Source organism: Tenrec ecaudatus, chromosome 2 (genome assembly GCF_050624435.1).
Source record: "Tenrec ecaudatus isolate mTenEca1 chromosome 2, mTenEca1.hap1, whole genome shotgun sequence".
Lineage (NCBI taxonomy): Eukaryota > Metazoa > Chordata > Mammalia > Afrosoricida > Tenrecidae > Tenrec > Tenrec ecaudatus.
In genome coordinates, this window is record NC_134531.1 from 159,963,628 (window position 1) to 160,065,863 (window position 102,236).

The following is a 102,236-nucleotide window of genomic DNA, read 5'->3' on the forward strand; positions in this document are numbered from 1 at the left end:
CCCCGTCCACAAATTCTGGGGGATTCTTCAAAGGGGAGGAGGAGCTCACTTCCTCCCTCTGCACCTGGTCTCACTTGGAGGTGGACGGACGCCTTGGCAACCAGTGGACCTGGAGCAGGTCCAGCTATGTGCTTGACAGCTGGTGACCCTGAGTGACTGCCTCTCCCATCCTGAGCCTCCAAGATCCCTGCTATAAAACAAGGACAGAGTCTGTCCTGGCCTGATTCCTGCCATGGCAATTAATGGATGGGCTTCCGATGACCTTGGCAAACCACAGGCTACAAACATGCGTAAGAGCGGGCTTTGAAGAGTTCTCGGGAAAATGAAACGGAAAGATCGTGGGACATCTCGGAAAGTATCTCTCAGAGCCTCAGTCGTAGGCCTTTAAGATGCCTGGGAAGGGGTTGGCATGGGCTGTGGGGAGGAGCTGGCTTCTCTTTAGCATCCTGGGTTTCCAGAGATCCTGCCTTCTTTTTCCCAGTCAGAATGATTCATTTCTGGTCTTCCAGACATGAGACAAATGTTATGCCAACCAGGTTCTGCTGCCCTTGGGGTTAAAGAGGTTTTTATTGTGCATTAGGAGGGCGTTCCTTCATTCTTGTGGTTGCTATGTGCCATTGGGTCAGTTCCAACCCAGAGTGACCCTGGAAGGAAGCAGGGTCGTGTGCTGGGCCATCCTCACAAGCCTTCTGACGTTTGAGTCTGTCGTTGCAGGCGCACTGTCAACCCATCTTGGCGGGGAGGGGGGGCTTCCACTTGTTCGCTGCACCTCTGCATCACCACGCATGCTGTCCTCCATTCTTCCAGCAGAGGTGGCAGACCATTGAGGGGACACAGGAGTCCCTCAGTGAGGCACTCACCTTCTAGCCCAAAGGTTGTCGGTTCAAACCCACCAGGGGCTCCTCCTCATGGACGCCCCACGGCTCTAGTCTGCAGACGTGGGATCGCCATGACTCAGGAAGGACTCAACAGCAGCCAGCAACAAGGAGGCTCCAGGAATGGACGAGTCAGCCGCCTGCCTGCTGGCCTTCCTCTCAGAGCTCCCACGCTGCCGGGCTGTCTTCGGGGAGTAGCCCGTCGGCACCGTGGGGCTCTGTAAATGTGAACCAGCTAACATGGGATCCGTGAATAACTCCATTCCTCCGCCACGCTTGTCTTACTTGAAGGGCTCAGGAGGTCTGTGCGACTGCCACCTTGGACGAAACAGATAGAGCACTTTCTCAGCCCCACAGGAAGTTCTGTGGGGCAGCACTGCTTGGGGAGCTGTGGCCAAAGGGATATAGATCATCACCACCAAGGGTGGCAGGGATGTGCCTTGATGGGAGCATCCCAGGGGATGATGGGGATTCTGGACAAGGGTATCTGGGGATGCCCGAAGTCTTCCTGGAGGAAGCAGCCACTCAGCTGAGACCCCAGAGTGGCCTGAAAGCCTACAAAGAGAGGTTTTTCCCAGCAAAGGGAAGAGAACCTTCGGAAGAGAGAGTCCATTCCGAGATTGAAAATGCTCACTCTGGGGGAACATGGTACTGGAAAGCGCCTGGGGTCAACCATAGAGGGGGGATTGGAAAGAGAATCAGGGCCAGGTCCCCAGGGGCCACCTTCAGCCCTGCGAAGGGGAGGGCATGCCCAGAGACTGTCACCTCCCTCAGGCACTTGTGTGCTCTTGGATTGGGATGACCTGGGAATGCTTGAGAGATCACCCGGCCCCCTGGCCTCACTTCACCACAGCCAAGGCCCAGGGACTTCTGACTGAGCGCTGACCCTCAGTCACAATGGCCACTGTCCAAGCGCTCTGGAGCCACAGGCAGCGTTTGACCTGTCAGGCTGCAGGGATATGTCCATCATCGCCAGAAGTCCTGCTGGGTGAATGGAGCACACCCTGAGCTAGACGCGGAGCACAGCACAACCCACTTCTCTCCACACAGCGAGTCAAAGCAGTCCTTCCCATGGCTGCACGCAGGCACTCTCTCCTCTCCCCTCTGCTTCCAAGACCCAGAGCCACCATCTGCTCCTTTCTCCTCCCCAACAGCTTGGAAATGAGCCTTTGGAAAGGGGATGGTGGCTCTGGTCAAGGAGAGAGACCTGGTCCCTGGCTCCCTTCAGGAAGCCTCCTTAGTGGTCTGGGGCCGTACCCTCAGTCTGCCAGTCTGCCATGAGGCATAGGGCTCTTCCTTCCTTGGGGAAGTACAGCTTCAAAGGCTTCATAAGCCTACTGGAAACTTCAGCTGCGATGTTCCAGGATGACATTGGTCTTTCTGAGTGTGGCGTTTTCTCTTAACTCAGAGGTCATGTGCATCACGGACCTACTGTGAGTTCAGGGTGCCTGGCTTGGACTGGCTCCCTTCCAAACTCTAAACCTCCACCATGGAGCCAGTTCCTGTTCACAAATAGTGAGGGACCTGGAAGGGTTAAGGAGGTTTAAGAAGTTGGACCAACCAGGTCTGGGATCTCCAGTCCAGAGCACTTGGTTTGCGTATCCTGGAAGATTCGCTCTGGGCTTTGGCTTTCCCTAGTGAAGATGTTAAGAGCAATCAATGAGCGGCATCCACTTTGTTTTCTCCTCTCCCTCGTCCAGCTATGGGTCCTCTGAAATGGCCTTCCTGTCCAGGCCAGCTGAAAGACACTGCGCCGCTCCTCACAGGAGTTTAGGATGCCTGACTTCGATTTATAGATTGGCAAAAAATATCCGTATACTATGGGCTGCCAGCAGACAAAGAAATCTGTGTTGGGACAAATACAACCAGGATGTTCCTTAGAAGTGAGGCTAGTGAGACTTTGTCTCACTGTGTTAGTCTGGGTAGACTAGAGAACCAAATAGAGAACTTGGTATGAAGGAGGAATTGTATATTAAGAAAATATCCCAGCCCAGTCCAGATCAAATCCCTTAGTCCGATATTAGCTCATCTATCCGATACCAATCTATAAATTCCTCTTCAGACCAACACAAAACATGCAATGACGCCAAATGCAGGAAGATCACAGGCCAGTGGGTGCAAAGTCTAGTGGATCCAGTAGCGATGGAAGCATCTCAGCGCTAGCGTGGGCCTCCACGTGGATCTTCCAGCTCCAGGGATCTGGCTCCATCAGTGTAGCTCCATGTGGCTTGTCCATAGGAATGTGTAGCAGAGAGAGTAGGACTGGCTTCCAGTGAGCCATTTATCTCCTTTTACGCCTCCAAATGAGGTCATCAAGCTGTGACCTGATTGACAAGCTAGACTCCACCCCTTCTTTGCAAGTTGACAAGAGTTTATGTAAGGGCCACACTCACATACTTTGGACCTGTTATCAGTAAGGACCAGTCCCTGGGGAAAGACATCCTGCTTAGTAAAGTAGAGCGTGAGACAAAAAGAGAACACCCTTCCCCCAATGAGAAGGACTGGCACAGTGGATGCAACAGTGAACTCAAGCATAACAAGGAGTGCAAGGCTGGTGTAGCGTGGCCGTGTTCCAGTGTTGTACAGCAGGGGGTATGAGGCACACAGATGCTGTGGCACCCAGTAACAACCGCCACCGCCTCTGTGTGGCCCTAGACAAGTGCCTTCCCCTCTCGGATCCACAGCTTCTCTTTCTGTCATCAGAAGAGAACAGAATTGATGATCAGTACCGTGTTCTGGTACTGTAAGGAAGTCTGAAAGTTCACAGGAAGAAGACATCAAGGTGTCAGGAAATAACAAAATTGTTAATTTGTAAAGCTTATTATGTGTGGGCACCGTGCTAAGTGGTCTTTCAGAGTCCTCATAAGAACTCTACACGATTGACATTGCCATTTAACAGATGAGGAAACCGAGGGTCAGAGTGGTTTAAACCCACGGCTTAAAAAGTGGGTCAGCTTGTGTTCAAATTCAGGCGATGCCTATGGTGCTCACCTGGATGAGATCAAACCCACGTTGGACGTCCAAAAAAGGAATGAAAATTGGATATGCCCAGGAAACTCTCAAAGGACCACTTCTTCGATGTTCAATTATCCCCTCTCCCCTGCACGCGACTCTTGTATCCCAGTACTTCTGGATGGCTGTTGTTGCAGGATGGGCATTAGCCACTCATGGTTTATTTAGTGAATGAATGAATTGAACTCTGTGGCTTTCTTGAATCACTAATTCTACTGACAGTTTGTCAATACTGTGGTTTCTCTTCAGATTGTATAAATAAATCTTTTGCCTTGTAATAAGATTTCTTCTTTTGAAGAGGGATATCAATAATGTTGAATGACACAAAGAGTATAATCAATAGCACTGAATTATATGTGTAGAAGTTGCTGAATTGGAGGATGTTTTGTTGCGTATATTTTTGCCAAAGTTGTTTAATTACATGAATAGAAATGAACACAAGGAAGAAGAAAATGTGCTAAGATGGACAGTGAGGAAGGTTGTACAGCTTATCTTGATATCACTGAACTATTGGATTGTGTGCTATGTGGATGACGTGCCAATAAAACTGTTAAGAAAAAGAAAAGCAACAGTAGTACACACACACACACACACACACACACACACACACACACAGCTTCTCAAGGGCAAAAACGCTTCACACCGGTAGGACCACCCTCTAGGAAACTGCAGGGCTTCACTGGAGATCTAAGAAATTCGACTCTCTGGTGGGTCTTTTTAAACAGATTCTCTGAATGATCCTGGTGCAGAGTTTGGACAACTCCAGCTCTCCGGGTTGGATCCTCTACCAGCAAATAGAGAATTGCCTGCTTATATTTAGGAAACCAAAGAGAACTCGCTGCAATGACTCAGCGGGAGGTACCGAGTGTGCTTGTACTTTCCAGGGCACTGAGACGTCAGGTTCGTGACTTGTGCAAAGCCCCGTTCAATCTAGTAACCTTTTTATCTCACCATTGAGGCTGGCAGCTAGAAGAGGTCACAGAAACACGAATTTCCCATGTTCATTGGTTCAACAGCCCACCCAGGGGCAAGTGTATCCGGCCTATTGGCTGGTGGTCACCTACTTGGGATGATGGGGATCTTCCTGCCACACTGTGGGTTCCATTGTATTGTCAGTCAGCTCTCACATAAAGCTGACTTGCCTCTTTGATGGCTGCCTTTCGTTCCTAAGACAAGCTCTTATGAGGCCCTGTGCTGTCTGGCACCTACTCATGACTCCTCCCCAACTCCACTCCAACCACACTGCCAGCTTTCTGTTCCCGGCTCTTTTCTGCCACAGGGCCCTTACACATGCCTTGGTCTTTGGCTGTAACTTTCTCCCTTCTTCAGCATTTCACTTAGTCAATGGCTACTCAGCTCTCCTGTCTCAACTGAAATGTACCTTCTTGGGAAACCTTTTCTGACCCCTTCCACCCTGATACTTACATAAGTTCATGTCAAATTGAAGATGTATAAAAGCGTAGGAGTGGGGGGAACCAAGTGCAAAGATCTACATATAACCTCCTCCGTGGGGGATGGACAACAGAAAAGTGGGTGAAGGGAGACATCGGACAGTGTAAGATATGACAAAACAAAAATAATTGATAAATTATCAAGGGTTCATGAGGGAGGGGAAACGGGGAGGGAGGGAGAAAATGAGAGCTGATATCAAGGGCTCAAGTAGAAAGCAAATGTTTTGAGAATGATGATGGCAACAAATGTACAAATGTGCTTGACACAGTGGATGGATGTATGGATTGTGATAAGAGTTGTATGAGCCCCCAATAAAATGATTAAATAAAAAAGAGGCAGGGGTGGTATCCAACCTGTCAATCAGGTCACATTCTGAAGGTGCCTCTTTGTGGGTGTGGCCTTCTCATAAGGAGGACCCTGGGCACCTCCCTCGCTCTCTGCCTTCACCTAGCTGACCCTGGTTGCAGAGCCCTGGAGATGCCACCATTGCCATTGGATCCACAGGACTTTGTAGCTACCTGCCTGTGATCTCCCTGCATTCTGCATCGTTGCTGGTGGCTGCGTGAGTCTCAAGAGGGTCTATGGACTTGAGTTGGACTGGGCTGGGACGTTTTCTTGATATATAATTACTTCTTGATATAAAGCTCTCTCTTATACATATATGAGGACCACTGGATTTGTTTCTCTGGTCAACCAGGCCTAACACACACACACACACACACACACACACACACACACACAGCCGCCAGCCACTTCTGTGGGAGAAAGACGAGGCGCTCTGCTCCCGTGAAGATATATAGCATTGGAAGCCCTATAGAGGATCAATTGAGTCAGAATGGACTCAGCAACAGGGATTTGGTGTGGATTTTGGGTGTCTTCCCAATGCTTGTCATACTGTAGACACTTGGCAAGTGCTTAGGAAGGAAATTAGGGAGGAACAGAGGCCCCCAATGGGTTCTTGGAGGTTGTATTAGAACCACATCAAGTGTGGCTGAAGTCTCGAATCCCTGAGGTTGTGGGGAGTAGAGGACCGAGGAGACACACAGCAGAGATGGTGCTGGGAAGATTAGAGTCAGAGTCGGAGGGGCCTGCAGTACTGGGCTGACTTTGGCCTTCGTTCTGTAATAGGGAAGCCAGGAAGGCTGTAGTTCCACCAATGAGATTTTTGCGGCTGAAAACTCTGCCAAGCTGGTGTCCGCCTAAGAACTGTAGGGATGGTGAGAAGGATGTGCAGGGAAAGGCGACAGAGTCAGCCCTCGGTTCCCCCAACCGTCCTTCTTGCTGCATTGACCCACGTTGGGCAGCCCTTCGGCCCATGGTCTGCAGAGCTGGGAACCACATTTTGCAGACTCTGAATAAATGGATAGGTGTTTTCAAAGCAGCATGTCTACAAGCTTCTTTTGGGTGTCGGGCCCACTGCTGTTTCTAACCCAGTGAGGTCTTGGTCCCTCATTTTCCACAGGCGTCATCACTGTCCATCTCTCAATACTGGGAATAGTTGTTGTGGCAATCATTTTTTTTAGAAGAATTAATACAAGACCAGAGCCAAGAAGTTGGAGATTCAAGATGTCCAACTCTTCCAAGATGCTATTAAACTCCATTCCACCTGGGCTCCCCCTCCTCCCTGGAGCATATTCCCTCACATGCTTGATTGTGGGATTTGCTGCTATGCCATCCCGCACTCATGAGAAACTCATGAAACTTTGAGGAAACGTCCCCCGTGGTGGTGGGTGCCGTTCGACCCAAATCCAAAGGTCAGACAGAGGCGAGCCAAATGCAGGATTCAGAGCCAGAAGCAAAAAAAGGTCTCAAAAAGTCACAGGAGGTCTTCTTGCTGCTACCAAAGCTCAGTCAGGACATAGAGGGTTAGGTTTTCCAGGGGATGATGCGTAGACATTGTACAGTGGTACCAGCATATGCACCCCAGCCAAGGAGCATGAAGTCACATCCTGTAGTAAAGTCATCTTCAAGACCACCCCCCCGCCAACCCAAAGAAACAGAATATGATGTGGTTCACATCCTTTATTAGGGGAGGTCTAAAGATGCCCCCAAGGAAAGGATTTGGTTCATGCCCACTACTAAAGTAATGTCTTAATCCCACTCTAATCCTGCCCACTAGAATAGTAGCGAATACCCTCCAAGTTGGGAGTATAGTCACAGATTCCCGATTTAGATATCTATCTATATTTTTCATAGATTCCAGAATTACAATACATCACATGAGGAATTAGGGCTAGAAGGGCCATAGTGATTGACTACAGTTCAGCTGTGTGTATAAGAAAGGGTGCCATTAGGACCATTTCATCAATAGGAGTTCACCATGCTGCCCAGTGGAATCATCTGATCCATTTGGTCTTGGATGGGGCCGTACTTCGATCAGTGCTTGTACATTAGGATCCTCTGGGACACCGTTTGCTACTATAGAGGTGCAGGCCCTGCCCCGGCCCTATTAAATGATGAGACCCTCTTGGGGTGTGGCCCAGGCCCGGGTGAGTCTATGGGGCAAAGGGGTGAGCACCGCAGGAGCTGCCTCCCTCGAGCAGATGATCCTGATGCAGGCACTTCCAGGACCTCTGTGCTCATGGGTTGCTGTGGTCCCTCATCTCAGTCTTCTTCTGGGTCCAGGGAAAGTGTTTTCTCAGCTCCAGAGGCAGAGACTGTGAGGATGACAGATCTTAGAGTCTTTGGAAAAGAGACTTCTATGGACTTCTTGTGGGTCCCAGAACCTTGACTGGGAGATGTGAAAGGAAAACTGAAAATAAGCGGCCATGAGGTGAGGTACATACAATCATACCTCTCTCCCCAACCCCGCTGCCGTCAGGGCGATTCTGACTCATAGTGACTCTGAGTGAGGTTCCGGGACTGCAGAGCTGCCGTGGCGGAGCAGGCAGCCCCATCTTTCTCCCCCAGAGCGGCTGGGTCTGGACTGCCTGCCTTCCAGCTCCAGCAGGCCCATGTGGAACCCACAGTGCCACCAGGCCTCCTCAGCAGCATCTGAAAAGTGGAATTCAAGGAGGCATGTTGCAATATTGTGCTTTCCAAGGAAACAGACACGGGCCGCGTGTTGCAAGACCCTTGTGAAAGGAAATGGCTCCAAGAACAAATGTTGCAAGGCTGTGCGATCCCAAGAAGTGAGCCCTGTCCTTAGCACACCGAGCTGGAACAACGCTTAACGATGATCTTGACTGAGCCCTCCCGGAACAGAGGCCCAGGGCGGGAGTGGGGTGGTGGGGGTGGAGGGGGGGGCACTTCGGTTGGGCAGCGTCGAGTTGGTCATTGTCCTAGCACTAGACTTCCAGCTTCCTGACCACCTTCTGGTTGGTCCTCTCTTCCCTTCCTCAGTCTAGGCCCCAGCCCCAGGCCCAGCCCACCCTCCGACAGCACCCAAACTCACAGGAGAGAGAGAAATCTGCGCCTGCGCAAGGGGAGGGGTGGAGCCCGGCCGGTGGCTGGCCTGTGCTTCAGGGGAAGAGCAGGGTCTGTTGACGCGGCCTGACCTCAAAAAGGAAGCGTGTGCACCAGGGGGAAATTCCCCAGCTGAGGGCTCATGTTTATGCAAATATTGTACTCCCAGTCACCTGGACCCCCGACATGGGAGAAGGGTGAGGGAAACAGGGAAAGGGTGGGGTGGGGTGTGTGCCAGGGACTGAGCATCCTCCAGAGATGCTTAATCTCATTCTGTCACTACAACAGCCTCCACGGGAGGTGATGGGAGCCTGCGGCCCAGTGAGGAGAGCTAAGAGCGAGCAGTGCATTCCAACCCCCTGGAAGCCAGCCTGGGCCACCGGTGATGGGGGCTGATTTGATGGGGCTGCTGCTGCAGCTGCAGCCGGGAAGTCTGGCACAGTTTCATTTCGGGTTTCCATCTCACTCAGGGGGGCAGCCAAAAGGCAGCAGGGAGGTAGTGGCCCTGACTCACCTTGGGCAAATCCCACCAACCTGGTTTCCTAGGACCCAACGGGAAAGGACATGGCAGCCGGTATGGTTAACCCCTTCACTGCTAGCAGCTAGACAAAGCAATAGGACCAGGTTGGTGGCTTTGGAAAGGGATCTGCTCTCGCTCTCCCACTCTCACTTCTTTAACTGTCCCTTAACCTTGAGCCTCACCACCAGGAAGCTGCTTTTGGAGGTGTGACCTCACTGTGTCTGGTTTCCTGGGGAGCTGGACTTGTCCCCTAGAGCTCCAGCAGTGAAGCCCTGAGTCGGCACTCTCCATAGGGCCCACGTGTCTCCTGCTGAAAGACATGTCCGGTGGGTGCCCAGAGCTAGTCTGGGCACTCGTGTGAGATATTTTCTGCATGGCCACTGGTGTGTCTATGGACACCAGTGTCTTTGTGGGTCTAATGGCTTTATTTTTCTCCATGTGGCTAACCGTGTGCGTTTCTCTGTGTGTTACTGTGGTGTGTGTGTGAGTCTGCACCTGCGTGCCGTGCGCTACCGTGAGTGTAACGGGCAGCGGTTTGAAGTTGGGGTGTGTGTCACAAGCAGTGTTTATGGACTCTGCGTGGGTGCTGGGTGTGTGGGGAATGGGATTGGAAACTGCCAGCCTAGCACAGGCTGAGGGTCTCCGTGTTACTCCCAACTCCCCTGGCCTTCCCACCTGTCCATTGCGGTATTCAGCTTTGGCACATGACTGCCCTGATGGGGTCGCTGGAGGTGTGGGGTGAGTGGAGGGGGCATGCTAACTGCAACTGGCAGCAGAGTAGGCAGCGGGAGGTATCCGGTGGTGATGGTTAGGGAGATAAGGAGGGACCATCCCGAAGAAGAAAATGCATATTCTGGAAACTTCTAGAACTGCTAAAACTCACGCCCATATGGCTCTGGCTTAAGACTTCATCGCTCCTTACCTAGCTGAGATGAAGCCCTGCCCTGGAGCCTTGGCCTCGTGTCCTGCCTGGAAAAGCACTTTCTCCATTTTAGTGCCCAGGTGAGGCTGCCTCCTCCTTCTAGACACCTGCCTTCACATGCACCTCCACCATTCTGAGCCAGTCCGGGGCCCTTTCCTTGGCTGCTTGCTCATCAAGATCTCCCCTTTCCTCTCCCTCTGCTTCCTTTGCCCTGGCTCACGCCTCACGCCCTCACCCCTCCGCACCTTGAGAGTAGCTGCACGTCTCCGCCCCTTTGGTCCTCACAGTCATCTTCCTATAGGATAGGATCCCTCTAGTCATGCTGCTGCCCACCCCCCAACACACTCAGGAGCTCAGCAGTGCTTGGAGCATGGGGACAACACACTAGCCTGGGCTCCGGGCTCTACGTGACTACCCACTGGGCCTTCTTTCTCCCTGCTGGGATGCTCAAGGGCCTGGGACTGCACCCATGGCCTCAGCTTTCCCACCTCTGAGCCTTGGCTCACCCAAGCTGCTCCCTTGCCTGGAGAGCACCCCTTCCTTCAATAGTGCAGAGCTCAGGACGCACCGCGGAGGGGGTTAAAGTGCTCCGCTGCTCGGTAGTTTGAACCCACCAGCCCTTCTTTGAGAAAAAGACGCGAGGGCAGTCTGTTGGGGCAAGGATTTATCACCGTGGGGCAGCTGCTACTCTGCTCTTACAGGGGTGCAATCTTTGAATTGCAATGAACTCAGTGGGTTTGGGGGTTGGGTTTTCGATAGGTTTTACTTTTGAAAGTCTTTCTATCCCTCTTTTGAGGTGCCTCTCAAACGTCCTCTTCCTTGTCTTCTTCAAGATGGTTAGCCCCAAGTCTCCGCTCTTCCTCACCCCTTGCTGCTGGGTGCCGGGTTGTTGATGTTGTTGCATGACCCTCTCCCCATACTTCGCTTTCTGTGACTCAGTAGCTATCAAAGGCTATGGGAAGAGAGCCCCCTCTCAGGCTCCGTTTTCCCCTCCACAAAGTGAAAGGCGAGTCCGTTTTGAATAACGAAGAGTTGATTCGTGTTGGGCCCTCACGGTGTTCTGCACAGTCTCTGATTTAATCTCCTCCACACCCCCGTGAGAGAACCCACTTCCATGTCCCCCTCACAGTAGGACACTGAGGCAGAGAGAAGTCAAGGGACTTCTAAGGAGGGGCGGGAGGGGACTGGGATTAGGATCCAGATCTGTCTGACTCCATAGGTCTCATCACTGCAAAGAAGGCTGGGTTATGTAACCAGAATTTCCCACCTGCCCAACTATGACCATCGAGTGGGGGAGTCTCCCAGGAAACCTCAGGCGTGTGGGCATAGACAGGCAAGTCCCAGGGCCAACTTACCGTTAATAGATTCCGAAAGTCTGACATTTGGGTTGGGCAAGTTGACACTCTACTCCTCCCTTCCATTCTTACCTCAGCCTGGCTTCCGCCATGAAGAGCTAGAGGAGGAAGTGTCAGTAGACACGACGGGCCTGGCTGGAATCAATCAGAGGACCCACGTTCTGCCCCCAGATCCAGCACTTGCTAATACATGGGTCCTAATCCGACTCTCTGGTGGTAGGGAAAGAGCTCTATGGATCCCGGAGAGATGAATGTGGGGAGGCTTCCTGAGGCCCAGGAAGACCCACAGCGCAGGCCTAGACACCAGCAAAGGGGTTGGTTTGGCTAATCTCTAGGACCACCTGCTGCTCTGTTCATCTACCATCTGTTGACTCTATCTTCCAGCCTACAGCCCCTTTCCACCATCCCTACACAATTTCAAAGCAAGGTCCCCTTCGGGTGGGCTTACTCACTGCCCTCACAGTTGGACACACAATGCTGGCCAGGGCCTTTTTGAAAGCCCCAAGCTCCTGCACGGCCCTCCACCTCGTTTCCCGATTACCTGCTTTCTGCGTCAAAGGGCAATCCCTTTTCCACGCAGCCACTCCCTTTGGGTATTTCTTGTGGTTCATGGCAGTCCCGGACCTGCCTGCAGGGGAAATGTGTGGCTTGCTTCAGGAGGGGAAGCAGTGAGGAGCTAGAGACTGACTCTGGGGTCAACGTCTGGCCTCAAGGGAGAGGGAACTGCAGGCCGACATGGGAGACAGCACAGGGTGCTTACCAGAGCCCGGGCTCCCGCTCATCTCTGCCACTCACTGTACCCCGTGCTTCCTGTGTAGAAGTGCCAGTCGTCTGGTCTGGTCTGTAATCAAGGGAGGGAGGGAGGGAGGGGGAGAGCATCTGAGGGCCCCTCCCAGACTCAGGTCACAGCGTCTCCTTTTCTCCCAGTTTGAGCTGGAGCTCGTTTGGGTGTCTGCTTTCTCTTTCCTTTTAGCTTTAATCGCGCTCCTGTCACTTCTCCCTGTCAAACTCGGGCCACAGAAGTCACCTCTGTTGTGAGGTGCCAGGGAGAACCCCCCCTCCCCCAGCTCCTAGAAAATGTATGCACAAAGGGTAACACACCACCGGGCCTGCGCCATCTTCACAACCCCAGTCCCCGGTCGCAGCCACGAGGTCACTCCATCTGGCTGAGGGTCTTCTCTCCCTCGTACCATTTCACAAGGTCTTTAAGAGAGAGCTGGGCAAGAGGGGCACTCATGTGGGTGATCCTTAAACAACTGGGCCCAGCAAGCCTGCCTTGTCATTTTGTAAAACATGTGTAGGAATGTGTCCTCTGGACTGGTCCATGGTTTTGGCAATGGGCCGGCAGCCTGGGCGCAGGCGGCATCAGTATCGATAAGCTGCACGTGGGAACGAGGGCATGCGGTGCCTGGATGCAGAGTGCTGCCCACTTCTCCCTCCACCACACGTCTGAGAACGTATGGTTGGTTCCTCAGGCTGCACCTCAGATGGGGGCGAAGGTTCCCACTCGCCTCCACGCTTTGCCGGAATGCATCACTAGGTGCATGCCTCTCTTCCTCTAGAACCTCCAAAGGGTTGCCCCTGGGTTGAAGAGAAAATCCTGACATTCAGTGTCTTCAGTAATCCAATGCCAACTCTACCATCTTGAGATTTCACCCAGCTCCATGGAGTTTTGGCTTATAGCCACCCCTATAGGACAGACTAGAACTGCCCTGAGGCGGTCTATCTTTATGGGAGTAGAAAGCTTCATCTGTCTCCAGAGGAGCAGCTGGCGGGTTTGAACTGCTGAACTTGTGGGCTAGCAACTCAACCTGTAACCCACGAGGACACCAAGCTCATGATCTTACCTCACTCTAACGCTTTAGGAGCTTCCTCTTAATAGCCTATCCCGGAAAAACGAAGCGGAATATGCGCTGGACAGTACCCAGGCAGCATCTTGTGCTTTGTAACCACTCAGCTTTAGCTTCCATCATTTATGAGTGTGTCTGTGTGTCTCCCTTCACCCCAACAAGCCCCGCCCAACCCCACACTTTCGCCCCGGCTAGAGATGCACGAGCTGCTTTCTTGACTCGGTTTCCGTAAGCACCTTCATGACTAGATACCCACAGGCACCTGCATTTTTGGCAGCCAACTGGCTCCTTGCAGAGAACCTTGAGAAATCATGTTGGGAAGCACCTCCTGGGCCTCGGTCAGGCAGCGTGTTGAGCGCGTTCCCACAGCCTCTCGCTCTTACAAAGCCTGCTCTCCGGAAAAGAAACGGAGCCTTTGAAAGGTTAGCATGGTTGTGGCCCAGCAATCAGTGGCGAGAGTCAGGTCTCCAGCCCTTTCTCGTTTTAACTTATCTCCTAGTTAGGGGTTCAATTAAATTGGACAAGTTTCCAAAAGAACTCTCAGCTGACCCTCACAGGGCCTGGGCTCTGGGTCACAGTCTGGGGGAGAGAAGGAAGTGGGAAAGACATAACAGGGCCCATTTCCTAGTTTCAGACTTGTTCTATCAGAGATTAAGAGAGGGCTTTTCACAATCGTTGGGTGCAACCCTCAATGCACAAATAGGGAAACGTAGGTCCACCAGGAGCCCTGGTGGCATACTGGTTAATCACTGGGTCACAAACTGCAAGGTCAGCAGTTCCAAACCACCAACTGCTCCTCGTGAGAAAGACGAGGCTTTCTGCTCCCAGAAAGTTACAGTCCCGGAAACACACAGGGAGTGCTTCCCTGTCCTACACAGTCCCTGCGAGCCGGGCTTGACTTGATGACAGTGAGGAGACCCATCAAGGGCAAGGGGTTTCCCAGATCATGGTGAGGTGGGGACAAGATCAGACTAACAATCTCTCAACAGCCAGGGCTGTGTTCTCTGCCCGGCTAGCTGTATTCGTTTAGATTCTGAGCACACGGTTTGTAGAAAGCTAGTTAGCAGTGGGAACCCCAAATCCCTTGTGAGTCTCCACATAATGTCAACCCCCCTTGGAGTTCTGACCCGTGGCAGACAATGGAACAAGCACTGTCCTGAGACGGTGTTTCAAAGTGGATCCGACCACTCCTTTAGCCAGCCCCCAGAGCAATAGTGTTGCCCGCAGGGATTTACCTGAGGGTGCTCCTGGTGGAAACTGAGGCTGCAACACTCAGGAGTCCAAGCCAGACTGCGTTGGTTGGAGGGAGCTGAACCAATCTTGTCAACTTCTCTAGTCTACAGTGGTGTACCTGCCCCATCATTGTTCCTTCACTGCTTGTGTAGTCCCACCTAAGGAGCCTTACAACCCAGGTGGATTACACCTTGCACGGCTAACCTCACGGTTCGTAAGTTCAAACCCATCAGCCACATCTCCGGAGAAAACTGAGGCTTTCTGCTACAGGGAAGATGCACAGCCTTGGAAACTCACGGGGGGCAGTTGTACTCCGTTCCGCAGTCAGGAGGCAGGAGTGACTTGATGAGCGTGGGGTTTTTGTGTGAGGGCCCCCACCCCCGCTACCACCACTGGGATGAATGAGTCTGCAGCCATGAGTGGGTTTGTGCCGTGGCGAATCTGCTTTGTAGTTCAGCGTAGGAGCGCGGCTGTGAATCCTGGGACACCTTTCGGGCCTCATGGGATGATTCCGTTTCATCCTGGCCTTTCCTATGACTTCATAAACGGTCTCTATACAAGACATTTGGATACGGAAGTCTCTTTTCCCCCTCAAAGCAACAAACTTGCACTCAGCAGACACACACTGGCCTGCTCGGCCCAGAGGGAAGCCGTGCCTGCAGCCAGCAGGTGCCTGCTTTCTCATGGTCACTGGACAATATTGGGCTAACGTCACCGGCCAGAAGCAGTCGTGGGAAGGGAAGACAGAGAAACTACAGTTAAGCCACTTGCTTATCAGCGACCTTCATGACAGGGAACCTTGACAGGGAACCTTGCCAGGGACCTCCCCAGAAGGAGATTGTATCTGGTGCCCTTGAAGAGTTGGAAAGAGGAAGTTTGGGCTTGGTTGTAATGGGTAAAAGGCACATAGAAATGTCCAGGCAGCTGATGGGGAGGTGGTGGGGGGGGGCGTGGGGTTCTTGTAGGGCTCCTTGTAAGCTCAGCCAGTGCTCAGCCTTCCCAGGAAACACGTGGGAGGAGCTTGAAATTACAGCTCACTCCTGGGCAGATGTGACCACCTCAAACTGTCATGGGGGAAACCAAGCTGCAGGGTGCGGATACGCGCCAGGACCCCGTTGGAAGTGTGCTTTCGTCCGCCTGCCTCCTTTGTTCGAGAGGAGGTGTACAGGAAGCATCTCCTAGGATGCCAATGCCAGAAGGCCGGGAAAGTCAAGCGCTTTCCCTCCGCCCTCTCATTGTACAGGCAAGAAATAAAGAAAACAGGGAGGGCGGGGCACTCCCCAAGGGTGGGAAACTGAGGACCTGGAAGGGAGTGTAAGCAGCCCAACCTCTATGCGCTCTCTAACCGCAGGGTGTGGAAGACCAGCCCTGGTGAAAGAAGCCTTCCCCAGTTGAGAACAGCATCCCCACCACAGCCCTCCATAAAACGCCAATATGAAGAAGTCTCTGGCAGGCAAGGCAGGCCTAGCTTTAAGAGCAATCACATTCTTTTGTCCTTCCCAAGATGCTCTCTGATACTGAGAGGGTGCTGCCCTAGAAAGGTCAGGCCGTCCAAGGTTAAGATACTAGCTGTCCTATTACAAATGGGTCTGCTGGAGGCCTGCAAGCCTCGTGACTATTTAAAGCCAGGTGGAAATACATTGGTATTTTGTCCCAGGCTTGGGAAGAGCCCCTGGTCTGCCTCGAGGTCGGCCTCCAAGTCTGGGCAATTAGACACAGCTGCTCCTAAGGACTCCTAGACTGTGGGGCTGGATCCCACACCCCAGGGTGAGGAGGGAGCAGCAGATGCAAGAGAGCCCTGGGTGTTCTTGTTTGGCCCCCCTTTACCCCCCCACCCAATCGGGCTGAGTGCGGACAGTGAGATGGGCGTGGGGGGGGGTCCCTTTGTCCAGAGGCCTTTATCCTGCCACGCCCGACTGGTACCCAGCTCCACTGGCCCGGTCCACCCTGGAAGGCACAGGCATCACTCGTTTTACACAGAAAGGCTCAGTACTGTTTTGGGACTTGACAGAACCAGGGCAGAGGTGTGGCAAGGGGTGGGATCTAGGGAAAGGGCCAGGGGGCAGACAGGGCGCAGAGGTGGACGGCATCAGGGCCACAGCTCGCTGGCCGCCCAGTCACAACACCCAGTAGAAGTGACCAACTGCGATGGGCCTCTGAGGCCCCGGGGGATGGGGGGGGGATGGGGGGAGCCTTTCTGAAGTCCCAGTTGAAGAGAACAAAGCCCACCTCTCCCCCCTCCCCTAACCCCGCCCCTTCCGGAGCTTGAGCAATCAGGCTTGGTCACGGGGCAGGAGTTGCTGAGCAGAGGAGCCACCCAAGTGGAGGTCTTAGTCTTCACCGCCACAGAGAGCTAGTAAGGCCTTCATGAAGTCTCCGGAGGTGTCACCCTGGCAGGGGCAGAGGGAGGGAGAACACAGTGAGTGGGAGCAGAGGCAGTGCCCTGGCCCTGGCACCCACTCCCCAACTGCCAGTCAGCCAGGACACCCCTCGCCTCCTCCAGTCACCGGAGAAAGGCCATGCGGGTCTTTCTCACACTGAGACGCAGCCCTGTCTCTTCCGTGGCACTCTGGTGCCTCAGGAAAATGCCTCCACTCTCAGCCTGGCATCCAAGGCCTTCTGCAACCAACCCCCCCCACCCCTACCTTCTGACATCTGGCTTTCCCAAGACACCTGCATGTCCCCACCCCCACCTCCCGCCTTTACGCCCCGCAGGCCCTCCCTGGATGGATCCCACCTGCTCGGTGCAGCATCCTTGCCTCGGGTGGAGTGAATCCCCACCTCCCTTAGTTCCCCTCCTAATTTGCCAAAACAGCACCTAAATGCTTCCACCATACTGCCTTATAGGACTCCGATCCGAGCACACACTAGCTGGGAGCCTGAGCTGGGTATCAGGCCCTTGCCGAGGCTGTGTGGCACTCATGGTGTTGTTGGCAAAGTGCATGTAGGGCTGGACAGGCCAGACAGACTCCCTAATAGGATGGGCCTACCCTTTGGAAGGACTTCTATTATTTACATATATGTTGTTGTTTTTAATAATAAATGTTCATTGTAAAGAATTCAAACTAAAGGGAATATTATGCTATACTATACTATGTACCATAGTATCTTCCCTTTAGCTTGAATTGTTTACAATGAACATTTATTATACTATACTTTTCTTGTTCCTGTTTCTGGTTCCTAGTTCCCCAAATCAAGAGTTGGTCATGGTGACTAGCTTCTTACGTGGTTTGCTGGCGATATTCTGTGCAGACGTGTGTGTGTGTTTGTGTGTGTGTGTGTGTGTGTGTGTGTGAGATGTTCCTTTTCTACATAAGTGGAAACATTCTGCTCATACTGTCCTTGTTAGGTGCCATCGAGTTGGATCTGGCTCACAGCTACCTTATGTGCAGCAGATTGAAGCTCTGTCCGAAATACTGTTCTTGGACCATACTTTCGGGACTCAGATTATAAGGATTTACATATAACCCCCTTCCTTGGGAATTGACAGCAGAAAAGTGGGTGAAGGGAGACGTCGGGCAGTTTACAACATGACAAAATAATAATAATTTATAAATTATCAAGGGTTGAGGGGGTGCAGGAAGGGAGGGGGGAAGTGAGGAGCTGATACCAAGGGCTCAAGTAGAAAGCAAATGTTTTGAGAATGATGTACGATGTGCTTGACACAATGGATGGATGCATTATAATAAGAGCTGTACAAGCCCCCAATAAAATGATTTTAAAAAATCAGCACTCAGACATACTCACTGTCCCTGCCCACCATGAATGCCTAATATGCTATCATTCCGCTAAGCCGCAGTACACTTCGGTGGTTCTGTCTGAAGGGTGTCCAATCTTTTACTTTGACAAACAAATGCCATCGTGTATTTGGAAATGTGGCTGGCTTTGCTAAGTCTATTAGGCTAATACCTACAAGAAAAATGTTGAAGGAAAACAGATGAACACTGTTTTTCAAACTGGCAAATCACCCTGGACAGGGGTGTTAGCAATAGACATCCCACCACACCTGTGTGAGAGGGCCTGTTTCTCCCCAGTCAAGCTGAGGGAGGGAGGAAGGGACGGGGGAATCGAGTGGAAGAAACTAGGCTCATGGACCACGCATTGCATGGTTCCATTTCTATGAAGCTCACAGACGAAGTAGTGGTGGCCAGCAGAGGGCATGGCAGCAGGCACACCTGTGAGCCACCTCTGGGGACGAGGAGCATGTTCTGAGACACGGGTTGGAAATATGGTGATGGTTGTACCACGTCATTAACTGACCAAACAGGGTCACAGGCCACATACAAATTTTAGGGTAGGGGAATGTAATTTTCTGGTTAACAGGCAAATTTTCTGGAATGTAAATTATACCTTCCCCAAAAAAGTGCAGGAAGAAAAGGGGGCATGGCTATCTCCATCTTTCATTATCTCCAGGACTGAATCATGTCTCGCGCTCACAAAGAACACCCTTGTGTTGCCTCCTCTCTCTCTGCATGTGTGGGAGGGTTCTCTCTGTGCCCTTCCATTTGGGATCGCTGTGGGTTCTGGCATCTGGGGGTCATGCGTGGGGCATGTCACCAGCTGGAGTGGATAGCAGCCAGCACCGCCACCGTAGAGCAAGCACACCCGCCCTTGGCATGTTTTTCTGGAATGTCTCTTTTGACTCAGTTTATAGTACTGCCTTGTGGAAGATTTTAATGGTAGTCAATCTTCTCTTCCTAGGATTTTGGTATCTTGAGAAGAAAGGTCTGCCACCTTCCAAGATGATGATTAAAAATTCCTGTTGTGGGCGCAGTTTGGGCCTACATCTTTGATCCAAATTTCCTTTGAGAAACCTGGTGATGAGGCAGGTCTCCTGTCACCTGGCAATATCCTGGCTATTCTTAGAGGCGATGCCCATTGAGAAAAGGAACCTGGGCTTGCCGGAGGGTTTATAATCCCGTGTCAGGGGCCCGAGATTCAGCCATCCAGCTCCACCGGGCCCGGCACTCCTTACCTCAATGGCTTGGTGCAGAGACTTGTCATATTTCTCAATGAACTCCCGCCGGATGTTAAGCAGGTCAACCTCACTCCGGGAGACCATGATCCTGGTGAGGGTCTTCTCATCTGTGCCAGCACCCTGGTGGAGCGGGAGGAGAGTGAGAGGGGCAGAGAGACAGAGTCCAGGCAGGCCCTACACAGTGGTGTCCCTCTCCCTGTGTTCTTCCAAAACCAGGGTGAGACATTCAACCTTCCACGGTCCTGACCAAAATGGATTAAACAAACCACAATAGGATTAAACTAACAACAGCAAAGACAGCAATAGCCACCTCACGGCCATCGAGTCGGTCCTGGCTCAGTGATCCCTTAGGACAGGGTAGAACTGCCCCTGTGGGTTTTCGAGACGGTAATATTTAGGGGAGTGGGGATTGGCCGGGTGGACAGGCAGGAAGAGCCCATCTCTGCCCCCTGGGGGGAGTTAAACTCACTTCCCATGAAGTGTGGAGTGAGAGCCGGGTCCCAGCCCCGGGTCTGCCCCGTAGAAATCATTAACAGCCTGGGCAAGTGCTTACTGTACCTGGTCCCAGTCTGCTCCTGTGAAATGAGGGCACTACAATCACCTCAAAGGATCGCCAGGTGGGTTAGCTGTGCTCAAAGGGCCAAAGCACTTGGCACTGGTTTAGCACACGGTGGTCATGGTGGGGTCCAGGGCTTAGTCCTACCGATAGCCTGTCCGGGTGCTGCCGGCAGCTGAAGCTCCAGCGGCTGGTCTGACGGTGGCCAGTGCGGCCCCAGCTTTCGGGAAGAGCAGGGCTAGTCTCAGAGCTATGCGCCTGCTACCTTTGACATTCGTTGTCAAGGGAGACACTGTGTCTCTGCCAGAAAGGGAGTCCGGAGAGGGCAGGGACTGTCCTGTCTACCTAGCCCTACATCCCTGAGCAGGGTTTCTGGGCCCTAGAACCTTGGGCCTGCTAATGCTTTGAGGTAGGGCCCGGTCTGTGGCTTGGAGGGGGTTTAGCAGTACCCAGGCCTCACCCTAGATGCGGGTAGCACCCTCAGTGTGATAACAAGCAAGCATGTCTCAAAGTCCTCAAATGTCCCCTCGAGGCGGGATCGTCTCTGTCAGGGTTGGGGAGTTTAATCTTCAGTTTAATATCATAAAACTAAAACCCCAAACCCTGGGCAAAGGCTTAATGTCCCTGGACCCGTCTCTTCCTCTATAAAATAGGTCTCCCCTGGAGGCAGACAGAGGATTGAGGCCAGAGCCGACCTAGGGGAGGGAAGCAACTGTGTGCCAGGAGGTGGGTACAAAGAGAGGAGACGCTGGTGGTGGTGGTGGAGGTGGGGGTAGTGGTCCCTTACCTTCATGGATTTGTAGAGTTTGTCAGCAAAGAAGAGAGGCTTGTTCTTGACACTTTGAACTGGAGGGGAGAGGAGACAGGTGGAGAAGCATGGTCAGTGGCTGAGCAGCTGAGTCGAAGCCCCCTACCCTGTCTTCTCTCCTCCAACTGGGGCCCACAGAATATCACCAAGCCCAGGGTCACCCAGGTCAATGGCTGCACCCCTCTGCTCTGCCAACCCCCATTCTCATGAGGTGGCTCCCCCAAATCAGAAGAGGATCAAAGGAACCCCAATTCAATGGGCACCAGACAGATCCTGGAAGCTGCTTTCAGCTTTGGCTCTAAGCCTCCATCGTAGTGCCTCAGGGTGTGTCGTCCCTGAGCCAGCAGCAGGAGCATCACCTGAGCACTGGGTGGAAATGCCCCATCTCCCGCCCTACCCCAGGTGGGCCACCACCTTATTCTCACTTGCCCTCCAGGGACGCGGGTGCTGGGTGACCAACCAGCTCCTCTGAGTTTGCCAGGGGCTTTCCTGATCTTAGAGCTAAAAGTCCCAGCGCGGCTGAGGCGGGGTTGGACTCCAGTGACTGCTGCAGAACCCAAATCCCAGGGGTGGGGTGGGGTGGGGATGGTGTGTTTGTGTGTGTGTGTAAAGCAGTAGAGCCAAACACCCAAACACCGAACCCGCTACCTTCAAGTCACCAACTCGCAGCCACCCTCTAGGACCGGGAACTGTCCTAAGAGGGGGTGGGGGGGATGTGTCCTACATGCCTGTAACCTTAGCAGTGCCAGCCCCGCACCTCCACCACCACCTCACCCCCCACCCGCCTTGCTCAAGACCTGGGATTCTCTAGCCCCTCAGGTCCTTTGACTTTAGGACTCCATAGTCCAGGCAGGATCCCCTTGAGTCAGAACTGCCTGGAGGGCAGCGAGTATGGTTGGGGATTTGAAATCCCCTGGGGGATCTCAGGCAGCTCAGGGAGGGGCAGCCAGGCCCCGTACACCAAAGCCAGAAGGGCTGAGTACAGAGTATGTCTGCAGTGGGGTGTGGGTGAGGGCTGAGAAGGCTCTGGTCAGGCCACTCACCCTGCAGACTTTGGGCGGGGAGGGGGCGTGCAGGGAGGCCTCATGATGGGTGGTCAGCGGCAGACTCAGGGCACTGCAGGAGACCGCAGCATGCCAAACACACCCCGCTTACTCAGCCTGAAAGCCAAGGCTCCTGTTGCCTCTGCCCCTCCTCTCCCTTGCTCCCCATCCCCCCAACATACACCCTTCTAGCATGGATGGGTGTCCTAGACTGCCCCCTGCCACTTGACCGACAAATCCCATCCCACACTGAGGCTGGGCTTCCTCTTCATGACGCCAGCCAGGAAGCCTCCCCTGACTTGAGATGGGGCCTGACGGGACGATGACCAAGCAGACAGACCAGAGATGTCCCATCTCTGCAACTAGCCCTCGCCTGAAACAGGAGGCCCCCCCCCCACCTCCCGAGGTCTGGGTGCCCGCCACGGCGGGGGTGGTGAGGGGCTATGTGTGCACACACACATCCATTTGGGGGAAAAGGGGGAGACATAGAGTGGACACACCAAGTGTCTTTAAAGACCAGTGGCCCCAGTGAGGAAAACCCTGAGTCCTGGGCGCCCAGCCTCTGGTTAGAGTCCTAGCTCCATCACTGCGAGTTTCTTCCTGAGCCTGGGCTGCTCCAACGCTGTGTGTAAAATCAACCCACTTCCACCTTCCCAGGCCCACCCTGTGGCGTGGCTGTGAACACTAGCTCCGCTTTCTAGGGGACTACAAGGGACAGAGCTGCCATCTCACTCCCAGTACCCACAGCCAGTCAGCAGCAGAACAGGGAGAGATTCTGAGCCTGTTTGTACTTCTAAACCCATGCACGTTGTCTCCGAGATCTTGCTCCTGGCTGGGGACGGTGCTGTTACACGGGGGTTTCAGAAACTTGGTGGGGAATTTCCATGATTTTTTAATTCCATCTTCCCACAAACTTTTCCAAGCCTCTCCTCCCTTTCATCTGATATAGGACACCTATTCCCACATTTTAACGTCTTTGAAGTTGGGGTACATCTTATATGTAATGGCAATTATGGGAAAACCTTCCATTTTCCATTGTCAGCCTCGGTAAGACTTAAAAAAAAGGAAGGGGGGTGGGAAGGGCCCTGCATCAATACAAGGCATTTAACGGTAAATAAGATATGAATGATAATACACATAAAAGCAGGAAGTTCAACCATGTATAGAACCCTAGTGGGGAAGGAGAGATCCAACAGGGAAAGCCTTTTTAGATCCAAGAACTGAAATCATGTGAGAAAGAACAACAGAACCCTGGGCGAAGGGAGACCGTGATCAGTGTAAGATATGGAAATAATAATAATCAGTTATCATTTATCAAGGGGAAAAACGAAGAGCTGACACCAGGGAAAGAAAAAAAAAGAGAGATAGAGTAACCAAGAGACTCCGGTTCTGGGAGGCGAGATTGTGTGTTCATGGTACATGTGTGTGCGTATGTATGTGTATCTGTTTACATGCACACACACACACACACACACACACAGAGCGCACACCCTCTCTTGCTGGCTGCATATCTGTGTGACACTGCTCTCTCTACCCTGACCCAGGAGAGCCGTAGTCTGGTTGGGTTCTGGAACCTGGAGGAAGTCTCGTGGCTCTCCCGGACACTCACTTCTCTGGCAGAGCCCTGGAGGGAAATCAGTGGCTGCAGCCTTCCCTCAGTCCTACTGACTGCCCTTGGAAGCTGCTGTGCTTCGCTGGTCCACGGCCCAGCCAAATCCCCAGCGCTCAGCCCTTCTCCATGACCCCTTGGTTCTACCGCGTACCAATGGCCACGAAGGCGTCCCGCACGTCCCCAGACATCTCCTTCTTGATGGTGTGCTCCACGTCGTAGTTGGTCTTCTTGATGAACTCCTGGAAGACTGGCCCGGAGAAGCCCAGATTTGGGGAGTGAGTTCCAGCTCACGGGGAGGAGAAAGAGCGCTCCCCCCATACCCTACCTAGCCCCAACCTTTGGGCAAGGCCTAAATGCAGTGAGCGGGACCACCGTGAGAGGGAAGTTCTGACTTCTATGCTGCTCCAGGCTCAGGGCCCAATCTGACGCCCCCCCACCCACCTGCCCGCACCCAGCCTGGCCAATGGCCTCTGAGCATGGACAAGCTATAGGAAGCCCAGCTGGTGTGGAAGGAGCACGGGTTCTAGTCATGGCTCTGCCTCTGGCTTGCTGGTTGAAGCCCTACCCCTACCTAAGCCTCCTCCTCCTCCTCTTCCTCACGCTCTGTAGACTACCATTGCTGGCAGACAGACCACAGCCTTCTCCTTCCACTCCAGCTGGGCCTCCTCGGGCCCATGCCATCACGGCAGGCCACCACATTCAGCACACCCGCATTGGCTGTTAAGGTGAAGATGGCTGGCAAAGGCCGTATGATGAGGGAGAAGCAGAGCCAGGACTCCAACCTGGGGCCCCTGGACCTCCATGGCTGGCTAAGGAGTGGGTGGACGGACACCTGGCTCTCGTCCACCTGGGAGCTCTTTCTAGTGAGCTGGGCGAGTGAAAGGGACCGGCCTCACCTCTCCGCAGGTGCGGGTAGCTGCGGGTGCACAAGATGGTCATGAAACGCGTCTCTAAGGAAGTTTTGTCCCCACTGGACGTGTCTGCGATTTCCTGAAGGTCCGGGGGGGAAGGGGAGATGAGGATGTTTGCAGGAAGACACAGAGAGTCAGAGTCCTCACCAATACTTTTGCCTGGGCTAATATCGGCCCCTTCTCCGCCTCCCCCTTTCCTGTCTGTCTCCGCTCCCAGGGCCCTGTGGAGTGACAGTCGAGCTGGGCACCAGGCACTTCCACCCTGACCTCAGGCCCCACAGGCACTGGGCGTGAGCCTCACAGTGCTCCCCCCACCTCAACTCGCTGAAGGCCCCCGGGCGTGTGGGTGTGGGTGCGCGTGCACGCTCACACGTAGAAGGAAAGAGGCTCATCGGATGCCTCCCCATGGGTGGCAGAGGCAGACACACTTCCCTTCACACCCACAGAGACAAGGGCTCTTCAGGAAGTCCCGGGGAAGAGGCTATTGCTTTAAGATCCCCATTTTCCCATGAACCTTTTCCCAGTCCCACGTCCATGCCACCACTGCCCTCCAACCAGCGGTGACCCCTTATGTACACGGCTGTTACATTTCCCCTAAGGAGCCCTGGTGGCGTCGTGGTTAGGGGTGGGGCTGCTAACTGCAAGGTCAACAGTTTGAAACCAGCAGCCTCTCCTGGGGAGAAAGGCTTGTTACTTGCGTAAAGAGTTATAGTCAGGGCAGTTCCACCCTGTCCTGGGGGTCACAATGAGTGGGGTGGCAGCGTGTCAACTTTCCCTTTAAAACACACTCTTTTTAATCTAAATAAGAAGGGGCGTCCTTTTAAAGGGAAATATGAAGTAGCTGGTCGTCTGTGTGGGATTCACGGAGAGGTGGGCAGTGTATGCTTCCAAAACACCGGCCTGGCCCAAGTCTTACCCAGCAGGTGTTTACGGGGCCTGGAGTGGGGCAAGAGAGCTCACGGAGCAAGCCCATCACTGCCTGACTCCGGCCCTCACCCAGAGGCCCCGCTACAATCCACAGAAGACACGGACACTCACCAAGATCTCAGCAGCCACCTGAGAGCAGGGCGGAGAGGGGAGGAAAGAGAGGGGGGAAAGGCAAGAGTCAGAGGAGCCTGACCAAAGGGGCTGTTGGGGTCCAGGGTGCAGGGCCTGGGGTGCCTAACTGAGAGTCCCTGAGAAAACTTGAGGCCCCAATGGGGGAGGGCAGGAAAGTGGGGACACGCCATCCCTGATATTTGCGACCAGAGGTATTTGGATCCTTGGAGAGCGTTCACTGGAGGAGAGGATCGAGGGGCAGCGGCAGGAGATAGGCTCTCCACCCCTCACTCCAGGTGGCCTCGGTCAGGCTCTGGACCTGTCAGCTGGGAGAGTCCACCCGCCTCCTCCCCTCCCCACGGGGCTACTAGGACAAGTTCAAGGCGTCCAGGGTCCTCACAGACTGCTGTCTGACCCTGTGCCAGAGAGGCGCGCTGAGGCCGGGGGGAGTGGCCCTCACACAGCCACGCCAGGTGGTCTCTAAGGGCCCAGGATGGCCCGAGAGGTGAGCAGCTGTGGCTGGGGATCAAATGCAGTCAGCCCTCAGGTCCCCCAGGCCCAGTGTGGGCATTGTCGTTTTCCCCCCGAATCTTCCTCTGCGGACTACTCTTTTCCCCGACAGACCAACACCATCCCTTTGCCCCTAACTGGAAGACCTTCTGCGTGGGAACCCTTCTGGGCCTCATGGCCTTTGGCAATGTCGATCAAAAGTGCCCGTGCCCCATCCTGTCACACGGAGCCAGCAATTCAACTGCCAAGAACATGCCCTGGAGATACCCTGGCAAACATGTTTCCTACTGCGGCCTTGCGTGACACAGCAAAACTTGGGAAACCACGGCTGGTCCATAGGTGGTAAACAAGTCGCCTCCCAGTCCACGGGGAACCACGCCACTGTCGACAACACCTGAGCCTGGTCTACAAGCGGAGGCGATTTCTGTTCAATGACGGGAAGCAGAATATCTTGCACGGAGTCAAGCCAGCCCATGGCCTTTGGGTCGATGTGACTCACGCTGCGCCCGCGTTTCTGCGTAGAGCTTGGGCCGCAGGCTTCTCGCGTGCAGGAGGGCCCCTGCGGCCTGGACACAAACACGGAGGAGCAGACTCGCTCCTCCGCGCTTCCCAGGAGTGTGTGTGAGGAACGGCTCGGGAGGGTAGTCAAGAAGCTATGGACTGTCGTACAAACAGGTCTGCATTTTATTGTGTTCCTAAAATTTTGTTTCTATTTCCTCAACGTGCAAATGGACCATTTTAGTTTTGCTCTTGAGTGCTGCTGTCACATACGCGCTTTCAGGGCTACTAGAATGGAGGTGGTTTGGGGCTTTTATTTACTCTCCCTATGTTAATAGCAACCTAATGTTACTTTTAAAACTAGGAGGAGAATGCCTTAAGGCAACGTAAGACCGACACGGTGCTGTGCGGGGAGGGATGGGCAGACACTGGGCTTCTGTCAAAGAGAAGCTCAGAAGCGGCCCGTGGTGACGGCTGAATGACCCAATGAACACATTAGCTGAACTGTACCCAGGCTCAGTGTTGAAATGGCAAATGTTTCGTTACCAACATATGTAGTACCCACCCCACCGCTGGCATTTAAACAGCGGTGGCAGAGCATCAAGGCAACTTGCACGCCAGAGCAGTGTGACACACTGACAGACCAGCACACTCCAAAACCAACTCACTGTCGCCCAGTCGCTTTCCATTCACAGTGACCCCACAGGACAGGGCAGAACTGCCCCGGTGGGTCTCTGAGACTGTCATTCTCTGCAGGAGAAGACAGCCTCCTCAGTTTCTTGAAGAGAAGCTGGTGGTTTCAAACTGCTGACCTTGCAGTTAGCTACCTACCGCTTAACCCACTATGCTGTGAGGACTCTTGATAGATGCGTAGAGGATCTATACCTCGTCGGAGGTCCCTATGATTTATGTCTCAACCTGGACCAGTCAAAGTGAAGAGAGAAGCTACTGACAATTGCCCTACGGCACTGAGTGAAAGCCCGGTCAACGAGGTGCCAGCTGGGCAGAGCGTAGTAATAGCTCCGGGCCCCCAGGACCTCGAGAGAATCCTAGATGCTCAGGGCGAGGCTCTGTGTGCAAGAAGATGCAAGCGTGACCAAGCACAGCTTCGTACTGCTTTTCTAAGGGGGCAACTCGACTCTGCCTATCAGGCACACTCGATTTCTGTATACCCTTCACCCGGCGTTCACTCTCTTTCTACCTTTAGAAGTCCAGTCTGAGGAAATAGAGTTGGCTGTGCAGCAGGGGGCTGGCTAAATAAACTACAGGGAGTTCATAGAGAGACTAGTACACAGTCATTAAATGGTGTTCATTTAAAAAACAATACGCAAGATTCACAGATTAATCTAAAAATATTTTCATTCAGGAGTCCACTTTTATATGGACAAAAAAAATAGAAGGGTTGGCACTAAAATATTAACCACAGTGTCTACTAGAAGGTTATGAATTTGAGGGGGCTGGGGGTTGTCTCAATTTTCTTAAGTTTTTGTATCAGAATGTTATTACATGTATGATTAACTATTCTGAGAATAAAATTTCTGGAAATGTGGGAAAAAAAGAAAAAATATGAAGTAATACCTGACCCAAAAAAACCCCAATAAAACTGCTATTTGGGAGATTGAAAAAAAAAATGTTATTACCTGTGAAACATACTTTTAGTCTTAAGAGGATGAAATCATACCAAGATCCACTCACCTCACACTTATAGAGGCAGGGAAGCATCTGAGCTGGGCAGGGCTCTGAGTTATGAGACTCCTGATATTTCTACCCCGGTGGTTCTTGTTTTCTTTCTCTCTTTCTCTCTCTCTCTCTCTCTCTCTCACTCTCTCTCTCTCCCCTCACCCCCCCCCCCCCCCGCCCTTGCCAAGCTGCTGTCTTGTGACTTGCCGCTGCCCCCTCTAGCAGAAACTGGAAGCACAGACCAATCACCCAGCTGAAGCAGTGCCCGATAAACTGCATTTGGGAGTGGAAGGCACGTTTGGATGAGATTTAAGGAGGAATCCTGACCCTCAATAGCATGAAAGAGTGGTGCCCCCTGGTGGTGGGACACCAGGCTAGCCCACAGAGCAGGTAAAATGCCATCCACCTGAATGGAAGGACGCCTGCAGCTTCTGATCACCTAGCCCAAAGCACCACAACCACGGCCTTTGGAAGCGCAGGAGGAATTAATCCACTCAATCAATTAAAGGCACTCCAGAGGCGTTGAGTCACATCACTCACTGCCACTATCAAACGGTTTCTAACCTCCGGTAGGTTATGAATTTTGTTTGGCTCTAGTTTAAAAACAACAAGGGGTGGTGGTGGCGTGGAGGGGAGCCCAGTAAGAATAAAATGGCCTCGGCACAACACTCAGCTCATCGTCCATATCCTGATCACTTCATGACTACCAGGCTGCCGCGACGGTTCCATCTCAGATGCTGTCCCAGTGTACACCGGTGTTGGTAGAGTTGGGGACAGAAGCTAGTGCCTGGCTCCAAACCACAGATGCAACCTTGAACCCACCATCTGTCAGACCTGGATTTGTCGTCCAATCGGCCGCCCTTGGACGCACAGCTTTGGTGGGTGGGGACGGACAGGTAGAGGAAGTGGGGTTTTGGGGAGCAGGTGTGGGTCAGTGCAGATGCTCTCAGGAGGGACCGCCAGGGAAAGGGGACTGGGGCGGTCCCGTCTCCATGAGCAACCATCCGGAGACAGTGAGACCCGAGGGGCAGGGCCACAGCACATTTGCCAGAAGACCTGGGGGCAGGGTTCTCCGTTGTCATTCAACCACAAATATTTTCGGAGTACCAGTTACCTGACACCTGGACACATTGGCGTGCACAATCAAGATCCCTGCCTGCTAGGAACCCAGACACCTTCCAGGCCACTCACTTCACTGTGGCCCCATTTGAGAGAGAATACAACCAAGACCATAAGCACCGAGGCTCTGCTCCCAGGAGGTGCCCAGCCCAGACTCCTCTGTCAATGTCACCTGGGCCGCTCATTAGCTGTGTGGGTTTTCCAGAAGTCATCTACCCTCTCTGGGCCTCAGTTTCCCCAGTGAAATAGGAGGGGCTTGAAGAGGAAACCCCCCACAGGGGCAGTTCTAGGCTTTCCTTTGGGGTCGCTATGAGTCAGAATCGACTCGATGGCAGTGGCTTTGTTCACTCTGCTTTTGTTTTTGACTTAGTATGTGCAGGCCTTTCCAGCTCTGATGGACTAGGCCTACTCTTTGCATAGGACATGTCTGTGAGACCAGCTTAAATACTCCCAAGTCTCCTTCTGAAAGCCTTTAAAGTCATATGGGGAAGGGGAGAGGAGCCTGTGGGGGGGGGGGCGCAGAACCACAGGCTCTCTGTGTCCGCTGGAGGCCTGTCCACTCCTGGCCAGCCAGGGTCTGGCACAGACAAACGCCCACTTGTTCTTGGGGAAACCCAGTGGAAGTCACCTGGATGGGGGTCTCACCTGGGCATCTTCCTGGGCCTGGTCCCGGTCTTCTCCCCCTTCCTCACGGTTCCCCTGCAACAAGACCCCAGAGGAGGGTCAGGGTCCAAACATGCACCTTCTCTGCTGCAGCGCCTTGCCCAGTCACTGCATCTCTGAACCCCTTTCCTTGCCTATAACTCAGGACACTAAACTCACTCCCACCCTCCTAGAGAGACCCCCCCACCCCAGTGAGAGTTAAGAGAGGAAGTCGGCCGCAGGGCACTCGGCTCAGTGCCTGACACGCAGTGACTCCCAACACTGAGTGAGAGCTCAGTGTCTGGGCGTGGGGAATTCAAGAGACAGCAAAGGAAGCTCCCAGGGACAACGTGGCCTTGTGCAGTGAGCTAGAGGCCCCAGTACCACCCAGGTGAGGGCTGCCAGGGAGGGCGGCCGGGTGAAGGGGGCACCAATGCCACTTCTGAAAATGGAACAGGGGGAGGGCACTGCGTGGGCAGTGACAGCCTGTACCGTGGGGTTGCACACAAGCACACCCTCTCTGCCCCAGGAGAGGGCCCCTTACCACCCTGCTGCTCCCTCTCGGCAATCCCTCGGGGCTCTGGAGGCGTGAGCACAACTCACACTCACCGTGGCCAGAGAAATGAGGATCCTCTTGAAGTGGCCGGATGTGTCTGAGCTCAGAGCATCTTCCAGGGACTTGTGATAGTCTGAGACAGAGAGAGAGGGAGTGTGGGGGCAGCTGCTGGGTTGGGGGTGGGGGGCATTGAAGACGTGTAATTGGTTCTTGAAGGTGTCTAGTCATCCTCCTGCTGACTCTGTGAGAACACTGACACCCCCACCAATCCATCGCCTCTGCTACCCCCTCTCCTACTACCCCCTATGGGGTCTATCCCCACTTGGCCTCCAAAGTCGCCTCCCTCTGTCCATGTCTCCTCCTGCACGGCAAAAGTTGGGCCCTACGGCATGGCTCTGACCGGGTCCCCCCTGTTCAGAAAGTCCTCGGGCAAGAAACAGAGAGTAAGCACGTGGGCCCCTTGTTCGAATACTGTCAACCAGTTTCACGAGGCAGCTAGCAGAGTATAAAGCAAACCTGGGCTGAGTCTGGGGGCTCTGGAGCAGCCCCGCACTCTGCAGCCTGCTGGAATGCTCTCTTCCCACACCGGCAAAACTCTCCACCTTCAGGCCCACGTGCCACCGTGACCCTCCTCTGCCTGGAGCAGCTGTTCCCCAGACAGAGTGGGTACACCAGGTGCTTAGCAAAGCCCTGTGGATGTGGGCCTGCGGCTGGAACTGTACACTGAGGTCGGCACCTCCTCTCCTGCCCACCTCCCTCACTCACCCTCCTTATAGGCTTCATTGATGGCCCGGATCTCCTCATTGGTCCGAGTGGCCAGGATTTCGATGAGAGCCTTTTCATCGGTGCCGGCACCCTGGAATGACAGGCAAAGAGGACCTCAGCCCAGTCCGGACCCCGAGCCAAGGGCCAGGGGGCCCGGCAAGGAGTCGCCTCTCCCCGGAGCCACTCAGGAGGCTGAAGTGCCTGATCTCCCCAAGCATTCTGCTCATCCGCACACACAGCCCCCAGACCAGCTATGTTGGCACAGCTCAATTTCCAGAATGTTCCATGAGTGTTGCCTTGAGTCCTTGTGGGCAATGGAGGCATGTGCCTATGCAAAGTAATATGCGCCATGCGAGAGACAGAAATGAACTTGTGGTCTTTGCCTTTGTTTCCCGGGAGATAACATGAAAGACACGTTGGAACGTTAAGGGTCTTCCAAAACGACCCGTCGGGGAGCGGAGGGCGGGGTGGTGGTGGGGGTGGAGGGGTGGGGTGGGGGATGGTGGCAGAAGACCGTCAGGGGGGCAGCTGATGCCAGCGCTGACTGCGAAGTTAATGTGAGGACGCTCCTTGGTGTTCGTCATTGCGCTTGTGCACACACCCATCCGAGTACAGCTGTCTGTCGTTGTTGTTGTCAGGTGCACAGCAACCCTGTGCACTCGGAACCCAACAGCGCCTGGGCCTACGCCGTCCTCACTGTCATTCAAACAGCGCCCATCATGGCAGCCACGGTCGGTCCATCTCATAGAGAATCCTCCTTCTCTTCACTGGCCTCCTGCTTTGCCCAACGGGATGTCCTTCTCCAGGGGTGGGTCTCTCCCGGGAACATGTCCAATATGTGCCTCATACTCCTGGTCTCCAAGGAGCACGCTGCCTGCCATTCTCCCCAGACAGGCCGGTTTGTTCTTTTGGCAGCCCATGGTGGTGCCGTTGGCGTTCTCTGCCAGCACCTTCATGAGGGTGTGCACGGTGACGACAGCTTCCAGGCGGGGACAGGCCACAGATGACTTTGATGTTCTGCCCCCGTAGGGACTTCCAGCCTTGGAAACCCTACACAGAGCCTCTGGGAGCTGGATGGAGCCGGTCATTGATAGACATCATGAGTGTGGGCTGTGTTTTCCCCAGTGCCCACAGTTCCCATAAGTTACTATTAACGGGTTCTGTGACTTCAGGGGAAACAGGCTAGAGCGTTGATGAGATGTGTTGCTATTTGGAGGTGATGAATGATACACGGAATGATAAGGGGCACCAGTGGGCAATGATTAAATGATTGGCTGTAAAAAGGAGACACCCATACATCGCCTTTGAACAAAACTTCCTGATTAAAGGAGGCAGTTTCGGGTCTCTTTCCTGATGTGCCTGCCTGGGAATCCTGTTTATGCTGCCTTCTCCAGTGACATTAGGGTATGCAGAAAATATAGTCTTAGGAATCTTGACAGGCAGGGCTGTCTTGCTATGAAGTGGGCCAGATGGCTAACTCCCCATGCCATTGATGCAGGAAGAGACTTGACAGGATCTTGAAGCTAGCCTTACCTGACCTTTCCCAGAGTGCTTAGACAGTTTTGATATACAAGCTGTTTTAGGAAAATGAGCCCCTTGGCACCAAGCTGAATCTGCACACACCCCTAAAACAGCTAGCTAAAGCGAATAGTTGGCGTAAACTTCCATCAGGGATGGCTTATGGTCCCCCTGAAAGCAATGACACTAAGGTGAAGAGCCCATCACGCAGTCTTGAATCCATGACTAACTCTGCATAGCCAGCCGACTAATACCAGCCCTGTCCCTAGCCCTTGTGACCTCAGCCCTAACGGACGGACAACTCTGTCTGTTTCCTGAACTCTGTCCATCCGTGTGAGCCGCTGAGACCATGGACTGAGTTGCTACAACGCACACCAGTTTCAGGTTAGCTGTGCGTTTAATCGGGAGTAGCAGGCACCTCCATTGCAAGTGGTGCCTCACGGAGCTCTCGCCACAGCCTGCCCGGGGCTGGAGGCTCGTCCTCCGCCTCGCGGGAATCAAGTCATTAGAACTGACGTGCAGCTTTGTATTCGTGACCCTATTCAGCCTGTCCTTGTCTGAAGGGCAGGGCCGTGGTGCCCATTTCAGAGAAGACACAGAGGCTTAGAAAGCCTATGTAACCGGCCCAATGGTACACCATGAGTAAGTGACAGGGACGGAACACAATGCACACTGACCGCCTTGCTCTCCCTCCATCCACGGCCATCCAGCTTCCTCCAATGGCTTTGCAGCACTGGGGCACGGGGCCCAGGTTAAATCAACTGGGAAGACTCTGAGGTTTGCTGGCAGCCCAGGAAAGAAGGAACTCTTTTTGCTGGAGCTGCAGGTGTGGTGGTGGTGAGTCTGCACCAACTCACGGCGACACCATGCACAAAAGAAAGGAGCGCGGCTGGTCCCGTCCCTCCCGCAGCATTGCTTGTTTGAGCCATAGTTGTAGCCACTGTGTCATCTCACTGGGGGTCTACTTTTTTTTAAAGTTGACCCTCTATTTTACCAGGAGCCCAGGCAGCAAAGTGAGTTATACATTGGGCTGGTAACTGCAAGGTCAGCAGTTCAAAACCGCTGGCCACTCTGAGGGCAAAAGATGAGGCTTTCTACAAGGAGCTGATATTAAGGGCTCAAGTAGAGAGAACATGCCTTGAAAATGATGATGGCAACAAATGTACAAATGTGCTTGACACAATGCATGGATGGATTGTGACAAGAGCCGTAAGATGGAAATGTTTTGAAATGGTTGTAGCAACATTTGCACCTGTCCCCCTTGATATAATGGATGTATGGATTGTTATAATTTATTTAAGAGCCCCCAAGAAAACAATTTGTTTATTTAAAAAAGAGAAGAAAAAGAGTGACACTCGTGGAAGCCCACAGGGGCATTCTCCCATGCTCCAGCGTCGCTGAGTTGGCATCAACTCGATGGCGCTGCGTTACTGAGAGTCTGTACTCTGTCCCTTGGGAGCTAGCTTGTCACACTGGGGTGGAGTGCATGTAGCTGTGTCTCTGGGACCTCGAATACCAGTAGCGACCTGGGCTGGCAGGGTTCGGTGGAGTTTCTAGACTAAGACAGACAGGAAGAAGGGCCTGCCCATGGACTTCTCTAAAAACCCTGACTGGGGCAAGCCTTCTGAAGAGCAGCCGCAGAGTGAGTGTGAGCTGGAAGAACTCACAGAAGCATTCTGTGAGGCTCAGGGGACTCGCTACCCCAGGAGTGTGGCCAGCTGGGCCGGAGCAGGGCCGGCCCCGCCCACCACTGCACGCGTCACCGGATGGATTGACAGTGACCCTCACTTGGGTTTCCCGAGTGTGAATCAGCTGGGCAAGGGGCTCTACCTGATTAGCACCCCCCTCACGGCCCTTCCTCCCCCACCTCACAGAGACCGGACCCTCCCCATTGGCCATACCTCCATGGCCTTCTTCAGCTGCTTGGCATCGTAGTGGGCGGGTGTCATCATGAGCCCCAGAATCAGCCTCGCCAGGTCTCCAGAGATCTCAGACTTCAGGTCAGCCATTAGGTCCTGCGAAGGGCGGAGCCTAGGTAAGGGCAACGCCCTCCCATGACCACGCCCCACCCCCCCAGCAGAAGGCATCCGGAGGCAGCAAACTGGTTCCCAAACAGGGTAGCAGACACTCGGAAGTGGTGCCTGCCCTGCTGCCAGTCAGCTTCTTATTGTGATGAAGCCATGGGGGGCGGTGGGGAGCCAACCAGGAGGGAGACCCTCTCTCTTAGAGCCCAGAGGCAGGGCAGAGCAGAGGTGGCACCGAGAGACCGTCCCCATCCCTGGGAAGGCTCACTAGTTGAGCGCAGATGCCTGCCACCAGGGCACAGGGTCACCCACACTCGGCCAGGAGCCTCAAGCTCAGCCAGCTATCTGCAGGGGGAACGGTGAGAAGCCAATCTTGTGCCTCCATCCATGGGCGCCTTGGCTCAGTGGCATGAAAACAACCCTGATTCCTGACCGTGGGCCCAAGCCAAGCCTCCCACTCAGCCCAGCCCCCCACACGGGGCTGCTGAACCACAACCTAATGCTGGACACCCTCCAAGGTGACCTCCTGGGGCCCCCCGCCAAGAAGACCCCGGTGGCCAGCAGGCAGAGCTGGCTGTGGCTGGGCAGCCTCCATCAGGGGAGGAACCCGGCAGAGGCTCTTACCCGGCCAAAGTGAGACTTGAAGACCTGCCGGATCTGCTGCCGCTGGGCGTTGCTGCGGTGCGTGACAATGTCGATGATGGTGCCCTCGTCCGTCCCTGAATGGACAGAGCCACACAGCTCAGACACCAGCCTGCTCCAGTGCCCCAAGCGCCCCCACCAGCCTCCCATCGGCCCTGGTGAGGGTAGAAGCCTGGCTGAAGACCAGGCACGCCCAGGCCCCTCAGGAGCCCACTTCCAGCTCACTGATGGACCCTGGAGTCCCCCTGCCCGTCTTGGACAGGTGCTGGTTGAGAAAGGGGCCTCCGGGGAATACACAGCACTGAGAGGAGCCAGTGCTCCGGAGTTCTGCCCTCAGACAACAGCTGCTGCCCCTGATGAGTCCCTTCCCCCCGAAGGGCTGGGTCTCCACATCTGCACCGGAAGAGGCTGGACCTGGAGCAGGTGCGCAAAGGTCCTGCCCACCCTGAAGATCTAAGTCCTGTTAGAGACCCTACACCCTGAAAACTGACCACAAGTCCCTCTGTCTACACAGGTACACTCTTGGAAGTGCTAGGGCGTCCCGTCCTGCCTCTTGGGTAGCCCATCTGCCTCACACCCAGTACAGGGTCCATCTTCCAAAGCAGCTTTATGTCCTATGTGGGTTCCGTAGGTGCCATTCCTCCCTTGGAGAGCATGAGGCCTGGGAGGGGAAGGGATGAACCTGGGGCCTGAGAACTATGGTGGGACAAACAGGGGAGAAAAGGCAGTGGAGCCCACACTGGGAGTCCTGTCCTCAGCTGGCCTTATCGAGTTGGGTAGAGCCCACCCCTCTGCCCCCACCAGGAGCCTTCCCCCATTGAGGGGTGCTCCCCCTGGTGACAGAGGGAGGTCTGCGAGGGCTGAGGAGTGCGCCCCACACCCAGAGTGGGGCTTTGAGATCCCAGAGTCCCCAGCCTCATTTTATGCCTAGGGAAGCCCAGACCAGGAAGGACTGAAGGACATGCCCATGGTCACACGGTGAGTCCATGGAACAAACAAACAAAACCACGAAGCTCACTGCCCTCGAGCCAAAGCCGACTCATAATAGCTGGCAGGGTGAAAGCCCAGGCTTTCAATCAGCGTCTTCTTCGGCAACACCTGGATGCTGTTGCCGGGTGGGGGCCTGTGGTTTCTGGAAGTGGCTTGGTTTAAGTTCTTATCGCCTCTCCCCCTCTCTGCCCTCCCTACACTGGGGGTGTTGGAAAGTTCTTACAGAGGCTGCAGACGCAGCGTACTCCTGCAGACCCAAGTCTGAGCTTCCCCCGCTGCCAGCCTGCTGCCCGCGTGCCGCCCTGTGCCCCTTTAACATGCTCACCAATCCCCTTCATGGCCTTCCGAAGGGCTTTGGCATCCTCATCAGGGTTGAAAGCAACAGCCGGGCGCACAGTTCCCTTCAGCTGCGAGAAAGCAAGAAGAGACTCAGCAGGTGTCTGGGCCCCCCCGGGGGCCAGGCCAGGAGAGGTGCATGCAAGTGGGGGCCTTGCCCAGCGAGTCCCAGTCCAAGCAGCTTTGAGGAAGAGGTGGGGGTGAAGGCACAGCAGAAAGAAAGACCCCTACACCAGAGCTGAGAAGAAGACACACGCACACCCGGGATTGGGAGCAAGGCAGGCAAGAGGCCCGGGAAAGGTGGTCCAGCTCCCGCCCCAGGAGTCAGGCGGCTGGGTCCTCACCTGCCCCCAGTCGCCCCAGCCTCTTAAAGAGCCACTGCCCTGAAAAGGCACTAGGGATGCTCTGAAACACCAGGGCAGAGTTTCCCAAATTTAGACGCTCCTGAATGACATTAGCAATGAACTCCATAGTTATGTAAGGCCCATGATGTTGCTTTATGTTTCTGTTCAACTCAATAGCTTTTCTCTTTGACTTAAGTGTCCTCATTCTCAAATGCATTTAAATAAGCCCAGAAAATTGTTTTTTCCCCGTTTTATCCATTAAAACATCCCAAGAACTCATAACAGTGCCTGACACAGAAAGTGCTCAAAAAATATTTGTTAAGGGATCTGATGGCTGACAATTTCCGTACCACTATCATGACTCGAAAGGATCCCCAAGGGTGCTGTGGATATAAGCACTGGGCCGCTAATGGGAAGGTCGACAGTTCAAATCCCACAGCCACTCCTTGGAAGAGCGCTAAGGCTGTATGCACCCACACAGATTGCAGTCTCAGAAACCTTAGAGATCTGGCCTGCACAGCTCTATGGGGTTGGTAGGAGTTAAAGTTGAGTTTCGGTTTTTCAGTTATCATGATTAGGAAAATCTGTATCATATGCCATGTGCAGATTGTAGCTCATGAACAGAAACGTGATACACACAGAACCTGGTTGCCCGGGCTCACGGACTTCAGCACGATGACGTCACTGCTGACGCTGACCTTGAAGTGAGCGTGCCTTTTGTGAAAAAACAGCAGGTGTGACAGAGCCCATGATCCTCCGGAAGGCTGCGGCCTTCATTTCTTATGCAATCTGAGATCACTTGCACGGCAGTTCCTGCCATGTAATTGGGGAAACACTGTCCTGGAGCACTGGGGCTCGGGAACCCTTGGAGGTTCCATGTGACACCCCCACGGTACAGAGGAGGCGCAGAGGCCCGGAGAGGGGGGTGGTTGGCAAAGGTTGCACTAGTTAGTATCAGAGAACCCGAGGACCCAGGCCTTTACCAGGACCCAGTGCTACCAGCCCACGGCGTGGTTTGCCCCAAGCGCCTCTGCGACACCGTTCAATCCTGCCCTTTTGGACCCGGGGTCCCCTGAGGCTCAGGAGGGGGCCCCCAAACCCTTGAGGGCACCTGCTGCTTGAGCTCTCATGCCTCTCCCAACTTCAGACCCAGGATGGGACAGGGCCTCCTGGGAACCAGGCACATGCCCACTCAGCAAACTGGGTTAGTGGACAAGAGGCCAGAGCGCCGCCCAGCATGTTAGAAGTTAATGCAGGATTCAGGTGCCCCCCACGAGCTTCCGCCCCCGCCCCCCCCCCATTCAACAATCACTCGGGAGAAAAGGAAGCTTCAGACGTGAGTCAATGTCTCCGCTTGGCCACCAGGGGGCAGCTGGAGGCCAACCGGAGCAGCAGCAAGGTGAGGGCAGCAAAGTGGAAGCTCTTTGGTCAGAAGGTGAAGCAGGAGGTGGGGAGGGTCTGACCTCTACTCGGGCCACTGCACTAAGCTCCCACATCTGATAGGCCACCTGCGCTGCCTCCGGGAAGAACTGGCCAGCAGCACTGGAATGGAGGGGTTGGGGAGAGGATAGGAGGGAATGTCATGGTGGCCAACACTCCCAGGTAGCAGGTCCCCAACACACACACACACACACACACACCCTCCCAGGTAGCAGGTCCCCAACACACACACACACACACCCTCCCAGGTAGCAGGTCCCCAACACACACACATACACACACACACACACTCCTAGGTAGCAGGTCTTCAACACACACACACACACACACACACACACTCCCAGATAGCAGGTCCCCAACACACACACACACACACACACACACCACACACACACACACCCCACACACACACTCCCAGGTAGCAGGTCCCCAACACACACACACACACACACACACACACACACACACACACACACACACCCGCCCCTGAGTCCATTGCAATGCACAGACGACAGAGCAGAAATGCTCCAGAGAGTTTCCCAGTCTGTAAAGCATTCTGAGGGTGCCCTGGTTGGGTAGTGATTATGCACAGGGCTCTGGTCCACAAGTGTGGCAGTTCAAAGCCATCCAGCTCTCTCTGCAGGAGCAAGATGGGGCTTTCTACTCCCATACACAGTCACAGAATGCTTCCCAACACACAAAGAAACTCAAAACTAACCACTACTGTGTGGATTCCGACTGCAGGGTCCTAGTGGGCTTTCCATACTGCAACTCCAGTGGGTAGACAGCATGTGGACATGCCTACACACACACACACACACACACACACACACACACACACGACCCTTGGCCATTCCGAGGGCCTCCTAAGTAACTCTGGATTTGCTCTCCCTCCAGTCAGCCTCCTCTGGAGCCCCCAGGAGACCCTTCTCTCCTCCAGGCATACTTCTTGCAACAGACCAGGGCTTCTCCAATCCTTTAGCCTGCCCTCACCCCCCTTCTTCCTTTAGTGCTGAGTCACTTCTGCCTCTTTCCGGCAGACATGGGGCGAGAGTCCGCATCCCCTCCTCCAGAGAGATGGCTGATTGCACAAGCTGCTCAGCCTGAGCCGGTATTTCTGTACTGGGGCCCTCATGCCCCGGAGAAGGGATCCGGAGCACCACAGCTCCTTCCTAAGCACCGGGCACCAGAGTGATCTCTTCCACAGCTCTGGCTGCCCAGGCCCTCCCGGGGCATCTCTCTGCTCAGCACTCTGTACCAGTGTGACCTCATCGCACCAACAAGGCTGGTCCTCTTCCTCCCACAGGCCCTGGCTGTCATCCAGACCTCTCGTCCCCAGGTCCCCCTTCCTCCTGGGAACCTCCATATCATTTTCCCCCAGAGAACCTCCCCCCACCCCCCAGCCTGGGTGAGGGGCACACATGCGCCTTCATCAGCAGGATTCCTTTCTGCTGCCATGGGTCTCCCACAGAGCATCCTCCTCACGGGTCCCAGGTCTGCAGGCAGGAGGGAGGCATCGCACACAGATGTGTGGCACAGAGGAGCAGGCACTGCGGGGACTCTCGTCTTTCCCTCATCAGGAAGAAACCGAGAGACAGCCATGAAGCAGACGCTCTGCACATATATATATAAAGTAAGGAACATCTTATACTTTAAATATGGTAAGAACCAATCCCAAATAGGTCCCATATTCACCCTCTCTCAGCCCTCCTCCAGTGTAGATCCCACAAGCTCCAAATGGAGCTCTGGCTCTCAGCCCTCCCCGGCTAGATTCATGTTGATGGCGACCCACTGACCCTCCTATTCTGACTCCTGGGCCCTGACTGCCGGCAGACTCCCCAGATGCACACGAGCAGACATCTCCACGCACGAGACCCCACACTCCCATGTGGACACAGCCATCCAGCATCCGGACACACAGACCCACCACAACCATCCACACAGGGCTCTGGAGGGGTAAGCCGGCTCCCAGGCTTAACCGATCCATTCGCTGGGATGAGGCTGGGGGAGTCCATGCCATCCTGCCCCAGCCCCCTTCCCGGCCCCGGGGCTGGTCAGCTACTTACTCATCGTCTCCCCCACACAGCTTCAGCAGAGCCTTCTTGTAGTCCCCTGAGGTGTCGTTCTGGGGAGAATAAGCGGGGAAGGGTTACCTTTCCCGGAGCTTGGGGCTCTGCTCACGCACAGAGAAAAGTCCTACAGAGCCCAGAGCAGGGCCCCACTGAGCGCCCCTCCTCAGGCCAGCAGCGGGGTGCGTGCCGGCCAACATCGAACAACCATGTGGGTGGGGGTGGGCGTGTGGGGGAACCTAGCATTGGCCACTTTCTGTGGTGGAAATACTTGCATCCAGGCATGGGACGTGGTGGTAGAAAGGGAAGAAAGGCCATCCCCCAGGCAGAGGGGCTGGCCCAGAGCACCACGCCAACCAGACCCAGGGAAATATTTGAAGGCGATTCTCAATCTGGGGTTCGAAGACCCTTTCACAGGGGTTGCCCAATTCATAACAGTAGCAAAATGACAGTGATGAAGTAGCGATGAAAATAATTTCATGGTTGGGGGTGGGGGGGTCACCAACACATGAGGAACTGTATTAAAGGCCCATGTGAACTACACGAGGAAGGTTGAGACTACTGTTCTAGGCAAACAGGGGCCCACAGCAAAGGCATGGGAAGAGCCATAATCCAACAAATGGGCAGCTAGCAGAGGTCCTGTATTCTAAACCTTACTGAAGCTCCCCAGGGCCTTTCAGGACCAATGTAACTTTATTCAGAGTCAATATCTCTTTTCCCTCCAAAGTTCTTCCACACCTGTTCTAGACGCATTCATTGCTACAAGGAGTAGCTTTTAAATCCCCCTAATTGGAAACACTTCGGGGGAGCACCTTTGCTATCTGCCTCACGAAGCTTCACCAGAAGGGAAGGGTAGCGCTACCTACACCTGTGGATTGGCAAAGAAGCCCCCCCAGGCTAGAGGCCCCAGCGCGTTGTCAGCAGCAGCAGTTGAGTCAAGGTGGGGGATTCTCAAATGTTCTCTCCATAGAGTTCGCCGGGGGAGGCCCGCATCCCTAGTTCAGCTGGGGTCCCCCTGCCCACTCAGCCCCAGCCTTCCTCCCGGCCTCACCACACCACTCACAAGCACCCAGAGCTCACATCTCTGCCAGGTCTTCTGGAATTGCCGGGATGGGCCGAAAAGCAGGGGTTCCTGGGATTTCTAAGGAGCCTTGGCTTTGGAGGGCCAAAGGGCTTTTCTGCCAGGAGTGAGACTCAAGCCTGTGTTTCAGGAGAACGCTCCCTGTCCCTCCACTCACCTTGATCATGCTGTACAGGGACTTCTCATACTTGGTCCGGAAGATCTCCCGGATGTCCAGCATGTCCAGCTCACTCCGGGAGACCATGATGCGGATCAGGGTGTTGTCCCGGGTCCCCAGGCCCTGGAAGAGAGGTGGGTTTGAGGGGAAAGTGGGAATGCGAGAGCCGGCTCGTGTGCACACCGCCCCAACCTTAGTGAGAAACACGCCGTGTTTAGTAACAAGCTGTCCCCCTGAGCAGAAGAAGATGGCAGTGAGAGAATTTGGAAATGGACAACGGTGGTGGCGGCACACGACGACACAGGTAACCGGTGTCTGAAACGTCCACGTCCGAGCCGCACAGGGGTTCCCACAGGGGCTGCAGCAATGGGCTCAAATGTAAGAACACCCGTGAGGATGGTGGGGGACCGGGCAGCATTCCACTCTGCTAAATGCAGAGTGCGTACAAGTGGGCAGCGACCCAACAGCCCCTAACACCACCACCGACATCTGTCTATCGATCATCTATCTACCTGCCTACCTACCTCCCTGCGCATAGAGGAGATCACGAGAAGCCGTCGAAAGAAGGAAAAAGGAGTAGAACATCGTCATTCCCTCGGACGCCCCCTGCTTGTCCTTTATCCCCTTCTTCCCATCATGCCTCACTCCTCTCCTGGACTTCTTCATAGCCTCATTGGTCAGATTGACCTGTGGCTTAGGTTAGCACCACCGGGACACCTGTCAACATGCCACTCGTCTCTCTTTCTTTCGGGCCACTTCTGGCAGATGTGGGCTTGTCTCCAGGTTTGCCTGGCAGACACCACCCTCCAGGAGCGGTCCTGTAAGCAAGTGCACATGAACTCACAGCTCCAGCACTAAGCAGCTGAGCGTCACCACAGCCACGGCGTGCTGGTAAACCCCGCCCGGGCCACAGTCCCCTTCACCCCACCTGGGGCCCAGCAAGACCGATGAGGGCTGAGTCCCTGGGCTCCAGCTCAAAGGATGACATTCGATTTCCCAGCCTTGGTGTGTGTCGCACGTGAGTGATAGGGACAGCCCGTTGTGGTGCATAGTGCGTACGGAGGGGACTAGCAGTCCCCGACACGAGCGGTCCGTCTTAGCCCAGATCATACCAACGTGCTTTCCACAGCGCTCAGACCCACCTAGCTGCACTTAAGACGTGGTGTAGACCTGATTGGCTGGATGGAGCAGACACAGGCTGTTGGCTCACCCTCTGACCTATCTGTCATCGGCCTGGGGCAGGCAGGTGAGTGGGAGGCCACGTGACTAGGCAGCACCCCAGGCTCTGCGGCTCATGTGGGCCACACTGCTGCCATAGGAGTCAGTCCTGCCCCAACCGCTGAAGGACTCTATCGGCCAGTGGACCCCACGCTTGTCAAAGAACCCCACTAGTCCTGCGGCAGTGGACAGAGACCTTCGTCTGCAGCATGGTCACACCAACCTGCCACTCACCTTCATGGCCTTGAAGAGTCTTTCGGCAAAATACTCCGGGGTGCTCCGGACACATTTCACTGAAAACCGGGAGGGGGCGGTAGAGTTATTCCAGCTGCCTCAGAAGCGGGGTGGGCTAACCTCGCTGTAGCTTCTATTCCTTGGGGACCACCCCATTCTAACACAGGAAGAACCCCAGCTCTTTGTAGCCGCCAGCCCTGGAGCACTCTAGAACCACACCTCCTCCACTGCCAGCCCTGGTGACAGAGAACCCAGAAAATGGACCTGCCAGGATCCAGGCTGTGCATCCCAAAGGCTCACTTCATCCTCCCAGTACCTTTTGGGTTTTACAGGGAAGTGAGCCCAATCGGGGGTGGGTGGAGGGTCCAACTCAAAAGCTAAGACTCACTGCCCTCCTCAAGTTCAGACAACTTCGACTCATAGCGACCCTATAGGACAGGATAGCCCCTGTGGGTTTCCAAGACTAACTCTTTTGGGAGTAGAAAGCCTTATCTGTTCCCCTGTGGAGAGGCTGGTGGTTTCAAACCACTGACTTTGAGGTGAGGGGCGCCACATGTAACCACTATGCCACCAGGGCTCCAGTGGGTGGAGGTGGGAAAAGTGATTGAGATTCCACTACCCCAGAAAGTTACCCCTGTAACTGAGCCACTTTGCAAGCTACTGACAGAGTGGGCCAAGCCCGGCTAAGAATAATAGAGCTGGTGGGGGGGGGGGGTGTGTGGTATGTGTATGAGCACGTGTACAGCTCAGGGCATGAAGGTGAGGTCTGGGCTTAGCTCTGTCCTGCCAGTAACTGGTCTGCAACACTCCCTAAGACATCCAGCCAGCCTCCTGGGGTGTCAGGCTTATAAGGGCCTCTGGGTCAGGGAGCCCCTTCTTCACCTGAGCACCCCATTTAAGAGACGAGGAAACCAAGGACCCTGGAGGATAAGTCAGTGGCAGGACTGGGAGAGGCACTCCTGGGTGTGGGGATGTGTGGAGGTGGGGTGGGGGGTGGGGGGCTATCAAGGCACTAGGCTGACTGTGGAGTCTGACAGGCCTGGGCTGGAATCTCTGGTTCCACCATTGATTGGCTGGCTCCCGGCACCCCTCCCACCCAGAGAACCTCCAACTCATTACCAAACCACCTTTGCAGCAAGGGGCTCTGGGAATTCCATGGAGAAATGGAGAAAGCAGAGCCCCTCCTGCCGTTTTAAAAGCCCGCACTATTTGCGGAGAGACTTGGCTGGCGCAGGGCCTGGTGCTCTGCCTGGTACAATTGCTGTAGCCATGACCAGCCCCCACACGGGCAGCGCTCTTCCCTCCGTCCCCTACCACACTGAGGAAAAGAGCTGGGGGCTTCTGGACTTGCTCCCTAGCCTCAGCCATCCTGCCCGGGTGCCACCCGAGAATTCACTGTTCTCCCCGTCTCCATACCACACGACTCCCCCTTGCGTTCTCAGCCCCCAGCAGCCCCAGGGCCCCTTGGGGTGATGTGCTAGAACATACCCACAGCCAGCATTAGCTTCTCAAAGTCCCCAGACAGCTCTCCTCGGATGCTGGCTTCGATGGGCTTCCCGGTGGTCTTCAGATACTCGTCAAACACTGAGGTGGGCAGACAGGGTGTTAGGAAGCCCCCCACAGTGAGCAGAAACAGGGCTTGCTAAAGGGGAGGGGGCAGTGGCCTGAACCATTTAGCTGAGGCTGGTTCCTACAGCAGTATCACGAGCCCCCCTGTAGCATCCTGAGGGGGCTGGTGGGGGAGGGGGCACCCCGTTCTCTGACACAAAGACAGGGCTGGTACTTGAGTGTCCTGTTCACACATGCAATGGGGACTTGGGAGGGACCATAGAACCTACTGCCTAATGACATCAGACCTAGACCGAATGGTTCCAGCTCTGATACCTTAAAAAGTCATCCAACTACAGAGACCATGAAAAGAACAATGGTTGTAAGGGATTCACAAGGAGGAAAACTCACAGCCGTAGAGTTGATTCTGACTCCTTAGTGACCGTCTAGGAGAGGGTAGAACTGCCCCTGTGAGTTTCCCTGACTGTAACTCTTCCTGGGAGCAGAAAGCCCTGCCTTTCGCCCCGGTGGTTTGGGTTAGCAGCCCGACCTATACCCACTCCACTACCTACACTGGGAGGAGGAAGTGGTCAACAAGCAAAGCACAAGAAGGCGACACCATTCTGCAGGACACTGCAGCGGGAGCCACGTGCCACGACCCACTTGTCAAATCCCCCGAGCACTTCGGTGAATACAGTGTATTGAGATTGGTTTGTCCATTGTAACAAAGGTGAAATTGACTCATAGCAACCTTGTTTCTGAGGCTGTAAATCATGAGGGGAGCAGACAGCCTCATCTTTCTCCTGTGGAACAGTTGGTGGGTTTGAACCTGTGTTTAGCACCTTAGCTTCCTAACTCAAAGCATGTTATTAATAGAAGAAATTATTTTTTAGATAAACATTTCAATGGTTTATGAGTAAAGGTGTCCACACCTTACTGATCAGAGCCTGAAGTGTAAAAACGTCTTAATCATTCTGGTGTAATTTGAATTCTAAGCTTTTAAAACAAACTGAAAAAAAAATATCACACATGCAAAAGCCAGAAGAAATAGTAAGGGGGAAGGGCATATGGTTCCACACTGTTTCCCATTCAGTTTTTCTATAACCTGACTGCTCGACACCACCCATACAGTCCACTTGAGCCAAGGGAAGCAAGACAACGCCCAAGGCTGGCATTTGGGTCGAGGGTGAAGTAGCGCTCGCGTCCCTTAGTGGAAAAGGAAAGTCCAAAGACAAAGAGAGAGGGATTCTGGGTGCTGCCCCCTTGGGCGTGGGTCTTCTGTGGAGTTTGCTTACCCAACCGAAGATGCTGTTTGCTGCGGTTTCCCAAGATGTAAATGAACTGGGCCTCGTCTGTTCCCCATTTCAGTTCCCCTGCCTGGTACAGATCCTACAGAGAAAGAGACATGCCTTCGCTGAAAGAGGACATGTCCGCAGGGGCAGGACATCCTGGCCCAGCCAATAAGAACTGATGTGGGCCCCTGAGCAGACCAGCAGCTGCCAGCCTTAGGATCTGTGCAGGTACCAGTGGCACTTCTCCCTTTCTGGGGAAACTCCTAGTCAGCCTTCGAGACCCAGATTCCATGTTTCCCTTTACTTGCAGCTCTTCCAGAGTGCTCCCCTCCCTCCCCCTGCCCCCCTGTAGCATGAACTCTGATTTCTGCTTTCTTTAGAGCACTGACCCCACTCTCGGGAGGCCGGGAGGTACTGAGCGGTCATCACTGTGTGAAATGCACAGTGACAGCTTCTCTATACATCTGCGCCCACGACCTGTGAGCACTCTTACTATCTGCCCAAGCACCTGGGCTGACTTCTCAGCAGAGTAGATGCTTGTGTGGCTAAGCGAAGCCTGGCTCTCCCAGGGTGGTCTAATTTGGTTCCCTGGGGGTTCCTCCCTGCTTAGCACTGTGCCTGGCCTATGATGACCAACCAAATGGACACACGAGCAAATGAGAGCTCCGGAATACACAATGCATGCCCTGCACACGCGTGCCACACCTCTGAAAGACACCGTAAATCCTCTCTCATACAGGACACAGGTCACCCCCCCCCCCCCCTCAGGGCTACGAGATGCTGGCTCACCTGGACATCCTGCTGTACCAAGTCCTCGCTCACGACGTCGTCATCCTCCCTGGTACCCTGGGTGGGGGGACATGGGACACATCATGTTTCAAGTCCCGGAGCCAGGAGCAAGGTCTAGATGCCGGTGGTGGTGACAGGAAGGGCTGGGGAAGCCCTGGTGGCATAGACGTATCTCCCTTGCCCTTGGAGCCGGGATCTAACAGCCCTGAGCGTCACCTCAGTGCCTCATCCCACAGGAAGCCGGAGCCTTGTAGGAGGACAGCTCTGACCACAGGTCTCTGTGCCCTGAACAGCCCCTGCCGTGGGTCCTGGGACTGACTGCCCACAACACTCCCCCACAGTAACATCACAGGGGCCGAGGGTCTGCATGTTTGTGTTCTCTAAGGGACCCTGACACCCTAACTCAAAGAATTCACCCAGGAGGAGTTGAGTCTTGGGGCCTGGGAGCTGAGCTCAAAATCTGCGAGGACACCCAGTCTTCCTCCTGATGCTTCTCTTGCTCCACCCACCCCTATGCCCCACTGAGACAGGAGGCTTAAGAAGACAAGACATGACAAGGGAATGGGGCCCCTGCTTGGCCTGGCCAGCCCACGGCTGCTACTCCGCTTTCCCCTGGACTGTGTGCTACGATGGATGTTCGACGTCTGAGCTCTGGTCTGTGCCATGTAACTGCTCACTTGGCCTTAGCTGCTGAGGGGGCCACAGGCAGACTCCACTTGCTAAGAGGGCTTCAGGGTTCACGGGCAGCTGCAAGGAGCCAAGAGCCCAGGAGACTGTGTAAGGATGGAACCCCCCTATCCAGAGCAAACAGCTGTGACGATGGGGACAGAGTTCACACGCTCCCACTCCTGAAGTCTCTCCTGGTCTCGCCCCAGCTGCTTCATATGGGATGGAGGGTGTGATGGCGAGGAGGGAGTGTTGAGAGGCCTGGTGTAGTAAAATGTGGGGTGTGGGGGAGAGAAGCAGTGGGCTACTCTCTTTATAAAAGCCTGACAAACGCCTCGCTCTTGAGGCTGGGCTTGAGACATCAGTACTAGATCCCAAAATGTCTGTGGTGAGATTCCCACAAGGCCAGGTGGGATGGGGACATGCTCCCTGCCCCACACCAAACCCACTGCCAAGAAGCTGATGCTGACTTACAGCTACCCTCCACATGCTGCCACTAGAGGTGACGCATTGAGCAGCTCACCTCAAGGCCATCGGTTTGAACCTACCAGCCGCTCTGAGGGGCAAAGGGGAGACCCTACTCCTGTAAAGATCGATGGTCTCATAGGGGCTAGAGAGGGACTGATCTGTCTGTCCTGTAGGGTCACTGCGAGTTAGAAGGGATGACAGTTGAGTTTGAGGTTCTGGCAAATCTTCACCGAAGCAAATGGTCTCGTCTTTCTCCTGAAGCGTGGCTGGTGGCTTGGAACCACTGACCTTGCAGCAACAGCCCAATGCTGACCCCGCAGCGCCCACGGCAGTCCCGCAGAAAGGTGGGCTTGCTATTGCCAGAACCTTCCATTCCTTGAAAGCATCCAGAACTGTGGATTGTTGGTACAAGAGCACCATTTCTAAATGCTAGCAGGTAATGGTGGGGTTTTGCTCGCAAACAGTGTGCGGGAAAACGAAACCAAAGAAAACAAAATCCGAGGTGGCAGGTTGGACGCAGCCCTGGACTCCGGGGGGCAACCGCTTTGGGGTGTCCTTTGATATTGTGGGGAGGGCTGGGAGGAGGCAGTGGGGCTTGAACAGGAATGCAGGGTATACAGCCCCAGAATCACCGGGTCCTGCTGGTCTCCTCAGAGCGGGGCATGATGAGAGAAGACAAGAAAAGCCCAAACAGGAGGGTACGTGTTGAGAGAGGAGGGAGAAGGTCACCTAGATGCCCCAACCTGTACAAATGGACCCTGGCCCTCCGGCTCCCCAGACACCCAGGGGAGCCACAGAGAAACACACCCAGGCCCAGAGGGTGAAATGGAAGTGGAGGAGGAACTGCAGCGGAACAGGACTTTAGAACCAAGACAGGACTGTCTCTGGGCATGGGCAGTGGGAAGGGGCCCCAGGCCTGGGGCTTGGGTCCTAGTGGCAGGCTCCAGGGAAGGACTCATTGCGCCCAGGTGAACCGACCTGCAGCAGGACCACGAGCATCTTCTGGAAGTGGCCTGAGGTGTCACCAAGGATGTCGGCTTCCAGGTCCCGCTCATAGGCTGTGGAGAAGAAACCCAGAGCTGTGGCCTCTCCCCGAGAGGCTCAGCAACCCAGGTCATAGGTCTGCTGTGCCCCCAAAGGATGAGGTGCACATTATGAACCCCAAGAACCCGTTTCTGCCACCGTCATGCCAGGATGTTTTCAGTTTTCTGAACTGCCCAATGACACGAAGACACACCACAGCTCTATTTCTCTCTTGCTATCTGTCCCACTCTCATCTGAGTACCAGCGGCGCTCACCAGACAGTGGCTACAGTCTCTGCCTCGTCTCTGTCTGCCCGCACTGCCTCTCCGAGCCACAGCGATAGGATAGCCACCTGAAAGCCCACGTCTGGCTATGATACACCCGTTTCCCATGGACGAATGAAAACACCGCCTCTTCACTTGGCCTACAAAGTCCCACATCATCCTCTACCTCTCTAGGCTCAGACCGGGAGCCAGGCTTATGCCCGCCTCTGGGCTCTGGACCTGCTGCTCCCTCTGCCTGGAAGGATCTCCTCTCCACTCTTCTTCCTCTCTTCTCTCCGGACAGGCTTTCCCTGGTCACCTGTCTGCAGTAGGTCCTCTCCTGTTCAAGTCTCTCTCTTTCATTGCCTTGTTTGCCTGTTTCATATTTACCACAACATATTTACCACACCTAGTTCAACTGTTTATTCTAGAAGCTCTAGAAGGCAGGGACACCACTGGTTTTACCCTCCATCACAGCTCTAGCACCTCCCACAGTGCCCAGCACAGAGCAGATGCTTATTAGATGGATGGATGTAGATGGATGGATGGGTGAATAGATGGGTAGATGGATGGATAGATAGAAGGATGAGTGAAGGGAGGGATGTGTGGAAGAATGGATGGAGAGCAGAAGGATGGGTGGATTGAAGAATGGACAGAGAGATCCATAGAAAGATGGGTGGAGGGTGAATACATGGGAGGCAAGGAGAGGAAAAGAGATGGGGAGTCTTAAAGCTCTTCTGCCCATGTAACTCTGCAACTCCCACCAACTGACTGGCTGCGACTGTGATGCAGGGCATGAGTAACACTCTCAGAGGGGACTGGTCAGTTTTCATTACCAGTCCCCTGGCCATGAGGATGAGCCAACTTTGAAGCAGAAGCAGAGAGAGGAAGCGTCGGACCATTGGAAAAGCACATTCCAGATCTCTGTCTGTAGTGGTGGAGGCCGAGACCAGAGGCACCAGAGACTGTGGGATGGAGACTGTGGGTACCTTCTCCTCATCTGACCCAAGACTATGGGGTTGTGAGACAGAGCGACAGGTGGGCTTCCTGATCTGTGGAGGCAGAGGTCAAGAGACCCCGTGGCCAAGAGGCTGAGGACCAGAGAGAGACTTCGCCACTGGCTGAGGAAAAGCAATGTTGTGGATCAAGGGTCTGTGACCAAATCTTTACCATCTACCGATCCTTGTTGTGACCTGGTAACTTTCCCAATACACTCCACCATTGCAAGTGCTGTCTGGGAGTTCTGGGTGGCCACGGTCACGAGAGACTGCACCCAGCAGAGAAGTCAGACGGTGAGAGTCAGAGCAGGTGAGGAAGGCCGAGCAGGGAAGCAATGCCTGACCCCTGTCTTGTGGCAATGGGGCAGCCAGAGGAGGTCAGTGACGGCCCCAAGACGTGGCTGTTTACTGCAATCACGCTCACTTTCCCCCTGCAGCGCCCCACTGGCCCCATGCCCATCTCACCTTCTTTGTATGCTTCCACCAGCTGGTGAATCTGCTCGTTGGTGCGGGAGGCCAGGATCTCAATGAGGCACTTCTCATCAGTACCAACGCCCTGGGGGAAGAGAGGGTACCCGGGGAGTCAGAGCAGCCCTGACATCAAAGACGCAGAACAAACAATCATATCGACGTGAATGAGGGGGAGGGTGGAGTGGAGACCCTAAGCCCATCTGTAGACAATTGGACATCCTTTTACAGAAGGGTCACAAGGAAGAGACGGGCCAGGCAGGGTATGGTATAGCACTGATGAAACATACAATTTTCCTCTAGTTCTTTAATGCTTCCTCTGTCCCCCACCCCCACTGCCAAGACCCCAATTCTACTTTACAATTCTGGCTAGACCAGAGCATGTACACTGCTATAGATAAGAGCTGGAAACACAGGGAATCCAGGACAGCTAGCCCCCTCAGGACCAATAATGAGAGTAGCCATACCAGGAGGGTAAGGGGAAGGTGGTGTGGAAAGGGAGAACTGATCACAATGATCTACATATAACCCCCTCCCAGGGGGATGGACAACAGAAAAGTGGGTGAAGGGAGACATTGGTCAGTGTGAGACATGAAAAGTAATAATAATTTATAATTTATCAAGGGTTCATGATGGTGGGAGGGGCAAAGAGGGAGGGGGGAAAATGAGGAGCTAACACCAAGGGTTCAAGTAGAAAGAAAATGTTTTGCGAATGATGATGGCAACAAATGTACAAATGTGCTTGACACAATGGGTGTATGTATGGATTGTGATAAGAGCTGTATGAGCCCCCAATAAAATGATTTTTTAAAAAAAGCGCAACCCTAAGAATAAGAGCTGACTTTCTGAGGCGGCAGTGCCAACTGCTGCCTTCCTGGGCTTGTTTCCTGGCCCGGAACACGGGGCTGCGACCAGCTCTTCTGCCACACTCCCAAGACTCCTGGGGGCACAATCATCACTGCCACCGCCACGCCCACCCGGCAGGACACCAGTCCTGTGTGCAGTAGCACTTTGGAAACCACTCAGTTCATTCAAGGGCTTAAAAAACGTATCCATAACAGATGATACACTTCTGTACTTCCCAGGGGGCTGCCCTTTACTTTAGCCGACTGACTCCTGAACACACCTCCTGGACACAACCTCTCCTGCTAGCTTCTCCCTTCTAGGTGTGTGGGTCCCCACCCCCCTTCTTCTAAGAGGTCCTCTCAAGCCCCCAGGGCTTGTTCCTCCCCACATCCCTACATCCTGCTTCCTGGGAACTGTCAGCTCTTGATGCAGGGATGCGGACCACGGAGACCCTTGCATGGGCTCGGCCTCACCCCAGCACTTGGCCCCATCTGTCTGCCTGGAGGAGGCTGTGGTGCCCCTCCGGGATGTGGTTTCGACACGCTGTCTCCTGGGGTGGGGCCCACCAACTGGGTGGGTGCAGGGCTCAAATGTTCCTGTCAACCACTGGCCTCAGAACGCACATGCTCACACACGCACACACATGAGCAGGCACTGTCGCTTCTTACCGAGACGGCGTCTTTAATTTCTTTGGCGTCGCAGTAGGCGAGTGGTCTCATCAGGCCCACAATGAGTCGTTCGAACTTCCCGGTCAGCTCGTACTTCAGGGCGGCAATGAGGTCCTGGAGTGAGGGGCGGGGATGGAAAGGGGTGAGCGACGCTTATACGCGCGCTGACTCTGCACGAGCACTGGGTCGGGCCATCTCTGACGTGTGTCCTACCATCAACGCTAAGACAGAGACATCAAGAAACCGTGCCTGAAGTCTCACAGGGACAAATGTCTGTGTGGGCTCACTGTGCCTCACCCACCACTGTCCGGTGGCTGACCTGCTCTCCATCTGCCTTCCTCCCTCCCCTTCTGTGGACACACCCACGCCGCCCGGCAGAATGAGGGTGGGCAGAGAGCAGGGTGAGGTTCAGAGGGAGGCTGTGTCCACACACGCAGAGCACCGGAGCCACGTGCTAAGAAAAAGACCGGAATGAGCCCATCTCCCCGAGCCCCCACTTCCTGCAGCGTGCTACCTTGCCGTAGAGGGACTTGTAGCTCTGGGAGATCTCCTGCCTCTGCCGGTTGCTCCTGGATGTGATCAGCTCCAGGATGGCGTCCTTGTCACTGCCTGGAAGTTGGAGGACAACTATCATCCCACTCAGCCTGCCTCCAGGAAGCCCACCTGGGCTGTCCCTGCCCTGTCTACAGCTCTCTGCAGTCCTGGCACGAGCCGCTTGCTGGTGAGGTCATGGTGTGGGAGAGGAGGCCTATGGACATGTTATCAGGCCCCCACTGAAAGGAGCCAAGGGACACAGATTCTCTGAGTGCAGATTCTCTGACTGCCAGGGAGTGTGAGACCCAGCATGGCAAGGGCTGGCCAAGGTCGTACGATGAGCGGCTTAGAGAACACAGCAGCGGTTCTAACTCCCAGGCCAGGGCTCTTTCAACCCGGGAAGACAGATGAGAATGGTGAGCACTGATTCCAGGCCTTGGGCACCATCTGGTGTGCACAGGGCCACTGGGCAGGTAGTAACGCCAGGATGGGGAGCTGCCAGAGAGGCTTCCACTGCATGGACAAAGCTCCACCTCTGTAGCTGGGTCTATGGTCTATCCTTCCAGGATTCTGTGCACTTTTTTATTGTCTGGAATAGTTTTAAGAAAATTGCTTCCTGGCCTTTGGGCTAAGATCGACTGTAAAATTAATGAAAACAATAAAAAGAGGACCCAGAAGAATGAGTGAGTACATCTCATGCCTCTACCACCACCCAAGTGTTCTGGGTGATACCCACCTTTGGGGAACACCCCCCGCCCCCGAGCCGTCTTTGCACCCACCGAAGCCCTTCATGGCAGTGTACAGAGCCTCAGCATCCTGGTTGGGGTCGAAGTCTGGGAAGTCACGGATGGAGCCCCGGTACCTGGCACCCTGTGGAGAGTAGAGCAGAGGCTGAGCACTCGATACCACCCAGGTTCTGTCCCTGCCCCTGCCCTGACTGAGCCCCTGTCCCTGGCCGGGCCACTGCCCTGACTGAGCCCGTGCCATGACTGAGCCCCTGCCCCTGGCCGGGCCACTGCCCTGACTGAGCCCGTGCCCTGTCTGAGCCCCTTCCCTGGCCAAGACCCTGCCCCTGGCCGTGCCACACCCTGACTGAGCGCGTGCCATGACTGAGCCCCTGCCCTGGCCGAGCCCCTTCCCTGGTCGTGCCACTGCCCTGGCTGAGCCCCTGCCCTGGCTGAGCCCCTGCCCTGACTGAGCCCCTGCCCTGGCCGTGCCACTGCCCTGGCTGAGCCTCTGCCCTGGCTGAGCCCCTGCCCTGGCCGTGCCACTGCCCTGACTGAGCCCCTGCCCTGGCTGAGGCCCTGCCCTGGCTGAGGCCCTGCCCTGACTGAGCCCCTGCCCTGACTGAGCCCCTGTCCAGAAGACTTTAGACCTGGGTCACAAGCTGAGTCCACACTGAGCTCCCACTCTTGAAAAGTCATGCAGTGGACTCCACAAATCCTGAGTAAAGGCGTGGACACATTCCCTACTACCTGTTACAACCTCCCCCAGGGACGGTGGTACAGCAAGGTCCGCCGCCCGCACCACTTTCCAGGGGGCCCAGAGGGGTGCAGTCAGTCCCACAGGAGTAAGAAGAGCCTCTCACGTTTCTTGTACAAGGAGCCCCGGGCAGGGCAAAGGGCTGGCACGTGCGGCCGCTGGTTGAAAAGCTGGCAGGTGGAGGTGCGAGTCCTGCGTGGGCGAGCCCAGCAGAAGGCTCTTGTTCCTCCCACTAAGAGCCCCTGGGAGCGCTGACACCCAGGGCTCAGCGTCCCCTGACCCCGCTGGTGTCTTACGGGCGTAGGGTTCACAAGGCCTTCCCATCTCACCCAGGGTGCTGCTTCAACACGGGAAAGCATGGAAGGCAGTCTCCATCGCAGGGACCAAGAGACTCAGACCAGAGAGGGGAGGCCACTCTCTCCGGCTGTCACATAGAGCCCAGGTCCCCACTCTCCAGCTCCAGGGACCCAGCAGATGCCAGCTGGGGAAAGGGGGTCCTCAGCCTGGTGGGGCTCTGGGCCACCTCAGAGTCAGCCCAGAGACAAACTGCTGCCTTGTGGGCTTGTGGGGGGAGTGGAGGAGACCAGAGACCTTGACCAGATGCACAAGGGCTGGGTCTCACAGAAGTCAGACGTGGGTTAGCTCGACAGCACCGGTGAGTGTGGGCTGCAGGCCCACTGGTCCCGGGCACACGGCTGAGGACTCCTGATCAATAGGGACTGAGTCATAGCCCTCTGAGTGCTGGCCCGGAGCCAGCATCTGTATGACCACAAGTTGTAATAAATACCAAAACGTGAAAACAGCGGGCCGATTCCAGCTGAGGAAGGGCCGCAGAGCGCCTCACAGAAGAGGGTGGTGTTCCCCCTGGGCCTGCAGCCCCGGCCAGCACCGCTCTGCCCGAGGCAACGGAGCGAGGCAGGCAATGCGGGCGCTCTGAGTGGGCAGTGCTGGCCCCTCGGAGGTACGTGGGCGTAGGCGCTGGCTTGCTATTTTAAGTTCTGACCGCTCGGGTGACCAGAAAGGGACACAGCCCTCCACGCTGTCACCTGTGAATCCCTGCAACCTGACCCTTCCCCTGGGCGGAGAAAACAAGAGTCACAGGGGCTGGCTGCCGCAGCCAAGGCTCCCTGTCTTCCCAGAACTCCCTTCTCCCAGCCCACTTCGGACTTCGTGGGTGTGCCTGGGAGATCCCCGCTGACCGCAGCACTCCAGCCCTCGGAGGGCAGGTTCTACGTCTTCCTGCAATATCCCCGGCCCCTTGCAGAGTGGCCGGAGGAGGCACGGACGAATGAGGAAGGAGAGAGGACCGGTGCCCTGCCCCGGCTCCCTGGGCCCAGCACCATCAGACATGCAGAACAGACAGCAGGAGCGTCGAGGGCAGGATGGGGGGAAGGATGGGGTCTTGCTAGAACAACAAGAGTTCCTGCTTCAGCCAGGCTTCTCCTGAGACCGATGTTTGCTCGGTACTTTCTACTGGCGCAGGCCCGCGAGTCTTGGCTGTGGGGAGGAGTGGGGGGAGGGGGCTGTAGGCACGGCACTTAAGTACACATGCTGGAGGCCATGGCTTCCCAGGGAGAAGCAGGGCTCCAGCACCCCAACATTAGTTTTCTTATCTCTGAAACAGAGCTGCTCCGCTCATGACCTCACCCCTAGGGTACCAGCTTGCCTTTACATGTAGCCCAAAGACAGCCGAATATCAACAAGCCCATAAAATGCTGTTTGTGGGCTGAGAGGAGGTTTGATTCTGTCTGCGGGGACAGCTGTGTTGGTGGTGACAAGTCTCCCAGCTCTTCAGTGGAAACGGGCTGGTGCCCAAGGCCTCTAGGACCACGAGGCTCTAAGCTGCCATGGGGGACAGGACAGGATAGCACTGTGTTCCCCAAGGTGAGGACACAGGTTTCAGCAGCAAACTGGCTCTTTCTTGTCCCTGCTGCTCCCCCATCATTTGGGGCAGGTGGACAGTGTTTGGGGGAAGGGACCACGAGGGGGAAAGGAAGTTTAATGGCCCATATGGATCAAAGCATTCTCTTAGAGGCAAGCTTAGTGAGCAACAATATTCTTCTCCTTCATACTTCTTTATGGACAATGAATTAAAACCAAACCAAACTCCCTGCCAGTGAGTCCATCCCAACTCACAGGAGCCCACAGGACAGGGCAGACTTGCCCCTGTGGGCTTCTGAGACTGGAACTCTTTTGGGGAGTAGAAAGCACAGCTTTCTCTTGTGGAGAGGCTGGTGGTTTTGAACTGCCGACCTTGCCGTTAGCAGCCCAACGCATGACCACTACGCCACCAGGGCTCCTCTATGTATGATGGCGCGAATGGGAAAGAGAAGGAAATCCTCTAGCTGCCAGGAGGCCACACAGAACTGCAGTGACTAGAAGGGGTGGGGTGAGGTGGGATCTCAGCACTGGTCCTGTTTTAGACAGAGGGACCCTCCTCATCCAGTGCAGGATCCCCTCTGCCCCCACCAACCCCTCTCCTATAAGCCACCTCCAAGAGCCACCTGTGTAGCTTCCCCTCCCAGGCCTGGCCATATAGCAAGCAGGGCCTGGCCTCAGGCACCCAGAAGCCAGGGCCGGGACACAGGGGGCGGGGAACAGAGGAGAGAAGACACTTTCCACCCTGAAATATTCAGCAAGTTCTGATGCCAGCTGGTGAGCAGCCCGGGGCCCGAGGCTTGGAAGGGTTTGGGCCCCACCTGGCTGAAGGTGGATGCTGCAGCCACCCAGAAAGAGGGCTGCAGGGTCAGGATGTCCCCTCCCACCCCTACCCCACCCCCAGGACTGCGGCAGGCCCCTTCTACACAGCTCCCAGGAGTCCAGGCACAGGATATCTGCCTCTGACACTGTCCGCAAAGAATTTTCATACCTGGGCTGGTGCCACCGGGTGAATGCTTGGTTTCTAACTGAAAGTGATGGGCTGAAGATGCTCAAACGTGCATGTAATGAAGGGCTGGCAGCCTGCTTCCTAAAAAGCCGGTCACTAGAAACCGTGTGGACCCCAGCTCTATTCTATGAGCCCAAGTCAACTGGTGATGGTGCACAGACCCCAGGCATCCCTGGGGACCAGACCACGGGACCTTCTCTGTGACCCCCACATGGACTCTGCATTTCTTTCAGCTTCGAGTCCCCAGTCTCGGGAGGGAACCAGCTGTCCAATCACCGCAGGAGGGACGGGGACGGCAAGCCTCAAGCCACCCAGAGCAGAGACAAGAATGACTGGCTGGTGCGGGGCGAGTGCGTTACGGGCTGGAACCAAAAGCAGAGCTGGGGGTGCTAATCATTGGAAACAGCTTCAGCTCACTGGAAGACCTTTCTGCACATTTATTTCTCTTCAACGTTCCTCCCCATTCCCAAACTCCAGCACTCCGCGCGTGCCAAAGTACTTCGACAAGCCTGAACATCCTCCGGCCTTGCTTCGGCTGTCCAGCCCCCCCACGCCCCCTCTACCCATCAGTCTCCACCCACTAGCCTCTGTCTAGGAAATTTCCCGGCCCTCCCTGCAGGCCGCACTATCCAGGCAGGTTCTCTCAGGCTCTGTGGCAGGCTTGCAGCTCCTTCCCCCATCGGGCACACACCATGACACTGAAATTTGAGGGGCAGAAAGCCCCCGGGTTCTCACATCCTGGGACCAGGACTTGCTGGGGTTCTACCAGCTCCCCGCTCAAATCAAGGAACCTCAGGGCAGCTGGCATGGCCAGAGAGCACAGAGCCAGGAGTCCTAAGCTCTATCTGTGCCCTAAGTCATGGTCACTTGGTTCTCCTAGACTCCTTCCATTTGGGTTATCTCACTCACTGCCACCGAGGTGAACTGCACCTGTGGGTTTCTGAGGCTGTCAAGCTTCCTGGGAGCAGGAAGCCCCATCTTTCCCCTGAGGCAGGCTTTGACCTGCACCCTTTGGTGAGCCTGTCAGTGCGTACCCCCCAGGCCTCCTCTTGGGTCATGTAGGATTCTCAAGCGGATGGTCTCTCAGGAAGTAGCCAGGAGAGGACAACTGGAAGGAATTGGGGTGCAGCAAGAGTCTTCCCTGGATGGTCGCCCATAGCCCCCCAAGTCTCTCTTCCTGGACAGAGAGGCCACTGCTGCAGGTTCGCTCTTCAGCGGATGGAAAAGACCTGGGTGGGGGTGGGCTGGCGGTGGGGGAGCTGGCTAGGACTTTCCTGAGGATATGGATCCTACATCATATAACCCCATGCTAGTAAAAAGCTGAAAATAAACATCCTACACACCTAGGTGTGTGTTATACGGAAAGACTTCTCCCAAGTTGTTTCCCCCAAATACATGCCAAACCTAGCTGCTTGTTACACATGGCAAAAGACTATACACTTAGGAGGTCAATGAAAGGAGGTCAGAGGTTATGCTCCCTAAGGGTTATCAGCCATCTAGACCAGGGGTGTCAAACTCAATTAAAATGCAGGCCATTTGGTGCAACAGGCAAGACTGATGAGGGCCACGTCACATTTACAAATTTTGTTAAATTTCTATTTTGAAGTAAGGATTCAGGAATATGGATAGGATAATTAAAACACTATATAATTGCTTTTATTTAAACATTTATTTAATGTATTTATCAAACTAAAATCATCCTTTTGTACCTGAAACTTGCCAGCGCTTTATTCCTACTAGTTTTCACTTAACTCTTATGTTGTGACCGGAAAATATAACAAAGTAACCACTAAAAAACACAACATGTCGGACAGCTGACAAATGTGACATAATCGTAATGGCTTCCCTCTACCACGTCAATTAGCACTGCCGCTAGGTAGGATTCCTAACAGCACAGGCCAGAGCGCTCTTCTAAACCTTTTCTCCGTTGGGATCTGTTTGCATGACGTGACACTGAGAGTGGCAGACATTGCTCCCAAATGTCGCAGGAACTGGGTCAGCGTGTTTATCCACGTCCACAGGCCCCCAGGAAAGGCACTGGGCCACGTGTGTACTCGTCTTCAGTAGTTAAAGGGTTAACGAGGGAATTATGTGTCCAGTATTGCCTCGATCTCCCCAAGCGCTATTTTCTTCATAACATTTTTTTCTATTTTCATTTTATTTCAGAGCATCTTGGGCCACAAAAAATTACCTCGGGGGGGTGGGGGGGTGGGGTGGGGGTGGGCGTCATGCAGCCTGCGGGCCACCAGTTTGACACCCCTGGTCTAGAGTAATCAGACTGTATCTGTCCCACCCTAAGTAGAGCCCACTCCCTTCTGATAAAGTTAGTAGATTGTTCCCCTGAAGGGGAGCCCAGGGAGGTCAAATTCATTCAAGGATGACCAAGGTTAGGGTTCCACATTGAACCTGGGGCCCGCCCATCTTGTGACCAGCCCTGGAGTCCCGGAGGTGAGCATGTTACCATGAAATCCGTCTGACTTCTTTATTTCACCCTCTCTTCTATCTCTCTTATTCTCTATGACTTTACCATAATCTTTATATATATATTAACCATACAACTGAGCTTATCAGAACCAGGATTAGTTGTTGGGGGGCTGGCTTCCCCTTCAGATACACTGGGTGGCAATTCTCGAGGCCCGGAGAGAAGTTGAATGATCCCTGCGCTCAGTCACCTAGTCTGGGAAACACGGGCCCAGAGAGGGCAGAGGGCTCCTGCGACGTCATACAGCTTCGTGTTGGTGTCCCAAGGCCAGCGTCCCCGTGGTTGCAATGAGAGACAGAAGGGGCTGAGCTGGCACCCCTCGGCTTACTCCTGATCTCCCCGTCCTACCGTCCAGCCACCCCCCTGGCCTCGTCTCTCTCTCCCTCTCTCTTTGTCCGGGGCTGCTGGAACAGAAATACCACAAGCGGGGGCTTTCACAAACAGACTGATTTTCTCACAGGGGGCTGGAAGCTCAACCTCACAGTGCCCCCTGCAATGGGAAGCTTTCTTTCTCTGGAGCTAAAACCGGGTCTCTTGTGAGCTTCTGCTTCAGGTGGTGTGCAATCTTTCTCCCCAACCCTCTGCATGCGTCTCGCTGCTTAACCTGCTCCTTCGCGGGTCTCAAAAGAAATGGGCTCAAGACAGAGCCCTACACAAATCCTTTCTCAGCAACCTAACAAAGAACCTTCTCTCCCAAGGAGGGTGACCGTAACCACAAGTATGGGGATGGGGAGAGGAGCCCTGGCGGAGTGGTGGTCACAGGGCGCGCAGTCAGCAGATGGAAATTCCAGCTGCTCCGAGCGTGAAGGATAGGCTTTCCACTCCTGTCCAGAGTGACCGTCACAAAATCCACGGGGCTTCTGTCCCTGTGCTGTGCTGTCACTGAGAGTGGGAATGGGCTCGGTGGCAGTGAGGTTGTTTACGCTCCGTTCCCCAGAGGAAGGAAGCAGGGACCATCACAGCGGGGAAGGCCGGGCCGAAGAGACCGGGCACAGCCTGCAGGCCCCTTACCTGTGCTGGTTTGGCCATGTTCTCAGGTTCTGCAGCAGGAAGTTCTGTGGAGAAGAAAGAGATATGAGATTCCCCTATACTTGGCTCCCCTTCGCTCTCTCCAACCCCCCTCCACCCGCTCCCCGACCAAGCAAGTGTGTCCCTCCTGGGGTTCTCCAGCTGCCCCCAGCCCTCTAGGTTACCCAAAGGCCTGGCTCGGGGCCAGGTGCATTTTTCAGAGACCAGGCAGTGTCCACACAGTAGCCACTGGGCTGGCAAAGGGACTCAGCACCAAGAGGGGGCCAGGCCACGGCCACTGGTCACACACACAGACTGCGCACACGCGTTCCAGGCCCTGGTCCCACGGACCCTCACAGCTGTCCTTCTAGGCACCAGACTCCCCTTTTTCACAGACTGAAGGGCCCCGGCTGCTTCCAGCCCGCCAGCATGTTCGGTTAGGCATCTCTGCAGGCTGGACACCTGATGCATGCTCACTTAGCGTTAATACAACTATTTCCAGTGTCCTTACTGTTTGTCGCAGGCACGGCCTCTCTCTGGGTCACTCAGAACCCAGGGCTTAATGGTCTGCACATGTGAAGAGGCCAGGAGGTCCCAATCACAGGCTGCAAAGAGCTGACAGCAAGATAAACATTTATCTCTTCCCCCTTCTATGTGAGTCACCCGCTAGGCACTAAAGATGGGGCAATAAATCCAAGATAAAGTCCTGCTTTGCTGGAGTTTCTCTTACACACACACACACACACACACACACACACACACACACACACACACACCATCCAGCTGTGAGAAGAACAAGAGAGATAAGATAAAGTCTGGGGGGGTGGCTAGTGCTGGTGCTGGTAGGCTGTGGGGAGGGACAACACTAGCCAGTGCCTGAAGGTGACAGGTGATGGAACAGGGGCATGATCACCTCAATCTCTCTCCAAAGGAGGGCAGCAGGGTTCAAAGGGATTGTCATTATGGACACCAGAGGTAGAGACAAAGGACCACGGCTGTCCATTTGTAGCTGACGTCTACAATTCTAAAACCACATCTATTACTTTTAAAACATAAAAGAAAAAAATGTAAATACAACTCCATGGAACGTGTTCAGTGAGGTCCCCAAGGGGCAGAGCCAGAAGAGCGCTGGGTGCAGCAGGGAGCCACGGAGCCTGGGGTTGGCATCAGAGCGGAAAGGCTATGGCACTTGGGCTGTGGTTTTCAGTGGTGCCTCACTCCATTTTGAGTCAAGTTCTGCCTCCTGTTGAATTCTTCACACCCAGTAACCAGCAGAGGAGCAAGTCTGCCCTTAGGGAGTTAGAGAGTAGTTTACAACTTCCCTGGCCAGCCCAGGTTGGTGTTGGGCTGCTAACCAGTGGATCGGTGGTTCAAACCCACCAGCCACTCCATAAGAAAAAGTTGGGGCTAACTGCTCCCCTAAAGAATGACAGCCTTGGAAAGCTTATTTAGCGTGGCCAGGAGCCAGAATGCACTTGCTGGTAGTCAGTTTAGTTTGGCCAGCCCAGGGAGGGGCAGCCTTGCCACCAAGGAATTTGCCTGGGGTCCCCTCAATGGCAGACAGATGTAGGGCAGAAATGGCCCAGGGTCACATGCCTGGTGGTGTCAAGAGTGACACCACCCCTGTCCCAGGTCGGCAGGTGACTGAAGGACTCTGGACCAGTCCTATAAGCCTATTTAATCTGCAGTGGTGTATGCATCGAGTACTGGTGGAACAGTGTTGGGCTGCTAACCTCAAGGTCAGTGGTTTGTGGTTCAAAGCCACGGCCACTCCAAGGGAGAAAGCTGAGGCTGCTCCCGTGCGGGTTTGCAGCCTTGGAAAAACTAAGGGGCAGTTTGTTCCACTCTGTCCTACAGGGGCACAATGAGTCAGAATGCTTCGGACGGCGATAGTTCGGTTTTAGTGTGAGCACGCTCCCACTCCCACCCCTTAGTTGTGCCTGTCACAGGAATTCATAAGCCACCAGTCATGACTGTAGAAGTTTCCATTGTTTCCTTTTGTCTATTATGTCGCATGGTCCAGAGTCTCTGAAGACCACTATAGCCTCATGCTGATGGTTTCTCTTAACTGGATGATGTCTTTGTCCTGTTGTGTAGGCTTAATAAAGGCATCACCATACAATGTTTCAATTGAGAGTTTCTTTTCTCTAGAATGGCTTTACGGGGCAGGGGAGAACTTCCCCTGTGGGTTTATGAGACTAACTCAGGCGTCCTCAAACAATGACAACCCGTGGGCCACACGCGGCCCGCAGAGGTCATTGATCCGGCCCATTGGGTGTTTTTGCCCCGTTTGGTTTTTTACTTCAAAATAAGATATGTGCAGTGTGCATAGGAATTTGTTCATAGTTTTTTTTAGAACTATAGTCCGGCTCTCCAATGGGTCTGAGGGACAGTGAACTGGCCCCCTGTTTAAAGAGTTTGAGGACCCCTGCTCTAACTCTTTATGGGACTAGACAGTCTCATCTTTCTCCCGAGGAGCAGCTGCCGATTTTCAATGGCTGACCTTGCAGTCTGCAGCTGTCCACCACCAGGGCTTCTTACAGGGCAGTTCTACTCTGTTGTAAAAGATCACTCTGCACTTATTCAATGTATCGGGCTGACATATGTGGTTATAATCCCACTTGGCAATGGGTTTTCTTTGTTATGCTCATGAATCGTGTTAGTGCAAGGTCACCGTGAGCTGAACTCCGGTCACATCAGAGGGGGTGGGTGAGTCCTGGGAACACACGTGGATTTGCTACAGCACTTCCATGTGGCATCTGTCATGGGAGCACTCGACAATCAAGGCCAAGGTCACTGGTGAGGGGGTCACATGTAGGTTTGGAAGTCAAGGCAGTCAGAAGTGGAATCAAGTCCCTGGTTTGCAGTTGACGGAACTGTTATGACCTTGGTCAGATGAAGGCTATCTCAAACACAAAAGCAGGGAGTGGTCTCTCTTGCCCACTCTGCTGGGCAATTGAAGGTCAGGACATGATTGATGACAAAGGCAGAACCCACAAGGCCAGGCATGAAATCGGTCAGTGAGCTCCAACTCCAGCAGAGCCCTCGCTTCTGACAGAAGAACTGTGCTCCAGATGGCTTTCAATGGCTGGTCTTTTTGCAGGGGAGGGGGGGGGGTCGCCAGGCCTGTCTTCTGAGGCGCCTCTGGGCAGACTCAAGTCTCCAACCTTTCAGATACCAGCTGAGTGTGGTAATCTTTTTTGTGTTCCAGGCAGGGGCCTTTAGGCATGAATTATGGTCCCAATCAGTGGTCATGCTCACTGTCTTGGTGGGATGTTCTCAGGAAGGGGCTTTGTTGTGTTTGCCCGCTGTGTCTCCGCAGACAGAGACAAGAGTGCACAGCGGGCCAGGCAGAGGGGCGGAGGACAGAGAGCAGCTTGTAACCTCAGCTCATCAGCTCCTGGAAACCCTGCTGTTTGCCTGACAACCAGGGGCCTCTTGGTAACAAAACTGCAGCTCTTACAGGAAGGGGAAACACCCCTCCCTCCTGTCCCCTGCCATCTGGGCCTCCCGGTTAGCACTGCAACCCAGGGGCTGGCCAAGAGCCCACTCTGGGTTTCCCCAGGGCTGGAGAGCAATGGAGGCAGAGGCTACGGGCACCCCAGAGCTGGCAGAGAAGCACGGGCTGAATGAGTTGCAGGACGTCAGCTGACACCAGGAGGGCGGGCTGGGGCCCCTCACCTTCTTCTACAGCCTCGAAGCATTTTCCTTGGGCCTTGTTGCTGGAAACTCTGGCTGCTGGCTGCAGCCCAAGTCCACCCAGACGGGCCCCTTTCCAAGGAGACGGCCCAGTGCAGGGGCCTCCAGCTTTCTTTGGGGGAAATACTCTCTACTCTGAGAGCCTGGTATACGTCCTCATGAGGGCATGTGTGTGTGGAGAGCTTTGTAATGTCTTCCAGGACTAGATGCTCAGAGCCTTTGATGGCACCCAGAGCGGCCCAGAGGACGCCTTTCCAATAAGCTGAATTCGTGTTTCCTACGCAGTTCCAGAGGGCATGAAGAGCCCCAACAGCCCACTGCTCCACACACCCTACATTTCCAGATTGGGAAAAAGACAGACTGAGAGGAAAACCACTTGCCAGCGTCAGCCAGCCGCCAACATCTCTGCATCCCGGCCGCAGTGTATTCCACGTGTCCCAGCCTCCGGCCCTGGGAACACCAGGACATTAGGAAGAGGTCAGAGGGAATGATCCAGGCCCTCGCTGGAAATGTGCTCCCGTGAAACCTCAGACAAGCCAGGCTCCCTCTCCAGACCTCATTTGTTCCTGAGTAAAGTGGGAATGCTGCCACTCCCTCTTTGGGAAAAGCCAGCGAGTGGATGGGACAGGAGGAAGCTCTCAGAGAGTTCAAGGATTTGCACAGCAAAATCTCCAAAGGGCAGGCCCAGGAGGGTGGCCTTAAAGCTCTGAACTGCGTTATCCTCACCCCTTCCCATCTTCCCCAGATAGGCGTTGGAATCCCAGCCCCATCTACCTGTAGATATCAAGAGCACTGTGGTGTCGTGGTTATGTAGTGGGCTGCGAAATGCAACATCAGCAGTTCAAAACCACCAGTCTCCCCACAGGAGGCAGATGGCGCTTTCCACTGCTGTGAAGCCCAGGGGAGGTCCTACTCTGTCCAACAGGGTTCTTGTGAATCAGGATGGGCTTGGTGGCAGTGAGTTTGATGTTTTAACTCCTTCCAGGAACAGATCATCAGTTTGGGTTTTTTTTTCCTCCTCCCTAGGAGGGGCTAGTGGGTTAGAACCTCCGACCACCCGCGGAGGGCTTAACCATTGTGCTAGCAAGTCTCCTTTAAGCTAAAGAAAGGCTCAAAGGCTCAGGTTTCTTTTTGTATTTGCAATCCCTAGCAGAATGCTGGTGATAGGTCACATTCTGAGAAAAAAACTCTGAAAAGTTCCCTCCCACGCGGTCTGCTTTTTAATTGAATTCTCTGGGGCCCAGATTTCTGGGGTGTGTAGAGGTTGGGGCGACCCACCCAGATCATTGCTTAAGATCTTTTAAGCCTTGAAGGAGCTGGTTTCCGAAGGCCACGTGCACGTGAAACACTAGCCTAAATGAATCAGTGAAGACTGTTGGCCTAGACATTGGGCTCTTTTGAAGAAATTTTTATGTGCAGTCAGTTTCAAGAAAGCAGACACTTCCAAATCAGACTAAATGCTCAAAGTCAAAAACGCACTGCCAGTGAACGAGTCCTGACGCGCAGTGACCCTCTGAGGACAGGGTAGCTCTGCCCCTGCGGGTTTCTGAGACTGGCAACTCTTTACGGGAGGAGAAGTCCTCGTCTTTTTTCCAGGGTGGTTTCAAACTGCTAACGTCTCCATGGGCAGCCCAACCTATAACCCACTGAGCCAGCAGGGCTCCGACTAAACACGACACCCTGTGGTTTGCGGGTAAATCCTTATCATACAAACACCATTTCCAAGACAGCATTGACCTTGAAAGTTCTTCTCTTTCGTGAACAATTTGGCTCCTTAGTCGCATGCTACCCTGATTCGCAACTCACCTGTGAAACCAATTTCAGCCCACTGGTATTAACTGTTATTATTGGCTGAATATGACTTGCATTTTCACAGTTGTCGATTAAGTAAGAAAATGTTTCTTCTCTTTTTGTGGCCAGGTTTTCCGGGTTGGTAACGGATTTTGAATTTCATTTCCCCCACATTATAGACACGGAAAATCAAAGCTGTGTCCTGTTGGTGCTGTCAGGTAGGCATTGGCCAACTAACTGCAAGTTCGTCGGTTCAAACCCACCAGCTGCTTTTAGGATTAAATGTGGGACTCTCCTCTACCTCTGTAAAGGTTTACAAAGCCCACGGAAGCTCTGCGTCAGGTAACTAGGAGTCGGAATGTCTGGTTGAAGGTGAGTTTGGTTGGGTTTGGATTAAGGGTCAAACTGATAAAACATGCACAAAGTTTAGAGTCAATGGTGTATGAAAAACTAAATTCTGAGCACTAGACTTGCAGAAGGCAACAGTTTATTGGGGGGGGAGGGCTCAGTCCATTTTGAGACTCCAATGAGGCATTTCAGGCCATTAATTCACTCAAAAAAATTTCACCGCCATTGAGTCCATTCTGCCTCATAGCAACCAGAGAGGTCGGAACAGAACTGCCCCTGTGTGTGTCTAGATTGTGACTCTTAGGGAGCAGAAAGCCCCATCTTTTATCCCAGGAGCAGTGGTGGGTTCTACAAGCAACGGGAGAAACCTTGCCCCCAGGTGGTTTGTTTGTAGGAACTCCCCTAGTAACCTGGGGGATGGGGGTGGAGGACAGCGGTTAGGCCCTCAGGTGCAGGTACTTCCTTGCCTGGTCAAACCTTTGATGGAAATAGATGTATTAGATTTACAAGGACCACTGGTGGTATGGTGCATTGGGCTACTAACCACAAGGTCAGCAGTTCGAAACCACCAGTCCCTCTGAGAGAGGACCAAAAGAGGCTCTCCATTCCACTCCAGTAAAGAGTTCCGCGGTGAAAGCCCCGAGGGACGTTCTCCCCTGCCCTATGGGGTCATTACGAGTCTGAGTCAACGTGTTGGCAGTGAGCTTGGAGTTTTGGGGGGAGCTGCAAATCCCGAGCCACATCCCGATGGAGGATACAGAAGCAGCCTGTCAATGTTTGTGATCTGCAGTGGTGTTCGGGTCCCAGTTAGGGTCCCTTCCCATTCCCGTAGCCCCACCTGCAACTGTGAGTAGCTCATCGGTTTCCACTCAGGGTTTTGTGCCAACTTCCCTGTTTTCACACCTTGTAGCTTTGCTGTGTGGCTGCGGAAACTCCCAGCACCCTCATGCCCTCGGGCAGAGGGCAGTTTCCCTTTGTCCTGTTTAAGCAAAGGGGTCTCCGTAAGGCATATTTGAATTCAGGGCCCTTCTTTCTCTTAAAACAACAAGGGGAAGCCCAAGCAGGAGGAGAGAGGAAGAAAAAAAAAGTGTGTGTGTGTGTGTGTGTGTATACATATCCCTATAATGCCTGAATTTTTTATTTCAGGAAAAATTTTTTGTTGTTTAATTCTTTACTTTCATAGTTATCAATATATATAACAACCAAAAAATATTTTAAAAATATAAAATCTGCGATGTTTTTAAAATGTAACCAAATTGTCATATTCGTTCATGGAGTTATAATAAATGTTATAATCCAATGTTACGAAAATGTTGCACTCGGCATTACAGGGATATATGCTTTTCTGTCCTCAGATGGTGGCCGAGAGCTTGGGAGGCTAGAGGGCAGCCCTGGGGAAGAGAGAAGCTGCTGGGTGTTGAGGGGAATCAAGAAACCACGCGGAGGATCATGCAAAAACACCCTCCGCCAGCCGTGACAACCTGGGCCTGTCACAACGTGGCACTGTGGCTCACGGGTCTCACACGGCTGCCTTCAAGGACAGCACTTAAACCCAAGATTATCCCTCCTGGTTCACCTGCCCTCACCTGGCTCCTTACCTGGACCAGAACGTCTATCCCTTTGACCAGCATTTTCTTTCCAACCTTCTAGAACCTAGGCCCGGGCCCTTCAATTCTGGTCTCATTCAAGTCACGGGGAAGTTTGTGAAATGTGACAGAGAGGGGTGAAAGCGTGAGCTCACTGTTAACCAACTCACCAGAAGGATAACACGATTCAAGATGCCATTGTTGAAAACCCCAAATGACAACAGTCCACTCCCTTGCAGTAAAAATCCCTTTAAGCTTAGTCAGTGGGGATGTTCTAACTCAGGAAAGAGGCACGAGGGTCATTTAGATAAAAAATGGAGTATGAGCCCTCAGGGGAAGGTGGTCTGAGAAGGTGGATGATACCCCCTGGAGAAATGTAGATATCCAATGCTTCCTGTCCTGTCAGCATTGGGATACCTGCTAGTTACTTCCTGGGATCATAGTGCAACCTGTTTGTTGCTGGGTTTTGTTGCGGGTTATAGTTCCAGGTACGCAACTTGCTGGGTTTTCACAGATTGTTTTGAAGCCGTTGGGAGGGAGCCAAGCCCGCTGCTCCCTTCTGTTTGAGCTTGCAGAAACAGAGTGTCGAATCAACCCCGTCTGTCTCTGTCTTTGGGTGAAAGAGTGACAAGGCAGTCCAGGACCCTTGTCCCCAGCACCACAGTCACTAATGCACCAGGGCCAAGGCCCAGAGATTGACACCACCATTTGAGAGGTGTGTTAGCCAGGGCTGTTTTTCACAGGACTCGAAGGCCATCTCTTCCAGGAAGCTAGGGGTGAGTTCTCCTTCCTTAAGACTCTCGCAGGGCTCTGAACCCACCTTCGCAAGCTTGGCAAGCGCGAGGGTTGCGCTGGCAACAAGGGATGACAGAGAATACATCTGAGTTTCTAAAGAAAACAGCAGTGTGCAGAGGCGGCTCCCCCACATGATCTGACTGTTGTCTTTCGGCACCTTTTACAGCATGACAAGCGACAGGTCCCCATTTTGATTTGACTCTGATTCACAAAGATGCTACCATGGGTTTCTGAGGTTGTGAATCTTCCTGGGAGTGAAGGTCTCATCTTTTCTCCCTTTGGAGCACCTCGGTGGGGGTGGGCTTGAACTGCTGACCTTGTGGTCCGCAGCCCATCTCATACCCCACTATGCCACCAGGGCTCCTTTGGGGTCCTGATAGTTAAGCAAAGCAGCCCCTAAGGAACATTCTGGCCTATCTGGTAGCATTCCGATGGACTTCTCTGGTGGAAAAACCAGTTTGGCTGCATTTGTAGATTCCTTTCACTCTAAAAATGTTGCATCTCGATTTGTTTTTGAGTGGCTATACCATCTGCCAGATTTGGTCACTGACTAACAGGTAGAATAAAACCTTTATTCATGCATTCATTTTACGCCTGTCGGGATTTTACCCGTTCTTGCACATGATCTTTTAAGTAGCTTGTGTACCTGTCTTTGTTGCACCAGCTCGCCAGGACTGCGGGGGGGTGGGGGGAGAGGGAAGGGGGTAGATGCACAAGTTACTCAAGGGTTTCCTGCCGTGACCACCTTGAAAACCCGTGGAACCGCCCAGCTGTGTGGCTTTCACACTGTGCTGCTGGGAGGAACCCAGGGTTCCCAACATCACCCCCCACCCCCACACACACCCCGGCCATCTGCTTTTCTTTTCGTACCCAGATTTCTTAAGAATCCCTCTGAGCAATGATTTCTGTGGTGGAGTAATTTTTCAAGGGTACAAACCTTCACTCTATGACCAGGAGTGGCAATAATTGGAGCACTTAGGCAAAAATCTGTGGTTAAGCAAGGGGCTCACTTCTGAAAAAAACATTAATTGAACACCTGCTACAAACCAGGTCCCATGACAAGTTAGAAGCAGAAGAAAAACCAACCCAGAAAAGGCTCTTGCGTGGCTATTAGGCACATTGCTGACTCACAGCGACACGACCTTGTAGGACAGAGCAGAACTGCCCCTTTGGGTCTCAAAAAAAAATTTCACTGACATTGAGTAGATGCCAACTTGTAGTGACCTGCCCCTTTGGGTCTTGGACCCTGGGGTGGGCTGACGGGTCTGAACAACCGACCTTGTGGTTAGCAGCTCAATTTGTAGCCTGCTGTGCCACCCGGGATCTGTCCCAGTTAGTGCAGTAGAGTCTGCAGTGTTTCTTTTTTTCTATCCTGTAGAGAAACAAAATGGAGTTCTCAGCAGTTTTGAGCCCAGTAGCCAATCTGCACCTGGTGGTTTCCCATCGGCAGAGTCACAGTCTCGGAAACCCACAGGGGCAGTTCCGCCCGGTCCTATCACAGGGTCCCCCTGAGTCAGAGGGCCTCGGTGGCAGTGCGTTGTGAGTGAGCCACTGTGCAAAGGAAAAGAAGCGCGGTCTGCTTCCATCCGGGGACAGCCTGGAAAACCGCACAGCAGTGCTGCTCGGGGGCTGGGAGTCGGAATCACGCAGCAACATGCAGCAATGAGAGGGAATGAAGCATTCACGATCATAAACAGAAAGCCTTTATAAGCATGATATTGAAACTGCACATCACCCAGGGGCAACAGTTTCTTCCTGTACCGCAGAAGATACTGGTTAGCATCCCATGGGTGTGCGCGTCACTTTGGGGGGTTCCAGCCTGCAATGTCCCTCTTTCTGCTTCTCCGGTGCCTTGTCCCCCAGACCACAGGAAGACACCCAGAGCTTCCCCATCACTACCCAGGAGCCTGCCTTTGGTGAAGGCAGGGTAAATACCATCCCTGGCCCCGCGCCCGGGCACACCCCCGGCTCCGCTCTCAGCACTCAGGTTTCTTAGAGAGCAGTAGCTCTCCCTCTCTTGACCCAGAACCATTGATCCTAAGGCGGCCCCAGGCCCCCAGGAGATCAGCTGGCGGCCCCAGGCTTGGAATGAACTGGCCTGCTTTTGCCTCCCAGCTCAGAGCACTTTTGTGCAAGGCAGCAACATCTATTACGGCACAGACTATGGAGCCAGGTGGTATAGTGTGTGGCCTTAGGCACATTCTTAACCTCTCTGGGTCTGTGTCATATGTAAAATGGGGTGGGGTGGGGGAATAGTATCTCACAGTAATGGTGAGAATCCAATTAATTAAGAAATGTCTAATTCAGAGCCCCCAATAAACCCAAATTCACTGCCCCTGAGTCAATTCTGACTCACAGTAGCTCTGTAGAACAGGGTAGAACTGCCCCTCTGGGAGTTTCTAGGCTGTAATTCTTTGCAGGAGTAGAAAGGCTTTCTCTTAAGGAGCACCTGGTGGCTTTGAACTGCTGACCTTGCAGTTAATAGCCCAGTTACCCACTCTGCCCCCAGAGGCCCTAGCCACAGCTGACTAATGAACCTACCCATAGGGAATAAGAGATATTGCCACAGGATGTTGAAACAAATACCCCATACACAGCCTATAATTAACCCGCTCGCTCCCTCCTGACAATCTGTTTCTGTGGAGTCTCTCCTCTGGGGAGAGGATACCATCACAGTGAGTGTCGGTTATAACCAGATAAGCCTCACTGAACACGCAAAGAAAAAACAGTCCCAACCTATCGTGAACCCTGGAGCAAAGGGACTTTGGTTGAAGAAGAAAACCACGGGAACAACCTCACCAGACCAACAGAAAGATGTCACTAGACCAACATGGACAACATTTGGAAGCCAGAGGTAGTAGAAGTCAATTCTGGCCAAAAATTGTACCCCAGTTGACCATTCCTCACAAATCTGTCACACAGTCTTAATCCCCTCAATTCACGGATAAACCCACAAATCCCCCTTTTCTCAGGGGGTTTGCCTTTGGTGACTCCAGTTCCAGTTTGCTCCCCGCTTTAATCAACCAAAGTAAAACTCCTCCTTCCCCCTCCGCAACCTCTGTACTCTTTCTCAGCAGAACCGAGGGAGAGGAGAGCCGGACTGGTAACAAAGTCGACCCAGAAGCATGTCAGAAATAAAGTCTGAGATTGACTTCCACAAAATCAGCCCCAGCAAACTGTATGGACCACAGTTCTCCCCTGACACAGACTGGGTGAATGGACTTGGCTGCCATGGGGCCCAGCACATAGTAAGCACCAGGTAAGTATGTGCTATTATTGCTTGCCTCCAACCTTGACCACCTCACTAACCTTGGTTGATTCCAACCTCTGCACAATGGGCCTAACAGTGAGCAACACGTCAGAGGGCCGCCAGGGCCTGCCTGGCCCGTGGTGAGGGCTGAAAAACAGTAGTGGTGGGGCCCCAGAACCCCTATCTTACAGACAAAAACCCTGCCTTCTAAAGCATTTCCAAGATGGTCCTGTAGCACTCTTGATAGATGGGGCTCAGAGGTTCAAAGGTCCCACAACCAGCATTCCTCTAGAGGTGGTCTCTGTGGAGGCTTCTCAACAACAGGAGGAAACCGAAGCAGAGTAAGACTGGATTGGTACCTAGATCTGTAAGTTTGCCCTCCTGCCTGCTCCCCCCTCCCCTCCCTCACACACACCCTTCCTTGCCTCTGCTGACAAAGGGGAGGGAGGGCATAGTCAGAAATCAGGGTAGAGACCACATCCTGAACTTTATCCCCACCCAGGAGGTACCTCAAAGAGGCTGGGAGTGGTGAGGCTGGTGGCCCAAGGGATCTCCCCAGAAATTCTAGAATGGTAGGGAAAGAAGAGTCATCCAGATCCAACTCATGTCAGCAGCTGGGCGCACAGCTCCTACTGCTTGGGCCTAGCGGGGCAGGAGGTGTGGCAGGTACCCAGCTGGCTAGCATGGCGCAGGGCAGAGGCTGCGCCTGGGCTGGGGTGCTGCAGTGTAGATGTTCCAGACACTGGCAGCTGCCCAGGACTGCAGAGCCAGCCGCCTCCACCCCTACCAAGAAGCAGCCCCAAGAGACTAGGCCCAGGCCTGGCCCACAGCACCCCGTGCCTTGCACCCTCCTGTCCACATCAAGCCCCACCGACAGCTGCTGCTGCCCTTCCTCAGAAACCGCAAACATTTCCTGTCTCCCAGCAGTCAGGCAGTGCCCGGGAACAAAGCACAGGCTGCAAAGAAGATGGTGAGTGACTGTCACAGCTGCAGAGGGGACCAGATGCCTTTGCCTCTCTCCCAGCCCCACCCAACTCCCAGAATCCTCACTCCTAGAAAAGCTGGGTGCTGGAAGGCCAGCAGTGGTGGAGGCAGCCAGCTCTGCAGACTGTGCTACAGAGGGCTGACAAAGGCAGACAGGGAAGGGGCGTGTCCAAGGGCACCCCTGGCCCAGATCTCGGTTCTCCTGAGCCCCAAGTCAGCACCCTCTCTAAGGCTCAGGTTCTACCAGGCTGAAGGGCAGGGTCCACTGGGGGCAGTCACTCACCTGGCAGGGCTAAGTAGGCCCAGATGTCCTGTCTGGGTCAGCGGCCTAGCTGGTTACGGTGTGCGGGTTGGGGGAGGGGGTGTAGTGGACGGAAAGAGCTAACTCCTAGGGGAAACCCCTTCCTCCACATATCCTGGAAGTCAAATGTCCAAATTTGGAATTGTCAGGGAAGCCCCATGAGGGTTTAGGGAAAAGGAGGGGGTGAAGGGGGCAGGGCACAGCAGCCAGTTGCAGTTCTCCCAAAGGCCCCTGCTCCTTGTCCCTGCAGGGTCTACAAGGGCTGGGCCAGGCTCCCCAAATGTGTCACTGATCCTCCCCAAGTTTGTCATGTTTCCTCTCAGCTGCCAGATAAATCCATCCTCCCTGCCACTGTGTCCACTGAGAGGCTGGGTTTGCCAGGTTGGGACTTGAGGAGGAAGCAGGAGTTCAGAAATGGAAAGTGACCAGCTGTAGGTCCCGCTGAGGAGCCCGGGTGTCATGGTTACAAGCTGGGTTTAGCTGCAAGGTCGGCAGTTCAAAACCACCAGCCACTCGACAGGAAAATGACGAGGCTTTCTCCTCCCGCAGAGTTACAACCTGTGAAACCCACAGGGGCAGTTCTACCGGGTCCTATCAGGTGGCTGTGAATCTGCATCCAAACTTACTGCGGATATGGCGGTAAGTTTGGTCTTGGGTAATTCACACTGCAAGTTGTTTGGGGAGGCGCAGATTCCTAGTCAGGGGATTTCACACCCTTGTGTTAGTCCTTTGGGAGTCATCTGAAGCCCCCACTCTTTGGGGGGGGCGCTAAGGTGGTGCTGTGGGGTGGGCTTTGGATTGTTGACAGCAATGTCGGTGGTTCAAAGCCCCCAGCCACTCTGAGGAAGCAAGAGGAGGCAGTCGGCTCCTATAAAGATTTACAATCTCAGAAACTTCCAGGAATCAGGATGGACCCCATGGTAGGGTTTTGGTTTTTAGTAAGCTGTGTGAGGGGGAGCGGCATCAGGGCGGGGCCCCTGCCTCAAGACAGGGCCCCTAGGAGATGGCTGGGAGGGTCCTTCCAGGGTGGGCAGTAGTCCCAGGGGGAGGAGGGGTTTCGAGAGGCCCTTCCTCAGTCTGCACCTGAGACCCTCCTCCAGCCCCCCACCCCGACCACACCCTTCTCCCCTGCACCCCGTCCTCTCTCCATTCCCCTCCCCCAGCCTCCCGCCTCGGGCCCACCGTACTCCCCAGCTACACCCAGCCTGCGACCCCCTCGGGACACCTCGTCCCCCGTGCCTCTCCGGAGCCGCCGGCCCCCCCAGCCCCCGCTGTCCCGTCTGCGCGGGGTTCCACCCCGGGTCCCAGCAGAAGGTATGCATCAGCCCACGATCGACCATTTACAACTCGGCCCCGCGTCCATGCAGCCCCTGAGATGGGATTCCCCGCGAGCTACGTCGCTCCCGGGCCTCAATCCACTCACCGCGCCCCGGAGGCCTCTAGTCGCAGAAAGACAGTCCGACTCCGAGGAGCTCAGCTCGCTGGGTCGCAGCCCGTTAGAGTCCAGCAGTCGCAGCGCGGGGGCGGGCTGGGGTGCCGGGGACACGTGGCGCGCAGAGACCAATCGGGCCAGCGCCGCCTCCTCCCTCGCCCTCCCTCTCCAAGTCCTTTGCGCTCTCGGAGCCCTAGAGCGTCACCGGCCGAGGATCCCCGCCGGGAGACCCTCATTCAGGGCCCAGACCAGGACCGGAAACCCAGAGAGGGTAGGGGGGCGCGGACAAGGTCACGCGGTCATTCAGTGTTAGACACCTGAACTGACTCCCTGCTCAGAGCACTTTCCCCCAAATTCCTGCAACTCTTCCAAAGCGTTCTTGGGAAATAGAATTGAGACTTGCGCGGGGGTGGGGTGGGGGATAAGCGCAGTGTGGGCCTAATCAGACCCCCTTTAAGGGCCTTTTCAGGTCGGCCGCAGTAGTATGTACTTGTCCTCTCTGTGGGAGGAGAGCTCAGAGATGTCCAGTTTCTTGACCAAGGTCACAGGCTGCGTGTGAGCTGGATTTGGACCTGGACCAGGTGTCTTCTGGGGGTGGGGGTGGGGAGGCAGACAAGAAGCCTACACATTGTCCTTAAATCACACACATTCTGTAGGAATCTGGAGCAAACTGAGAACCACTGGGCCGAAAGGATTTGTAATGACTTCTTGGAGAAGGTGACCTCCCATCTGCCCCCACCCAACTCAGAAATCCTGCTTTCGTATGAGCCCCTAATAAAATGTAAAAAAAAGAAAACGATTAGGGCAAAGAATGTACAGATGTGCTTTATACAATTAATGTATGTATATGTATGGATTGTGATAAGAGTTGTATGAGCCCCTAATAAAATGTTTTTTAAAAAAGAAAGAAAGCTGGCTCAGCATTGGTGGTGAAGTGAATTGCAGGTTGGTCTGCTAACCACAAGGTCAGCAGTCGGTGACCACCAGCCACTTTTCAGAAGAAAGATGAGTCTTTCTACTCCTGTCGAAAGACGGGGCTTTCTACTACCGTAGAGAGTTACAGTCTCAAAACCCCACAGGGTGTAAGGCAGAGAGAAGTGACTCAATTGAGGTGGGCTACAGACAGCCAAGTTTATTTCTCACCTGGGTGCCGATGGGCATCAGTGCCCTTATATACCGTACAGAAACAAGGAGCTTAGCCCCTCTGGGGTGGGAAATACAGGCTGAGGCCTTTTTGGTCGATTGACATCATGAGAGTTCAGGTAGTCATTTTCCGTCACCATCATTCGGGGTTTGCTGATTTCTTCGTGGATGCCACTGTCCTTGGATCGCTGGTTTCTGATCAAGGCCCATTCTTTCCCATGTATGCAGAACTTTCGACAGCATCAGCCTTGGGGTAGGACTGTGTAGGGTGGCCTGGGGGGACAGGCAAGGAGGAGTTTGGTTGCAGACTCTTAGGGGAAGTTCTGGTCTGCCTAGAGGGTCGCTGTGAGTTGGAACCAACTGATGGCAGTGCGTTTACTTTGGGGGTTTTGGCCACTCAGTGGCCAACTCTTGATGGGCGAGACAATTAACTAATGTCCAGCTTTCTCATCTGGACAGCAGAGATCAGCAAAGCTGCTTTAAAGAGCTGCCCTTGCGATCTCTCAGAGTCTTCTCAACCTTCACCAAGAAGATTTGCTTGGAAAGCATACCCGTCTACCCATCCATCCCCTTCAATGAACATTTACTGGACACCTAAGTGACAAGCTGGGAGACCAAAGGAGCAAATGGGGTCCTTCCAGCCTTCCCAGACAATCCAGTTTCTCAGGAAAGACCGTAATTCCAATCAAGACCGGTGTTGTGATATGTAAATGACACACCTGTCTGTTTGTGTGTTCCTATGATGTTGAACAGGTTTGCGCAGAGCTTCCAGGCTAAGATAGACTAGGAAGAAAGGTCTGGCAATCAACTTTGGAAAAGCAACTAATGAAGATCCTATGGTTCATAATGGTCTTATCCCATTGTGCCTGAGGTCACCGTGAGTCAGGGCTAACAATGGCAGTTAACAGCAGCAACAGGGAGAGCCCTCAGAGCCCCTGAGCTGTGCGATTGGTCAACGGCAGTGACCTTGGCTGTTAACCAGAAGTTTGTAGTTTGAGTCATCCAGAATCACTTGGGGAGAGAGGCCTGGTGAAAGAGCCACCTCTCATTCTGAAAGAGCCAGTGATGGAGCACAGTGCTACTCTGATAAGCCTGCCACTACCACGAGTGGGCGGCTACGCGATGACCACTCGTCTGCTGGTTTATGAGGGCCCTGAGCAGACGGATGCAGCTGAAACCAGGGCCCCTGGTGAGTGTGATACTAAGCTGTGACCAGAGGGAGGAGTGGGACCTAGCCAGAGCCTAATAAGAAATAAACGATCCCCATAAAATGAGATCTGCTGTCGATGAAGCAGATGGGCTGGTCCCAGCGAGGACGTAGGTGAGGCCGTGGCCAGCACCCTGATGGTAGATGCTAGGGGCTGTCCTGGTGCTTCTGACTCATAGTGACTCTGTGCACAATAAAACACAACACTGCCACCTTAGCCGCTGCTGTGTTCGAGCCCATTGTAGCCGCTGTAGTATCAATCCATCCCAGTTAGAGTCCCCTTTTTGCCTGACCCTCTATTTTACCTCGCATGTTGTCTTCTCTCTAGGGACTGGTCCTTCCCGATGCTGTCTGCAAAGTGCATGACACCACGTCTTGCCACCTTTATTCTAAGGCACTCTATTCCGGTTGCCCTTCTTCCAGACAGATTTATTCATTCTTCTGACCGTCCACAGTATATTCGCTGTTTTCTATCAATACTACAATTCAAAAGCATCAATTCTTCCCCAGATCTTGTGTGTGTATGAGGCAAGGACGTGGGTCAGGTGCCTCTTAGATCTCAAGGTGCAAATCGGTTAGAGCTCCACGTCGACCCTTTGAAGAGATATTTTGCCGTGTACTTCTCCAGTGCAATGAATACATCGTCATTAGCCGATTTCTGGATTGTCGCTTCCATGGGCATTGATTGTGAGTCAAGTAAAATTAAATCTTGAGTAACTTCCATCTTTTCTCCATCTGGAGCCATGATGGGCTTAATGGGTTACACATGGGGCTGCTAAGCACAAGGTCAGCGATTCAAACCCATCAGCTGCTCCAAGGAAGACATGTAAACATGTCCAGCCTCAGCAACCCATAGGAGCAGCTCTGGAGGGTCCTCTGAGTCAGAATAGAGTTGATGGCAGTGAGGCTTCTCCGGGTGGGGGGCGGTGGGGAGTTGGGGGAAGGGGGGGTGGGGGAGGGGTGCCAATGGTTAACAAAAGGATCCCTGGTGCTGTAGTCGGTGCCTTGGGCTGTGATCAGCAAGGTCTCCCTTAGAAGCCATCAGCCAATCCAAAGGAGGAAAATGGGTTTTCTACTCCCCTGAAGGATTGCAGTCTCAGAACCTCAGCGCTGTGCTGGAGGGTCACTATGAGTTGGCCTCGGCTCCATGGCAGGGAGAGATTGGTTGACGGGTTAACACGCTGGGCTGCTAACCTCAGCTGCAAGAGGAGCGTTTCTGGGGTTGAGCGTGGTTAGGGTACAGGGTTTGACCCACTGATTTAAGGTTTCTATGCTACACCCCAATAGAAATGTCAAATAGGCAGTTGGATAGAGAAGATGGGGATGGGGATGGGGATTCTGGGTGATTGCCTGGCGTATTAAGACTGTTTAAGTACGGATTGTGATAAGAGTGGTACTAGCCCCCAGTAAAATGACTTTAAAAAATAAAAAATAAAAGCCTGGGCTAGCATTAAAGATCTCTCTCTCTCTCCTTCCACGTGGACCATCGAGTGGGGCTGAGGTGAGCATGCTACCAAAAAAAAAGGAAGACTGTTTAAGGCTGAAGAAAAGATGAGCTCCCCAAGGGAGAAGGGAGCTGAGGTCGTAGGCTGGGACATGTCAACAGTGAGAACCGGGGGGAAGAGTGGTGAGCTGGTGAGTCCATTGTGTGTGTCAGGGTGGGTCTGTGCTGGTTCCTCAGAGCTTGGTTGCCAGGCTTTGCTTCTGAGGTGCCTCTGGGTGGACTCAAACCACTAACCTTTGTGTCAATGGCCAAGTGTGAAACTGTCTGCACCACCCAGGGTCTCCAAGGACCAGGGCCAGGGAGTATTGAGGAGTTTGCAGTGAGGTGAGAGGAAACCCAAGATGGGGCTGTGCGCTGCAAGCTGAGTCAAGAAGCCTCCTTCGGGGGGGGGGGGGGGGGTTAGTGGTGAGCTGTGTCAATTAGGACAAAGCCCAGGAATCCACCCCTGGATCTAACCATAGGAAGGTCATTGTTTTCTGGCCACGATGGGCAGATTTGGTGGAGGAGTTGGGTAAAGCCCTGATAGGAATCGACATACAAGACAGCAGGTGTAAATGACTTATTCAGGGAGTTTAGCGGCAAAGAAGTGCAGCAGGGTCTGGGAGAGAAATTGGGCTGAAGAGAGATTTTTTGCTTGTTTTCTTTAGGCTGGAAGTGTAACAGGGATGTCCAGAGAGTGGAAAATTGATGATGGAGAAGAGAATTCTGCAGCAATGTATGGAGAGGGAATGGGATTGAGTGTAAAAGGATCACTGTTGGTTGCTGCCAAGTCTCTACTAGCTCATGGCAACCTCACAGCAGAACGAAACATTGCCCCGTCCTCTGCCATCTGCACAATTGTCGGTATGCCAAGTCCGTCACTGGTTCAAAACCACCAGTCACTCCTCAAGAGAAAGAGGAGGCTTTCAACTCCCATAAAGATTTAGTCTCAGAAACCCGCAGGAGCAGTTCTATGCTGTCCTGTAGGGTCGCTATGGTTAGGAATCAACTCAATGGTAGTGAGTTTGGCTTTTTTTGGTTTGGTTTGGTTTGAGTTTATGAGCTTTTCTTCCAACCCAAGGAATCCATACAAATAATATTCTGTTGGGACCCGTTGGGTTTTACTGGCTAGTTAACTTCCTAGTCTGTCTTGGAGGTTCTCCACCTTCCTCATGCCGTGACCCGTTAATACAGTTCTTCATGTTGTGGTGACCCCCCTATTATAAAATTATTTTCGTTGCTACTTCATAACCATCATTTTGCTACTGTTATGAATCAGGCGACGCCTGTGAAAGGGTTGTTCGACCCCCAAAGGGGTCGCGACCCCCAGGTCGAGAACCACAACTGGTCAAGAAGCCCCATGAAAGCCTGCCCACCATGGGTGATTGTACTTGTGTTTGAGATACTGATGGCCTAGCTCCCAGCAAGCATTACAGGAACGTTCAAGCTACTGCCTGGCACACTACATGATGTCCTTGTCCAGGGTCTGGTCTCTCCAGATAACATGCTCAAAGCACACTGCATGAGACAGTCTCCCCATCCTCGCTTCTCAGAGCATCCTGGTTATGCGTCATGTAAGACAGATGTACCTGTTCTTTTTGTTATGATTACTTGGTAAAATTGTAGTGTTCAAAATGTACAGCTGATTGGACCTCCTCGTGCATCTTCACCGGGAGCAGGTCAATTCTTCTTTGGTCTTCCTTATTCATTGTCCAATTTTCTTTTTTTTAAAAATCATTTTATTGGGGGCTCATACAATTCTTATCACAATCCATCCATCCATCCATCCATCCATCCATCCATCCATTGTGTCAAGCACATTTGTTGCCATCATCATTCTCAAAACATTTCTTTCTACTTGAGCCCTTGGTATCAGCTCCTCATTTTTCCCCTCCCTCTGTGACCCCCTCCCTCATGAACCCTTGATAATGTATAAATTATTATTATTTTGTCATGTCTTATACCGACCGATGTCTCCCTTCACCCACTTTTCTGTTGTCTGTCCCCCTGGGAGGGGGTTATATGTAGATCATTGTGATCGGTTCCCCCTTTCTCCGCCCACCTTCCCCATACCCTCCTGGTGTGGCTACCCTCATAATTGGCCCTGAGGGGCTTATCTGTCCTGGATTCCCTGTGTTTCCAGCTCTTATCTGTACCTGTGTACATGCTGTGGTCTAGCCAAATTTGTAAGGTAGAATTGGGGTCATGGTAGTGGATGATAATGAGGAAGCATTAAAGAACTAGAGGAAAGTTGTATGTTTTATCTGTACTATACTGCACCCTGACTGACTTGTCTCTTCCCTGTGACCCTTCTATAAGAGGACGTCCAATTGCCTATAGATGGGCTTTGGGTCCCAACTCTGCACTCCCCCTCATTCACTCATTTCCACCTTTGACAAGCATGTGAGGCAAGTGAAAATGCCATGGCTCGAGCCAGGCACACCTTAGTCCTCAAAATGACATATTTTCAACAGTTCAAAGAGGTCTTGTGCAGCAGACGTGCCTAATGGGCTACGCCATTTGATTCCTGACTGCTGCTCCCATGAGTATGGGTGGCAAGATGAAACCTCCGACAACGTCAATCTTTTCTCCACGGATCGTGATCATTGTCCGCTGGTCCAGTTGTGAGGATTTTTGTTTTCTTTACATTGGGTTGCAACCCATCCTGCAGTCTTGGATTTTCAGCAGGGCTTCAAGTCCTCTTGGTTTTCAGCAAGCAAGGCTGGGCCCTTTGCTCAGGGCAGGTTTTCAACAAGCTGTCCTCCTGTCTTGGTGCCACATTCAGATTCAGACACTCCGGTTTCTAGGATTACTTGCTCAGCATAGAGATTGAATAAGGGGCTCAATTCATAGAAAAGGAAACAATCTGAGAGATTGTGGGCATTGCCCGATGCTAGGGATAAAACTCAAACGCATTCCCACGCACTTGATTCCGACTCCGTGGCCCTGTGTAGGGTTTCTGAGTCTGTGAACCTTGACTGGAGCAGACAGCCTCCACTTTTCCCTGAGGAGCAGTCCAAGGCTCATTCTCCTTGAGAATTCCTCGCTATTAGCAATCAGTCCTAGGAAAACAATTTGCAATGCAGAGGCAGCTTCGTTCCAACAAGTTTTAAAATCATTTTATTAGGGGCTCATACAACTCTTATCCCAATCCATCATGCATCAGTTGTGTAAAGCACATTTGTACATTCGTTGCCCTCATCATTCTCAAAACATTTGCTCTCCACTTAAGCCCCTGGCCAGAGGATGAGCCATACTAAAATGACCTCATCCCTTTGGAATGAATAGGGCCCCTTCCTTCATGGGCGGATCAACCAGAAGTTTAGGTAAAGCAGCCAGCCTAATGGAAGCCAAACAATGAATGGTCTCAGCTGCCTCCCCAGGGCTGCAGAGAAAGTTCAAGGGAGGGGGGGGGGCGGGGGGGGGGGGAAAACAACCCCCTGGACCTGACCTGGTCAGATACTGCCACCTGCTGGCAGATTGCGCAATGCCGTGCCCTCCCTTTCCAGAGATGCGTCTCTTCACTCCCAAGTAGTGAGGGACACACGGGTTATTATTCAAAAACTGCTAGGAATACTCTTTTCTTTCACAGAAATTCCCTTAACTCCCATCACAGAGCCTAACATTCCCCCCTAAAAGTTGAAACTTGCTCACATTTAGACAGTAATATCCATAATATCCACGGGAAAGAAACCCGAGTTGCCTTGGTGGTGTGTTAGGCTGTGGGTTGTGCTACACAAGGTCAGAAGTTTGAAACCACCAGCAGCTCTGCAGGATAAAGTTGAGGCTTTTTATTACCGTAAATAGTCAGTCTTGGAAACTCACAGCGACAGTTCTATCCTGTCCTATAGGGTCCGTAGGCGTCAGGATTTACTCGATGGCAATGAACTCCTTGACAGGAAGCAGCATGTTTTCTGCTATTGTGTCTCAAAGGAGCCCTGGTGGTACTGTGGCTAAAGAGCTCAGCTGCTAACTGGAAGGCCAGCAGTTCAAACCCAGCAGCTTCTCCAGAGGAGAACGATGTGGCAGCCAGCTTTTACAAAAATGACAGCTTCAGGGGCCCTGTGGGGCAGTTCTCTATGCTGTAGGGAGTTCGGCTCTGCCGTGAGTTGGCATGGACTCCTTCCGCAGTCAGGGGCGCAGGGTCTCCCAAAGCGGGAACCCTTGATGGCCACTGTGAAGGTAGAGAGATTGAGGAGCAGCACACAAGCAAGCTTGCTGTCATAGAGGTGCCTTTCTTATGTTTTTATTGTCAAATTAAAAGGCATTTATTTTAAAAAAGGCATTTATTATAGGTAATCAAAATTTTAAAATATGAAAATTATAATCCTACCAACCAGGGGTAGCCTGGTTATCCTGTGAACACACCATTGTCTTATAGAAGGTCATAATAAACCATGGCTCAGCCGTAAGGACGGTTGCGACGAGCTCGCAGGACTAGGCAGTGTTCATATCCGCAGCTCCATGGCACCCACCCACAGCAAGAGTCAACCATGACGGCGGCCCGAAGTAGCATTTACTTAGCACTTGTGTGCCACGGGCTTATCTTTGTCTTTGAGTAAAGAAAGGTTGTTATAAATGATATTTTATCTTTCAAAACACTTACTATGGTGTGAACATCTGTGTATGTCATTGGATATTCTTTTTTTCAATGTATGGAAGGACTGACCTTACATACTCGCCTCCAATCCCATTAGGTGGTAATAACAGAAACCAAATCCAGTCCACTGCCACTGAGTTGATCCCTCCTTGTGGAGATCTAATCCTGGGTAAAGTAGGATGGCCCCGTGGGGGTTTTGAAATTGTAATCTTGACAGAAGCAAGCTGCCCCTTTTTCCTTCCCCAGGGTGACTGATGGATTCAAACCACTTATCTTGCTTAGCAGCTAAGTGCTTTACCCACTGTGCCACCAGGCTCCTTATATGGTAGTGATGTAATGTATTGATCTATGTATTGGTGGTCATTTTGATTGTTTCTAATTTGGAGATTCTTGGCTTTGGAGTTGTTTTCTAAAACTTGAATTCCAGATTAAAAAGTAATGCATATTTCCAAGACCTGATAACTATCACCAAATTGCCTTCCATTCAGAGGAAATCAATATGCATTCTCTTTTGCAAGACTGGAGGGAAATCGTTGAATCTTAAAATCATCTAGACCCCATAACTCATGAAACACCTGTGCACCCATTCTCACTTCACAATCGAGGTGGACAGGGCAGGCACAATCATTCCATCGGTAAGATGAGGGATCCAAGCAGGCTCAGAGCTGGTTCTGGAAACCATGGCACTTGAGTACTTGGCCTCAAGATGGCACTCAGTGTTTCCGACTCCTGTCCCCAGGTTGTCTCCTTGACCCCACATCCTGTCTCGGATCTCATAAACAAACCCACACAACAAAGAAGGACACCTTGGATCCGCACTTGGGAGGAAGAACCCGCTGGACGCCTCGTGCAGTGGTTTGAAGCATTTTCAAGTGCTGAAAGCCTGCGCAAAGGTCGGTGCCAGCACTGGGGCAAGCAACACAGTGTTGCTATTTGGCTTCTAGTTCAAACATGCAACACGCGTGTTCCAAACTCTGGTGGTTACATAATCTACTGTCAATTTGAGACTTAGGAGTAAAGGGGTGGAATTTAGCCTGTCAATCAGGTCGCAGCTTGATGACCTCATTTGGAGGTGCAATGGAGATCAGTAGCTCACTGGAGGCGGGACACAGACACTCCCTGCAAGGCATTGCTCTTGACAAGCCACGTGGAGAGAAGCTGATGGAGCCAGAGCCCTGGAGCTGAGGAGTCAGTGGAGACCCAGACCAGCACTGAGATGCTTCCACCACCACTGAATCCACAAGACTTTCCACCCGCTGGCCTGCATTCAGCGTCATTGCATGTGTTGCCCGAGTCTCCAGAGGAATTCATGGGTGAATATTGGATTTATGGGCTAATATTGAACTCATGGACTTGATATGGACTGGGCTGGGGTGTTTATCGATGCATAATTGCGTCTTGATATAAAGCTCTCCCTTATACACATATGAATGTCTCTGGATTTGTTTCTGTAGTCAACCCAGACTAACACACAAAGAAAACATGTGTACACATTCTCTGTGCTCAGTAGACGACTGCAGACAAGTTCTCTCAGCAATGCACTTGTCTTAGTCTGTGGGGGACCAGCCTCCACAACCGAATGGGTCCTAGGGTTGGAGTTGGGTGGGTCAGCTGTATAATTGAAAGGTAAATTAAGGAGACATCAGACAAGGCATATAAGGATTCAACCAGAACCAGAAAGAGTGTAATGTATTCCCTTAACAGGCTTATATAATCTTGGACTAACTAGCCAGTCACACACACATGTAACAGGAAGGGGTTTTATTAGCATATGTGTAATGGATGGGACGATCTAGGCGTATACATGCAATAGGAAAGGGAGGTACTAGGGGCACACACGTGACAGGAAGGCACAAATGTGACAAGGTGAGCAGGTTCCAGAGTTGACATGGCAGCCTGACCTTGGCCGTCTCTGAGCTAGCTTGGTATTAAGTGTCCCTGAGCTCTTCTCCAGGGCACAAGCTATGATCCTTATCAGAGGGGAGTGGGCCTTACTGAGGGTGGGACAGGGAACAGGGTCTGATTGCTCTGATTGCAGACAGCCTTCAGGCAGATAAACTTCAAGCCCTAATACTAGCAACCATGTGCTTGCAAGCAAGATCTTAAAATTATCATTATTACAGGGCCATCATGGGGAATAACTTCTTAGGAGAATGTGACTGGGATTCATCTCCAACCCGCAAGCGGGAAGGCCTCCCTCCACCAGAGTCTCGGCCTCCCAGACGCCTTAAAATATGTGCGGAGAGCATTTGTCCACACACATCCAACTCTTCCAGTTGGTTCTCACGTTTCCCACATCAGTCTCCTTAGGAAGCTTCAGAGGAAAGACCCAGACAAACAGTGACTTCTGAGGGAGGGGTCAATTCAGGTTATGGCAACTGTTGGGCTCCCCCGTTCCTCCTTGGGAGTTGGGGGGGGGGGCTCCAAAAGAATCTGCTCTGCTACTTTTCTCAAAAGCACAGCACAACCATGAGGACTTTATTGGGGAGAAGTTTGGAGAAGCTGAGAAATGCATTAGTGAGAGAGAGTTGCAAGCTGCAAATTTCAACAAGGAATTATTCCCATCACGTGTTAGGGAGCTAAGAGGCAGGGACGGGGGTGGGGGGAGTTTCCTTCCCATTCCTGCACAGACCCCTACAGGAAGGAAATCAGGTGACCACTAGACATCTGAGAACACCTTAACTAGGCATGCTCCAATTCAGCCTCCCCAACCCCCACCCCACCCCCAGCCAGGTGGGTGTTACACCTGGGCGGCCCAAACTAGGCCCAGGTGGGCTTAATTCAGCTAATGGGGTCAACCAGTACCTTCAACCATGCCCCCTCAGCCAGAGGTTTGAAATACCCTGGCAGCAGGAGGGAGGGCCAGTCTCTTTTTTGAGCCCCGCTCCCGCTCCCGGTCAGTGGCAGGTCGGAGAGGATCCTCTTCTTTCCCTTTACCCTGCTTGAGCCCCTGCCACGCTCTCGCTGGCCTCAGGTCACCACGTGTGGGTGCGTGTCTGGTGAGGTGAGGTTGCCCATGTTCAGTTGTGGGCTCCATCCACTTTGACACGCTTCCCTGAAATATAGTGAACTCTTTTGAGACTAAAACCCGGAACTTCTCCCAACCGTCATAAAAACTCACTTCGATCACAAACCAGGCTTTGGCCTGGTGAATTCTTTGCCCTGCGAAGCCAAGAACCGAGGTGTGACCCACCAGAGAAACCTCACAAATGCACTTGCTCCTGCTTAGCGTGTAGCAAGGCTGCCCTCAGAATGGGAAAACTTACTCCAGCCACCCCACAGCCTTGGCTGGTCGTGTCCCTCCGGGCTTCTTTTTGTGGACTAGATTGAAAGCACGCTTACTTAAAAAGGATCATGATTTGAGTCCCCCGTGGATGCTGGAACTGCTATTTATATCTGAGACTACAGAATTTTCCGTGGGGGGTGGACAGTTTCAGAAACAATAGCTCCACCTGTTGATATTTTGTTTAACAAAGGCTTCTATGACTGTCTAGCAATGCTTTTGGCCTCCTTTACCATGAACTGCACAGTGAAGAGCAACATGAACCCAGTTCCCACTTGGAAGTGAACCTAGACTTCCCCATCCTGCACCTCTGTTCCTCCTTGCCAGCCACAGCGAGGCAGGCCACTTCCTTGCTCGCTGTAACCACCCGGAGTTCAGTCCAAGCATCTCTGGCCACCTGCAGCCAGGGAGTCTGCTCAACTGCCCGGGCTTCAGACCAGCTAGTCAGGCTCTGCTCCACCCACGGGGGGCCAGCTCACAGCTCGGAGACCTCTGTCCTTTTCACCAACTGCCCAGACAGTGGCTTTCCTCTGACCACTCAGCTGGCTCCTGAGGAGGACTCTGCCCTCTGACTCTTGGAACAGCCCTCCTCTGAATGAGCCACTGCAGCTAGTCAGAGTCCCACTGGCCCTTGTGAATTCATTCATTCCCCGTAAAGGTTCTAAGTTGATGGTGTCCACTACCTATATGTAGGAGCCACTTGTATGCCCATCACAAGGTGGGGTGTCTGAACCCCTTAGCTGCTCTCTGGGAGGAAAGGCCTGGCGAGGTGTTTCTATAAAGATGACAGTGGCCTTGGGAACCCTACGTGGCCCTTGTACTCTGTCCTAAGGGCCACACCAACAGCAGCGGGTGGAGGTGTATACATGTATTTACAACGACCCAGCTGTTCTAACGGGAAAAGACCTGGCCAGGCAGTGCCACTCAGTGGCACCGAGCAACCACAAGAAGGATTAGAAGCAAAGAGAGTCCCAGCACCAGCCTCGCTCTCCCATTCATGGTGTTTCTGATTTGCACATCTTTTAACCTGAATGGCCTCCTCTTGAATTTGGCACAAATTCTGTTTAGTGTTTTTTTTTTTTAAAAAACAACAACAATAATTAGGAATTGAGAAATAGAAGCATTGCTATTATTATTTTTCACATGGACCGAGTTCTGGTCTATTAAAAGGGCAGGTGAGTTTGTTCTGCTCCAGTGCATCCTGGCCTTTTCTCTGTTCCATAGGCGAGTCTTGGGGGAGAGAGAAAACTTTCTACTCTCGCAGAGTTAGGGTCTCAGAAACCGCAGCGGCAGTTCCAGCTGGTCCTCCTCTGGGTCGCTAGGAGCCAGCATAGAAGTGAGGTATCTAGTTTTGGTAGGAGAGAGAAGACGGCCTGGGACAAGCATTTAGTTTTTCATGGGTGAAGACTAAGATTTCATTCACTCAGGGAAGAGTCTATGAGTGCTTCCAGGTCTGTAAATTCAAGACTCCATAACTCTGAAATCTTCTTCCTGGGACCCCCAAGTCCCAGGGCTCCCTCAAAGCCCTTTTAGGAGAGTCCATGTGCACAAAGTACTCCGTGTGGAGGGAAGCTCTTCTCTGGGGCTTTCCCTGATTAGCGCCTCCTATTTCTGTAAGGAGGTTTCTCCTGAAATGGCACTTCCCCAGAGGCTCCTCCCTAAGCCCTCCCCCAAAGTACTTCTGCACGCCTCCCGCCTCCGCCTCCCCGTGGCAGCCAGCGCCTCTTTGGAGCCCATTCCTTTCAGGGATACAGAAACTCCCATTGTGTGCATTTGGTTAGTCATCTTCATTTCTCTTGTGCTTGGCATGGGTCTGGTACAGTAGATATTCCAGAAATATGTGTCAAAAGCGTGATGCAAGAGTGAGTAAGGGCTACAATTTAAAGATTCTATGATAGTTTATTCCAATGCCTGTGGGATTCTAAAGAGACTTTTCCCCAGCTTTGTCTCCCCCAAAGACATGCCAAACATTAGGGGCTTTTTGCTAGCATATGGGGGGTGGTCAGATGTTTAGAGACATCCTCCCTGGAGCCAGTCAGTTGCCAGACTACAGGTAGATCCCGCTCCCTGCTGTTAAGGACAATGGACTACTTCTCCCTAAAAGCTTGCGACCTTTAGTCTGGTTCCTGTAGGTAGGGTTGACTCCCTACTAATAATGGTGTTTATGGAGGTCCAGAGAACAGGTCAAACCTGCTCAGTGACATCTAAAGTTAGGCTGCCATCCTGAATCTACAATCCGCCCATCTTGTCACATGTGTACCCCCAATCCCTCCTCTTCCTACTGTGTGTATATCCCTAGATTGTCTCCCTCTCATTGCTCTATAACCTATAGTGCAACCCCTTCCTGTGACGTATGTCTTTGCCTGTAATTTGGGGGCTTGCACGTCCCCAAAGGTATATAGGCGTGGGTTAGCAATAAGGAGCTCTCTCTCTCTAGGGCTCCCCTCTTGGCCTCTCTTTGGCTCCCTGTCCTCTCCTGTCCTTGCTCCCCTGTTCCCTTTCCCCTTGTCCTCCTTCCTCTCCCTCTCTCTCCACGTGGACCACCAAGCGGGGCTGAGGTGAGCATGCTACTATGAAATGTGTCTGACTCCATTTATTTCATTCTCTCTTCTATCTCTCATGCTCTCTATGACTTTACTATAATCTTTACTTAATATCGCTGTACAATTGCACCTACTGGACCCGTAATGATGTGTTAGGGGCTGGATTCCCCTGACAAACACCCACTACCCCTGTCCCGCCCACCCCAGGGCTTGACATCTGGGAAGGGTCTCTGTTTGTGCCCTGCTGCTCTAGTCCCACCTCCCTGCTTGCCTCTTGGGGAGCCTTTGGATTTGGAGGGAGGCTGGGCTGTTGTTAGCTGACTTCTAATTGGGTGTTTGAGTTTCTCTGTTGTGTTAACCGGCATCTGGAAGGTCTCCCCTAGGTTTCACTGGCCTCGACTTTAGAAACGTGTTGGTCTCTTCTGGCTGCAGGCTTTCCTGATGCTGTGTTCAAAGTCCGCGTCCTTGCACCTAAGGTGCACGCTGGTAGTCCTTTTTTTTTCCTTTTCCCAAAACAGGTTTGTTTGTTTGTTTGTTCTGTCTTCTGGCAGTCGATGATATAGTAAATATTCTAGCGCAACACAATTCAAATATATCAGGTCTTCTATCTCCTTTCTCACTGACCAGCTTTCCCATGCACGTGAGGTTTTTGAAACAAAATCCTATTGTGGTAGCTGCCTAATCTGTGGTCAGTTTGAGAGTATGAAGAGTGGCGGGTGGAGGTTAGTTTGTCAAACAGGCTGCAGCTGGATGGCCTCCTTTGGAGGGCTAAGGACATGAAACAGCTCGCTGGAGGTGGGGCACATTCTCACTCCCTCTAAGACATTCCTGACAAGGAGCCTTATGGAGGGAGCATCACTGATGCTGCCAGAGCCTGGAGCTGGAGGAGTCACGCCAGCACTAAGGAGCATCCACTGCCACTGGATCTGAAAGACTTTCCATCACCCACTGGCCTGTGATCGTCCTGCATTCGGCATCATTACATGTGTTTCATGAGTCTGAAGAGTAATTTATAGGTTGGTATCAGATATATGGGCTAATATCAGACTTAAGGACTTGATCTGGACTGGGCTATGGTGTCTTCTCAATTGCTCTTGTATATAAAGTTCAGTCTTCCGCACACGAGTGTCTCTGGATTTGTTTCTCTCGTCCACCCAGACTAACACAGACATTCTCCAGGGTTTCAAGCCCGTTCCAAATACCATGATCTGGGACACACGTGTACTCTGCCTGTGAGATCACTCCACTGGGGAAACATCAGTTAGGACTTGAGTTGAAAGTGGCGGCCTACCAAGCTCCCAATACCCTCCCTTGGGAGTCTTGAGCCTGTGCTGCTGGAAGGCCAATTGTCCCCGCTCCAGGTCTTCCCCTCTTTGTGGGACCTAGTCACTGAGAAGAGAATGTGACTGCCCTGAATGGCAAGAGCCCTAGGTGGCCAACGCTTCCCTTCCTTTAAACAGGCAGGACACTGGAGTCCGGAGAAGAAACTCCTCAAGGCAACGAGCAAATGGCAAAGCCGGAACTGGACCTGAGTCCTCCAAGATCTCAATCCGCTGCTGCTGTCAGCCTCACCAGAGGACCTCGCGCATTCCAGGAATGTCATTGATTTTATGGAGAGGGAATCCTGCCTCATCCTGAGTCCAGGGGCGTTTCTGCTGGCTTCAAACAATAGTTCAGACAGAGCTCCGTGTGAGGAAGCAAGACGTCTATGCTGACATTCGGAGGGACTTGCATTGAGGTGTCTATTAGGCAGGCCACGAACAAACATGAGTGGAAATATAGCCATTACAAGTGTGTGCTGAATACCCGTCTTTCATTCAAGTAACTTTCAAGGGACATGTCATGATTATGGAAGACGGGTGGGCGGTGGGGGGACCAGTAACAGGCATCTGGTGCTGTAAACCAGGGGACTGAATGAGAATGTAACACAGCTAGATCATCCATGCTCATAATTACAGGTCTGGACAGCTGACTCTGGTGGGGGAAGGCCCTCATATTTATGATATATACATAAATCTTAATACACATTCTCATGAGTGAACACAGTTCCTCTAATACCACCCCTCCCCCCGACCCATAAAGGAACTGTCATGAAGGAGCTACCAGATACGATGGATTCCTGTGTCTGTCTATTCCCAGTGCCTGGAGGTTATCTGTTGGTAAAGAGCAATCCGGTTCTATGACCAACACATCTTAAAATGTAGAGAACCCTCTTCTCGCCATCTCCTGATGATACTGGTCAGTCACAGATTGCTCCCCTGGGGAGGGCTCAGGGATGTGCAAGGTGAACTAGCTAGCACTAGGTAAAGATGATGACTCACCTCATTTCTGGTTTGATATGCTACCCGCTTATGATATTGACTATGTAATATGTTGGGGGCATGATGTGTGTGCCTTTAGAACACTGTATTATATCTATCCACTGGAAAATACACTCACTCTTGGTCCTGACATGGGGACCAGGAACCCCTGTACCCTTCTGTCTGCCTGTCTTTAATATTTTCCATATTACAAAGCCACTTCTGAGGACCCGTTCCACTGTGAAGGGCCCTGTACCCCAACAATCTTGCTTTGATTTTAAGGAATTTTTTAAAAAGTTTTAAAATCTAAATCAATCTTTAATATGTGACACATATGCCATTTTTATTTATTTTGCTTATTTATTTTTAATCATTTTATTGGGGGCTCGTACAACTCTGATCACAATCCATACATACAAATGTGTCAAGCACATTTGTACATTTGCTGCCATCATCATTCTCAAAACATTTGCTTTCTACTTGAGCCCTTGGTATCAACTCCTCATTTTTCCCCTCCCTCCCTGTTCCCCTCCTTCATGAATCCTTGATAATTTATAAATTATTATTATTTTGTTATGTCTTATGTTGTCTGACATCTCCTTTCACCCACTTTTCTGTTGTCTGTCCCCCAGGGAGAGGGTTATATGTAGATCCTTCTGATTGGTTCCCCCTTTCTACCCCACCTTCCCTTTACTCTTCAGGAGTTACTTTTTAATGTCGACTTAGTGATCATGAAGGACTTAGTTTGTATTGAAATTTGTATCACTGTTATAGTTACATAATTGTGGGAAACAGGAAGATTTCTCCCAAGTTGTCTCCCCCAAATATACGCCAAACTTAGCTGCTTGTTACATGTGGCAAATGACTATACACTTGGAGGTGAACAAAAGTAGGTCAGGGGTTATTCTCCCTACCGGTTATCCAGAGCAAGCAGACACCACTGTTTATCCCACAATAAGTAGGGCCCACTCCCTTCTGATAAGGAGAGTAGTAGATTGTTTCCCTGAAGGCGAGCCCAGGGAGGTCAAGCCCACTCAAGGGTGACCCAGGTTAGGCCACCATCATGAATCTAGGGTCCACCCTTCTTGTCACATGTATACCCATAACCCCTCCCCTTCCTATCATGTGTACACCCTAGCTCATCCCCTTCCTGTTACGCCTATGCCCATTGTATTTCCCACTCCTATTGCTTGTATTGCCTATTGTGCAGCCCTGTGATGTGCGTGGTTACCTGTAATCACATCCCCTAAGTAGATCTAAGCCTTAGTTAGCAATAAAGCTCTCCCTTGCCCTCTTGACCTGTGCTGTGAGCGGGTCTGGCTGTTGAGATAATGGCCATCCAGCAGGTGAGCCGGCTCCTATGAAATGTGTCTGACTCCTTTATTTTACTTTCTCCTATCTCTCTCATTCTCTATGACTTTATTATAATCTTTATATATATCTTAACCATACCATTGCGCTTACTGAACCTGTGATCAGTTGATGGGGGGTGGGTGGGTGTGTGGGGCTGGCCTTTCCCCCACACATAATTTCATGTCCACTTGAAGATATATAAAAGTGGAGGGGTGGTGTTCAACTTGTTGATCAGGTCACGGTGGGATGGTGCCTCCTTGTGGGCGTGGCCTTCTCAGAAGGGGCCCTGGGGACCTCCCGGTCTCTCTGCCTTTCCCTCCCTGCTGGCTGACCCTGGTTGCTGCAAGGACCCTGGGACGCTACAACTACCATTGGATCCACACAACTCCACACCCCCCACCTGTGGTATTTTGCATGCTGCACCATTACGTGTGACTGCGAGGGTGTGGAGAGGGTCTTATGGACTAGTGTCAACTTAGGGACGTCAGTTGGACTGGGTTGAGATGTTTTCTCGATATATAGTTCCTTCTTGATATAAAGCTCTTGCTTAAACATGTATGTGTGTCACTGGATTTGTTTCTCTAGGAGACCTGGCCTAAAACCTTCATTAAGAAAAAAATATTTAAACTCCTGTGAAAACTTCAATCCTGGGAACATTTTCTTTTCTTTTTAATTTCCCATCATTTAGGAAGACTCAAGTTCTTTTAAAATGCGAATTGTTTATGATGTCATGAAATAGTCAAATATTTTATTGTTTTAGTTAATTCCCAGATTTATTATTATTTTTTAATTTAATTTTTTTTTCATGCCGTAGAATTTTATTTGAAGTTCTGGGGGAAGAGACGGGGTTCAGGAAGCCCAGGACTCAGAGGGTCCTGGTGGTGGGCAGGTCGTTGTAGTGAGCATCCTGGCCCTCGAGCAGGCTGTGATAGGTGGCGATCTCCTGCTCCAGCCGCGACTTGATGCCCAAGAGCAGCTGGTACTCCTGGTTCTGCCACTCCATGTGGGAGCACACCCCGCTCAGCTGGGCCTCCATGCTGCTGATCATCACCTGGATCTGCGCCAGATGGGCTCCAAAGCGCGCCTCCGTCTCTGCCAGGGTGCCTTCCAGGGCGGCTTTCATGCTCCGCTGTGACTGCAGCCTATTCTCCAGCCTGTGGAGCGACCGCTGCAGGTCAGTTACCTCTGTCTTGCTGACCTGGAGCTTCTCTGTGTGGCCATCATCCTCCAGTTTCAGCTCCTCAGTCCGCCTGATGAACCATGCTTTGGCATCCTTCTGGTTCTTCTCAGCCACGATCTCGTACTGGCTCCTCATGTCATTCAGGATCTTGGGCAGGTCGATGCCTGGTGTAGAATCCACCTCCACACTGACTTGGCCCCGCACCTGGGCCTTCAGGACACTGATTTCCTCCTCGTGGTTCTTCTTTGGGAAGGCCAGCTCTTCCTTCAGCCCTTCGATCTGCATCTCCAGGTCGGCACAGGCCAGCATCAGCTCGTCCAGCACTCGGCGCGGCCCGCTGATGTCTGCCTCCACGCTCACGAACGGGGCCTGCTCCTTCTCGAACTTGGTGCGGATGTCATCCGCCGTCAGGCGGGCGTTGTCAATCTGCAGCACGACCTTGGAGTTCTGGATGGTGGCACCGAGAATCTGGTCCCGCAGCCCCTCCATGGTCTTGTAGTAGTGGCTGTAGTCGCGGGCTGGACCTGGGCCCTGCTTCTTTCTGGTACCAGTCGCGGATCTTCACCTCCAGCTTGGTGCTGGCCGTCTCCAGGGCGTGCACCTTGTCCAGGTAGGAGGCCAGGAGGTCGTTGAGGTTCTGCATGGCCAGCTTCTCGTTGCCAGGCTGTCAGACGTGGGCAGGAAGCTCGCATGGCCGCCGCCGTAGCCCGCGGAGGAGGACAAGGACAAGAGGCTAGCGGACGACATGGACAAACCGCAGCCACCAGAGCCCCCATGGATGCTGGGCGTGCGTAAGAAGAGCCGCCCATGCCTCCGAAGGACGAGGCGGACAAAGACTGGCGATAGCTGTCGGAAGCCATGGCGAGACGGAGCTGGAGAGCAGGAGACGCTGGCCTTTGGAGCTGCGGCCGCAAGAGGAGTCTCCCAGATTTATGTTTAACAGCTGCAACTAGCCTACGTTGGGAGTCACTTGTATTTAGAAACACAATTATGTCCTGGCATGCAGTTCGAATGACTGCTCAGAATACATTTAATTTTTAAGTTTCTTTGTGTCTTGATTATTTTTAACAAGGTCTCAGTATGCTGGGTCTCCCTCATTGCATCATTGCCTCTAACAGCCAAGAATACCAGGAAACAGCCTAGCTGTCCTTTAGTGTGGGGGTACATACTCTATGGTGCAGTCAGACCATGATGGTACAAATGACGCACACTCAGCCATTAACCCAAAGGTGGGTGATTCAAATCCACAGTGAAACCGCAGAAGAAAGACTTGGTGATCTATTTCCATAAGAGTACCCATTGCCGTTGAGGGCACTCCAATGATGGTAATTAAAAAAATTATTTTATTGGGGGTTCATACAATTCTTATTACAACCCATCCATCCATTGTATCAAGTACATTTGTACATTTGTTGCCATCATCATTTTCAAAATATTTTCTTTTTACTTGAGCCCTTGGTATCAGCTTCTCATTTTTACCCTCCCTTATGAACCCTTGATAATATATAAATTATTTTATTTTCATGTCTTACACTGATTGATGTCTCCCTTTACCTACTTTTCTGTTGTTCATCCCCCTGGGAGGGGGTTATATATAGATCATTGTGATCGGTTCCCCCTTTCTCACCCCACCTTCCCTTTCCCCTCCTGGTATCACTACCTCTCAATAATGGTAATGAGTGATTTATTGGTCCTGGATTCCCTGTGTTTCCAGCTCATCTGTACCCGAGTCCCTGCTCTGGTCTAGTCAGATTTGTAAGGTAGAATTGGGATAATGACAGTTGGGGGTAGGGGATGGAGCGGGAAGCATGAAAGAACTAGAGGAAAGTTGTATGTTTTGCCGGTGCTATACTGCACCCTGACTGGCTCTTCTCTTCCTCGTGACCCTTTTGTAAGGGGATGTCCAATTGTCTACAGATGGGCTTTAGTTCTCCACCCAATTCTTCCCCTCATTCACATCGATATGATTTTTTGTTGTAGGTCTCTGATGCTTGATACCTGATCCTATTGACACCTCATGATTACACAGGCTTCTTCCATTTGGACTTTGTTGCTTTTCAGCTAGATGGCTTCTTGTTTATCTTTAAACCTTTAAGACCTCAGAGACTCTATCTTTTGATAGCTGGGCACCATCAGCTTATGCACCTGCTTTGTCTTCAGTGATTGTGTTGGGAAAGTGAGCATCATGGAATATCAGGTTAATAGAATAAAGTGTTCTTTCATTGAGGGAGTACTTATTACTAAACCTATAAATATATGCACATGGATCTATTTCCCCATCGTCATATATAAATATATTTACATACATAGATGCCTGTATTTAGACCTCTATAAATGCACAAAAACAAGACAGAGCAAAACAAAGGAACAAACGAAAACAAAACTAACAACACAAAAAGGGAAAAGCCTGTAAATAGTTCAAGATATGTGCGTTGACCTTTACGAGTGTTTTCCAGTTGAGTCTGATGGGGTGCCATGCCCTGGTCCTGCAGTCTATTTTTGGTATTCCCTGGGGACTTCGTTGCTCTGTTCCCCTTGCTGTTCTTTTGCATGCCCTTAGTGTTTCACCCTCGTGTGGTGGGGTCAGATTGGGTGCAATTCCTGCACTATGTCTCCAGTGTTGTCCCCCATAGCACTATGGGTCAATGAGGGATGTCATGTCTCATAGTGGGGCTGGCCCTATGGTCCTCTCTGTGGATTGGCTGTTCTGAGCAGGAATATCATCCTCAGGGCTTGGTGGACCAGGATGTGCTCCACTCTCTCCACCTTAGTTTCCTTCTGTGTGCTCTGATCAGACGTGTCCCTCTCCCTGAGCTGTAGCTTCAGTGCTGTCCTCTGAAGTGAATTCTTCTGTGAGGAGGGGAGGCTGTCCATGTAGTTGGGGTTGGGGCCGGCCGCTCAGACCTTTCTATTGGTTCTCTGCTTCGTGCAGGTATGTTGTATTCATGTCTTGGAGTACTGGGTTTAAATCTCGTCCCTCTTTCCCTGTGGAGATATAAACAACACCCTCTCCTTGGGTGGATGAGTGCCCTGTTCCCCTGCTCCCCGCCCAGTGATGGTAATCTTATGGAAGCAGATCACCAGGCCTTTCTTTCATGGCACAGCTGGTTAGGTTCTGACAACCCTTTGGTTAGTGGCCAAACATAAACTGCCCCACCCGGGGAAACTTTTCAGGTGATCATCATTGGAACCTCTTTGGAACACCGTCCTGTTCTGAAATGCCAGGGGTTGTCATGAATTGGAATCTACTTTACTCGACAACAATAGGTTTGGTTTTCTAATATGTATACACAGGGACCCATACAGCCATATTGTATTTTTAGGGGTACACATAAACATATAGGAGGGGTACCCCCAAAACCGAGAATTGCCTGGGCACAGCTTTCACAGTACACATTCTTACCACTAGGCGAGCATCAAGCAACTCACTCTGAGTTAGTGCACCCAGTGGCATCACCTGGAAAGGTTCTCTCTGGTCACAGTTAATTTTTCCTTAAAGCAGTGTCACTCAAACCTCGTTTTTCTTTGTGGGCAATTTAAGAGAACAGAGGCTATGAAATTTTGTTTCCTGCTTGGGAAAAATGCTGCCGAAACTGTTGTGATGTTTAACACAGCTTATGAGAACAGAACTATGGGGAAAATTCAAGTGTATGAGTCGTTTTTTCATTTCAAAAAGGTGAAATGTCAATTGATGACAAATCTCCTTTTGGATGTCTGTCAACTTCCCGATCAGATGAAAATGTCAACTCATAGTGCATTTGGAGTTCGTTCCACCAGGTCAGATTATTAATTAAGCTTTCTATTTAGAGGTTCTGAAAAGATTGCTTAACAGTGTGTGACAAAATGTCCTGATTTGTGGCAGACCAGATGGGGGACTGGTTTTGCCACCACGACAATGCACCTACTCATATAACCATCTCAGTGCACCAGGTTTTGCCAAAAATCAGCATGCCTCCCTTGCTCCATACACCTTACTCACCTGACCTCACTTGGTGCAACCTTTTGTTTCCAAGAAAGAAGAAGGACATGAAAGGACAATGATTTGATGATGTAGAAGAGGTGAAGAAAAAGACAAGGATATGTTGGGATATGGGGTATGTTGTTACTCATCCAGATGAGTTTGAAAAATGTTTCTAAGAATGGAATTGCAGATTTGACAAATGCATTGAGTGTAATGGAGAGTATTTTGAAGGTGATAAAGTTGTTTTGTAAAAGAAAAAGAATCAAATGCATAGCTTTGCAAAAAAAAAAAAATCAAATGTTTTGGGTAGTTCATTGTACCAATGCAGAGAAAGGTCTGGAAGTGTGTCACAAACTCACTAACATCCAGTCATTCTGAGTCATAGTGGCCTTACAGGACAGAGTAGAGCTGCCCCTGTGGGTTTCAGAGCCTGTAAATCCTTAGGGGAGTAGAAAGCCTCACCTTTCCCTCTAGGGGCAGCTGATGGTTTCTAACTGCTGACCTTGCATATTTCAGCCCTCTATGCCACCAGGGCTCTGCTGTGAGCTGATAGCAGTGGATTTTAGTTAGAGATGGGAAGGTAAGGCCCCATCCATCATACCAATGGTTGACCTACTACTCTCCCTTCATCTCTTTGTAAGTTTCATTGTAGCTACTCTACTTTCAAAGCCATTTGCTTTTTTGGGGGGCGGGGGAAGAATCATAATATCCTCTCTATAAGCATACAGAATCTCTGCTCAGAATAAACCTTTCTATAATTATTTTTATTATTTTCTACCGCCTCTGAGGGAGGAGAGCAGCCTGGTGCTGCTCTCGAGTAAGTGTTGGACAGGAACCCCAGGGTCTGTGGTTCAAACCCAGCAACCGCTGCTCGTGATAAAGATGATACTATCTGCTCCCATAAAGATTCAGCCTGGCAGCCCATTGTCCTCTGCACTAGCAGGCCGAGAAGGGGACGATGCTGCTAGCATGATGCGTGAAAGATTTTAAGGAAACTGTAACCATTGACCTGAAGAACGGGACACGGTGTCCGGGACAATCACAGGTGTAGATGTCAGCAGGAATATGCATCTTAATGCCGTGAAAATGGCCCTGAAGGACAGAGAGCCTGCACAGCCAGAAACCCTGAGTATTTGCTAAAGTAATACTCAGTGTTTCATTCTGCAGCCAGCTTGCTCTGGATACACTGCTTGTGAATGTTGACCCAAGGGCGGAATCTAAGAGAAGGGAAACTGTTGGGGAAGAGGCAGCGGTGGAGGTCGAAGAAGAGGGCGTCCCAGGGGATAAAGCCTGTCAGATTATTTCAAAGTGATAAGAGATTTGAGATATTCTTTGTATAGATTTTGTTCATTTGTGTCAGTTTTAAATAAATATCAATGTGAGACAGTTGTCTGTTGTCCTAAATAAATAAATAAGAGCCAGAGTCCAGAATCGATTCAATGGCAGAAGGTTTGGGCTGGGGCTCTGAAAGGGGTGGAGCTTCAGCCCTATCCACAATGTTCTCTCCAAGACCAGTCCATTTCATTAATGCAGTTAGCACTGCGGGATAAACGTTGGGCTATGAACCAAAGTCAAAACCACCAGCCACTCTTGGAGAGGAAGGTGAGGCTGTCGCTTCCACAAAGGTCTCCAGTCTTGGAAACTCTATCTAGGGCCCCTGGGGGTCGCAGCTTGTTCAATGGCAGTGGGTTTGATTTGGTTTGGGTTATTGTCTCTTTGAGTAAAAGTATTCTTTTAGAAATACAATTGTTTGGCAGAAGCATCCAGTTCGCTGTTTGCCCATAAGGATCAGACAGTACATGTTTGAGGCGCAGGGGCTGTCCCCGCTCTGGGTGGTCTCCTCAGCCCTGCCAGTGGATCACACCGCGCACACAGGAGCCCCGGCGGTGCAATGGCTACACATCGGGCTGTGATCCGCAGTTTGAAACCACCAGCATCTCCCGGGAGAAAGAGTGGGCTTTCTACTCCCATAAACAGTTACAGTCTCAGATAACCTACAAGGCTATCAGTCAGCATGGACATGATGGCAATGAACTTGGGTTGTTGTTTTTTGCTGTTTTTTTGATGCTCCAATAAAACTCAGTGGACAATGAAGTGTAACTTTCATAGATTTTTTAACGTGCCACCAAATATTATTTAAATGTTTTTCTAGTCATTTTAAAACTTAAAAGCTATTCTTACCACAAGACCTAGACAAAAGGAGGCCAGCAGCCAGCTCCAGCCCATAGACAGTAGCTGCTCCCCACTTCCCCCACCTAGAATGGGTCCACGCCCCTGCTCTCTCCTGGCCACACTCATCAATGTTGTTTTCTGATTTTCCTGCCCTTCAACATCCTACCAGTGACCTTGGGATGGCCCCTGCAGCCCCTCCCAGCCTTGCCTGTCTGGCTTGGAGGACCCTCCTCCCCTGGCCACTGCACTGTTTTTTCCTGAACAGGGCCTGAATAGCTCCATTCACTTTGGTGGGAGGAACCCAGAGAAAGGAATTTTGTTTGGAGTCCTGGAGCAGCCAGGGCTCAAGACTGATTACTTTTGGACCAAGCCCCCCTCCACTCCCATTCCCAATTCCCAGTGGTCCCACAGCAACTTCCTTGCTCCTTCCCTGCACCCCACTGTCTGGTCCCTGCATCCCTGCCTGAAACTGAGCAGCACCCCAGCTCCTGGTCCTCACTCCACCATGACCCCCAGAGCCCTCTGCTTCCTGGCCGGTTGTCTGCTCCTCTGTGCCATCTCTGGTAAGAACCTCTCCCTCCTCTCTGGCACGGCCTGAGACCCCTCATCCCTGCCTCCCCCCTGCCGTGTCCCTGTGCATGACAAGGAAAGGACCCTGAGTCCTGGGTCCTGAGCTTGGCTCTTTGTTCTCTGTCTGTGTCTCTCTGGCGGGCAGTTTTCTCTGGGCAACAGCAAGGATGGGCCGTGCAGTCTTCCAAGCCCACCTTCTTCACCTGTATCTGCCATCTGAACGCCGCTGAACGCCTGCCAGTCTGGGAGTCCCTGTAGTGGGCCAAGGGGTGGCACTCCCAGTCTCGGGACTATAGGGTGGTTTGGAAGATTAATTTCTGAATGGTATCAAAGGTGGTGGTGGGCGGGGGAGTGGGGGGCTGGTTTTATTGAGCTGTTGGGACTCTCAGCAGCCTGTGGGTGTCAGCGTAGAACTGCTCTGTAGAGGTGTCAAGTTTACAGGCGGGTTGCCAGACCTTTCCTCTGAGATGCCTCTGGGTGGCTCCAAACTGCCAACCTTTTGGCAATTAACTGAGGGTGTACCTGAGGGCACCGCCCAGGGACTATACATTGTAGCAGTGCTATTTAATTTTAAGATCCTGGGTTTATCCAGCTGAGACCATATCATGATTGGAGTTGAAAAGTTTTTTCCTAGATGCTTGGAATCGAAGAGTGGTTTTTCTCACAGAGATCCATTCGGGGGAGGGCCTGAAGGCTCTCCAACCAAGGGCTTGATAGGAGTCTGGTCGCCTGAGAGGTGGTCTGGAAAGACATCTCCATCTCTCATGAGGCCTCCCACCCCCTGAGGAAGAGAGGGGTCAGGGATAACCATCTCGACTGTGGGCAGGCCTTGGTCCAGGACTTAGAGAGGGATTGTCCTTCAGATACTGTCACAACATTGACACTGTTCCCACTCGGGCTCCCAGATGGTCCTTAAAACCCTCAGACACTATAGGATGGCTTAGGATTTCCAAAGCTATCATCTTCGTGCAAGTAGGCATAGCTTTCTTCCCTAGTGGATCTGAACTGCCAACCTTTTGGTTATTAGGCAAGCTCTTAAGCATTGTGCTACCGGAGCTTTTTGGTCCCTGGTACATTTTAGTGGTGACCATACGAACTCAGTTGTGAGGACAGTGCAGGACCAGGCACCTAACAGCAACATTGTAATGATAACCTCCAGGTTCTGGAATCAAATTCGATATTACCCCAAAGTTTGCGTCGGTGACATGTTGGTGGCCTCAGCAGCTTCAAGGCTGTAGATATTGCATGACAGCTCCTAAAGAGTCCCCCCTCCCGGGCCGCTGCCCCTCAGCCCACTAACTACAATGTCCTTGCAGCCAGCCTGTTAGCAAGGCGTGTGTGAGCTCTGTGGATCCTGACGGTGGCCAGCACGAAGGTGGCCAGAACCCAGGGACTTCCTCCCCCATCAGCTCTGCCTCTCAGTGACAACAATCCAAACCA

General features: G+C 52.7%; 1 protein-coding gene and 1 pseudogene across 4 annotated transcripts; both read right to left on the reverse strand.

Annotated features, from left to right (window-relative positions):
- Nucleotides 1-16,594: 16,594 nt before the first annotated feature.
- Nucleotides 16,595-75,124, reverse strand: ANXA6 (annexin A6). 4 transcript variants are annotated; one of them, XM_075541837.1, is made up of 26 exons: nt 74,993-75,123; nt 60,819-60,862; nt 53,736-53,826; nt 52,937-53,031; nt 52,423-52,536; nt 50,906-50,996; nt 49,135-49,214; nt 47,023-47,079; nt 46,237-46,330; nt 44,882-44,977; nt 43,394-43,452; nt 41,942-42,064; nt 40,701-40,759; nt 38,658-38,736; nt 36,840-36,921; nt 35,507-35,601; nt 34,760-34,873; nt 31,341-31,431; nt 30,629-30,708; nt 30,023-30,076; nt 25,571-25,588; nt 24,518-24,611; nt 23,773-23,868; nt 20,946-21,004; nt 19,600-19,722; nt 16,595-17,014 (listed from the first exon to the last, which is right to left on the reverse strand). In XM_075541837.1, the coding sequence occupies exons 2-26, from the start codon at nt 60,834-60,836 to the stop codon at nt 16,955-16,957; spliced, it is 2,022 nt and encodes a 673-aa protein (XP_075397952.1). In that variant the 5' UTR covers nt 60,837-60,862; nt 74,993-75,123; the 3' UTR covers nt 16,595-16,954. The 4 variants fall into 4 exon arrangements, with proteins under 4 accessions (XP_075397952.1, XP_075397954.1, XP_075397953.1 ...); XM_075541839.1 differs by lacking the exon at nt 74,993-75,123 and adding an exon at nt 73,552-73,572; XM_075541838.1 differs by lacking the exon at nt 74,993-75,123 and adding an exon at nt 70,313-70,398.
- An 18,654-nt stretch (nt 75,125-93,778) lies between these two features.
- On the reverse strand, nt 93,779-94,953 carry LOC142441068 (keratin, type I cytoskeletal 19 pseudogene; annotated as a pseudogene).
- Nucleotides 94,954-102,236: the final 7,283 nt, after the last annotated feature.

What these genes read in the sequence shown, in the direction of transcription:
- ANXA6 (XM_075541837.1), bottom strand. An exon ending in CAAACAGCATCTTCGGTTGG is followed by an intron (nt 44,978 to 46,236) that starts GTAAGCAAACTC and finishes TGCCCACCTCAG; the next exon opens with TGTTTGACGAGTATCTGAAG. An exon ending in TCCTCATTTCTCTGGCCACG is followed by an intron (nt 30,077 to 30,628) that starts GTGAGTGTGAGT and finishes GTCTTGTTGCAG; the next exon opens with GGGAACCGTGAGGAAGGGGG.